This window comes from Mustela putorius, unplaced genomic scaffold (genome assembly GCF_011764305.1).
Source record: "Mustela putorius furo isolate JIRA1106 unplaced genomic scaffold, ASM1176430v1.1 tig00003901_pilon_pilon_pilon, whole genome shotgun sequence".
Classification (NCBI taxonomy): Eukaryota; Metazoa; Chordata; class Mammalia; order Carnivora; family Mustelidae; genus Mustela; species Mustela putorius.
Window position 1 is genome coordinate 18896032 of NW_025422049.1, and position 121107 is coordinate 19017138.

Genomic DNA, 121107 nt, shown 5'->3' on the forward strand with positions numbered 1-121107 from the left:
GAAAAAGCTAAAGCCAGCCCACGCTAATAGGAATTTCCAAGGAAGAAAGTTCCACAATCCCACACAATGTTTAACTGCCCTCATGATCAGGAAATCGTTCACTTATGTAACGAATATCCCTCCAAACAATGTGGAAATTCATTTCCTCTTGACTGGGTTTTTCACGCAGGGCTGTCACTTGGCAGCTTTCCTGATATCAAAACAGCCATCAAAATCTTATTCTTACACTCCAGGAGGTCTTGGACTTGTTAGCCTCTGCCTGTGAGGGTTCTCACTGGCTCCTTGCTACCCCACCCCCACCCCAGACAGTGCTGAGGTGGGCAAGTTTCTCCGGGAGTGAGAAAGTGACTCTTGAGAACATGCTGGTTTATTATTACACACAGAAGAGTAAAATTAACCACAGGAGGTGCCTCTGGAATTGCTGAGAAAAAGATGGCACCACCTTTCTCATCCTGTCTGCCTCTTTCTTGATTTCTCCTTCATCTCCATCAAAGCCTATTGAATCATTTAGTTGAAGAGTGCATGCGTTACTTAGAGAAGGCCCCTGCTTCCTGTGATTCCAGCGTCCACTGCCTCTGAGTTGATGTTCTATTTTTTCGTAAGCCCACTGGGCTTGTCTTCTCATTCTGGCTCTTAAAAAAAAGCACTAAACTGAGAAACTAGTACAAATTCTGACGTCAGTGGCTAATCTATGACTGAAGGGGTTTCTCTTGCTGGAAAAATATACGTGCTTTTTTTTCTCCCATCAAGGCACTTAGTGCCTTTAAACCAAGGGAGCAGAGTCTTGGCAATGTCAGCAGATAGCCTTTGTGGGGGATGCTGATCCACCTTTTTGCCTCCCGTTGTGATTCTACATAAAAGCAAACAAAGAGGCTGCTTGTGATTTTGATGGGAGTGGCCTTTCTCCTGAGCAACCCACACGAACTTTGTCAAATGTCACAGGCTCACGAAGTGCTGTTGGAGGAAAGGGGCCCCCGCTGAAACTCGGGGTTGCCTGCCACGCTATGAGACTCATTGAGCACCTTGTTTCCCATTGCATTGTACGTATCTGTCTGAAAGCATGTGAGCTTTCTCAGTGTTCCCTCCACGAGGCCATGTTTGCAAATAGAAAGTTCTTGGAAGCCTTCCTCAGAGGTGACTTGTGAAGCAGCAAGGGTGCCATTCTGGAGGATTGGGACTTCAGGAATAATGGGGAAGTGCAACCTGATGGTCTGCACTTGTGGAGTGACCTCCTGCTTTGTTAAGTCCAACACCACCATCACCTGTTTTGTGGAGACATGAGGCCCAGAGCAGGGAACTGTTAGGCAAGAGTTAGCTAGGAATTCCTGAGCAGCCGGTCTCGGGAAAGCGGCAGCTTGTAGGAGGCAGAGGGGTGGTCCCATTACAGCTTCCGCAGTGCCAGGCCTGATAACAACCTGTTAATATTTTATCAGCGATCACATCGCAGCGTGGAGGAGCCACCACTTAGGGCAAAAGAGAGAGATAACCTGCTGGACTTCCTGTTTGAGGTTTTCTCTGTCAGGGAGATAACAGGAGTTCTCATCAAAGTCCGCAGCCGCTGGGGCAGGCAGACCAGGCTGGGCAAAGGCCAGGCTTCAGCCAGTGGAGCAGCACATGCGCTTCCCTGCCGAGGGCCTCTGTGTCCCAGAGTGGTTAGCGACAAGCACAGAAGAATCTCCTGTCCGTGGACCCAGGGCTGAGTGGGAGGGAACAGTTGGCTCTGCCCAGGCCCCATCTGCCCGCCTTTAGCACTGTGCCCTTCTCTGTCCTCTCTCCCTTCTCCCACAGCTGTTTCTCCTCTGGTCCGGGGCCAAAAGGTCTCAGGTTACTCGGATGGGCACTGCCTCCACTGCCCCCACCAATTTCCAGAAAAGCTGCCCAAGAGAAGCAGATGAGGGAGAAGGGGCCGGGCCCTAGGGGCACTCTTTCCACTGGAGCCACTCAGGAAGCCTGTGAGGCAAACTCAGAGGGGTTCTGGCTGAGCTGTGCGGTATAACCGTGTTTCCTCCTCAGCGCTGCTCTCCACGTTTTTGCTCTGTTTCCCATGGTCCTTTAGCTACAGGAGGCAGTTTCTTTGGATCATTCTCCCCGCCCGCCCCCTCCCCTGCACCGAAGTTCAAGGGATGCCAGACCCTTCCTTCATATGGATTGGGATTTGAGGGGACGTACAAGCCTTTCTGAAGTAGCCCCTGAGACCCCACCTTCTGGAACTTCCCTCCTACCTCCTATCTCTCATAGGACACACCGTATCATGCGTTGCACCACGCTTCGGTGTGCATGTCTTATCTGGCCCTGCATCAGCTGTCAACTCCTGCAAGGCACAGACTTTACCTTGCTGTTCACTCTCATTGCACTTGTTGCCCTCGAAGCCTTCCGCTCATCGTCCGACATGGAGTGAGGGTGCAGGCCGCGTGGGCTGCCTGGCTGCGGAGCCTACTGAATGGCTGTCGGATGGGCTGCATGAAGGTCTCTCAAGAAGCTGGAGCTCACCATTCCCCCAAGAAGCCAGTTTCAGCCTCCCCCTCCCCTATTAATGATCACGTAGCAGTAGGTCACTAGGGCCCTGAGGGGGAGAAAACATGAGTCACACTATTATCAGAGGAAGGAGGGAGGGCAGAAACATCTCCCCTTGTGCAAGGGTCAGAGCCATCAGTCTGGGGCATAAACACAATGGCCTCCACTATCCCCTTGGTTGTGGCTAATCTAAATTACTTTATGATGGAAGGCAATGGGGTGAGCTGAAAGCCGTTCAGCTTGAACTCAGACACCGGGATATTTCGAGGAAATTATTTAGAGCAAAGCTTTCCTTGCACACTCAGCCAAAGGGAACAGTTGCTCCTTATCGGCTCTGCCCCGGTTTTTCTAGTTAAGGATGAAATTCTAACTTCCTCAGTAGACTCTTCCCAGATTACAGGGAAGGAGGATGTCCCCGGGCAGCCTCATCCTAAGATGAACAGAAGCCCTGGGCCCTATTTCCCTCGAAGGCCCTTCTAGCCCAGGCGCAGACAGGGAGAGGAGGGCTGCGGCCGTCTGAAGAGCAGAAGCCACTCTTACACCTTCCCAGGCAGAATCACAGACCCACATTGCTGGGGGAAGAATTTCTAAGCTTCGAGTCAGACTCTGACACTGTGACTTTAGGGAGTCCTCCATTTTGTCTCTTGTACAAAGACCTGCTTCGTTTGGGGTATTTGGAGAACGCAAGGCAATTGTGGATCTGAAAGTGCTTTTGTGGCCCTGTGGTGGGTCCTCAGAGCCCAGACCAGACGGCTGCCCCCTCAGCACAACACAGTCCGCAAAGCGACCCCTTCTTCCGGCCTCTACTGCCCCCCACCGGAGTCAAGCACTCTGGAGTTCCTGGTGCCAGGCCAGAGACCGGACCCCTTGCACAACTTCTGTTCAGAGAGCCTCTTCTCTCCACACCTACTCCTGCCCACCTCCATTCCCTCTAAATGGGCTCCGGTGGCGGGGTCCTCACCTCTGCACCAGAGAAGGCCTATGTGGGAAGTGCAAGGCAGGGCCTGTTGTAACAGGTTCCTGTGCTCTGCGACCCACTCTCTCCAGGGGCTGTGTAAGTTGAATCTTGCTGGGGCGGGGGTAGGGAAGCAGGGGGGAGCTGTTATCATCAGTGTTGCCACAGCTAACTTCTTTATGAACTAGGCTTTGTTCATTCCCCCAGGAAGTTCAAACAACGGCCGGCCGAATCATTGGCCTCCCAAACTCTCACACCTCCAGAGTTTGGGAAATTAGTACGGAGGTATTACATCTCTTTCAAATGTGAATTGGTCCTGCTCCCCCAGATCATCTCCAAGGGAGATCTCCAGAACTGTGTGTGTCCCCAATGTGTCTTTGTTGGCCATAAATTGCTCTCCTCCGGCAGCTTGGGGGGACCCCTGGCAGGCTCTCCCAATGAGTGGATCAGCAGAGTTCTATTTGGGGAGTCTAGAGTCTGGGGCACCAACACCAGCAATGTAGCTCTGGGAAAAACAATCTCTTTATTCACATGGGCCTTGGTTTCCCCATCTGCTGAATGGAGATTGTCAGATTGACTTTTCCTTCTTCACAGTGCTGGTTCAGAGAGCGAAAGGAATAAACACATAGCCATTCAGTAAATAACTTCGATGAAAGAATTGTGAAGAGGGAGGAGCCCTGGGCACAATGAAAAAGTGAAGTTTCCCTGGGAATGTGGTAGGGGGGGTGTCTTGTTTTCCTAATGTCTCCCATAAAGTCAAGAATTTTTTTTATCCAGCCGGTGGGAAGAAAAGCCAGTTTCCGTTCTACCCTCCCCCTGGCCCAATTCTCTCTCACACCTGCCATGCCTGCCAAGGCCCCTTTTGAATGAATAAAACAGTAACAAAATTACTCAATCAACAAGTATTTATTGATCACCTACTGTGTGCCCAGCACTCTTACAGATAGTCTGGGGGGATACAGAGAGGTCTCGGGTATGGCCCCTACCCTCCAAGAGTTTATAACGTATTTGTGAAATCAGATAGGCGCACACGAAAAGATAGCTATCCATCAAAAATTGTGAATTACAAGCATTAAAGAAGCAATAATTATATGCTGAGGGGGTGGAGGAGGGAGGGCAGGAGAGGGACAGAGTGGTCAGAGGAGACTCAGTGTAGGAGTTGGTGCTGAGCAAGTTCTCCAGACAACAGGAGGACTCGGCTAAGGGGACAGGGCCTTCCAGCTTGGGAGAAGAGCTTAATCATAAGCAAGAAGGTGGAGAGGCGAGAGGCGTGTTAGAGACGAGTGAGCCCCTTCTGCTGGTACTGAGGTCTGGGAAGGTGGACTGCAGTTTGTCCGAAGCCGGGTGTACTTGTAGGGTGGTGTGTGAGAGAAAAGGCCTTTGGTCTATCTGTGACTCCCACCCCCACCCCAGGGGAAATGGAGCATTTCCACACCTTGGAGGTGGAAGGGTCTGCCGGGGAGACTGCCGGGGAGACGTTCTCCTCAGTCCCTCCCCAACCGAAATCCCAGGCGGTGGCTCATCTTTCGCTCAGATAGGGGCCCAGATCCTTGGGCATTGTCGTTCCATGCCAAAGCCCTCAGATGCCTTCTGGCAACTCTGAGATGTCTGGCGATGGATGGCGGGTGCTTCTGAAGGGTGACGGAGGTGGGAGAGCTGGGGGGCTGTTGTCTTTCAGAGGCTCTCTGGCGCTCTGTGGAGAGACCCCTGGGAATGGATCGCAGACTTCGGGCTGATTTTCCATTAGGCTTGCAGACTCCCTGGGGAAGCCGCCTCTCTCTGGCTTGATAGAAACTCCCACTGGAGCCACCTCACATGCCCTCCCCCCAGCTTCTTAGAGACCAAAGAAGTTCTTATTCTTTCTGGGGCAGCATCAAGGAGCGGTCTTTTCTTTGGAACCCCAAGCCTCCCACGCTGTCATCCCCCAGCCCAGAGCCATCTCGAGAAAGGACATGTTCCCCCTCCTAAGGAAACCACTGTGCAGGACTCAGGAGACCTGTAGCCTTGTTTCTTAGCAGGAGGCCAGGTCAGAGGGAGGCAGGAGCTTCAGTGAAAGTTGGAGCTGCAGCTTGGAGGCAGTTCCTCAGCGGAATCAGCGTCCACTGCTGCCTTGAGCTTTTCCACCATATCTTCTTTCTTCGTGATTTCCCCTAGTGGGAGGGGGGCTAGACCCCCAGCCCACAGTGGGAGGGAATTCCGGGAAATGCCCTGGGAAGTGAGTCGGGTCTTTTTTGGGTCCTCGACTGCCTTCCCTCCCTCTCATCCTGTACCCAGTTGCTCTCTGCTCCCTCGGTACCACAGGGTGGTTTTATTTCAGTCCACGCACAAACCGGTCTGAACACTGTGGAGTCATAACAACAATGGGATGGAGGCGCTGGGCTCCATTACTGGCCAAACAGTTTCTTCGGAGAGAAGTTTGGGAAGTTGGTGAGAGCCGTGACCATAAAAACCACCAGTCCTCCTCCCCACCACCCCCCAGCAATGAGCTCAGAGCCAACCTGAGCCAGAGGGAGGGTCTTTGAGCACAGAAGCGGTTAGTCAGTGGGATGTCATTAATGAGTGGGTTTGGGGGTGGATTCGCAGGTCACCTGAAAGGCAGAGGGGAGACTCTGTGCTATGGCCTAGACTAGGGGGCGGAGTTTGGAGTTGAGGGTTGGGGACTCGGGCCGGGGTGGGGGTGGGGGGAGGTGGCAGGGCCGTGGGCAAGTTGAAGGGAACAGAAAGGCTGGCTTGGCAAGCATCTTGACAATCCCGCCTGCAAGCTGTCACACCAGTTCCCGTTTCTGCCTTCGCTTGATCCAGCGGCCAAAGTCAGTCTATCCTCAGCACCTTCTGACATGACCCAGTGCCAGTGTCCCTCACCTGTGGCCCTGGGTGTTGGGGGGGGGCACTGTCCGCTGGTTTTCACAGACCCCGCCACCCGCCCCCAGCTCTGGCCCCTGGTTCTTCACACATACCCTGTCAGGCTGTAGGAGTTAAACTCACTCTTGACTTTGGGCGGTTGGCTGGCCCTTGGGGAGCTCCTAGTTGCGAGGGGCTGGGCCTGGTAGGAATCATAGTAGTTGGAGCGATTTCCCTGGAATGGGCAGGAAAAGCAGAGGATGATTCCAGCTACCAGGGAGAACAGGGAGGAAATAATGCCCAGGTAAAGAGCCTCTCCGATCTCAAATTTCATGCTGTCAGGTACCAGTGGGGAGTAGAAGTCCCGCAGGATCCCATGAAGATTCCAGGCAACAGGAATGAAGCCCAGAAGGCCTCCGAGGATGAAGAAGACTCCGCCCACCACAGCCAACCTGTCCTTGGCTCGGGAGTCCTGGCAGAAGACTGTGCATCTCATGCCCACCACAGAGACTATGCAGGCCAAAGAAGAGAGCGCACTGGATGTCACCATCATGGCCTGGGCAGCCTGGATGTCAGCGGGCAGGCCTAGGAGGGTGCTGTAGATGTCACACTGCGTGATGCCTGTGCTGTGCGTGGCACACTCCATCCAGAGGCCCTTGGAGAAGCCGACGGCTGTGACGATGCTTGTACCGACGTAGGAGCTTGTTCGCCAGCTGGGAAGTAGCATGGCCACCAGGGTGCCCAACAGCCCCAGGAGGCCCAGGACGTAGCCTACAAGTTGGAGGCCGAGGGAGGCCATTGCAGACCTCTCGGCAGTGGGGGCGTCGTCGGGGCCTGCTCCCTTGCCTTCAGGCTGCAGTGCTTGCTCTTTGGATCCTGGCCTCTAATCCCTCATTTCAGAGTGCCTCTCCCAAGCCGATTTCTCTCCTCCTTACAAGTGTCTGTGGGTGGCCACAAGCAGGCTCAAGAAGGCATCTAGAAGACCTAAAAAAAATCCATAAACCAGATTAAATATTGACCAGAAGCTTATGAGAAACCAGAAAATGCTGGATGCCTTTTGACCTTTGTTATCTTTAGAAATAACACATGAGAAAGAAAAAAAGAACTTTGAAAGTGGAGCCAAAATGTCATCGCCTCCTGCGTAGGCACATGCCTTGGGTTGGGTTGGCAGCCAGACAAAGCCAGGGGCCAGACGGGTGGCTCCTTTCCGAGAAGGTAGTGGTGACAGTGGTGGTTATGCTGGCCGCAGTAGCTCCGGGTCAGGCTCTCACCTGGCACGCTTCTGTCTCCGGAGCCTGATGTTGAATGCACTGCCCGGCAACACTGCCACGGGGCCCTCAGCTGCACACTAAGGCCAAACTCCAGGAGCCTGGAACAGGAGGAACAGGTCCTAGGATACAGCTTTGGACTCCGGCTTGCTAGAGGCCTCTTGAATCTCCAGGGGCCTAGAGAGCAGGGGTCTGGCCCTAGGTCATCATCCTCACATGTGGGAATCTACACCAGAGCCGACTGGGGTCGGCGAAGAAGACTTCTGTCCACACGCTGAGAGTTCAGATCCACCCAGCCCTGCCCCAATTCCCTCCACCAGGCACGACTAAGGACACTTCCTGTCTGTTTTCTTAATAGATTCCCTACCAACCCCAGCTTCGGCGATAATGGGGAAGGATTTTTGGAGCGAAAGTTCTGCCAAGGCCTGGGGGCGGGGGGGAGCCCTGAAATTCCCCAGGCTATCTCCTAACAGATGACCTAGGATGGGCAGAGGAAAAGGAAGCTCTTCTACTGTAGAAAGCTTTGTAAGAGGAAGGTATCTGAGCCTATCCTTGAGAAACTCAGAGCTGTCTAGGATGTTGCAGTGCTCAAGCGTGGTTGGCTCAGTCGCTTAAGCATCCAACTCATGATTTCAGGGTCATAAGACTGAGCTGGGCGTCGGGCTCTGCACTCAGCAGGGAGTCTGCTTGAGATTCTCTCTCTCCCTCTCCTTTGCCCCTCCCCCCACTCTCTCTCTCTCAAATAAATATATAAATCTATCTTTAAAACTAAATGAATGAGGGGCGCCTGGGTGGCTCAGTGGGTTAAAGCCTCTGCCTTCGGCTCAGGTCATGATCCCAGGGTCCTGGGATCCGGCCCCGCATCGGGCTCTCTGCTTGGCGGGGAGCCTGCTTCCTCCTCTCTCTCTCTCTCTGCCTGCCTCTCTGCCTGCTTGTGATCTCTGTCTGTCAAATAAATAAATAAAATCTTTAAAAAAAAAAAACTAAATGAATGAATGAATGAATGAATGAATAAAATGTCCACCTGGAAATGCCACAGGCACCTCAAATTTGACAGGTTCAAAAGAGAACTCATCATCTCTTTTATCATACCTTTCCCCAAACAGTTCTTCCCTGGGCCCCCTGAGATCGCTGAACGGTCCCTCTATCCATCCCCTTGTGCCAGACCAAAATCCCGAGAGTGATTCTTGGCATTATTTTCATGCTGACTCCTCACTTTCCATGGTCAATGTCTCACCAACTCTCTCTCTTGCATATACCTCAAATTCATGGCACCCTTCTCCCCATCCCTACCGTTACTTGCCAGGGTCAGTCCTCCTTCCCCCAGACTGTAGCAATGACTTGCTCACTGGTCTTATTTCCGGTCTTGTCTCCCACGGTTCATTCTCCATGTTGTTGCCAAGGTGATCTTTCAACACATTAATCTGATCAAGTATCTACATGAAACTTTCCAGTGGCTCCCCATTGGCTAAAGGATAAAGTCCAAACTTGTGTGTGCTCTATGACCTCTCAAGCTTCATCTCTTGCCATTGTCCTCCTCATATTCTTGCTGAGCTAAATTACTCTTGGTTTCTCAATCATGCCATATTGTCTTTTGCTTCCAAACCCAAGGGCAAGCTGTTCCTTCTATGCAAGATGCCTGGCATTCTTTTCTCTCTGTTTAGTGCTTGCTTAGTGTTCCGCTCTTATGTCTCTTCCTCGGGCTCGGATCAAGTTCACCTCCTCTGTGTTCTTGCAGCATTTTCTGTGTTTCCTTACCCGCATCATGGTAGTATAGTAATAATAACAACAGTAATAATAATAATAATAATAATAATAGCAACACTTATCTAGTGTTTCCGACGTGACCTATGTATAAATTATAAGCCTTCTATATGTGTTAATTCACTTAATCATCATAGCAATGTTTTGTGGTAGGTGCTAATCATCCCTATGGTGCAGATGAGGAAACTGAGCGATGAAGAGGAGTTACTGCCCTGTACTGCAATTTCCTCTTTAAACCCTTATTCCTCCCCCACTTATCTATGAACTACATAAGGGCAAGGACTGTATTGTATTCATCTCTGGATCTCAAGTGCCTTGCAGAGTATGACACCCAGAGCAGGTGTTCAAAAATATCTTCTTGGGGCACCTGGGTGGCTCAGTTGGTTGAGCATCTGCCTTCGGCTCAGGTCGTGATCTCAGGCTCCTGGGATTGAGTCCCGCATCGGGCTCTCTGCTCAGCAGGGACCCGGCTTCTCCCTCTCTCTTTCTGTCTTGCTCTCTTTCCCTCTCTCAAATAAATAAACAAACAAATAAATAAATAAATCTTTAAGAAAATATCTTCTTAATGAGTGAAGTGTTAAAGGGGTTTGAGGGACTATAAGATGTGGGCTTTCTAAAGGAGCCAATGACTTCAGTGTAATGGATGAGAGCTGCCTGCTGTTGGGAAAGAAAGTTGGGAGAGGGAATCAGAGGATGGAGGGATATGGAGAGAGACAGACAGAGAGAAGAGAGACAGAAAGGGAGAGAGACACAGAGAGAAAACAGAGAGACAGAGAGACAAACACAGAGAAAGAGAGCCAGAGAGAGAGAGAGAGTGAAAGAAACAGGGTTTCCTATTTTCTGTGTATATGCCTTTGCTGAATAGCTTGTCTCTTCCAATTCTAAACCACTTGAGGGAAGAAACACATTAAGCTTGTTAATTATTCAATATTGTAAACCTCGATTACACGTCCATTGGATCTCGGCAGCATCAGACAGAGTTGCCAGTCAACACTATTCCTCAGTGATGAGGTTGACAAGGCCCATGTGGATGCCAAGCAGCGTGGAACAGGGGCCAATACACACCTGATGGGAGGGGGAGGGAAATCTAGTTTGAATCCTGGTTCTGGCGCTCACCAGGTGTGTCACTGCACCGCTCCTTTCCACGCATTGGTTTTCTTACCATTAAGCTGGCAGGATTCTACCCTATCCTGATCATGACCTTTCATCTCAATGGCACCTTCTGCTTCTCTCCTGGTGACTGCTTCAAACACCACTTTTTTTTTTTTTTTTGAGCCCCTTTCCCGACCTTCTCGCTATGCAACTACTACTCTCTCCTCATCATTTCCTTACAATTAAGATTCCTATACAAACCGTTTCATGTTGATGTCGCTACTTCTTCCCCATCCAACCCACTGCTCAATCCTCTTCAGTCTGGCTCCAGCCATTAGCCTTCCTCTGAAACTAAGGTTGTCCACAATTTGTTTTGTCCCCAGATCCAATGGTCATATAGCTGTCATTTCACTTTGCCCCTCTCTTTCCTAAAACTGTCTTCTCCCTTGTTTTCTGTGATTCTAAGTCTTTTTTTTTTTTTTTAAGATTTTATTTACTCGACACATGCAGAGGGAGAGAATGAAAGAGGGCAAGTAGGGGGAGCAGCAGAAGGAGAGGGAGAAGCAGTCTCTCCACAGAGCAGGGAGTCCAGTACAGGAACTTGACCCCAGGACCCTGGGATCCTGACCTGAGCTGCAGGCTGACACTTAACTGAGTCCCCTGGGAGTCCCCTTTTAAGTCATCTTTTTTTTTTTTAAGATTTTATTTATTTATTTGACAGACAGAGATCACAAGCAGGCAGAGAGGCAGGCAGAGAGAGGAGGAAGCAGGTTCCCTGCTGAGCAGAGAGCCCCGACGTGGGGCTCGATCCCAGGACCCTGGGATCATGAACTGAGCCGAAGGCAGAGGCTTTAATCCACTGAGCCACCCAGGCGCCCCCCCTTCTAAGTCTTCTTTATAAGTTTTTCTTCTTGAGCCCTCTGTACAATACTGACTGTTCCCTGTAGGCTTTCATTGGGACTTTCGGACTTCTCATTCTTCACATCCTATGACAATGCCCCCTGAATCCATACTTCCGGCACAGATCTCTCTCATGAACTCAAGATTTGTATAATCAACTACATTTGGAATGACCCCATCTGAATTTTTTCATAGCACCTCAAACTCAACATTTGAAAAGCTGAAATCATCTGCTCTCTTTCTCTACCTTCACGTGATTTCTCACATGGTGTTTCCCATCTCACTAGGACCATCCCTCATCCAGCAACTCAAGCCAGGCATCCTTGATTCCTCCCCTTTTCTTGACATGTGATCAATTATAAAGTCTTATCAAATATACCTCCAAAATATGTTCTGAATGCATCCACTTCTCTCATGGGCATCTCAAATTGGTCTCTTTAGTTCCACATCTGCAATCAATTACCCATGTGGTAGCCAGCGTTCTTTCTAAATAGGAAAGCTAATCTTAAGTACCACCCTACCCCCTTGCCATGCTTTAAAAACTTCAGGGCCTCTTAATTGCTTTCAAGACAAAGTTCAAACTCTCTAGGACAGGAAATCAGGAATGCCCCTCTTTATCTAGCTTCTGATTTCCTTTTCAGCCTCGTTTCCCACCAATAATCTCCAATCTCAAGCTTTATTCTCACACACACACACACACACACACACACACACACACACAATCCGGCCATGGCTATACAGGTGTATTTCCCTGAATTTGCCTTTCTCTCTGTCTTTAAGGCCTTGAGTATGATATTCTACTACCCAACATTTTCTTGGCTAATTGCTGATCATCCTTCAGGACTCATCCTCCCCTTGAAAACTTCTTTGGACTCCTTCTGTCAGCTCAGGTTGGGTCACATACTTTTCCTTAGTATTTATGATCTATTTATAGGTCCCCCGTGAGTGTTGGTGAGCTACCTTGATGTTTTTAGGGAGCGGACCCGCTGCCTCCAAGAAGAGAAGCTCCCGCTTCAGCCTTGTTGGGAAGCCGGCAGAAGAGCCCAGCGTGAGTTTCCCATGAGAGTCAGCAGTGTTCCCAAGATGAGGGCCTCTCCCCAGGGTCAGTCCTGACTCAGTAGGCCTAAGTAGGAAGAGTAGTTTGGGGAAGGCAGAATTTAAAAAAGGCCACCAGTGAGGCTGGGAGTCTCTGGAGTCTGTACTGGAGAGACTGGGCTGTACTGGGGAGACTGGACAAGAGGGAGAACCCATTAATCGAGTTTATTCAGTCGGGAGAGATGGCCTGAAGGAGGTCAGATTTCAGCAGGGTCAGGAAAGCAGGGATGGACAAATTAGTGTGTCAGAGTGTGTCAGGCTGGATTCTGTTTTTGTTTGTGTGATGAGGCAGTAGATGGTTTAGAGAAAGAGTCCCGACCCGAGTGAGAATCAGAAGACTGACTTTGAGTCTCAGACCTCCCTGGAACCTGGTGAGAAGATCCCCTAACTTCTCCAGGTGCTAGTCTGCTCATCTCTAAGGCTTTGGGTCTCAATTAAGGTAATGGGGACAGGAAACCATGTTGACAAATATAGGAGGACTGAACAGCTGTTTCTAGAAGCAGCCAGCTTTAAAGGAAACTCCTCTCTTTCCGGGATCCTCCTAAAAGTCCAGCCTTGGCAGCTTGGGAGGAACAGAAAACTCTAGGCCTTGACAGTTGAATTTGTCTTCTGGGCATGAGGCCAACACACTCCATGGCCCAAGGGCTGGGCAAGAAGGCTTCATTTAGGATCCTTACCTAATCTTCCTTAGCAGAGGGATTGGACTGCCAGAGAGGATTAGAAGGGTCAGGACTGACAGGGCTCCTGAATTAACTCCTTCTTGCCTGGGTACTTGCTCTGCCTTTCCTGAGTTCTTGCCCCAAGGGTATTGTGTCTCGTGCCCCTTCTTTGGGACCTTGTAAGACCAAGCGGGATAAGACAGGTGGGGTTCTCAGGCTCAAGGAAGGAGCTGACATGAGATCCTAGCGGAGGGGAGATGGAGGTCCCCACAGCCCTCTTCTGCCAGTGAACCTCATTTCTCCATCACCTGATCTGACAGCCTCTCCCAGGACTCTGAGAGACATGCTCTCCTCTCTGCACCTCCCCTCTAGCTGCTGAGGGCTCTAGTAAGTGGCAAAGCCATACCCCTGAAGCCCTACTTTCTGGAAGGTGTGTCTTCAGAGCAGTTTGCCTTTCCTTCTGCAGCCGTTGACGGATGACAGCTCAGGGAACTACAACGGGATTGAGGGATTTTCTAATTGCTTTAAAAAGAAGTTCATTTTTTTTTTTTTTGTCCTGACCATCAAAGTAAAGCGCTCCCACTTTACCCTGCTAGAAAACACAGGCCAAATTTTGAAAACATAGCGTCTCCAATCTCTCTAGCTATAAACGGAGTTAATGTTTTGTTTCCAGCTCCATTTTCCAAGAGGATGCTTGAGGAGAATAACGTCTCAGTCTAAAGAAATTTCTTTTTGTATTGAGATGTAATTAGCATATAACCTTATATTAATTTCAGGGCTACCAATAGAATGACTTGTTATAAGTCTGCATGGCAAAGTGATCTCGACAGTAAGTTTAGGTCACATCCCTCACCGCACATAGCCACACATTCTTTTTCTTTTTTGATGAGAACTTTCTACCGCTCTCAGCCACCTTCAAATACACAATATTCACGCTGTGTGTTACAGTCCCAGGATTTCTTTATCTTCCAGCTGGAAGTTGGTACTTTTTGGCTCCCTCACCCATTTTACCCACCCACCACCGGCCACCCCCACCTCTGACAACCACCAGTCAATTCTCGGTATCTAAGACACAGATACAGAGTATCTATCGGGGTTTGTTTTGTGTTGTGTTGTTTTTTCAGATTGCCCCGGAGAGGCAAGAGAGAGCTCATGCAGTATTTGGTTTCCCGGCCAGACTTATCTAGTTTAGCACAGTGCCCTCAGGGCCCATCCATTTTGTCACAAATGGCAGGATTTCCTTCAAAGAAGGAATTTCTGACAGACTTACAGACCGGTGGGGGAAGGGTTATTTAAGAGGTTAAGGAGGAGACCAGGACTTGACTCAGAAATCCACCTTCCGAGGACCCCCTAAAGCTTCAGGCACTGAAGCTGGCTGGGGGTGGGGGGGAAGCATCCCCTTCCAGTCCCCCTCAGCCTCCCTCCAGTTGGGCACAGGGGTAAACTGTAGCTCCTTTCCTTCCATCCTGGTAGCTCAGTCCTTCTGTCCTCAAAAGCTCCATTCAGAATGTCTGATTTGGAGAGTGCTTCCTCTGGCGCCATAGTTTCAAACACTGGAAAGTTTGTGGTAGCCTTGAGGAAACAAATGCTCCCCACCCAGGTGCCACCTGAGCTTTCCCTCCCGTGCCCTTCCCTCAGAAACCCAAGATGGCCGAGGCTGGCGACGCCACGGGCCAAACTGATAGCAACTAGGAAACAAGAGCCCACAGGTGAATTTAAGAGGGAGCCAATAAATCAGAATTAAGACACTTACGAGGCAGTTCTTTTGCAGAGTCTTGGAGGAGATGTATGGCCCTGGAGAATAAGGAAAGGATCCCGAGGGAGGGGAGCAAGGTGCAAGGGGCCCCAGGCTGAGGTGATAAAGGATTTCTAATTGTTAGCCACAGCTTTGCAAAATCCATCTGCAAATCTCAGCCTTGGGTCAGAGACTTATTACAGATCAGAATTAAACCCTTGGAGTCTGGAAGATTGAGGTACTTAAAAAAAAAGTTTGGTGAGTTTTGTGTTTTTCCTGTCAAAAACTCCAGCTGGGCTTTTGTGTGGTGACCTCTGTGAGCCCAGGAGAGGCCTTTGGGGGAGAGGGTTTTGGCCGAAGGAAGAATTCGGAACATTCCAGCTTTGGGGGTGGGGAGAGGAGGGGGCTCTGTGAGGCCCATTAGGTGTCCCTGGCTATGGGCCCTGAGGCCCAGCAGGAAGTAAGTCTCATAAACACAGCCCTGGTGAGCCAATGCCCAAGCAGCCCTGCGCTTCGAACGGCCGCATGGACTCGTCCACCCAGCTCAGTTCTCCAGCAAGCTCCCAGCCCTACCCCACCCCTGCGGTTGAGCCCCAAAGTGCAAAGGCGAACATGTGGACTCTGGGTTCAGACTCTGGTGGGTTCAAAAGAGCAGTTCCCTATAAGTTGGGACTGAAGCAGCCAGGATTACTATGGGCCTCCCTCCCCTTTGTCCCATACACAGCAGTACCATACCCGACGCATGCTGTTTAGGGACCTCGAAATTTCTGTGGAGCTGAGAGCCATGATTGGGTTGCCTCTCTGACTGGAGCAAGAGAAAATTTCTCTGTTTGCTGTCGTTTTCTTATTTAGAAACATACTAGATGTTACTGCAAAGAACTCAGAAAATAAAATATAAAGAGGAAAATAAAGGTTCTCATAATACCACCGGCCAGGGATGTACTGCTAATCATGTTTACATTTTGACGTACTGTAGAAGACACAAGTAGAAGTATTTTTCCACAATTGAATCGCATTATACCCTACAGTTCTGTAACCTTCTATCATTTCTAAGTAATGCAATGATATGACATGTAGGCAATGATATTTCCATGTCCATCAAACAACGGATTGTCTTCATTCATTATGGCTGCATTGTCTTCTGTCGTCTGGAAATGTAATTTATTTAACCATTCACTAGTAGGCATTTTTGTTATTTCCATGTTTCCACCATAACCTAACCTCTTTGTACATACAGAATGAGCTTTAAAGGCTAATACAATGTATTGTGCGGATGAGAAAGTCTAGGCCCGATGAGATGAAATGAATGAATCGCCCAGCATCGCGAGCTGAGCAGTAATGATTAGACCTGGAATCTGCGTCCCTAGGTGTCTGGTTCAGTAAATTTTCCAGTGCGCTACACTGACTGCCTCCCAAGGATTCCTATGGAAAAATGGTAAGACTAGTGGCCGCTCTTCATTGAACACTTGCTTTGTGTCAGGAACTCTGTGAAGGGTTTTCATATACATTGTCTCACTGGGGTATTGCAGAGCTGAGCCAGGCCTGGACACCAAATCCAGCCACCCCTGGCCCTTGACTCTTAATTATTACTCTACTCCATTTTTTAAGTCATTTCAAAGCAAATAGTCAAATGTGTTGCCTACTGTGAATTCAGTGAAGCAAACCAGCAATTATCCTCTTTCCCAAGGAGGCCTAGAACTGTAGTGCAAAGTGTGACTGGGGTCCTGCTCCCTGGCAGTGCTCCCGAGCAGGGGTCTCTCCAAGGGGTACCTCTTGGCAGGCTGCAACAGGCTAAAAGGGCAGCCATGCCTGAGCTCAGGCCCAGAGTAGGGGATGTTTGGGGAACATGAAAGCAAGCAAAACCGAAGGCGGTGGGAGGGGTAGCAGGCTAATCCTCTAACCAGCTGGGAGACCCAGGGCAAGTCTTCACATCTTCTTTCTCCAGACTTCACCCTGCTGACTTCCCAAGGCCAGACTAATGAATATGAAAGCATTCTCTAAGCGAAAAACCTCAGTGGGGTGCGAGAAAGAATTTGGAGGAGAGGGGCACCTTATCAGCTCGAGGTGACTCTATTCAACTGGGAATAGGAAAAGGCAGAATCTCAGGGGCAGGTGCCAGGGCGGATGAGGGCATTGTGTTGGCAGGATGTGGTTAGCAGATTGGCAGTCATTCAAGGACTTGGTTTTAACGCCGTGTTTCCTACAGGTCAGCACTGTCAGATCCTGGTGGAATCCTGCCAGAGCATATGACTCCTCCGTGTCGAGTCTGTGAGGTATCTTGGTCACCAAACTAAGACCCCTGCTGAGAGCTGGTGAACCTAGATGGGTGGGGGGGATGGAGAGGGGCCTGAAAAAAGAGCAGTCCAGGTAAGGCAGCCTCCGCTTAAGGAGAGGAATGAGCCAGAACATCATAAAGGGAGGACAATGAGGGTAGGGATGGGTTAGGAAAGAGAGTGGAAGGACAGGTAGGAGACAGGTCTTGGCGGAACCAAATCTAAGAGAGGTCTGTATAAAGCAAGGTCTTTAGGGAAAGGGAGGAGAAGGTGCTACGAAGAGAAGAAGTCTAGAAGGAGAAATAAGAGATTCTCCAGGCAAGAGGGGCAGGGATGAGAAGACTATGTACGGGAGGAGTTAGGACCTCGGGCAGAGAGAAGATTTGAGACATTATATCCCTGTGCTTTCACCAATCCAAGAAATTTTCATAAAGGTCACAAATGACTCCACCGCCCACCCCATGTCATGTCACCAAATCCCGTGGGCATTTTCCATTTTTTTAATTAAAAGAAATTCTTTTAAAAGACTTTATTTATTTATTTGAGAGAGAGAGAACCCAAAGGGAAGAGGGAGATTCAGACTCCCTGGGGAGCAGAGAGCCCAATGCAGGGCTCCATCCCAGGCCGCTGAGATCAGGGGCCAAGCTAAAGGCAGATGCTTCACGGGCTGAGCCACCCAGGCGCCCCTGATGGGCACTATTCAGTCCCTAACTTCCTTGACCCCTAGGTGGAATTCAGTGTCCAGGATCACTTTGCCCTCGCTTCTCTCGGCCTCTGTGATACAACAAGAGTTCTCCTATCTCTGGCTTACTTCTTCATTGACTCCTCCTCCTTTGCTAGACTCCAAGAAAGCCGTGTTCCTCAGGAGCCGGACCTAGTTCTCCCTCTCTTCTTGCTGTGCATTCCCACTCTTGGAGGTCCCATTTATCTCTCCTGTACTCAGATGACTTCCAAATTGCCATTTCCCTCTGAAATCCAGACCCCTATATACTGACATCTCCAGTTGGATAACTGAAAATCATCTCAACCTCAACATCTCCAAAACTGTATCCTTCATTCCCTTTGAACTAAAACCTCAGTCTTCTCCATCTGCGAAAGGCATTTTAAGTCAGGAACCTCAGAGTTAGACTTAATTTCGTTCTTCTTTCTCTGGCCCTCCATACCCCCATCTCATCTGCAAATCCTTTCCATTCTACATGCAGTATATGGCTCTTTCCATCTACTGGTTTCCCATGGAAAAATGATACCTCCAGGGCACCTGGGTGGCTCAGTGGGTTGAAGCCTCTGCCTTCGGCTCGGGTCATGATCCCAGGATCCTGGAATCAAGTCCCACATCAGGCTTTCTGCTTGGTGGGGAGCCTGCTTCCTCCTCTCTCTCTCTCTCTCTCTCTCTCTCTGCCTGCCTCTCTGCCTACTTGTGATCTCTATCTGTCAAATAAATAAATAAAATCTTTTTAAAAAAATGATACCTCCATTACCTTTTCTTACGATCATCTCTCAAGATTTGTGGTCTCAAGGGGCACCTGGGTGGCTCAGTGGGTTAAAGCCTCTGTCTTTGGCTCAGGTCATGATCCCAGGGTACTGGGATCAAGCCTAGGGTCCTGGGATCGAGCCCCAAGTCAGGCTTTCTGCTCAGTGGAGAGCCTGCTTCCCCCCTCTCTCTGCCTGCTTCTCTGCCTACTTGTGGTCTCTGTCTGTCAAATAAATAAATAAAATCTTAAAAAAAATTTTTTTGGTCTCAGGATGATTTTACACCCTGAAAAAACTATTTAGGAAACAACCCAATGTCCTTCAACTGTAAATGGATAAACTGTGGCACATCTGTACAACAGAATACTACTCAGAACTGAAAAAGGAATGTACTATGGATATAGACAGCTACAAGGATGAAGTCCAAATGCATTGTGCTGAGTGAAAAGAGCCAGATTCAGAAGGCTGTTTCTAGCACGATTCCATTTACGTGACATTCTTAAAATGACAAGACTAGATTAGTGCTTGCTGGAGGTTTGTGGTGGACCAAGGGGTTGACCAAAATGCTGAGGCACAGGGAATTCTTTGGGTGTGGGAAGCATTACAGAATGGTTGTGTAACTTCACGCTTGTGTCAAAATTCATGGAACTTCACACCCAAAAGCATGAATTTTATGCATCCTTCCACATTCTGTCAGAGTATTAAAAGGATATGTGTGTATATTTAAAAGTAAATAAATAAGGTATTAGTTAAAACTCTACTAGGGCTTTCCTTTTTATGGATTATATCTTTGATATTTAACATTCCTATAAATTAAAATTAATAAATTTTAAAGCTATTTATTAATTTACTGTAATATAGTTGACCCACAATGTTACATTAGTTTCAGGTATACAGCATGGGGGTTCAACATCTTTATATACTACGCTGTGCTCACCACAATCAGAGCTCCCATCTGTCACAACACAACACTATTTCACTATCCTTGACTATCTTCTCTATGCTATACCTTTTATTCTCGTGACTTATTCATTCCATAACTGGAAGTATGTATCTCCCACTCCCCTTTGCTCATTTTGTCCATTCCCCCCACCCGCTTCCCTCTGGTAACTATCAGTTTGTTCTCTGCATTTATAGATCTGTTTCTGCTTTTTTTGTTTGTTTTGTGTTTTTAAGAAGATTCTATTTTTAAGTAGTTTTCACACCCAATGTGAAGCTTGAACTTACAACCCTGAGATCAAGAGTCGTGTGGTCTACTGACTTGAGCAAGCTGGGCACCCCGAAACCATTTCTTTTTACATTTAAAACAATGAACTCATTGCATGTTATAATAGGTAACATATATTTATGAAAAAATAATTCTTTTCCAAACAAAAAAAAATTAACAAGAAAAGTAGGATCATATTCCATTTCTGCAAAATCTGCTGCATATCTGACTCAACAAAAAGGCAGAGGGATTCTCATATCTGTTCTTGCTTTCAGTCCGTAGCAATATGTTTTTCGGTTAAAATAGATGAAGAAAGGGGCGCCTGGGTGGCTCAGTGGGTTAAGCCGCTGCCTTCGGCTCAGGTCATGATCTCAGGGTCCTGGGATCAAGTCCCGCATCGGGCTCTCTGCTCGGCAGGGAGCCTGCTTCCCTCTCTCTCTCTCTCTGCCTGCCTCTCCATCTACTTGTGATTTCTCTCTGTCAAATAAATAAATAAAATCTTTAAAAAAAATAGATGAATAAAACCCAACTTCATGATGATATGTCATAGAGATGGGTGTTGTTTAAATAGCCTTTTAGGCAGAATTCTAAGAATGACTCCCAAATGACACTCAACCTGTGTATAAATTCTGTCTCCTTTGAGAGTAGTTGTTTACAGATATTATTACTTCCATGATCATGTTAGTTAGCTGGCAAACAGAAATTATCCAGGTGGGCCTGGATGTATGTATGTAATGTGTATGTAATGTAATGTGCGCCCTTTCCAAGGAGAGTGCCAGCAAGAAATGGGGACCTCAGACTTAGAACCTGAAGGAACTGGATTTTTCTAACATTCTGTGTGAACCTAGAAGCAGACTTTCCCCACAGGCCCTCCAGATAAGGGCCCAGCTTAGCTGACAAGATAACTTGACCTCAGTCTTGTGAGACCCCAAGCAGAGATGTCAGGTGAACCCACCTGGACTTCAGAGCTACAGAACTGTGAGGTAAGACGTAGGTGCTGTATTAAGTTGTTAAGTTGATGGTAACTTGTTATTGCAGCAGTAGAAAACTAATACCTTGTGGATATTCTTCTTTCATACTACACCTAAACTTCACAAATGGTAGTTTCCTGATGCTTATTTGTGATGTTGACTCTGAAACCATATCAATGAACTTTTTGTACTCTGTTACATTAAAATCCATCGGTCTATCTTGTACTTTGAATGGATCTATTATCTATGGAAGATTTGGTAACATGCATTAGTCATTTGGAAAATACTGGCCTACCCGGTTATACAGATCTTCCAATTGTTGACTTACTGTATGATTATACAATGTGAAAGGCTGCATTCGTGAGTATCTTATCAGAAATGTCTTTAGGGTACTGAGAAACTCTCAAGTTCACAGTGACAGATCAAGTTTTCCAAAAGTCTGGTTTTCACTTGAAAGCTTAAATGTTATCGTGGACAACAAATACAATCAGTTGATTTCCTTGAGATGACAATCACTTCACTCATTTTCAACAGAACAGTGGCCTGCGTCTGTATGAATAACCATAGTTTGTCTGTTAATCGTTCTTTCAAGTTAAAAAAAAAAAAAGGATGGGGTCACTTGGGGGCTCAGATGGTTAAGCATCTGCCTTTGGCTCAGGTCATGATCTCCAGGTCCTGGGATGGAGTCCTACGTGGGGCTCCTGGCTCGGCCAGGAGTCTGTGTCTTTTTTCCCCTGTACCTCTCTCCCCGCTTGTGCTCTCTCTGTCTCTCTGTCTCTCTCTCAAATATATATAAACCTTAAAAAAAAAAAAGCAAGAGGGTTCTATGAAAAACTGGCTACTTTGGCTTGCAATCAATCACATAAGTGCTTTTCCTCATGACACTCGTCGGACTTGAGTACGCAGTCGAAGTGCTTTACACACCCTTCCTATTTTGTCACACAGACTATTTGAAAAGACATGTACTCAAGGGGTTAATTTTAATAAAAAGTAATCTTTACGGTTTCATCAAGACATTTTAAAGTGGAACTGACATTTCTTCTACAGGGAATACATCGATGATGAAGAACAGCATGAATGTTAGTTTGGCGCCACTGCCTCGATCCGAGCTAAGGCGCCAGCATTTATGCCAAAAAATACTGCTTTTGCTCCATCAGGGCAATGTCAACACAGTGAAATGGCAAATAACATCTTCGTGTTATCATGTGAGTAGTTTTGTCTGAGTCTCTTGAATGAATCTTAGTGGCGCCCAGTGGTCTTTGGGTCACACTTTTAGGGCTGGTGATTTAGGCCCAAACTGGAAGGGGACGCAAGAGGGAGGGTGGAGATGAAACATTTTAAAAAGATTTTATTTATTTATTTGAGAGAGAGAGCGCGAGCATGACGGGACGGGGGTGGGCCAGAGGCAGAGGGAGAAGCAGGCTCCCCACCCAGGCAGGGGGCACTATGCCAGGCTCAATCCCAGGACCCTGGGTTTATGACCTGAGCTGAAGACAGACACCCAACAACTGAGCCATCACTTGTCCCTGAAGATGAAACTCCTGTCCTGTCCATAGAGGAGGCAGTTGGGAATAAAAAGGAAGAAAGAATTTCTAGATTTCTTCCCCCAAGGACCTCTACTGTGCCCCTTTTTCTCTTGACCTGCTTTGCTCCTGAGCTGTCCCAGCCAAGTCAGAAGTTACCCTCTAAAACTCCCCCTTCCTGGGATGTTGGATGTTCTGTCTTGCAAGGCCAAAGTACTAACAGAGAACCTCATCATGGCCCATGTATCTGTCATGACCTTTTGCCACCCAACACTAGAGCCCCAAAGCTCTGCTAGACTGAATCTATTAGCTTCAGACGGTCTTCTCTGCTATTGAATGACAGTCCATTCACATGGAATGAGCTCCTGCTGTGGACCCAGTCCTCTGCCAGGTGCCAACAGGAGTGAGGAGAGATGACAAAGCCCCTTCCCTGATCATCTCAATAGGGAGGCTCCCATCACATCTGAAAAGGGAACTCAGATGAAAAGGTGGTGGATATTGGCATGTTTGGGGGTTCCCTGGAGAGAGTGTCGGTTCAAAGAGGACCTGGAAAGGGAGAGGTAGAATTTTAGTCATGGGGAAGAGGAGAGGCCTTCTAGACCTAGGCATGGAGGTGCAGATGATCACGCGCAGGGCCCGTGTAACAGCAAGGCCTGCGGGAAGTGAGAGGGAATCTGGGTGGAGTTGGAGGTGAGGCTGAAAACACGGGGAAAGCCGTGCCTGCCATTTGCCGCCAGCCATGGGGTTGCTGGTGGGTGCCGGTGCGTGAACGGGGTGGAAACTGAGCTAAGAAGGCAAATCTGGCCACGTGTGCAGAAAACACCTGACAATATGTGGGACAAAAAAAATCAACACCAATTTACCTACAGAATCTCATTTCATCCTCAACGCCAGCCCTGTGATACGGCACGACTCTTTCCACGCCCCCTCCCACCGGAAACTGAGGCTCAGGGAGATTGGTTAATTGACCCAAGGCCACCTGGACGGTGGATTTCGAGGAGGGAATCCAACTCATGCCTGTCTCCCAAGCTCTGGGAACCTAACCACGGTGATGCGGCTGTAATTATTGGAATAATTACAATAATGTCAACAGGCAACAGAGGCTGAGGTCCAAGGACATGTCTGACTGAACAACCTCTACACGGTCTCGTGAAACCTTCACTACAACCCTGCGGGGTAGGGACCCTTATGTTATTTCACCTATGCGGGCACTGGGCAACGGGAGGGTAAGTCATTTGCCACGGGCCATGCAGCATTTGAGTATTTGAGTCTCGAGGCCAAGCTTTTCCCCGTGAAGGTCCAGCGTAGATACACAGACGCTAGATGATGGGGACCTGAGCTAGATTGGCAGCCCAAGCCATCTAGAGCAGCGGCTGGTGAGGGCTCAGTGAAGAGCTGTGCCCCGTATTATAGTTCTGTAGTTGGGAGGTGGAGCCATTGACGGATCCGCCCAGCCCCAGAGCACCGGTGATGGGACAGGAGAGTCTTTCTCAGGTTGTGATGCTGGTCACCGTCTTCCACTGGCCCCTTCTGCCATCTGCCTCCCACCACAGTGGCCCACAGGGGCGACCACCGAAGGGATCACACCCTCCACGCGGCTGTATTCTACAGTCTCCTGGTGGTGGTGGGGGGGGGGTGGTGGGGGTTGAAACCAAACCCACCAGCGTTCCCGTCTCAGCTATGTCACTCGCTAGCTATTTGGGAAGTCACTTCATCCCTCTGTACCTCAGTTTCCTGCTCCTCTTCAAATGGGCGCAATAACAGTACCTACCTCATAGGACCTCCACAAGGAGTAAACGAAGTAATAAAAAAAGAAAGTGCTTAGCACAGTGCCCGACACATCGTAAGCGCTCAATAAATGCTCCCTTATTTTTGTGGTGCTGGTGGCTATTCTCAGGACCCCATCAGTACCCACCTCCCGGGAAGACACCTGCCACTAGTCAGCAAGATCTGGCCTTACTTAGGCATGACCAGCGGGACTCCAAGACCAGGGAAAGAAGAGAATGCACTCCCCAGAGTTCCGTGTCTTTCAGAGGCTTCCCAGACCAGGCTGGGAGAGAGGCTGCCTCAGAGAAGAGGGGCTGGCAAGGCTGGCCAGAGGAACCAGGGAGGGGGCAGGATGGACTGAATAGCAGAGGGAAGGAGCCTGGCTGGGAGTTACCGTCCCTGGGCACCCTCCTCCCGCCCCTGCTGCTTCCTCCAAGCTGTTTTTCTAGGCCCCTGGCTTTCAAATGAGGAGCAAATGGGGAGCTGCGAGGGGGGGTCTCCCTGCACCACATGGGCCTCAGCCTGGCTCCAGTGGCAGGCCAAGAGGCAGAGGGTGTGGGAGGAGGGCTGACCTGGCAACAAACTGTTCTCCAGAGGGGACCCTCTGTCTCAGGAAACCAAGGGACTGGGTCCAGGACTTGGCACATTTGGGACATTTGGACTTGAGGGCAGAGGTCCCAGGCACCATTTGCTATTTTTGCTTTGGGGGTCAGACTGGGTGGGGGAGAAAACCTTCCCCTTTTTTCCTCTCTCAGAGCAGACCCTGCCTTGCTTCGGGCCCCCATACCGGCCTTTTAGGGCTTCCTGCCTCCCAACTCCAGGGGCCCTGGCTCAAGAGGCAAAGGCTGGGGGGAAAGAGTAAGATCTCCATTGCTGAGGTCAGTGCAAAACCAGTTCTGGGCCTTTTTGCCTGCCATTGTCGGTCCTATCTCTGAGGGCTAGGGCTCCCACTATTCCCGGGATGGCCCCCCTCTCCTCACCAGCCCCCAGCGGTGGTGCACTGCAGTGGTTACAAGCACAGAGTCGACCTGAGCTCAAATCCCAGTCTCCTCACGTTTAGCTCTCTGACCTTGGGCAAGTATTTTAATCTCATCTATAAAATGAGGCTTGTATCTTCCTCATAGGGTTGTTTGTGAGACAAATTAATCCATGCAAAATGCTTAGGACAGTGCCTGGTACATAAATGTTTAACAAATGTTCTCTCCTCTCACTCCGTTTCTGTGCCAGCTCTGCTGGCCAGGATGACACGTTCCCTTCTCTCTGCCGACTTAGGCCCAGCCCAGCTCAACCACCCCCTCCTCCAAGAGGTCTCCCAACCGGGATTACCCCTTTTCCTGACCTCTGTTACGCTCCCCAGTGAGACTAGACCCATTTGGAGAGCAAGGGCTGTGACGTGAGCAGCGCTAAGTGAATCACAGAACAACGTGTAGGCCCGAGGGCAAATCTGGTGACAGTGACCGTGACTGTGACCGCCAGCAAGAAATGTATTGTGCGGCATGGTGTACACAGTACATGCGTTTGTGCATGCTTCGATCTCTCTCTCCATCTCCATATGACAAAAGCAAAAGTCTCATAGAATGACCTACATCCTCACCATATGTGATCCGTGCTTCTCTTTGCTCATTTGGTTAAATGCTGGCTATGACCCACTCCATTGGTTTGTAAGCCCTACCTTCGGTTGTGACCCACAACACTGTCCATGATAAACCTGACACAGGATGGGATTAAGACCTCCAGAGGCCCCAAACCCTGAAAGGATTAGGGGTGAAAGGCCATGGCCTGTTTACAAAGAGGAGGTCAAGTCAAGGGAAGCTGTCGTGGAGCGTGCGTGGAAGCCACGGGAGGCAGAAGCCAGGAGAAGCAGGTCGGGCTCAGGAAGTGAAGGGCTTCAGCTGTCACTCCCTTAATAGGGGTCTGGATATTTCTTCTGGGCAACTGGGAATCACCAGAAGTTTTCCAGTGCAGGAAGACTGTACTCAGGTGTTTGTTTCAGAAAGATCACTGGGGTGGCTGTGGGGGAGGGGGGCGTGGAAGGGCCAAGTCAAGGCCAAGGGAAAACAGCCTTGGAATCTGTTTCAGGTGGCCGGGTGAGAGAGGATGGATGAGGCCACAGTCAAAGAAACAATGAGTTGAGCAGGGGAGCCCAGAGAAGACAGATGGGAGAAATGGCTGAGGTTTTTGCTTGCGTGACTCGGACCATTTGATGCTGGTTCCTGAGGTGGGTATGGAGGAGGTTTGCCAGGGAGGAAATATCATTCTCGAGTTTTGATTCATTCAACAAACATTAACGGGACTGACATAGAGAAACCAACGTTTTAGTTTGCCAAGTTGGAGCATTAAAGAAAAAAAAATGAATATCCACTGTGATCATTTCACAAAAGAAAGACTATTTTGCTTTCCCCACCCCACAAATAGGAAGGGCATAGTCTCAGAATAAAGGACAGTCCTTTTTATAAGTGACTTAAGTTTGGATTATTGAAAACCTCTCCTTTGCATGCGTTTTCCATTTTGCTGTGACTAACTGAAAACATCACTGTGTGTTAGCCTAATTCGGGGACTGCTACTGAGAACCACAGGTCTGCTCAATGGGCAGAGGAAGAGATGTCAGCCACAGAGACCAAGAGCAACGGTTCCAGAAGGAGGAGAAAACAAGAGAGTAATGGTGGAGACCAAGAGGGCTTGGCCACTAGTGTCTTTTGCCATCCAGGATTCAAAGAGATCACTGAATTTGGCAATTAGAAGGGGAGGTTGGTGACCTTCGGTGGTGCCCATTCGCTAGGAAGATGGGGCAGGGGCCAAACTGTAGTAAGTTGAGGTACATTTGAGGGTGATGGGAAGAAAAGAGAGAGGCAAGTGGAGGGGGAGAGAAAAAGAGACAGAGATAGGGGGAACATGTTAAGCGAACAAGAGAACACATCTGGGGCCAGAGGGGCCTTATTTTCTGGCATAAAAGAGACCACCATTTTATAATCAGAAAGGAAAGAACTAGTACCAAGAAACTGGACTTCCCTGCAGAGAAGGGGGAATAATGTCTAGAAGAAGGGCTCAAAGAAGGAGGGTGGATGAGGCCAAGGCCCAGATAAAGGGATTAGCCTTTAACGAGAGGGGCACCTTGTCCCTTGAGAAGGGAGGGCTGGAGGGGGGAAGGAAGTTGGAGAGGCCAGCCAATTTTTGGGGGGTGGGGCAGGGCACTGAGGTAATTCATGCTTGAAGGCCTCTGTTTTCTCAGGGAAGTAGGAGGAGAGGGGTGGAGCAGGAACATGGTCGGGAGCTGAAGGAAGTTTGGAATGGGGCCCAGGGAAATGTGGAGGCTGGAGTTGGGGCTTGACTGGGAACGCACTTGAGGGTGGCTGAGGGGGACAGGGCCCCAGTTGGGGATGTCTAAGTCTGGCTGGCTTTGTGCAGGTTTTGTCTCCCTCCCTAGGCTATAAGCACCTGGAGGCAGTGTCCTCAGCACTTTCCTCTTTCTAGTCCCTTCCTTTTCCAGGCAATGCCCAGTGCCGTGTAGCCCAGAGGAGGCGCCCAGTCCTCTCAGAAGGGCCTGGCAAAGGAATCACTGACAAAGCCCAGAGATACCACAGGGCTGTCAGAGGTAGGCTCATAATCACCCTGCCAAGATGTGACACATTTTGGTTGTTCCACACATTTCCTTACCACCCTGTTGGCCATCCTGCTCCTTCCCGTTCTGTGCTGACTGCAAGGGAGAATAGCCAGGCTCCCACTTTTGTCCAGTGATGCTTGCAGGCCTTAAATCCTTCAGGCTGGAGAGAGCCCACCGAGATGGGCCAGGGGCTTCATCTCCCATACACTGAATGAGGTGGACACAATTCTCAGGAGGAGCAGTCGTGTGGGGAGACCAAAGAGCCATTGCAGACAGGCCCAAAGGCCACCTGGGCTCCAGAAGAGCATGCTGGGAGGGGAAACCTGTGGGCTGCTCAGAGGAGTGAGGGGGCTGGACAGCCCCAGCAGTGAAGGACTATGACTGAATGAACACAGGTTCAAGGTTGGAGGTGGTGGGATGGGTGGCATGGCTGAGTTGGCTTGGGCTCAGAAGTTCATGTCTCCCTCTTCTCCCTGGCCTTCTTCTGTCCTGCTTGTTTTCGGAGCCCACGGTCACCTAGAGGTCAAGAAACTCCCAGGGAGTGCCAGTAGGTCTGCTTCTTCTTCGCAGGCCCCAGTCCTTCCAGAATTTTCTTCCACCTGACTCCTCCCCCTCAGCCTCACACCTCATTGGAGCCTGCGAAGCCAAGCCATACAAGCAAATTCTCATCCTCTGGAGGTCAACTGAGCAAGAACCCTCAGAGACTGATAGAAACGCGGACTTGCCCAGCAGCCCTCCTTTTCCCTCTCCCGACACAGGCTCCAGCCTGGGCTTCCACAAAGCAGGGCCAGGGAGCTTACCTCAGTCTGAGGCAGCGCATGCCACTGCCCTCATTTCAACACATATAATAAACCTCTGTTTATCGAGGGCTGGGGCCGTGCCAGGCCCTTGGGTTAGGTGGTGGCTGGGCTGTTAGAAATTTTCCTTGGATGGAGCCAAAATGTGTCTCCTTGTAGATTCCGCCCTGGGCCTCGGCCTCGCTCCCACGGAGTGTCATTTCCCCCCGAGAGGGTTCTCTGCTCCCTGATAAGCATTTCCTTCTTTCTTAATTTTCTTGCGTCTTTATTTTCTCTTGCCCCAAAGGACAGCAGGATCCTGTGGAACTTCGGAGGACGAAGCAGGAAGTAAAAATCTCCCACAGTCTTATTCCCAGAACTGATCGCAGTCACCTTCCTCCTTCTTCCAAGCAGTCTCCCCCTCCGCCCCCCAACACGGCATCCTGGATAGACCCTGCTTGTTTTCTTTCCCCAAGCCAATTTGAATGTGAAATTGTCTCACTGTTCCAGGAGTTGTTGAGCCAGCTTTCTAAAGTGAGGCATTTGTTGATATTGTTTCCAATTTTCCTTTGCTACAGAGCTCCCGGTGGGGCTGGAATTTCAAGTGGGGTGGGGGGGAGGGGGTGGGTGAAGAGAGAAAAGAGGAGCCCTTGAATCGAATTGCTCAGACGATTTTAGGATCTGATGTTCTTTCCCACTTTCTGTGTTGATGATTATCCTTCTAGAGCCTGATTGTGAGGGCCTGCTTAGTATTCACTGGCAAAGACTTACCCTAATGAATGTAGCTGGTTTCCTATTATTGGACATTGAGGTTGTTTCAGATTTTGGACAATCACAAACCCGACCTGGATGAATACCCAAGAAGCTAAATCCATGCTGGTCCTGGATGCTGAGCTCCGGAGAAATATTCCGGGACTTTAAAGCACAAGGAGGCCACCAGCAGTTGTAACTGGAAGCTTTTTGGCAAAGGCCCAGAAGACTGGCGAAGGCCAAAGACGGTGCTGCAGCCGCTTGGCTTGCTTGCCCTGCCCCCGGGGTCAGTACCCCTTTACCATGCAACCCCGTCACAGAATGTTCAGGCTGGCAGCGCCCCTTGAGACCACTGGACCTGCACCCTGAACCCTCGTCTCACACGTGAGGGGGAAAAAAAAGCCCCTGGGCTGGGGATGGTTCTGAGGCAGTTTAGCTGCCAGAAAGAACCCTGCCTCCCGCCATCTCCCCTACAACACTCCCCCCAGCATCCTGGCTTCTGGACTGGGAGTCGAGCTCTGAGACTTGGAATCTGACCTCCAAGCCCTGAAATGCTGCCTGCACTCCTTTACTAGATTACTTACTGCTGAGGCCACGAGAGGAGATTTGGGCACTTTTGCAAAGGAACTGACACAGAAAACAAAGGGCATGGAAGGAAGGCTCCAGGGTGACCCCACGGGCAGCTAGACCTGCTCCACCCACAACCTCCTATTTTCCTGACCCAGGTGGCATGCTTAACGGCAGTCACCCTCTGTCGGGTCTACTGGGCACATCTCTTGTGGGTTTTGAGCCGAAATAACGTGTGAGTCCTTCGCTTGCCTTAGCCGGGTCAGCTGTCCCTTTTTGCTGGGAACTGGCTTTGCCAAAGGCCCGTCTCTCCAGCCCTCTGTGCCTGACAGCTTTCTGTGGTTTGGGGTGCTAATGAGCTTCCCTCCTTTCCCCCCCTCCAGCCTTGTTACTGCCTGGGGAATTTGCACAAATGGTGTGTGATTTGCCCCTTCTGTGTTTTCTTTTCTGACTTGGAGGTAAAGAAAACCCCTCACCTCCCACCGACACTCTGTTTATTCAACTGGGAGGGCTTTCACACCCAGAGACCCAGCTCCCCCACCCCCAGCTCCCTGTTCTAAATCTTCATCCCTCCTCCTCCTCCCGGTCCCCCAGCCCTGCTCTTCCCTGAATAATTTATGAGTCCAGACAGGCCTTATAAAAGGGTCTCCCAGGAAAGGCCAAAAGAATGCAGGAGGTTCTGAGAAATGAGAGCCCCTACGGCCTGCCTGGCCTCAACCCCCTAAGGATGGACCCTCCTGTTCCCGCTGCTGCTGCCCCTGTCCCAGCCCCAGTCCTAGCTCTAGCCCCTGTGCAGCACCCCCGGGCACTCCCTGACCTATTAAGTCCATCGGTCCTTGTTTCCTCTGGACAGCAAGTAGGTGGCAAAGAAAGGTAAGTGGAACTTGGCCTCTGGCGACCCGAACTCTGGCTTAGTGGGGTCCTGGGATTCCTGGGACAATGAAATGGATGAATGGCCAGGGTGCCCCTGCTCCCTGTGGAGGGGTAGGGTAAGACCTCCCAGCCCCCAGAGACTGCCCCTTGCCCATCTCAAGCTAGGGTGCCTCAACTGGTTTCTCACCTCACTCATCCCTCTGGGTGGCAGGAGGGAATTTGGGGACAGAGGCGTTGCCAAAGCTAAAGGTGAGCAGCCAGGGCCTCATGGGCCAAGGGGCTCAGTCCATTGAGGAGCACAGGGGAGACATCCACACTGCGTGCATGTCTTCCATATGACCTAGGCTGTGGGAAAAAGAGGGCCAAAGTCCCAAGAAGCCTTTACTGGTGGTGGGGGTTGGGGGGGGCTGTCTTTTTCCTGACCAGGCCTTAAGATTTCCATTTGCTTCTTTCCCGGACCTCTGGAAGTCTAGTGGGGAAGCAGTGGGCCCAGGAATAGTTCAGGCCACTTTCCCCAGTGCAGGAAGATGGCAGGACTCTCAGTTCTGCTTGTTGGAGTAGGAGATGGGGGGCCAGATATTTTCCATGCAACCCTAATTTATTCCTCCAAACATGCAACAGTCAACAAACACTGAGTGAAATGCCTACTGTGTACCAGGCATTGCTCTGGGCGTTGGGGATTCAGACGCAATCATACCTATGTCTGCCCCCAAGAAGCTCAACGGCGAGTAAACAGATAATTACAAAGCAGCCTGACAAGAGCAATGATCACATTGTTGAAGGAGGCGGAGGAGCCCTGACCTGGGCTCAGGGGCCTCACGGCAGGCTTCCTGGAGCCCCGGCATCAGAGCCAAGTGCTTCGGAGGTTCCCATCTCCTTCCGCCACGACTGATCTTGCCTCTCTGTCCTAGAGGAGCTTGTCTCTGGAGGCCCTGGCTGTCCTCTACAAGTGACCCTTCGAGCCAGGTTTGGAGACTGGTGGATTCGGTGAGTCTGAGCCCCTGTGTCCCACGGTCACATGCACAGGCAGCCACGTGCGTTCACAGCGGTCAAGCAGGTCCCTTTCCAGAGCGCCCCTGCCTTTGGGTCCGGGCTGCAGATGTGGGAATGCCTCTCCACAGCCTCCCTCACATTTGATTTCACGATGACTGAGGGAGGAGGGCCTCTCTGGGGTTTCAAAGGGAAGGATGAAGAGATGAGTGCCCAGGAGTGGGGAAGGATTTGGGCAGGCCCCACAGCTAACCTGTGGGAGAGCTGGTGCTAGAATCCTGGTCTCCTGGCATGCAACCTCAGTGCTCTCCCTTCCCCCACACCGCAAGCCCCCTCCCCTGAATCTTTGTGGCTCAGTAGAACTCTGTCTCCCGGCCAATCTCCAAACAGGTGTTAGAATAGGGGCAGGAAAGCAAACAACCCCCAGGACTCTGTGGATTTGTTTTACAACCAGAAGGACAGAGCCCCTTGTGGGGGACGAGGCGCAGGGGCTGCCCCCAGGGATGTCTAAGGTTTCTAGATCATCTTAGGGAGGGTTGGGAGTCCTGGTACAGAGGAGGCAGCTGTGTGGCCATGGGCTTTGAGTCACATGCTAGCTCTTGCTTTGGACAGGCTACTGGTGGTCCAACAGGTGCAGAAGTCACGAAGGCTGACTCCAAGTTCCATCATCCCGTCAGGTAAGCCTATGGTGCTCAGCTTGGAACCTGACGTAGATCTGTCAGCTCTTCTAATCCTCAGAGCAGCCCTGTGGAGCAGGAGGAGGCAGGCAGTGTCCGGATCCCTCTTTCTTAGACCAGGAAACTGAAGCCCAGGGTGGTTCAGAGAGTTGACCAAGGTTGGCTTCCTTGGAGGATCTGTCGGTGACCCCTAAGAATGAGCCCCGATGGGTGGGGTCAGCGAAGGAAGCCTTAGTGAGATGTGGGGGACGCAGGGCTAGAGAATTCTTGGCTAGAAGACTTCTGAAGTCTGGGTGAGGGGAGGGTGGGATCAATGTCAGAGTTGACAGATGCCGGGGCAGGGGCTTTCCACAGCTCTAGGCCCACCGACATGACCTTCCTGCCTGGGGCCATTTTGAAAGTTCTGTTAGAATCATTCTTTTCCCTTTCGCCTCACTACTGTGGGCAGGAGAAGGAGTTTAGGGGTGGACTTCCATCTGGCCTTCCTTGCCTCTCTGCACGTATGAGACCTAACTAAGTCAGGGGCCATATTTCTTCTCTGTCCACAGGCTCTTCTGGCCTAAATCCCGCTCCTTTGACTACCTGTACAGTGATGGGGAGATTTTACTGCAGAACTTCCCTGTCCAGGCAACCATCAACCTATATGAGGATTCAGACAGCGAAGAGGAGGAGGGGGAAGAAGAAAAGGACAAGGAAGAGGAGACAGAGGAAAGGGGGCCAGAAGAGTGTGTGAGGGTACCAAGGTCAGCACCACACACGGCCACAGTTCATCTTCCTTCCCCTCTCCTGACATGCCCAAACTGAACTGGTCAGAGTCTGATTGGGGTTCAGGATGACTGGCAAGGCTCTAGAATAGAACATCAGTGAGGCAGGAATCTCCAGATACAGCTTTCTGGATTATAAGTTGGGCCCTGGAGTGCCCAGCTCACAGTGGCTGTATTCAATTAGCCTGTGAGCCCAGGCCTCTGGCATCTCATTGTCTGTGTTGCTGTGGTGTTGACAATGAGGGGGTCCAAGGAGCTCTAGGGGAAGACCTGCTTTCTGAAGCACCTCAGAAGCAGTTCAAGACAATACCTGCTTATGCAGAGAGAACCAGTTACTCTTCAGGGGGCCTTTGACTCCCCAGCATTCCAGCTAGCCCCAGAGTCCTGCCTTCCTTCATAAAGCCTGACTTCTGGCTTCCCCTGCAGAGACACCAATATCAGATCCAAGCAAAATGGGGGCACCTCTTTGAGGCGCCTTGCAGGATAGGAAAGGGGCATCTAGGAAATCAGCTTGCTTTGGAGAACCTCCATGTATTTTGCATGCTATCCACTGAGGTCTGTATGTTGGTATGAAATAAATCAGGTGAAAAATAAACTAGATGATGTGTGCCCTTTTCCTGGAACTGTGCTGATTTCTTAACTGAACTCTGCCCATGTTGTGAAGCCACGGGCAGAGGGTCAGAGAACAGCTCAAGGCCGATTCGTTGCCCTACTTGAGGTCAGTTGACAGATTCTACTCCATGGGGATATAGGGCCCGGACTGACCCAGCATGGGGCCAGGCTTTCTCTGTCAACATGTGAAATCAGTCAGGCTCGATTAAACTTCAACAGCAGCTTAGGAAAGGAGCAAATAGGCCTCCAAAACGCCCGGAGTATGGGAGTATGGGGGAGAGTGAGACGTGTAGCCTCTGCTGAGCTTTGGAGATGAGAGTATACATGCAGGGAGGGGGTTCAAGGGGGCTGATTACTAACTCCTGTCAACTTTATCTCCTCGATTCCATTTGTATCTTCTACAGCTCAGGTCCTCATGCCCATCCTGCCCCGATTACCCCAATTCATGTTCTTGCCTTCCTACGCAATGTGCCCTCCCCACTCACTGGTCCCAAGATCAGACCATAGCGTGCTCCGCTGAAAGCCCTACCATGCTCTTCATTGCCTCACCAACAGTTGGAACTTACCGTTTTTTTTTTCTTTTGATCACAGATCCCCTTGAGAATCTATGGCTTCTCTATTCATATATTCACAAATGAAGCCTTTAATTTGATATTCTAAGCTGTTTGACAGCCTAGTTCTTGCCAGTCTCTTCAGACCCGTCTCTTGACAGTTGAAGCCTGTGGTGCCCATCCTTGAATGTGTCATGCCTTTGAACACCTTGGTGGCTTTAACCCTCTTTCTGGAATGCCTCATCACTTTTGTATGTCTGGTGAGCTCCCCTTCAGTCAATAGGACTAGTTCAGACACCGACACCGTTCCTGTGTGAAGCCTCCCCAGAACTTAAAGTCCCGGTGGGGTCCCCCCATATATTCATGACCTCCTCCACCATAGCATCTGCCTCTGTCCGCCTGTGGCTGTGTCTGATATCCCCATGTGACTTTATCATACAGCACACTGCCTTGTATAAGGGACATGCTCAGGAAATGAAGGAAAAAATTCTCAGGTCTTCTTAAGGAACCTCCTCTGTCCCTCCACTTGCTGGTCTCCCGGATCTTTCCTTAGCTACAAACAGGACCGGGTGACATCATTTGATTCAGGCCCAAAATGCTGGCCATTTCTCTCCTCCTTCAACTTGAGAGTGGACTGCTTCAGTTCTGAGCCCTCCCTGGGAAGTGCCTGAATTTGGACAACCTGAGCAGACCACGGAACTCACACACACACACACACACAACACACACACACACACACACACGCATACACACACACACACACACACACACACACACTGGTGCCATCTATTGGTCAAAGTTTAACCTCATTCCTTAATTGAGGCTGCCAGACAGTTGACCTTTGACCACCTGGATTCCTATAGTCCATTCTGTTTTGGCTTGTAAGTAAAGCGGACTCTACCGTCTGCCTGCTGTATGACCTTGGGCAAGTAACTTGTCCACTCATCCGCAGTTTCATCATCTGTCATAAGGAGAAACTAATACTTCTTCTCAGGGTTGTTGTGAGGATTCCATGAGATAATATGTGTAAAGTACCTAGTATAGCTCCTGGCACATAGTAAAAGTGTTCAGTAAATGGTAGTAGTCATCGCAATTGTAGTTGCAGTGGCAGTTATTATTAGTTTTATAGGAGACATGGGCTTATCTGTAGAGTCAGCTAATGACTAGTTTACTCAGCTAATGACTGCTTTATCCTGATCCACCTGATTTCTCTGGCACCATTTGGTATAGTAGTCGAAGAATCTTTGCGGTATTTGGTTTAAAAACAAAACAAAACAGAGATCAAATGTGGCTTTCCGGGCCACTCTCCGCAGGTTTCTGGTCCCTTTTTCCTAGGCCAGAGGCTTAAAAACTTCCTTTTTGTGCTTTAGCTGGAACACTCTTCTTCTTCTTCTTCGTCTTCATCTCTGTCTTTGTCTTCGTCTTCGTCTTCTTCTTCTTCTAATTCTTCTTCTTCTTCTTTTAAAGATTTTATTTATTTACTTATTTGAGAGAGAGAGAGCAGGAGTGGGGTGAAGGGCAGAGGGAGAAGCAGACTTTCCGCTGAGCAGGGAGCCTGATGCAGGGCTTAATCTAGGGACGCTGGGATCATGACCTGAGCTGAAGGCAGACAGTTACTGACTGAGCCAACTAGGTGCCCCAGAAACACCCTTCTTTTGGACCGAGTACAGCAAACCAATATACAAACCAAATGAATATGGAGTTGCCCTGGTCGAAGTTACAACGGCTGATGCAGAATTCCCATCCTGTTGTCCTTTCTCCTGTAAAAACTAACTCTCCATTCCTCTGTGAGACAGGCACGGGGATCCCTAGATTGTTGGAAAGACAGTTTGGAAATCACTGTCGCAAGGGTTAAAACATGACTGATTTGAAGTCGAAGGGGGATTGGTATTTTAACATGTCCAGTGTTCCATTTAAAATCCTTGTTTTGGGTCCTAAGCTCCCAGCATTTCATAGCTCAAAAACTGCTCGAGTCCTTGTACCATAGGTTGTAGGCATTTAAAATCCTTGGAATCCCAATATCCTTGGTTTTAGAGTATTATATAGCATAGAATTACAAATCCCTAAATCCCCACGGGCTTAAAGACCCTAAAACCCTCGTAGCAGTAATTCTTAACTCAGAATGAGCTCCTCTCACTTTCCCTCTGCTCCTCCTCCTCAGTGCGCATGCCCTGTTGGTCAGTGGCAGACATTTTGTCCCCCTTTCCTCCCAGTCCCCTGCCCTGAAATGGATTCCAATCCTCCTCCCCACACGTAGTTGCTAAGTGATTGGAATTCACTGTTATGAGTAACCAGAACCCCGTGTGAGTTACTTTGTTATCAGTGTATCCAGTCCTTGCAGCAACTTCAGATCCAGCACAAAACTCAAGAGGCTTTCCTCCAGCTCCACGACAGCTGACTCATCCTTGTGCCCCACACTTCCTCACCCCAGCACTAATGCTTCTGGCTTCTCCCCCCCTCCCAAGAGCAATGGAGAGAGGGTGGGTACATCAGCTTAGTGGGAGGCTGCATCTGAGCCGGGCTTTGAAGGATGGGCTCAGGGGAAGACAGAGGGAGAACCCTTTTCAGAAAGAGGCAGCACTATAAATTCCTCCAGCCTGGCTTTACCCGTAGGCTGACTCCACTCATGTGTCAACAATCTCTCAGCTCTCTGCTTATTCTCCTCTGTCTCTAGGCAAGGAGAGCCGCCTTCCCTGCCCCAGTGGGTATCACCATCAGTCATCTCTCCCCTCTGCCCCTAACTGAGCCTGTGTGTCCGTCTAGTGCGCATTTTGTCTCCTTTCTGCTTCAGGACCCTGTTGTAAAATGGTTGTCAACCCTACTCCCTAACAAGGCGGTCTGGTGGCCCAAGTTCCCTGTTTGGATCTGTCAGGAGCCTGGTGTCGGGTACTGTGTTTTGGGGTTGCTCCCAGGTCGGAAGGCTTTTTGCAACCCCCCAGGCAAAGCACAGAAATCCAGGTATAAAAACCTGACAAAGAGTGAGTGCTCAGGAAGCGGTAGCCACAACACTCTTTGCCTTGTACTTGCTCTTCACATAACACCCATGAGCGCCTAGGAGACAGGCACGATTACTATGCCCATTGATGAGCGAGTAAACTAAGAGTTAGCAAGGTCTTTGTATGTGGGTTTGTGTGCTTACACGGGCGTTGAGCCTTGCCATCTGGGGGTAAACCCGAAATGCAGGAGGTGACACGAGGCCCCTGACAGGTCAGAATAGGGAACTCAGGCCACCCTTTGACACCAGGGTGCTAGGAAGGAAAGGAGACATGCTGCTCATTAGATAGCCACGTGTGCGTGGTTGGGGGGTTGGTGGGTTGGAGCTAGTAACACTGAGGTGGAAGAAGGAGCTTTCCCTATCCAGAGGCAACAGGGTGGCTAGGAGGATAACAGTTACAATAGCAGATAATCATTGATTTATGTTTTACAAGATTTTATTTATTTATTAATTTGACAGAGAGTGGGGGGAGAGAGAGAGAGAACACAAGCAGGTGGAATTGCAGGCAGAGGGAGAGGGAGAAGCAGGCTCCCCTCTGAGGAAGGAGCCCCATGAGGGACTTAGTCCCAGAACCCTGGGATCATGACCTGAGCTGAAGGCAGACAATTAACTGAACCACATAGGCACCCTGCAGATAATCATTGAATTCTTCTTATGGACTGGGTGCACGGTTAGGAAAGTGACAGAGATAAACTCTTTTAATATAACAAACCTGAGGGAAAGGTACTGTTGGGAAAACTGAGGCTTAGAGTGATTTTTTTTTTAAATTGCTCCAAATCACACAGCTGGTAATCCATGGCACCTTCTAAGTGTCAGGCGCTTTACACGTATTATCTCACTTAATCCTCACAACAATCCTGGATCATAAGCACTAGTACAGATAAGAAAACTGGGGCTCAGAAAGATGAAGGAATCTGCTCAAGGTCACACAGTTAATAAACAGCTGAGCCAGTTTCTGAGCTATTACAGCATGTGCCTCAGTTTCCTCCACAATGATAAGCAGCAGGAGCAAGATTCAGGTCTGTCTCCTTCCAGAATCCCATGCTTTCAAGAAATGAAATTTACAGACTTGGGGAAAGATTAAATCTGTCGAGGGGCGGGGGATAGAAGTGGGGGTTGGTTCCTGGGAGAAACAAAGGTTCACTTCTGGCAGGAGGGAAGTGAGTCGGAAGTTAGGAATAATTCCGGGCCAGGAAAAACTGAGGGATGCTGAAAGGTGTCACCAAGGTCAGGACGTTTGGAGGACTCCTGCTGGGCAGTCACAGGTTCTCACAGAACCTGCCTGGGCTTCTTCAGGCACGGGGGCTACCAGGGGCCAGGGGCCAATGAGGGACTTCTCCTGTTCCTGCCCCCCCAGCGCTGTATGGCCTCTGAAAGGCTTGGGCCTCTGCTGGGAGTGCTTCCTTCTGGCCGAAGATTCTGGGCTCAGAGGAAGGAGCTACCCATTGTCTAGGTGGTGCTTCAGGCACTGTACCCCTTATGGCACATACTTTATCCCAAGCAAGGCTCACCAAACCCCAGCAGGATGGGTGGCGTCATGCTCATACACACAGATAAGAAAGTGGCTAGGAGGAGCGCCTGGATGGCTCAATCCTCAAGCACTTGCCTTTGGTTCAGGTCATGATCCTGGGGTCCTGGGACTGAGTCCCACCACCCCCTGCCCCCACTTGGTGGGAAGCCTGCTTCTCTCTTTCTCCCACTCCCCTTGCTTGTATTCCCACTCTTGCTGTGTCTCTGTCAAATAAATAAAATCTTTAAAAAGCAAGCAAGCAAGCAAGCGGCTTGGAGAGGTTAAGTGGCAGCCACGATGTGGGGAAGCTGAGGGGAAGGCTGGGGCGGTGTAGATAGAGAGTCCTGGCTCCTACCTACTAGGCTCCTCCTACCTTCTATGGATTCCCCTAGGGAAGGGCCCTTGAGGGTGTGCAGCTCACCTACTCTCCTGTGCCTACATGGAGGAGAAGCAGGTAAATCCCCATGCAAAGGCATTTCTATCCCCAACATTGGGGATGCCTGGGGCCTAGAGCCAAGTGCAGATTAAAAGGGGGTTGAGGGAAAGCTCAAGAACAAGCTAGAGTCAGGCTCTGGGTTCTTCCCAAAGCCTTCTGCCTCTGGGAGAGAACAGCCAACTCCCACAAGGCCCCAGCAAATTAAGCCCGGTCTAGAAATAGCAGGAGATGCATTGCCCCCTAGTGGCCCAGCTCAAGACGGAGCCTGGACCTTCAGCACTAAGCAAGGGATCCAGAAGCCCATGGCCGCAAAGGGTTCTATGACCAGCCTTTTAGCTAGCACCAGGTGGTCATGGGGACAGACTCTGGAGTCACGCTAGACTAGGGTTCAAAGCTTGGTTCTCCTCCTTGCTGGCTAAGTGACCATGGGCAAAATAGCACATTGATCTTTAAGCCTTGGCTTCTTCATCTGTAAGATAAAAATAATAATAACTAATTTCACAGGGTTAGTGTAAGAATTAAATGAGAAAATGCATGTAAAGGACTTAGAATATTTGGCACATTGTAGATATGAGATACAATGATATATACAGCATTGCTCTTTTTTTTTTTTAAGATTTATGTATTAGAGAGAGAGAGAGAGTGGGGGGGGAGGGGTAGAGGGAGAAGAAGGGAACTTCAAGCAGACTCCACGCTGAGTGTGGAGCCTGATGTGGGGCTCAACAGGAGGCTTGACATAGGCCTTGATCTCACAACGCTGAGATCATGACCTGAGCCAAAACCAAGTCAGGCACTTAACCGACTGAGCCACCCAGGTCCCCCAGTACTGTTTTTTTTGTTTTGTTTTTGGGTTTGTTTTTTTTTTTTTGGACACATATTATCATTTTAGAAGTTTCATTTTTGACTCTTCTTGACTTCCCCAACATGCTCTCTTAGGTCGTGGATGCCCCCATGCCCACTATCTTGCCCCAAGAGAGGCAATGTTGATAAACTCACCTAAGGCTTGCGGCCAAGACTTGGGCTAAGGCAGGTGTTTCCTTCCGTGTATATACTTCCAAGAATCTTGGGCTGCACATCTTTGTACATCCTGTGACTGTTAATAAGCTTGCTTTACACAGCCCCTTTCTGTGGTTCAGAGCAGCTTTACATCCATGATTTCATTAGAATCTTGTAGACCTCCCCATGATATACTCTCATTTTTCTTCTTTTTAATTTAAATTAAATGAATTAACACAGAATGTATCATTAGTTTCTGAGGTAGGGTTTAGTGATTCATCAGTTGCGTATCACACCCAGTGCTCATTCCATCACGTGCCGCCTTCATGCCCATCACCCAGGTACCCCCTCCCCTCCTCTCCTCCCCTCCAGTGTCCCTCAGTTTGTTTCCTAGAATTAAGAGTCTTCCTCTTACCCTGCTGGTGGGAATGCAAGCTGGCACAGCCACTCTGGGGAAGAGTATGGAAGTTCCTCAAAAAGTTAAAAATAGAGTTATCCTATAACCCAGCAATGACACTACTGGGTATTTACCCAAAGAATACAAATGTAGTGATCCAACGGGGCAATTGCCCCCCAATGTTTATAGCAGCAACGTCCACAATAGCCAAGCTATGGAGAGAGCCCAGATGTCCATCAACAGATGAATGGATAAAGAAGACATATATACAATGAATATTACTCAGCCATCAAAAAATTGAAATCTTACCATTTGTGACAACATGAGTGGAACTAGAGGGTATTATGCTAAGTGAAAGAAATCAGTCAGAGAAAGATAATTATCACATGATTTCACTCATATGTGGAATTTAAGATACAAAACAGGATCATAGGGGGAGGAAAAAATAAAATAATATGAAATCAGAAAAGGAGCTCTAGTCCCATTTTTCAATAAGGAGATTGAAGATGATGGGACAAGAAGTGACTTGTTCAGCACAGAAGTTAGGATTGGACCCGCAAATCTTTTCCACCATCTTTTGCAGCCACCCATGTCCCCGAGCTCCAGCTAAACATGGAGCATCAATAGCCCAGGATGTGGCTTATTGTTTGGAGACCACATCGCTGCATTCTGACAACAAATTTCTTGCTTCTCCTGAGGCTAAGTTGTATCCTCAGTAAACTCTCAAACGAGGACTCTTCTCCTAGAAGAAAGGGCAGTAAATTCCCAGGACTGATGGCCCGAGACTGACACACCTCAATCACATGCCAAGAATACCATTAAAGCTTCAATGACAGGTTTGAGGAGAGGTGAACATTCTCTCCCCAGCCAAGCTGCGTGTCCTGCTGAGAAATAACTTCTGCCTTGTCCTTACAGTCAGCTTGCTTCAGCCACTCATCTCCTGTCAGACATAGCCATCAGGGGCTCAAAAGGGCAACTCTGTCCTTAGTCAGTATGGGGACCAGGAAGTGTTGACGTGCGCCGTGAGCATGGGTGCTGAGGGCAATACCTATTTGAAAGCACTGAGGGAAGCAGTATTGTGACGTCATTCTGGGGGTAGAGGATGCAGGCTTGACCGTCAGCACCAGAGGCTGGCCGGCTTTCATTCTGACACATTGGCAACAGCCCAAGCACTGCTGAGATAACAAATCATCGAGCACAAGACCCCCTTCTCATCCTCTGTTTGACCCTGAAGCCTTGGGAAGCTTGGTTCCACTGAGAGGAGACTCTTGTTACTTCCCCCTGAAGCACTGGATCTCTGGATGGCACTGCATTCCTCTGTCCGCTGTCACTTGCTCTTCACGCTCTCATCACCATGGCAACCCAAGAGAGGGAGCCAGCATTGAAATCCATTCCCCAATAGACTTACATGGAACAGTAAGTGTACTCTCTCTCTCTCTCTCTCTCTCTCTCTCTCTCTCACACACACACACACACACACACACACACATCATTTTTAACCCTCTCTCCACACTTCAGCCTTGGTCCACCGTGGAGAGCAAATACTCTTACCTACATTTGCGGGTGTGTGATATACCTCTTTCTTAGATCACCCTGCGCCAGAGCTAATCATCTGATTGGTCTGCAATGATTCATTAGGGCCACATCTCACCAGCAAGCAAGGTCATCATGGTGAAAAGTGATATACATCTCTGACTATATAGTCAGTTCCCCCTGCTCTGGATTTTTAGGTCAGGCCAATTTGTTCTGAAGAGAAGACCTTAGTTTCTTGGATTCTGAGAGGAGAGAGTAGCGTAAGCTGCATTTCCCAATCTATTAAAAAGCAAAAACAGAAACAAACCAAACCAACCAAACAAACAAAAAACAGAGAACCCCACAATAGAAACATAGAAAGAGGGGAGGAGGGGTTACCAGGCATATGCTGCATTTTCAAATCAAGCTTTTATTAACAAAGGACATTTTCCTGCTGTTCTGCTAATCGTTCCTTGTGCTATAGAGTTCTGAGAGGAAAGCTTTGTGGAGAACAAGTGATGGGATTCGGGCATGAAAATTCCTCCTTGAACCCGCAACACCTAGGAAGATTAGCTCAGGGTTGGTCTTGTCTCAGCCTATGTCCACACCGTGCAGAGAGGGTGCACTTGTTAAATCTCCTCACTTTCTACTGATGTCTGATTACGTGGCGAGCAAATTCAATATAAATTCAAGTTTCATACTGAGCTTGTAGTTGTGTGTGGCTCTCTCGTGGGGACTCAGAAGTAACCTGACGACGCAGCAAAATTGTTAGGCTGGGAGCAGAGGCTTTGTCTTGGGCTAAGAGTGAAAATATCCCTGTTCAAACAGACCCATGCGAACTTACTGAATTGTCAAAACGCTTCTGGAAAACTGAAGGGCAATTTCCACAAGTAAGAAAAGTTTAAAATAAAAAAACATTCTTTGTAAATTTAGATTTTATTCATGGCTATTTGTATATTCTGAGGTGGGGGCAGTTTTGTGGGAAGGAAAGAGCACCAGAATCAGCCGACTTGACTCAGGTACTTGCTCGGGTCCTGTCATTTACTATCTGTAATATCTTGGACAATTGACTTAGCTTCCTCATCTCTAAAGTGGGGACAGTCTTGAGCCTATCAACATCACAGCTTTGTTGGAAATAAGGTTTGATTGGATGGTTCTGTGAAGAAGCCACTCTGAAAATTGTAAAGTATTATATGCAGTTGTATTTTAATAAGCACTGTGAAAGGGACTTTAGTGTAACTGTCTGGCTTTCAAAGCAGAGACACAAGCCCCAAAAACTTCTGGGAGAAAAACCCCTGGAGATCTGGCATAAAAATCATTGAGGAAAATTACTAGGGAGGCCAAAACACATGGCTTCTCTCTTAGAGGTTGCTGAAATAGTTCCATTTTTCTGTCTTCTCAACCTTTCCTGGGTTCTGTCTCTTACTCAACTTGGGTAAGCTGTTGAAGAGGCTCCGTATCCCACAACACTGAATATGGAAGCAGTAGCTTTGCTTGAATTACTGGGAGTGGTGACTTTTGATTGTTATGGTTGGTAATGGCTTACAGAATCTTCAGTTTATACTATTTCTGCCAAGGTAGGCTGCCTGCACACTTGAGTAAAACAAACATACGCCACTCCAAATGTACTCACCATGTTAGGAAAATGGATTTTTTCTTCTAGAAGCCACTTTATGGATTCATACTACTTAAATTTAAAAAAACCCTGCAAATTAAAAAAAAAAAGTTTCTCTAAAATGGTGAAAGAACCTACAAATAACCCATAAAAGAATTACCATAGGCACAAGAACAATATCAAAAACGGCAGGAGAAATCCCAGCTGACCAAAACATTTACTAAAACAAAACGTAAAATGAAGGCTGAGTCATGGGAATACAAATGAAATTGCTGAAAGTAAGAGTGTTTCTTCTTACATTTTAAAAAAGGGAAGGGTAGGATATTAGTCTTTATGTAATGTATTATATATTTCTGTGTACCTTTCCCCTCTTAGACATATAAAACCATAAACCACTCCATGCAGACTTAGTTGAAAAAAAAATCTTACTACTAAATAGAAGATAAGAATTATAAATGTAGACATTGGCAAGTCTTCCTTATTATCTATTTTTGCAAATGCAAGAGATGCGGTGGGGATACCGCAACTGAAAACATATAGAAAAGGGTAGGACTTAAAAGAAATAGGCAGAGGATTAAAGAATTAGCCCTATTAAAAATGCTTACGGAAACTAGTATCTAAAAGTGCAAATCTGAGGTTGCGGTAGGCTGGTAACATTAGATGTCATTTTACTTCAGCTTCTCTTTTTTTCCAAATGTTCCTTTAAAAGCTTACACTATTTTGAGAGTGCTAATGGATGAGGAACTCATTAAAAAGAAAGATTAAATTCAAAAGAGCAACTTAAACTGACAGTCTAGTGGAAACTATGGAAGACACCAGACAATGTGATGACATTGTCAAACAGCTGGAAAGTTTTTAAAAATGAAAAAGCAATATACAATTTGATGTCCAGCAAAAATACCTTTCAAAAGTGAAAGTGAAGACAAAATGTGCACAAATATGTCCAATTGATTCTTTATAAAAGTGCGAAAGCAATTCAATGAAAAAAGAGCCTATTCAAAAAAATTGGTGCTGGAACAATTGCACATACAGAGGCCAAAAATGAACCTCAGCCTAAATCCCCACCTCACACAGGAATTAACTCAAAATGGATTACAGACAAATTTAAAACACAAAATTCTGAAACATCTAGAGAAAACCATAGAAGTAAATTTGGGGGATCAGCAAGTAGTCAAATAATTCTTAAACCTGACAGCAGAATCACCATAGTGTAAAGGAAAAATCGACAAATTGGACCTCATCAAAATCCTATGAATTACATAAAAGACAAGCTGTCTACTGGGAGAAAACATTTCCAGACCACATGGAAAACAAAAACCTCATGTCTAGAACTGAAAAAGAATTCTCAAAACTCAACAGTAAAAAAAAGAATAAATAAGAATAAAAAAAATCCAATTAGAAAACGGGCAAAAGACATGAAGAGACATTTTAGTGGAGAGGATAAACACCTGGCAAATAAACACATGAAAAGATGTTCAACATCAGTGCCTATATTAGCTGGCTAGAGCTGCCATAACAAAATACTTCAAACTGTTCACTACATCTGTATCTTTGAAGTAAATACCCAGCAGTGAAATTGCTGGGTCATAGGGTAACTATATTTTTAATTTTTTGAGGAACCTCTACTGCACCCCAATGTTCATAGCAACAATTTCCACAGTAGTTAAACTGTGAAAAAGGCAGAAATGCTCTTCAACAGACGAATGTATAAAGAAGATGTGGTCCACATACACAATGGAATATGACGCAGCCATCAAAAAGGATGAATACCCAACTTTTGCACCAACATGGATGGGACTGGAGGAGATTATGCTGAGTGAAATAAGCCAAGCAGAGAGTCAATTATCACATGGTTTTACTTACTTGTGGAACATAAGGAATAGCATGGAGGACATTAGGAGAAAGAAGGGAAAAATGAAGGGGGAGAAATCAGAGGAGGAGATGAGTCAAGAGAGACCATGGACTCCCAGAAACAAACAGAGGGTTTTAGAGGGAAGGTGTGTAGGAGGATGGGTTGGACTGGTGATGGGTATTAAGGAGGGCATGGATTGCATGGAGCACTGGTTGTTACATGCAAACAGTGAACTGTGGAGCTCTACATCAAAAACTAATGATGGGGGCGCCTGGGTGGCTCAGTTGGTTGGGCGACTGCCTTCGGCTCAGGTCATGATCCCGGACTTCCAGGATCGAGTCCCACATCGGGCTCCCAGCTCCCTGGGGAGTCTGCTTCTCCCTCTGACCTTCTCCTCTCTCATGCTCTCTCTCATTCATTCTCCCTCAAATAAATAAATAAAATCTTTTAAAAAAAAAAAAACTAATGATGTACTGTATGATGACTTACATAACATAATAAAAGAAATAAAAATACATATATGAAAATAAAATAAAATAAAAATCTTTAAAAAATACTACAAATTGACTTTAACAATGGAAGTTTATTATCTTACAGTTCTGAAGGATAGAAGTCCAAGATCAAAAATAATGTTGGCATGGTTGCTTTTTTTTTTTTCCTTTGAGAGCTCTATCTCTGGCTGACTGCTGGACACTTTCTTGCAGCCTCTTTGCATAAATGTCCCTCTAAGCACACATGCCCCTTGTGTTACCTTTTCTTCTTATAAGGACACCAGCCATATTGGATTAGGTTCTTACCCTAGCAGCCTCATTTTAATTGAATCGCCTCATTAAAGGCCTTCTTTCCAAACAGTTACATTGTGAGGTACTGGGAGTTCGGATTTCAACATACAAATCTGGTGGGGTTGGGGGACAATTCAGACCATAACATTAACCTCATGGAAATGTAAATTAAAACCACAATGAGGGGGACACCTGGGTGGCTCAGTCAGTTAAGCAGTTGCCTTTTGCTTAGGTCATGATCCCAGCGTCCTGGGGTGGAGCCCCGCGTGGGGCTCCCTGCTCAGCGGGGAGTCTGCTTCTCTCTCTGCTCCTCCCCCCAGCTTGTGAGCCCACATTCTCTGTCAAGTAAGTAAGTAAGTAAATAAATAATAAAACCACAATGAGATATCGCTGCATGTCTAGCAGACAGGGTAAAATAAAAAAATAGTGACACCAAATGCTAGAGAGGATGCCAAGGACATGGATCACTTACACATCGCTGGTGGGAATGTAAAATGCTACAGCCACTCCAAGAAATGACAATGGCAGTTTTTCACAAAACTAAGCATATACATGCCATACAACCTTGCACTCTTGGTAATTTATCCCAGATAAAGGAAAATTTATGCTCACACACAAACTTGTACATGAATGTTCATAGCAGCTTCATTTATAATATCCCCAAACTGGAAACAGCCCACATGTACCCCATGTGCGAATGGTTAAACAAACTGGGGCTTATCCATACCATGGACTTCTATTCTTGAGTAAAGGGGAACTAACTGTTGATATACATAACAATCTGGATGAATCTCCAGGGAATTGTGGTGACTGAAAAAAGCCAATCCCCAGAGTTCACTTACTGATGGTTCCACTTATATAATGTTTGAAAGGATAACATTTTAGAACTCTAGAAGCTGGGGTGGGCATCAGGGAGGTGGATGTGGCTGTAACAGGATAAGACCAGAGTGCCTTGTGATATAGAACTGCTCTGTATTTGGATGTGGTAGTGGTCACAAGAATCTTTACAAGTGATAAAATTGCATAGAATGAAATACACACACACACACGAAAATGATTAACGGAGAAATCTCAATAAGGTCAGTGTATTGAATCTATGTCAATTTCCTGATTGTGATATTGTACCATATCTGTGTAGGGTGTATGGACTATATACATGCAGGATGCTACTTTTAGGGGAACTGGGTAAAGGTACATGGGATTTTTCTATATTATTTCTTAAAACTGCATGTGAACCCAAATGATCTTACAATAAAAGATTTAGGAAAAGAAGGTGAACTAAAGAAATTTTCAGACAAAAACTGAGAAAATCTGTCACCAGCAGATTCATACTGAAAGAAATATCAAATATAAGTGATCAAGATGGCAGCTTAGAGATTCAAGAAGTGATAATAATAAAAATAGTAAATCTGTTGGTAAGTCTTAAGTAAACATTGTATAAATCAACAATAATAATAATGTCATGTAAGGTCAACAATATATGGAGCACTAAATTATGCAGCAACTATAGCAAATAAGTCACGAAGAGAGTGAAAGAGATTAAGGGGTTCATGCAGGAAGCGTGAATTAGAGAGAACAAGGATTATTTCACAGAGACAATAGACTCAATTCACCAGAAAAAAGTAAAATTTTAAAATTTTGATGTACACAATACCCTAGACTCAACATTTTTAAAGCAAAACTGGATAGAAATTAAAGTTGGTACATTCATAGTCATAGGACAATTCTATCATACTTCTTTTTGTAAATGACAGAAGTGACAAAATATATTGGTAAAGCTATAGAACTGTGTTGTCCCATGCAGTAGTCACTGACCACACTTGATGATTGAGTACCTGAAATGTGGCTAGTTCAAGTTCACATATTCTGCAAGTGTGAACTACACAGGGGATTTCAGAGATACAGTTTGAAAAAAAGAATGGGCAGTGAGAAGGGGAGGTGAGGTGCAGGCTGCAACCCCATTTCCTGCAGAGACCCAGAGCCCTCTCCATGGCTCCTCTTGGCTGGGCTCAGACCCAGAAGCAGCAGTGACCCCCCCCCCCACCAACCCATGATTTGACGGCAGCAGTGGTAGCCACTCTGAGCTGGACTAGCCAGACTTGGGGTCTCCAGGCCCAACTCGGCTAGGCCTCAGAGAAGTCCTCAGCAAGCTTCCAAGGATGCTGTCTGGTGTGGTAGGGTTCTGGGTGGATTCAAGCTCATCTACCTCTTCAGGTCACAGTTCTCTGCGGCCCAACACCTTGATGACTGCTGTGTCTCAGCTGGACAAGGCTCCACTTCATGAGTTTTGGGGAGACATGATTCAGCCCATAACAGCTATTAAGAACATAGAAAGATGCTGAACATCATTAGACATTAGGAAAACATAGATTAAAACTGCAATGGGATACCACTTCACATCCACTAGAGTGGCCACAATGGCAAGCATGTGGAGAAATTGGACACCTCACACACCGATGGTGGAAATGTCAAATGGGTCAGCAATTGGAGAAATAATTTGGCAGTTTCTCAAAATGTCTCACATAGTGTTAGTGTATATGACCCAACAATTCCACTTCTAGGTACCTACTTAAGAGAAATGAAAGCATATGATTGTACAAAACTTGTACCATGAATGTTCATAGCAACATTGCTGATAATAGCCAAGAAGTAGAAATGATTCAAATGTACATTAACTGTTGAATAGATATACATTTTGTCATATATCCATGCAGTGGAATATTACTCAACAATGAAAAGGAATTGACTGCTGATAGTTGGCTAACACAAGAATGAATCTCAAAAGCATTATAAGTGAAAGTAGCCAGATAGACAGTAGATTATTTGTTACCTGGGCTGGCAGTGGGAATGAAGATTAAGAACTCTCTTTCCTGGGTGATGAAAACGTTCTAAAACTAGATTGTGATGATGCATGTACAGCTCTGTAAGATTACTAAAACTCATCAGACTGTGCATTTGAAACGGGAGAATTTCAGAGGATGTAAATTGTATCTCAATAATGCTGATTTAAAAGTATATGAATACAAAGAATAAAATGTTATAATATAAGAATGGCTACATCCTGTATGATTCCATTTATATGAAATTCTAGAAAAAGCAAAACTAAAACTATAGTGATAAAAAGCAGATCAGTGTGAAAGAGGAAGAAAAATAAATAAATAAATAAAAAAATAAAGAAAGAAAGAAAGAAAGAAAGAAGAAAGAGAAAAAAAAAGAAAGGGAGGAAGGAAGGAAGGAAGAAAAAGAAGGAAAAGAAGGAAAGAAGGGAAAGATCAGTATTGCCAAGGGCCAGGGGTGGAGGGAGGGGATTATTCAAAGGGCCCTGGGAGAAGTTTCTGGGCTGATGGAAATGTTCTATATCTTGATTGGATTCATGATTATAATGAGTGTAACGTTTCTTCAAAACTCCGCAGACTGCTTAAAAATCAGTAAATTTTATTGTATGTGATTTGCTCCTCAATAAAGCTGATTTTAAAAATGTTTTAAATCAGTGAAAGTCTAACGGACTGTTCACAAAAGGATACAAGAATGGCCCATAAATACACTCAATGAGACTGAACTTCATCAGTCATCAGTGAAATGCAAATTGAAACCACAATATGAAATACTACTACACACACTTGAGAATGGCCAAAATTAAAAAGACAAAATTTAAGAATGCCAAGTGCTGGCAAGAATGTGAAGCAATTGGAGCTCTCATATATTGATGGTGGGAATGCAAAATGATCTAGCTAATCTGGAAAATAGTTTGGAAGTTCCCTTTGAGATTAAAAAAAAATTATATATATATATATATATATATATATATATATATATCTCCTATCATTCCCATTTCTGGGTATTCAACCTAGAGAAAGGAAAACATGTTTTGAAAGAGACTTGTACCCAAATGTTCTTAGCAACATTATTCATAATAGCCAAAAGCTGGATATAACTAAAATGACAATGAATGAGTGAATAAATATATAAATTGTGGAATATTCATACTAATGGAATACTGAAAAGAATTAACTTCTTTTTTTTAAAGATTTTATTTATTTATTTGACAGACAGAGATCACAAGGAGGCAGAGAGGCAGGCGGGGGGTGGGGGTGGGGAAGCAGGCCCCCTGCTGAGCAGAGAGCCCAATGCAGGCCTCAATCCCAGGACCCTGAGCCGAAGGCAGAGGCTTTAACCCACTGAGCCACCCAGGCATCCCAAGAATTAACTTCTGATATAGGCAACAACATAAATGAATCTTACAAACATTATCCTGAGAAGAAATGGCAGACATAAAAGAGAACTTACTGTGTGACTCCTTTTCTATGAAACTCTAGTAAAGATAAATGTACTATATGACAGAAAGCAGATCAAGGGTGGCTTGAGCATTGAGGATAGGGAAGGTTGTCCTGGTTGAGGAACAATGGGACTTTTTAGGGTGGTGAAAATGTTCTCTACCTTGAGTGTGGTGTGGGCATATAAATTTCTCAAACTCATCAAAATAAGCACTTTAGTGAGTGCATTAATTTGTATGTACATTATACTTCAATGGAACTTATTTTATTAAACCACAACATGACATTACACACTCAGCAGAATGGCTAAGATGAAAAAAGAAAGACCATTCCAAGTTGATAGAGGATACTCATCCACTAGAACTCTTATTTGTGATCAGTTGTAGTGTTAATTGGTACAGCCACTGGAAACACCATTTGGCATCTGTCAAAGCTGAACATGTGGGATGCCTGCATGGCTCAGTTGGTTAAGTATCTGCCTTTGGCTTAGGTCATGATCCCAGGGTCCTGGAATAGAGTCCCAGGTCTAGCTCCTTGCTCAGGGGGGAGTCTGCTTCTCCCTCTGCCCCCCCACCCCAATTCATTTTCTCTCTCTCTTTCTCAAATGAATACATAAAATCTTTTTTAAAAAAACCCAAAAGCTGAGAATGTATGTACCCTATTGACCCAGTAATTCCACTCCTAGCTATGTAAAAGATATACCCCAAAGAGATACATAAATAGAGGCACCAAAAGACAAATACAAAAATGTCTGAAACCACATTATTCATAATATTCCAAAGCTGGAAACAGCCCAAATGTCCACTAATGGTAAAATGGATAAAAATTTATAATATATCCATACAGTGAAATATTACACCACAATAAAAGGAAAATGAACTGCCAATATACTATAGGAATGAGTCCCATAATGTTGAGTGGAAGAAGCCAAACAAAAAGAAATACATACTGTATCATTCCATTTATATAAATTTCTAGAAGTGAAACTAATCTGTGGTCTTAGACATCAAGATTGTGATTTTCTCTGGGGAAGAGAGAAAGATAATGAATAGGAGGTGGCAGGAGGGAGAGGCTCCTGAAGTACTGGCGATATTCCATATTGTGCCCTGAGTGGTGGTTGCCTGGGTGTGTTCACTTGGTGATAATTCATCTAAATGGATACTGATGTTATACTTTAATAAAATAATTTATTTTAAAAATTTGAAACACAAGGTAAACGAGGAATAAGGATATTTCTCCAACCTGTTTTCCATCTATCCAGTTGCCTTCCTCAGAGGAAATTACTGAGATGTGCATCTTATGTACCTTTTAGTTTTTTTAAAAGGTTTTATTTATTTGAAACAGAGAGAATGAAAGGGCACGTTAGAAAGAGTATGAGGGGGGGAGGAGCAGAGGGAGACACAGACTCCCCACTGAGCAAGGAGCCCGATGTGGGGCTCAATCCCAAGATTTCAGGTTCATGACCTGATTTGAAGGCAGTTGCTTAACCAACTGAGCCACCCAGGCGTCCCTTATGTACATTTTTAGATACAGCCTGTGCAATACAAAAAACTGTTTTTTTTTCTTCTGGAATTTTTTATTTTAAATTACCATACGTGAAATTGACTTTTTCATTTGGTATACACGTCTGAGTTTTAACACATGTGTGGATTCATGTACTCACTATTAGAATACAGAATAGTTCCATCAGTCCCCCCGAATTTCTTTTATAACTGCACCCTCCCCCACCACTAACCCCTGGCAGCCACTGATCCATTCCTCATCAATATAGCTTTGTCTTTTCAAGAATATTTCTTTTGTTCTTATTGATTAAAAATCTAATAAATTTGAAGAAAAATAAAAACATTGACCCATATTGTGTCTTTGTTTCTTTACAAATTGATAATCAGACAAAAGCCAGTATTTGGAATTCATCCACTTTCATATTGTTGATTCAGGTCTTGGCTTAGGAGAGGAACAATTAGCCTGGGCATCTGAAAATTACTAACTGGGAAGAAGAGAGCCACAGCTCTCAAATAAAATTGGCTCTCCCAATTTTCAATTTTAATCCTGTGAGGAGATTCCTCCAGGAGTGGTAAGCAAGGAAGTGAGCAAGTCTCACTCGTTAAAGGGAGATGCTTAGGATACCATTAATGAGTCATCAGGGAATAGGGAGGAACTCTTAATAAATTACTGAAATAATGACACAAAAAAGCCAAGTCCCTGAGGTGTGGGTGAACTAAATATTTCTCATGTCTTATACAAAGTGCCGGGTCCTTGACTCTTTCTCCTTTTCAAAACATGAGGACATAAGCTATTCTTCATAAGATACAAGATTAACAAATCAGAACAATAACAGTTAATGAACTACATAACAAATAATGAAATGAAAAAACTACTTTATTTATTGGAATTTCAAAGGAGCCTGAAGAAAATGTACACAGGACTGGTGGGCTTCCTATGCTTCTCGAAGTGCTTCAAAAGGCAAGGAGGGTCATATGTGGAGAGTGTGGACTTGTGGAAGGTTATGAACTTGAGGGATCGGCTTGAAGCGAAGTGAGGAAAAAGATAGCAGCCCAATGAGATGGCAGATGGCTATGTGCTGCTTGTTATGGCCTTTCTCCCATATAACCTCACAAATCTTGGTCGGGGGAATGCCTAAATCATCATATGCTTAAGTGTGATTCGATTTATTTTAGAAGATGGTGGAGGGGTGGAGTTTTGGGCCAGGTTCTGATTAGAGGCCTCAGGAAGCCTGTGTGCATTTAGAAGCAGAGAATGATTCAGAGAGACGTAAGAAAATAGAAGCAAAATCACCAAAAGAACTCTGAGCTTCCTATGATCCTGGAATTGGGGTTCCAGCCAAATAATACTAAGTCTTTGATGAAGGTTAGAGTAGGTATGGCGACTTGGTGTTCAGCTCCATTCTTCCCTCATCCTAGAGTGTCATCCTATAATGCAGATGATAGAAAGCACATGTACAAACACACTTCCCAGACTTCTTGCAACTGAAGCTCTGAATATTTAGGTTCAGCTAGTCAGATGCATAGGTATGCGATTTAGAAGGTGTAATGTGGCTTTTGCTTAATTTCTGCTGCCTGTGATGAGAAGCACAGAGGTTGAGTTGTTCAGTTTGTTTTTAAGATTTTATTTATTTATTTGACACAGAGAGAGAGATCACAAGTAGGCAGAGAGGCAGGCAGAGAGAGAGAGAGGGAAGCAGGCTCCCCACTGAGCAGAGAGCCTGATGTGGGGCTGGATCCCAGGACCTGAGCCAAAGGCAGAGGCTTAACCCACTGAGCCACCCAGGTGCCCCTGTTCAGTTATTCTTCAGGAAAGTTAGCAAAGGTGCCATGTCTCGATATTAAATACATGGGAGTCCAGAGGCAGCATAGGGCACCCCTTTTGCTGGTGAAGGTTGTACTGTACATGGCATGTTTCTGGAACTGACAGTAATAGTAACGGCCTCTGGATTGTGGCAACAGTAACAGGATTCTGGAGCTGGAGATTACCTGACTGTACAGAGAGACAGCATCACTCTTTGATGGCTTGGCTTTGTGATGTGGCTTTGAGAGTCATTTGGTAGGCTCGGCGTCTGTTTCTACAGCTCTCTTGAATGATTCTCTAAGCCATTTTACACCCTGTAAAAAATTGCTTCCTCTTTAGACCAACTAGAGCAGCTTCTGTTCTCTGAAATTGAACCCTGATCAATAAAGAATGTAGTAGCAGGAGGGCTTAAAGGCAACAGCATTTCAAGAAAGAAGGAAGGTCAGATTGATTAGATAGCATGATTGGTTTGAAAGCAGTGATGATACTGTCAAGATTAGGAGATGGGATGTTGATAGTCCAGGGCACATAATAGCAAACCAATCAAATTACCACATATGGGCATCTACAATGAAGTGTCTACTGAAGGCAAGGCTTGATGGACCAGGTAACTGCTACTACAGATTATTTTGGTTCTAATGATACCCAAAGACTGTGTAGTGGAATAACTTCTAACTGTGCTCTAGAGGTTTAAGAAAGAAAATGGCAATCCCAAGATTTAAACAGAGGACTCGGAGTTTCTATACTCTTACCTACTGTTGACATGGAACTGGCATAGCTGAAAATTAGAATCTGATCCTATGGGTTGTTAAATTACCATATATGCCAAGCTCACAGCCTTGTCAGGTCACTTTTACGAAAGTAAGGGCATTTATTTGATTAGAGAGACACCCCTAGAATAGAAATGGGGACATTTGAGCGAATTCAGATGACTCTAAGTGTTTCACCAATGAGCTTTACTTCCCAGTGAAGCATGCTATTTGATGCGGCTGGTTCTGCTTTGCTTGAACCAGCCAGGGAATGTTGCTTGAAGGGAATGTTCGCTTGCTTGAAGCTACCTGTAAGGGAATGTCAGTTTTCCTCAGGTATTACCCCTACCTCTTCTCGTTGCTTCCAGCACCTGTAACTTAGTCACAGAATGCTCCAAGGGTACAAAGGCAAGTCTGAACTGGGAGGAGGTAATTACAGAATTTTGTTAATTTATAATGGCAGAAATCTGCAGAATATGTGTAAGAACGTATTTTGAGAACACTACACTATGGAAGAAGGAATGTAATTTTAGTTTGGGCTGAATATATCAACATCTGAATACTTACCAGGGATTCTGGATTCAGTACTGGTTTGCCCAGTTGGAAATGGCTCTTTTTTGCTCAGCTGACTGAAGACAAGACTGAAAATTAGCCCATATTCAATGAAGTTGACATGCCAGATATTCCTTGGTATAATGTATACAAGATACTCCAAAGACAAGGAAATAGAAACAATGGAGAACATTTATGGTATATGACCCACTAACCTACATCCTAACCATTTTCCCCCAGGAGGACCCGGGGGATATTCTCTTCCCCAAGGCATTGAAAAATATATTGATAAGAGGAGCCTTATTATTCCTGAAACACGCTACCATGGTAGTCTTCAGTAGGCTGGGGATAAAGATGAGAGATGTTGCCACTGAAAGGAACTTGCTAATTTCAATGAGAATGAAGGGATCCTAGATGGACAAAGACAAAGAGGCAGCACTTAATGACAAGAGACAGGGTGAGCATGGTTAACATGATAGAAGCATGGCCAGAGACGTAATCTGAATGTTTTGACTTGCAGAGAAGTTTGGTAGTGGCTAATTGTTCTTCACTTTATTTAGGGGGAAATAAATGAGCAGCCTACTAATTTTTTACTTGATCCATATAGCCAAAATATGTGTCTGGTGAACAAAGATCTAATTTAAGTCATTGTGATGGAAATTCATGGCCTCTCCCCCAGCCTGAAGGCTTAAGTCAATTCACAGACCCAGAGGCCCTTAAAAGGAAAGCCAGGTACACTTGAAGAAGGAGTCCACAGTCCACAGCATAAGCAGGTAGTACATTGTCTTTCTGGCTTTCCTTTTTCTTTCTGGCCAGAGGAGCCTATGACCATTTACCAGGGTAATCATGACTGAGCAACTAGAAATACTCATACTTTTTAGACACTGGACACTGATGCTGAATTCACACTTATCCAGGTGCACTTAGAATGCAACTGTCATCCACTGATGAGAGTCAAGGCCTATGGAGTCAGGAGACAGAATTTTATCCTGAATCCATCTATAGCAGGTCCAGTGGATCTGCAAATATTCATATGGTTATTTCTTAGTTTATAGAAGTATATTTAAAATAGCCATATTCAGGGACACCTGGATGGCTCAATCAGTTCGGTGTCTGCCTTCGGCTTGGGTCATGATCCCAGGGTTCTGGGATAGAGTCTTACATTGGGCTCCCTGCTCAGCAGGGAGCTTGCTTCTCCCTCTGTCTCTGCCTCCTGCTCATGCTCTCTCTCTTTCTGACAAATAAATATTAAAAAAAAAATAGCCATACTAAGCAACTGACAGATCTGCCACATTTGCTCCCTGACAGTGTAGTATAAAAACTATTTATGGGAGGGGCCACGTAAGGTTTGCTGTATCTGTCAGTACTGTATCCCTGGGGAAATCACAGAGATGAGTGCCCACTAAGTTATGAAGGATGTGTGTGGTTGTACGGAAGGCAGGAGAGGGGTTTCTATTTCATCCTCATTTAGCTTGCCTGTTTGGCTTATGCAGAAGGTATATGGGTCTTAGAGAATGATAGTTGATTATCAAAATTTAATTGTTAATCCTAAATAGCATTTTTTTAAAAAGCTACATAAATCATAAGAAACTGGGGGGCGGGGGTTGCGCCTGGGTGGCTCAGTGGGTTAAGCCTCGGATCATGATCTCAGGGTCCTGGGATCGAGCCCCACATCGGGCTCTTTGCTCAGCGAGGAACCTGTTTCCCCCCCTCTCTCTTCCTGCCTCTGCCTACTTGTGATCTCTCTCTGTCAAATAAATAAATAATCTAAAATAAAATTACAAAAAACTGGGGTGCCTGGATGGCTCAGTGGGTTAAAGCCTCTGCCTTCAGCTCAGGTCATGATCCCAGGGTCCTGGGGTGGAGCCCTGCTTTGGGCTCTCTGCTCAGTGGAGAGCCTACTTCCTCCTCTCTCTCTCTCTGCCTGCCTCTCTGCCTACTTGTGATTTCTGTCTGTCAAATAAACAAAATCTTTAAAAAATCATAAGAAACTGTGGAACATCGGAAAGACCAAGATCTTAAAAGAAGCCATAAAGGAGACATTACCTGCTGAGGAAGACAAGAATTAGAAGCTAGGAAATCTATTGCTTGATGCTTCTGGGATAGGAGAAAGATGTGGTTCTGATAACAGAAATGGAAGTTGCAGTAGAATGTGAGATAAAGGATAAAACACCATTCCACTGGTGATTTTAAGCCAAGGAATGTAGCTACCGGGATAATTTGCTTGCATTGCTTTGGGGGAATCTAGTGGTATAGGGCTCCCAGCGTCACAGGTATCAGTCTTTCTTTAAATAGCCAAAAAAAGGGTGCTTGGGTAGCTCAGCGGGTTGGGCCTCTGCCTTCGGGTCAGGTCATGATCTCAGGGTCCTGGGATCAAGCCCTGCATCAGGCTCTCTGCTCCCTTCTTCTCTGTATGCAGGGGAAGGGGAAGCCTGCTTCCCCTTCTCTCTGTCTGCCTCTCTGCCTGCTTGTGATCTCTCTGTCAAAGAAATAAATAAGATCTTAATAAATAAATAAATAAATAGCCAAAGAAAGGATTCTGGTTGGTAAAAGTGGAAAAAGACTTTATTGAACTGTTGAGCTCAGGGATCCATGAAGATGGTCCCACCAAAAGGGGAAATAAAGTCTGGGCATTCAAAGGCACTTTAAGAAATATCAAAAGACCAGAGTGTTAATGCAAAGATGTCACCACTGCCACAGAATGTATTCCCCACTTCCCATCCTGCTCTGCTATATATTAAGAAATTCCAAGCACAGGCATCTAATTAGCCAATCCTTGATCACATGGCCACAGGAGGTGAGGATTCTGGGAAAGAAGACATCTGGTTTTTTATATGGTGGGCAGAAAACACGAGCGGTCGTTGGGTGGGAGGAGAGTGTGACTACAAACGGATAGCACAGCATGAGGGAGTTTTGGGGGGTGATGGAACTGTTCTCTATTGTAATCGTGATGATGGTTACAGGAATATATACCTGTGTTAAAAATTATAGAAGTGTACAGCAAAAGGAAGTTAATTTATTGTGTGATAAGTAAAAAAATAAAACACAACGACAGTCTCATGAGTAGTTGCACAAGTGAGGACTATAGTAGCTACCCATAGCTGTTCTTCCTTTCTCTTTAAGGTACATAATTCTACACAGTGATCAGTTTATTCCCCTACTTAGTCTCTATGGTTTTATATAAGGTGAGTTTTTCGGTAATTTTTTTTTCAAGTTCACATGTTACAGTATATCGGGATGGGACTGAGATTGAATTAGGACAAGTAAGTATCACTCATCCATGGATCCAAAGTGACCAACAGAAAAGTGGATCTTCCCTCAGGAGAGAGGATTAACGTATTTTTGTTTGTATGAGGATTTATGTTACGACAGGTAGCAGCTTGTCACTGATGTTATTAGCTGTTATGTATAAATATGGGAAGAATGGCATGGTAAAAGAGGTGGATAACATAGAGAGGTGCTTACAGTGGACAGTTACAGTTACAGTGGACAGACTCTAGGGTACACCCCCTATGGACCCTGCTTCTGATGTACATGCCACTGTGTAATCTCCCTATGAGAGTGGGTCTTTAACCACTTGCCTTTAACCAACAGAGTATGACAAAGGGGATGAGATGCTGCCACTGGGAGATGTTACATTATATAAGATACTGTCTTGTTCTAGAGACACTCCTTACTAGATTGATGAAGTAAGTGGCCATTTGGGGGAAGCCCACATGGCAAGGAACTGTGCGCAGCCTGAAGAAGTTGAGAGCAGCTGTTAGGAACTGAGCGAAGCCTCTAGGAGCCAAGGACAGCCTTAAGGAACCATAAGGAAATGAAATTTTCCCAAAAGCCTAAGTAAGCATAGAAGTTGATTCTTCCCCAGTTGAACCTCTATGTGAGAACCAGCCTGGCTGATTCCTTGGTTGCAGTCCCGTGAGAGCCTAATCACAGCACCCAGATAAGTTGAGCCCAGAGTTCTAACCCACTGAAATGGTAAGATAAATGTGTCTTCATAACTTGTTACACAGCAATAGAAAACAAATGCAGTGCTCCGTGTCCATTCTGGCCTCTTGGTGTCCCTTCCTGCACTGCAGAGGCTAAAACAGCTGCAAGGATATTTTCCAGATTCCCTTGCAACTAGGATTCTGGAAATATTATAGGTCAATCAGATGCACACTCATGAGACTTGAATGGCAGAAGGGAGGCGAAGGCTATGCTTTGCCATTTCTGCTGGTAAACATGGTTGTGAAGATGTTTGCTTGTTCTATTGCAATTTAGTCACTAGCTTGTGGGTGGTAAGAGGTGGGATGCTGGGCATCTCTTTTGCTGCTACAAATCATAGCAGGTGGGGCATGGATCAGTGAGTAGCAGCTGTGCTGTTGGCTTCATATCATGGTAGCAGGAAGTAGCAGTTTCCTAATGGCAGAAGAATTAGCAACTCCCTTGGTGGCCTGGTTCTGTGGTGTGGTTTTGGAAGCTGTTCTTGAAAGTTCAATTTAGAGTCAGTCCTCTTGATAATTCTGTAAGCCACTTAATGTCTGGTAATAAATCTTTTCTGCCTTAACTAGAGTAAATTCTGTGTTCTGCAACCTAACTTTAATAGAGAAGTCCTCAAGTGATAACTGAGTTAAGTGTGAATAAAAATAGAGGGAACATTCCTGAACTTCATCAAATCTATCTGTGAAAGACCCACAGCAAATATCATCCTCAATGGAAAAAAGCTTGCAGCCTTCCCGTTGAGACCAGGAACAAGACAAGGATGCCCACTTTCACCACTCTTGTTCAACATAGTATTAGAAGTCCTAGCAACAGCAATCAGACAACAAAGAGAAAGAAAAGGTATCCAAATTGGCAATGAAGAAGTCAAACTCTCTCTACTCGCAGATGACATGATTGTTTATATGGAAAACCCAAAAGACACCACCCCCAAACTACGGGAACTCATACAGCAATTCAGCAACGTGGCAGGATACAAAGTCAATGTGCAGAAATCAGTGGCTTTCTTATACACTAACAATGAAAATACAGAAAGGGAAATTAGAGAATCGATTCCATTTACTATAGCACCAAGAACCATAAGATACCTGGGAATAAACCTAACCAAAGAGGTAAAGGATCTGTACTTGAGGAACTACAGAACACTCATGAAAGAAATTGAAGAAGACACAAAAAGATGGAAGACCATTCCATGCTCTTGGATCGGAATAATAAACATTGTTAAAATGTCTATACTGCCTAGAGCAATCTATACCTTTAATGCCATTCCGATCAAAATTCCACCAGTATTCTTCAAAGAGCTGGAGCAAATAATCCTAAAATTTGTATGGAATCAGAAGAGACCCCAAATTGCTAAAGAAATGTTGAAAAACAAAAATAAAACTGGGGGCATCACGTTACCTGATTTCAAGCTTTATTACAAAGCTGTGATCACCAAGACAGCATGGTACTGGCATAAAAACGGACACAGAGACCAGTGGAACAGAGTAGAGAGCCCAGATATGGACCCTCAACTCTATGGTCAATTAATCTTCGACAAAACAGGAAAAAAATATACAGTAGAAAAAAGACAGTCTCTTCAATAAATGGTGCTGGGAAAACTGGACAGCTATATGTAGAAGAATGAAACTCGACCATTCTCTTACACCGTACACAAAGATAAACTCAAAATGGATAAAAGACCTCAACGCGAGACAGGAATCATCAGAATCCTAGAGGAGAACATAGGCAGTAATCTCTTCGATATCAGCCACAGCAACTTCTTCCAAGATATGTTTCCAAAGGCAAAGGAAACAAAAGAGAAAATAAACTTTTGGGACTTCATCAAAATCAAAAGCTTCTGCACAGCAAAGGAAATAGTCAATAAAACAAAGAGGCAACCCACGGAATGGGGGAAGATATTTGCAAATGACAGTACAGACAAAAGGTTGATATCCAGGATCTATAATGAATTCCTCAAACTCAACACACACAAAACAGGCAATCATATCAAAAAATGGGCAGAAGATATGAACAGATACTTCTCCAGTGAAGACATACAAATGGCTCTCAGACACATGAATAAATGTTCATCATCACTAGCCCTCAGGGAGATTCAAATTAAAACCACATTGAGATATCACCTTACACCAGTTAGAATGGACAAAATTAACAAGACAGGAAACACGTGTTGGAGGGGATGTGGAGAAAGGGGAACCCTCTTCCACTGTTGGTGGGAATGCAAGTTGGTGCAGCCTCTTTGGAGAACAATGTGGAGATTCCTCAAGAAATTAAAAATAGAACTTCCCTATGACTCTGCAATTGCACTCCTGGGTATTTACCCCAAAGATACAGATGTCATGAAAAGAAGGCCCATCTGTACCCCAATGTTTATAGCAGCAATGGCCACAGTCACCAAACTCTGGAAAGAACCAAGATGCCCTTCAACGGATGAATGGATAAGGAAAATGTGGTCCATATACACTATGGAGTATTATGCCTCCATCAGAAAGGATGAATACCCAATTTTTGTAGCAACATGGACGGGACTGGAAGAGATTATGCTGAGTGAAATAAGTCAAGCAGAGAGAGTCAATTATCATATGGTTTCACTTATTTGTGGAGCATAACAAATAGCATGGAGGACATGGGGAGTTAGAGAGGAGAAGGGAGTTGGGGGAAATTGGAAGGGGAGGTGAATCCTGAGAGACTATGGACTCTGAAAAACAATCTGAGGGGTTTGAAGTGGTGGGGGGGTGGGAGGTTGGGTACCAGGTGGTGGGTATTATAGAGGGCACGGATTGCATGGAACACTGGGTGTGGTACAAAAACAATGAATACTGTTATGCTGAAAATAAATTAACTAATTAAAAAAATATGTAGTAATAAGTAAAAGTAGTATCTTTTTTTTAAAAAAAGATTTTATTTATTTATTTGACAGAGATCACAAGTAGGCAGAGAGAGAGAGAGACGGAAGCAGGCTCCTTGCTGAGCAGAGAGCCCAATGTGGGGCTCGATCCCAGGACCCTGGGATCATGACCTGAGCCAAAGGCAGAGGCTTTAACCCACTGAGCCACCCAGGCACCCAAGAGTAATATCTTTTAGTAAACAATTTTTCCTTTTTACTGTAGGAGATTTGTAATATTTATTTATTTATTTTTATTTCTTTTTTAAAAGATTATTTATTATTTGACAGAGAGAGAGAGAGAGAGCAAGAGATCACAAGTAGGCAGAGAGACAGGCAGAAGCAGAGGGGGAAGCTGGCTCCCTGCTGAGCAGAGAGCCTGATGCGGGGCTCCATCCTGGGACCCTGAGATCATGATCTGAGCCGAAGGCAGAGGTTTAACCCACTGAGCCACCTAGGCACCCCTGTAATATTTAAATTTTTTTAAAAGATTATTTATTTATTTATTTATTTGACAGAGAGAGATGACAAGCAGGCAGAGAGGCAGGCAGAGAGAGGGGAGGAAGCAGGCTCCCTGCTGAGCAGAGAGCCCGATGCAGGGCTCGATTCCATGACCCTGGGATCATGACCTGAGCCGAAGGCAGCGGCTTAACCCACTGAGCCACCCAGGCGCCCCTGTAATATTTAATTTTATAAAGACAAGTAAAGCCAACCTTATAACACATTTAATTTAATATATAAGGTATAACACAGTGGTTCAGTTTAACACAACAACATAAGATTTTTCATATTAAAAACAACTTATTTGCTTAACAAGGTAGCAACTATAAAACTATGTGTTCATCTTATTTCTCCTGCAGACTCTGAAAATAAATGTTTGCCTTTTTAACTTGCATTTGTAACCACTTTGCAATTCAAAAATCTAAGTATTTAATTTTAATTAATATAGGCTGAGCTTTAATATTCAGACTTTAAAATCATATCAAATATTAATAACATATGCTTTTAAGAAAGTATCTTTTTTGTAAATATAATTGACAAAATATTCAACAAAGTATGTGTAATAGAGCCTTTGTATATAAGCATAAAACATTGTGTCTTTCTAGAGCTACTATAATTAAACAATCATTGCAAAATAGCAGATGTATGATAGTTTACATATAAACTATTAAGTAAACTCTAAAATTTGGACACATTTCAGCAAATTATTTCCAAGAAAAGGCATAGATGCATACTGACCAACTGTATCTTTAAGTGATAATTTCCTTGAAAAGAAAAAATTGACCAAATCATTTTAAAGACAACGCTAGTAAGTATTTGGCCAAGTCCAATTTATGAGATTTAATTGAAAGTAACATATTCTGTGATGAGGAATCCCTTTGTTTTAGGCCTTGTTCACAGTGGACTCTTGTCAGAGGCTGACTATACCAATTCCTTTCCAGAAAGGGAGACGTCTTGGAATACTCTAAAGAATTTTTGCCCTTTTATTGTTTCAAATCTGAAAAGTCAAAGGGTTTAAAACCAAAGCCTTTCATGAAAAAAGAAGCTCCAAAGGATGATCTCTCCCCATAATCTCCTAAATGAATTGATGAATAAATTGCTCTTGTCAAAAATAGCACAGAAGATTGAATAGGTGTGGTTTGCTTGTTTTTGTTTTTTTTCTTTAAAGTGCTAACAAAAGCCCATTATCTCTAAATGGGCTTTCATTGTAATGACTGAAATATAAGCAGCATGAAATATAGAAATCACACATCTAAATCAGACAGATGGTCAAAACTTTTAAGATAGACACCAGCAACTACCTTAACTATTATTACAGACAAGTATACTTTATGAACTTGCCAGACTAACACTGTAATTCAGTCTATTTAATGCAGCTTAAAACATGACTGGTGAAAATTCAAAATCTAAAGCTAGAACTAAAGCACTCACAGGCTACTCTGAAACAAATGCCACAAAAAGCAGTGCTCAGAAGAATTTCAAGTAATTGCTCAGTCTAATGAGAGACCTATATAGTTAACTGAATTGTTTAACCCTTCTGAAGAGACTGGCTTTATCCAGCTTAAAATTAAATCCAACATTTTTTCTCCTTATATTAGTCCAGAATTTTGAGTTCTTGACTTGTTTTTATCACAGAGTTAGAAGTGTGTCAGCAGCTTCTGAACCGCTCTCAGGTAGGAAGAATGTAGAAGTTATTAAAAAACCATTCATTATTATAAAACTGAATGATATTAACTTTAAAAAGTTAGTATTATTTCAGTTAGATAACTTGAAAATGAGGTTTCCGTATGGTAATCACTTAGATAATTAAGGCTACAGATCTAAAGGCCTGGATTTCTAAAGCATTCTAATAGGACCGAGGCAATTTGGAATGTAAGGTTTATCAATGACATGTCAGCATTACATTTTCAAAATCGTCAGTAATTCATATGTAAATAGCAGTACAAATTAGGTATTTTCTTACTAAAAGTGATATGGTAGTGCCCTCTGGTGGTAACATTTAGCATATTCCCCTGATATTTCATATACTACGAACTATAAAAAGTTCATTTATAATGAAGAATATCAAAATTAGAGATTACCACAAAGCAATGAATCACTGTGCTTCCACATCTTTTTTTTTAACCTTCAAACACACCGGTAACAAGATAAATCCCTGATCCCTATTCCCAAAAATCAAACTGACAGCTATAGGAATCTCAGTAAACTTGTCTATAATAGGCAATTCCTGTTAAGAGATTTACATCTTGGTTCTACAGCTTAACTGAGAGGTTTTTGCATTTTCTAGTTTCACTTTTACATCTATGGGTTTCTCAAAAAACCTCACCAATGCTGGTTCATTCAACAAAGACGCAAGAATCTGTTCAAATGCAAATGACCACTGAGGTTCTTCCCTCAAAGAGGAGGGATCTTTCTTCAAGTGGCTCTCTGTTTTCCCCTCACTGGGTACTCCAGAAGCACAGACTGTACCAGAGAATTCTTTGGCTGATGCTGTAGGGCTATGTAGTTTCCTTCCAACTTCTTCCATCCTGAGCAAAAGGCTGGTTACAACAGCAATGGCTTGATACAGCGACTCTTCTTCAGGGTCCCCATGAAATAAGTTATATAGAGTCTTTGAAAACTGAATGAATTGTGACTGAAAGATATAAGTTAGAAATACCACATTTGATATTAGATTGAGCAAAAAGAAGAGAACTTAGAAGTAAACAGTCTCCTATTTAGAATTTATACCATTAACCCGCACCATAGAAGTTGCAAAAAACTAAAGACTAATTCCCCAAATAAATCTTGGCTCTAGAGAGATGGGTATAAGCCACGGAGGAAAATGCCTTTTAAATCTTCTCAGATGTTACCTAATAGGAGTACATTATATACATATATATACAATAATTCTTGGGCAGCTTACCTGTCAGCATTCCTTCAATGTTAGATGGTACTTCTTTAGAAAAGATTTATTTTGCAGGCGGCAGAGGGAGAGGAAGATTCTTTCCTAAGCCAGATCTTGATCTCAGGACCCTGAGATCACGACCTGAGCTGAAACCAGGAGCCAAATACTAAACCACTGTCTGAGCCACCCAAGAACCCCAGTGGTCCTTTTAATTAGGCAAATTCACCTATTTCCTTACATATGAATTATATATTCATTAACCAATCTTAATGAAAGGCTTAATAAGGAGTTCCCCTTAATCTCTCCAAAGGGCTACAGTGGGCAGATCAGCTAGAAGGACTTAAATTTATGCAAGAATGTTTTGGAAACTATCTAGTAGTACAAGGTAGCTCCACAGGGCCCATTTAGACATGTTTCTCTTTGAAGGCTGAGGTGGGACCCAAATGGAGAAATAAATTGGTGTGTTTGCTAACTGCCCCTAGATAATCCATAGACATTCCTAAAAGATATTTGTCAATTAAAAAAAAAGCTGATTCTAACACAATAAGTCAATCACCCTAACAGAAAAGTTTATCTGTAAATAAAAAGCAAATATAAGGATTAAGAGTTTGGTACTATTTATTTTGATTAAGGATGTACTTAAAATAAATAGTACCAAACTCTTAAGTTTTATTTCTCTTTCTTAGTCTGTAGCACTGCTTATTTATAAAAATTTTAGAACATCATATTGATTCATTTTAAAAAGTACTTATTCAGCTACCATACTGCCCAGTCCATGAGGAATACCGCAGTTTGATTGTTCTCATTTTGGTAAAGTTCTGGAAATCCTCAGTATCTACACCAACAGATTTTAATTTAAAAAACATAAGAGCATAAACTGAACAGTTTAAGAGACAGATTTGGAATTTTGACAAGTAGTATTCATTAGTATTGTTCCAGCAGGTTAAATACAAGATGATCAGAAACCAGCATGTGACCTATTTTAGTAACTTCTTACTCCTAGTACCACCTAACATTAGGTGTATCATCTAGTAGGCACCAAAAAAATGTTTACTGAAAAATGAACACTTCTAATAAAGCTGGAAATAGGAAACATTGCATTAAAGGCATTAAAGCAGAAAATCATTTAAAAATTTGCTATTCTTCTGTGCACATATGAAACTTACAGAGATGATATGTAGATTAACTATTTTTCTAATAGCATGTTAGCTATTTTAGAGCTGAATACACCCATATTCATAAAAACAAACAAGAACCTAGAATTTTTTATTTGAAAAAACACTATACCTGATTCATTCTTGGTAAATCCTTAATGTTTTCTTCTTTTTTGGAAAGCTCATCTTGCCATTGACTTAGATATGCTTGAATATCAACTTTTCCTTTGCCTGTATGAGTGGAATAAAACCATTTCATAATGAACAGTCCACTCTATTTCTTCAAATCTCGGAAGGAATAACTACTATTGGAAATTATTTCATTAAGATGTGAGATTCTATTAATAACCCAGAAAATTATCTGAATTTACCTTTTATCTCACCCACTGGCTTTCAGAATCTGTTCTCCATTTCCATTAAACTAAAACTTTTACTTTGGTAAGTCTGGGGACTGGGGAAGATGTAAAGAGAGAGGGAGAAGGATGCATTTTAAATAGTACACCCTGACTTGACAATGTAAATTTCACCTAGATGTTCTCATGCATACTATTAAGTTTAAAATAGCTTCTATATGATGTTCTTATATGCAGATTCTGAAGTGGTCTATAGTGGCTCTTCTTAAAAAAATTCGAAACACTACTATCCATTCATTCCTCTGAAGAGTTTAATGAAGATAATTTATGTGACTATTAATAATTACTTAAAACTCATTGGAAAACTAGGTAGATATACTGAACAACCTAGGGAAGATGTTGTTGTATTTAAATAGCTCTTTAGCAATTTGTTATTTTTTGACTAAATATTACTCAAAAACATAAAAAGGATGATGGATTTTTAGAGAACAATTTGACAGCCTTGATCAAAATATTAAATGTACATATTCTTTGACACAGCATTCTCATACCTCTATGAATTTATCCTATTCTAAAGAAATGTGTATAAAAGTATTCTACAACATAAGTATAAAATGTTTGTTCCAACAGAGTTTGTAATACAAATAACTGGAAGTGACCTAAATGTCCATCAGTACTGGGCTAGTTACTGAGTTACAGTACAACCAAAGAATGGAATACTCTATACCAATTAAAAAGAATAAGACAGATCCAAATGTACTGATAGGAAAACTCCCATGATATATCACAAAACTGAAAAAGCCAATTGTAGAACAGTATTTATGGAATTTTCCTTTCTTTCTTTCTTTTTTTTTTTTTAATAAAAGAGATGTCTGTATGTGTGTATACACAGAAATGGGTCTGGAAAGGATACAGAACAAAATGTTTTCACATTTACTTCAGGGTGGAGTTCAGTGGGGGTATGAAGACTTCTGTTAAGTTTCTTTTATTATCTACTAATCTCATAATTGAAAATAAATATTTTCAAAATAGTAAAATTAAATGAATATGGGTCATTGACTGTAAGTTCTGAGACTTAATTATCAAGACAAGAAAGATTAAATTGTTAAACACACAAAAGTGAAAAGGCTCTCAGGACAAATCAATAACCTTTAAACAGAATCCACTACTTGCCTTTGTTGCTAACCCCATTCACAAAAAGAGTGACTTAAACTAAATGATATTCTTAATCATAGTACCTTTTTCTGGGCTGTTTTTCAGTGATTCTGCTTCCTTCACATTTGTAGGCTTGGAAACTACAGGAAAAAAAAAGGCATTCTGTAAAATATTTAACAAGTAAATACCTTTTGAAAGTAAAATAATATTTTATATAAAGACTTAGGGACATGTTATTTTCTTCAATTCAGGAAGCCAATTTTAGCTGACATGAACTCCTCTCATCAGAAGAAAAAATTCCAAGAACGTTTATAGTAGAGATTTTTAAAAAAGATTTTATTTATTTATTTATTTGATAGGCAGAAATCATAAGTAGGCAGAGAGGCAGGCAGGCAGAGAGAGAGGAGGAAGCAGGCTTTCCGCTGAGCAGAGAGCCCGAAGCGGGGCTCCATCCTAGGACCCTGAGATCATGACCTGAGCTGAAGGCAGAGGCTTTAACCCACTAAGCCACCCAGGCACCCCTACAGTAGAGATGTTTATAGAAAAATATTTATGAAAAAAATCCTAGAAGTACACCAATTATTATTTATTTCTGGGTGGTATTTTCTTCCTTATGACCTTCTTCAAACTAAACTGTGTTACTTTTATTATTAGGGGAAAAAAGCATGCAGAAGGTCAGAAGATTGAGCTACTAATCCTGATTGTGGCAATAACGCATTGTGAACTCTTGCACAAGTCACTTCTCTATTCTGGGTCTCCATGCCCTTACCCATATAAATTAAGGGATTTGATGAGTTGATTTATAAGGACTCTTCAAACTTAATATTCAAACACCAACATACAGTAATTATAAACATATATTAATCAGCACTTATCCCTCTATAAGACATTCATGTTTATTTAAAAAAAAGGCGAAGGACACAAAAATGAGCTCATAACACTTCCAAATTATGTCTTGGAGACAGACTCATCCCTGTCTCCTACACCTACAGTGATTTATAATAAGTATTCACTGTTTGAATAATAGCTATGACCTTCAATCATCAAAGATTCTATTGTTTCCACTGTATTTTAACAAGGCATGAAAATGGTCAGATACATTTTAGAAATTTCTGCAACATAAAGAAGAAACAAAATGAGTTTTCTTTTTAATCCTCCAGTAGACAAAAAAATTCCATAAATCAAAACCCAAAACACATTTCAGTTAATTAGTCAAATATTTATGGGGTACTTACCATGCATTTAGCTCTGTGCTAAGTGTTATGGTAGCATAAAAGAAATATAAAGTAAAATTATCTCAAATTTTATTAATGGTAGCTGGGGTAAAAAATTTTTTAGCCAAGAAGATCTCTATAAGTGACTACTCATCAAAAAAGACATTTTTAACTGATATTTACCATGGAGCTGACTGAAATAAAGTAATTCTTCCTTGGAAAGTTCATCTCCTTGTGAAGGGTCCTTAGAGTTCACTTCAGTATAAGCTGAAAACAGATAACCCAAATCAATTTACTAACAATAACAATTTCCTGGTCAAGGAAATCTGGGGGCAGAAAGTTAAACAAAAGGTCACTATAAGAAAGACATTTGTGAAGAAATGTAGAAGTGGTACTACTCTATAGCAAATAACAAGAAGAACTTGATCACTCTGAGCTCCATGAGTTCTCTTACTTGCTTTTTAAGAGTTTTCTGAGAGGGCGCCTGGGTGGCTCAGTGGGTTAAGCCGCTGCCTTCGGCTCAGGTCATGATCTCAGGGTCTTGGGATCGAGTCCCGCATCGGGCTCTCTGCTCAGCAGGGAGCCCGCTTCCTCCTCTCTCTCTCTGCCTGCCTCTCTGCCTACTTGTAATCTCTCTCTGTCAAATAAATAAATAAATCTTAAAAAAAAAAGAGTTTTCTGAGAAAACTAAGAAAACCTGGCATTTCAAAATCTCTGAAAATGTAAGAAAATGTAACCTTGGTCATTTAAGAACATCTTTGATGATAAGGCAAAATGAAGTTGAGTTTTCTTTCCATTTCTGATCTTCTACTGAAAGCATATTCATTCCATAGCAACATTAAACATTCTAACAGTAATTTGATTTGACAATGTAAAGTCCTTCATAATTAAATTATTAGGTGATTTAGCTTTGATTTTTTATGCTCTGTTTGTGATCTGAGTGTGTGAAGAGTCAAAGATGGCTTTTAGATTTTTGGTCGGTAAAGAATGGTTCCTGGCTATCCTGGGAAGACTCTGAAAGAAATCCCAGGTGTGGCTTTAGACAAATTATTAGGTGCTGTTTGCTTGTGTGAATTAACCCTATCTAAACTAAATGGTACTTTTGCAATGTTCCTTTAGCTTAAAACCCAAGACTGTTTTCCCAAAATATGGAAAGGTTGGTGGAAAACACTGAAGAAAACTGGCATTATATGGTAACATTAGGGCAATATGGTAGAACAGAAAGAAACCTGAGCTTTTAAGTCAGACCTCGGTTTGAATCCCAGCTATGCAATTTATTAACTATGTGATCTTGGCCCAATAATTTAATCTTTCTTAGCCTTAGTTTCCTTATCATCAAAATTGGAAGGACATTACCACTTCTCAGGGATATTGTGAGAATTAAGTAAAAGAATACCTTAAAGTAAATGCCTCAACAGAGCAAGTGCTCAATAAATGGTAGCTTTTATTTTGCTTCCTCTTCCAAATGTTTAATATTTCTGCTGTCTAGTCTCATTTTTTTCTGGATAATCTGCAGTATTCCACAAGTTTGGCAGTTTGTCTAGAGTTAAATTCTACTCCCCAACTGACAACAATAACAACAATATCACATTTCAATATTATACCAATATTCAAATGGTAGGTAGTTCTTATACATGACCTACCATTAAACTACTATCTTTGTTTGCTGGAAGAAAACTTGTGAAACTTGTGAACCCATCTGTTACAGAGAATATCTTCCACAGATTTCACTGTAACTAAGCAAAAGTACTGGACATATGATCCAAGGGCCACAGTGAAGTAATGACCTGATATCATATTGAAAATTATGTTATTTATTAAAATTTAATATCTGCAATTATACTTGTTAAAATGGAATCAACTCCTATACATCACTAAAGACTGTTAAGCTCTTACCTGGAGGAATATGCAGCTTAAAAAGCAGCTTAAGTTTCCCAGTGAAACTTCCATTGTACATTATATCTGTTCAATAAAATTCAATGACAAATTATCATTATTTTCAAAGATCATTCAATCAATTCCAGTGATACAAATTAAGGTACAGATATTAGCCAGTAATTAGGATTCAAAAACCTTCTGTTACTTAACCTAACAGTTAAACCACCACCTAGACAGCCAGATTCTCTCCTTCAAGTATATAAGCAAAATACCCTTTATCAGAAGGAAAAATGCTGATTTCCCTTCCCCCCAAACTAAATTTTCTTTTTTCTTTTAAATGAGGCCTTATGCCTCATCTGAGGAGAGAACAACTCTTAAAGGGACAATTCCTGATAAGAAAGTATGCTGGGGTCTCTGGAAAAGCAAAGGAACAATGTAACTGGTGAACTATCTACAGGTACAACATGGTTGTTGGATTACTTCTCTACCAATTTTCTAGGTTATGTGGTTGATTTTTACTGATGGGTGAAGAAGCTCTTTTTGAAGTATCGATGTGCCTGAGTGGGGGAAGATACAGATATTCTCTTTCTTCATGTTAACCTTTAAAACATCCATATGTAACAGCTTGTTCTTCTGAGAGGGCTGAGTCAAAATGAGACCAATATACTTAGTTTCAGTTATAAACCCAGAAAAAGGTCCACTTATTGCTCAAGTTGGAGATAATGTAACTCAGGCTGATAAAATCTGACTAAATTAGCAATAACAGGCACTACTAAGTACTTCTAGGAGTAGCTTTATTTTTGGCTTAAAAAAAATTACTGGACATCATCCTACCAATTGCAGAGGAGAATTCTTTGAAGTTTATAAGGCAGTCAGAGTTTTCATCCAATAATCTGAATGTCCATAAGGCTAGTGAATCTTTGTTTGCAGAATGAGCCCAGGGACTCAACAAGTGATATAACACTCTGAACTGCTGGCAGTCAATCTGATACTGTTCCAAATATGGCAGACTGGGGTCATGGTACTTCAGTACTGGACAACTCAAGCACCAATAATAAGAAAAAAACAGCTCTTTCTATGAAAAATAAAGAGGAAAGTCAGTAAGTCATAAGAAATAATTTTATAAAATTATTTTCTTGTAAGCATGCGTACTAAAAGAATTAAAGATAAAATATTTAAGAGTGGTTGTGGTAAAATTTTGCCTAAAAGTGTTATTTTTCACTTGAAGAAGAACAACAGTACCTTAAAGATGACATAAAGTTCATCCAATTCATGAAGGCTCAATTTCACATCTTGTGATACAACACGCAGCTTTAAAAAGATTAAAAGCAGTTTAGATTTTAACACTTCAGTATTGAAATTCTTCTTGAATCCACTGAGAAATCCCCCTCTGCTAGAATAAAATCATTTTCTTCTTTTTAAAAGAATAACAAAGATAAATACACCAATTTTGCCCTTTAAAGAGGTTGTACATAGACTACAATTCAATTCTACTCTGACATGTACTTTCGCCTTCATCACTTCATACCCAGAGATCATTGCCAAAGGACATCCATTTAATGTCTATAAATATAAGCAACAGTATTCTAAGTCTCCTTCCACATATTCCTCTCTTGCCTCTGAGAAGTCATCAAGTGGGGCTGTCATTAAACACTTCAAAGACATTGGGAGAGATGTGCATTCCCCTCTCTGTACCAAGTAACATAATCCAAGAAGTAATAAACTTAGACAATATGCAGCTTTATCCTACTACATGATGAATAAGCATCAATGGTACAATGAGTTTGGTATTCGGTAAATTTAAAAGAGTAAAGATAAAAGAATTAGTAAAACTGGAAATTAAAAATAAATGAAATAATAAAACACTCAATAAAACAAAGAGGTGGTTAATTTAAAAAAAGTAAAATTGGCTAATACCTGGCAAGTGTGATAAAATAAAGCAAAAATAAACATCATTGAGAAGTAAAATGATAATGTAAACATAGGTATAGAGGTCACTTTTAAAGTGTCCAGCACAGAGGAGGTAGCATTAAATATCTATTGAATGAATTCTAGAAACTTTACACCAAGCTATCTGAAAGTCTAGATGAAATGGATAATTTTCTAGGAAAAAAATTAAAATACCGAAGTAACCCAGGAAGAACAAATTCTGGATAGAACTGAAAAGGTAATAAAAAATTTGCCTTCTACCAAAAGGCAGCAGATCCAGATGGTTTTATAGGCTCAATTACTCAGACTTTCAGGTAATGTATAATTCCTATGTGATCTAAACTATTCTCAAGCATAGTAAAATATAATTTATTTCAAAATTCATTTTATGAAAAAAAATTCATTTTATGACATGAGTGCAACAGTGATATGAAAACTAAAGTTAGCACACACACACAGAAAGAAAACTGTAAGCCAGTGTCACTTTAACACAGATGTAAAGAACATAGCTATGTAGCAAAATCATCAAAACAGAATGTTGAAATAACAATATGACATGACCAAATAGGATTCATTTCAAGAATCCAACAGAAGTCTAACATTAGCAATTCCTTAATATAATCCACTACATTAACAAAGCAGGAAAAATAGATAATCGCAAGATATGGAAAGTTCTTTTGATCAAAGTTAACATTCAATATTCATTTTTTAAAAATGTTTGAACCTGAGTGAATCAGTAAGGCTCCTGGTCAACAATAGGCTACTAGTATGGTTGACCCTTGGGGTTTAGGAGCACTGAATACCCCCCCCACAGTCAAAAATCAACATATAACTTTTGACTCCCCCAAAACTTAACTACTAATAGCCTATTATTGACCAGAAGCCTTACCAATAACCTAAACAGTGGATCAACACATATTTTGTATGTTATTTGTATGTATTTATATATATTATATACTGTGTTCTTACAATAAGCTAGAGAAAATATTAAGAAAATTATAAAAGAAAATACATCCACAGTACTATATTTATCAACAAAGATCCACGTATAAATGAACCCACATAGTCCAAACCTATGTTGCCCAAGGGTCAACTGTACTTAATTTTTTGGGAAGTCAAAAGTAATAGGTGGATTTTTGAGTGCACAGGGAACTGGGGCCCCTAACCTCTATGTTGTTCAAGGGTCAACTGTATAGTATGTCCATACTATGGTATATTTTCAGTATGTTAAGAGAAGTAAGGGAGGTCTATATGTACTGATATGCAATGACCATCATATATTTCTGAGTGAAAAAAGTAAGCTGCAGAACAAAGTAACTGATATGATCTCATTTAAAAAACTATATCACCCCCCACACACACACACATGAAAACCAAAACAAGGGGGCTTATGCCAACTACATCACAGTAACATCATTGAATTATTTAATTGAAAGCTAAACCTAGAATCTTCAAAAATGTTTTTTTTCCCAGACTGGCATCTCTGAGGACGTGGTCTTTAAGCAAGTAGTTTTACAAAAACAGTACATGCTTATGATAAAAGCTCAAACAGAAGGATGCATACACAGCCAAGTAAAACTCTCTCCCTTCCAACCAGCAATTTATTAATCCCATTCACCAGAGGCAACCAATGCTAACAGCTTCTTATGCAGTCACCCTAATATTGAAAGTAGAGTATTTAAAACACAGTTTTATATCTTTTTCACTGTATCTTAGATTTCTGAGGATAATAATATATATTAGCAGCACTGACTGCTATGTAGGTCCGCTGTTCTTACTGATGCAGCACATCACAAATATGTTATGCTTAAATGCCTGTATCATAATATTCAACAGTAAAGGTCAAATAACAAAACATTTTGGAGAAATCAACATAATTCAACTAGAAGAGAATAATTTACTTCCTCTCAAAAAAATTTAGAGTAAGCTAAGCTGTGGCAAGAATCTAGCTCAAAAATTTAGTTATATTCATTTTTTTTGCATGCAATGTCAATTTTTTAAAGGAAGTTGGAAAAAAAACTGTTACTCCAACTGCTTCTCCCTCATTGGGTAGAGATACTCACCACATTTTGCTTTGTTGTTTCCTCTAGGGTCTGTATGACATATAACCTATTTCGACAGCGCATGCTGTGTATATCTTCATAGCGAATATTACCATATTTCTGAAAAAAATATGATTTCAGTAGATACTCATTCATAATAAATATCCACTTCTCCTACAATTGAATTTCATCAGACTCAATTCTCAGAGGCCTTGGTTCTATTTCTAGCTATTTTCTTAACTTGTTCAGTGGTTATGCCAATTTTCACCTCCCACATTTCAGTTTTTCATATATTTACTGGAGAGAATTCCACCTACTATCTGTCTAGACTAAGTACAAGAACATAGGAAAAAATTCTTAGTCTCTAAGAAGAGAATAATTTTCACCTTTTTATATGGTGATAGATATTTAAAAGTGGTCATTACCTGTGAAAGCAAATGAATTTCGTTTCATTTAAAGAATAGCAAACTGAAGCACAGGAGGCTATATAACCTAGGAACAGTTCACAGAAATCACTTTTATACAATGGACTATTACTCAGTCATATAAAGAAGGAAGTCTTGGCATTTGCAACAACATGGATGGACCTGAGGGTATTATGCTAAGTGAAATAAGTCAGACAGAGAAAGACAAATATGACATGATTTCAATTATAAGTAGAATCTAAAAAATAAACAAAACAAAATTCAGACTCATAAAGTGAAATTGGATTTTAAATTATGTCTTTACTTGTATTATCATCTTACTTTTAACATGCCACTAGAGATAGAACTATAGTACCAATCATTTAAATTATACTATGCAATTATATTTGTGGTATTAAAAAAAAACTTACCTCATTTGACTCTCTAATCAAATCTGTAATATCCACTTTCATATGACTGCTTTTTTCATCACTCACATTTGAACCCTGCTGAACACTTGAAGGCAATGGGCTATCCTTATTAGTGACATTGTCAAAGAACCTATCCAAAAATAACAGTAATACAAGAATGAGTGGAAGTAAAATGCAAGAGGAAGTAACAGCTAATTTCTCCCTAGTTAGTTAGAGGTTAGTGTCAACTGAGAGGACAGAGGATGATCTTATGAAGAAGTGGAATTTGAAGGTGGTTAGGAATTAGGAGGACAAGGGAGCAGGGAATGGGATGGTGAAATTATTTCAGAGGCAGGGAGGAGAGTACAAGGAAAGCAACCAGGCTCAGAGAGTACTCAGCAAACACCACATAGCCCAGTAAGGGTGGAATATAGGCTATGTAGAGGCAGGAGAGGAGAAATAAGAAAGGTACACTGAGGCCTTAACACAGAGTATTCTGAATGTTCTGAATGCTCTCAGTGTTTAGCTTTTATTCTGTACAAAATGGTATTTGATGCATCATTCCAGCAGTTACCCTCTTCAAATATTCATTCATTTAGCACACACATATATGGTACACACACACACACACACACACACACACTACACAAGTGCTCCAATATAAAATAACATTCACAGAAAAAGCACTGGATAAATAAAACTCAGCCTACCTGAATGAAATTGCTTGAAAGCCAGAACAATTTCTTCCACTGGATATTTAACATTATTAACTACTCTTCCCCCTTCAAGTCACTTTTACACAATAACACTTCATGGCTCAACTTGGGACTATGAAAAGTCCCAGCATACTGAACCAACAATAGTAGTATAAATGTGTATGTTACCAAGTGGTTTACTTCAAAAGGGATTTACTCTTATTGTATTCTATTTGGAAATAGAGAAGGGGACTTTAGTCCTAGATTTTTCATGCAACTAGCTCTGTGGCATTGGGCAAATTGTTTGAAGTTTCTAGGGCTCAGTTTCCACATCTGTAAAATAAGGGAGCTGAACAACATCATCTCCAAGCGGCTCTCCAGACTGAAACACTATGATTCTGACAGTACCTGTTTAAAGCTGTCACGGCTTCAGCATCATCTTTACATGTGAGCAGTTTGTCCAAATTATAGTCAAGTATTGCCAATCCCAGCTGTAAAATAGCCTTTATTCCATCATAGAAGAAGCAGTCCACCACATTCACAGCACTTTCAATAGGCAGCACACTAATAAAAAGTGTGAGGAACCATGAGAGGGAAACTGAGGAAAAGAATGTCATATCAGTCATGTGTTCTGTCAGCTGGGGAAGGTGATCCCTGATAAGTTCTTCAAAGACTGCCTGATCCACCAAGGCACCTGGCAAACATAAAAGGAAGTTTAAAAATGAACACTTTCAAAAGGATTTGTTTCTGAGACCTTCCCACTTGTTAGTATGCCAATATATCTCATTTCTATTCCTTAAATTATGAAATTCTTCAGTGCCTTTTCTGTATTTCACACATCTCTTTAGCTGCTAGCAAAGTGTCATGCATCAAGAAGCACTTGAGAACCTCAGTTCAAATTTGTTTGAAGAGTAATTTATTGAATCTTTATTATGTGCAGAAACCTGTAATAGGTACCATAAGAGATATACCAATTAATGAAATAGCCTCATCTTCAAATGGCTTAATATCTGGTAGATCTAATATCTAGTAGATTTATCCAGTAAGATAAATACACAAACTGTAATGAAAGACAATATAATCAATAACCCAGCCATGATACTGAAGGCTTACAAGGGCACAAAGCAGAGACTACATATGGTATTGTGGTAGTTTCAAAATCTACAAATATCCGATGACTAAAGAAAATGTCATATAATTAACTAACCAAGAACTTGATCCTTCTTTCAAATCTGGCAAGTATGAATACAGTTCGTATAAACATGGAGACTTTAAGCTGGTTAAAAATCTACCTTTCATCAAGAAACAATTAACAATGTTCCAGTAGCTCTGGATACTTTAGATCACCACTGTTTCAGCAAAACAGAGAAGGTAAACCTAAAATTTCTATTTTATTAAGAAACGGACCAAGTATTTTCTTAGAAAATCAATGTATTAAACAATCTTTCCAATCATATACTCAGTACAAAAAGCACTTCTCTTCAGCATGTCAGTGAAGAGACATTTTGATACTGCTTGCATTTTGTATATTTCAAAACCTAATTGATCAGTTCTCCCATCTGATATGTAATTGGATAGATAACAGACATATAAGAAAAGAAATATGTGCTTATCTATGGGATGTATGTGTGTGTTTTACCAATGATTCGACGGTTAAAATAATCAGGCAACATTCGTTCACACACAGCAACCAGAAGCCAAAAAGCTTCTTCCTCTTTTGCATAGAGAAGCAGCACTGAAGTTAAGATGTTCATTGCCTAAAATTCACAGAAAAAAATGATAAACAAACAAATAATAAATAAATAAATATTGTTTGGATGATAATTACATTTCTTCTTCAAACCCTAGTTTTCAGCAATAAAAACTATGAAAAAATAATCACAATGGAAACATATAAGAACTCTGAGCCAGTCCAAAGCAAAACAAGGTGAATTCAGGCTAATATTGGCTGATCAGTTTACTTAAGAGCAAATTCAAAGAAAATAAAGCAGTAATACAAATGTAGAACAAAATAAGTAAAACCTCTATAATTTTAGACTAATTTCAATGAGTAAAATATCTTAATTATCACAAATCTGGGAAAAAATAATGCTCAAAAACACATTAAAAATTGGAGAAAGAAATTTCATCTGTATTTTTTTTATTGTGCTGTTAGTCACCATAAAATACATCATTAGTTTTTGATGCAGTGTTCCATGATTCATTGTTTATGCACAATACCCAGTGCTCCATGTAATAATACATGCCCTCCTTATTCATCAGTATTTTCAACTACCTACAGAACATCCTTCTATCATCCTCAATTATGTTCAAAATGACATCAATTATCCTCAACTGTGTTCACACTAAACTTCTTTTTTCTATTAAATAGGATTCTCTTCTTTGCTCTCCTAATTTTCATCATGCTAGAAATCCTTTATCTGCCACATCCAATTTGTCTTTATAGCCTAGAATTTCTTCTTATAAAATGTCTTTTAGATCTGCTTTATCTTCTCTATTCCACCTTTTCTCCTTCTAATCTATCTTGCATACAAATATCAGATCATTACTTTTATATAACATTTGGCCACAGCAAATCCTTTTATTATAAAGGAATAAAACTTTAATATATAGAATCTGGAAAAAATGGAGATGTGTGAAGAAAATTAAATCTCCTGTATCTTACCTACCCAGAGATCACCACTGTTAACAAGTTGATGTGTGTGTGTGTGTGTGTGTCTTTTCCTTCCTTTTTCTGCCTTCTAAAATCTGGAAAAAATCTGTTGATTTTTTTCACTAAGCATCACATTATACATTTTTGATGACATTAAATAATTATTTTCAAACACTGTATTTAATGACTATAAAATAATCCAGTAAATTGAATATACTCTAAGTTATTTAACCATTCTACTACTGTTGGACATTTGGTTTGGATCCAATTTTTCACCATTATGTATAACACAGCAATGAACATCTTTGTATATAAATCTTCATCCAACTGTTTTACTCTTTTCTCAGGAAAGATATACAGCAATGAAAGTATTCAATCAAAGAATGCTATTTTTATTTTTTATCTTTAAAGCTTTTATTTATTATCTGAGAGACAGATAGAGAATGCACAAATGGGGGAGAGGGGCAAAGGGAGAGGGAGAAGTAGGCTTCCCACTGAGCATTGAGCCCAAGCAGGGGCTCAATCCCAGGACCCTGAGGATCATGACCTGAGCTGAAGGCAGATGCCTAAATGACTAAGCCACCCAGGAGCCCCAAGAATATACTACTTTTAAAGACATGATATTATTGCCAAATTGTATTACAGAAAGACTACCAATTTATATTTCTGACCAATAGTGTTTGAATGTTTATTTCACTACTTCTTTGCCAATACTAAATACTGAGAATTGTAATAATTATAATTGTCCTTGTTGATTTGATATTGAAAATAGTATTTCATGGTTTTAACTTTAATTTCTTTGAGGCTGAACTTTCTTTTTTAGGCCTTATTAATCCATCTGTACTTTTGGTTCTATAACTAATCTTTTCATGTTCATTGCTCATTTTTATATTTTAACATTTTTCTTATAGATTTGTGTACTAAGGATGTCGATTATTTGCTAGATCTGGCACAGTATTTGACCTCAGGTTTAGTTTTTAAAAAAGATTTATTTATTTATTTGAGAGAGAGAGAGGAAGAGAGTGTGCCCAAGCACAACAGGTGGGGGCAGGGTGTGTGGTGGGGAGTGGAGGGGGTGGCTTGGTGGAGGGAGTGACAGAGATAATCTCAAGCAGACTCTTTGCTGAGCATGGAGCCTGATCTGGGGCTGATCTCAGGACCTGAGATCATAACCTGAGCCAAAACCAAGAGTCAGTCAGATGCTGAACTGACTGAGCCACAGAGGTGCCCCTCAAGTTTACTTTTTACTCCATCAAGTTTCCTATTCAAGAAGTCATAATGGGTGGGGTGTCAGTGAAAATGGCAAAGTCCCTCTGAAAATGTTCTCCTCTATACAGGCAACAAGGACACTGGCTAATATTGTCAGAATCAATTTTTCAGAACTCTGGAAATTAACTGAAATCTTAGAACAATTCAGAAAGCATTTATTTAATAAAATGGCTGAATCTCATTAAAAAGTGAGCTCTTTGGCATTTTAAATTGCCCTATACCCAGCCTCCCTCCTCAGCTTCATAGTGGTCTTAAAAACCAACATTTCAGCAATCGTGGTTAAAAACACCTAGCAGCCAGCCACCTTACAGAACAGACAGGGGCTAGAGCTCTTTAGGAGCTCCATTTCCACATAATTGTCATTATTTGACCTCTCTGATGGTTTCCTTCCACTGAAAGACCCCACTCACAAGGCTGCATTTACTTGACCTAACACAGGGTTCATGGTAAGCAAAGAGCCTTTCCCCCAGAGTGTTTGTTGAAAACAACTGGAGACAGTTGTTGAACACATCTGTGGCTTGCTGAGGCAGTGGTTAACAGCTGGGTCAAACGACAGACTAAGAAAGGGTTAAAATGAAAAGCTGGGGAATGAGATATCCATAGGGGTACTAACCAAAAAATAAAAAGCAGAGAGAGAAAGGTCTTAAATTATTAAAATCAGAAAATAGTGAACATTATTACCAATCTTAACAGAAATAAAAAGGACTATAAGGGAATGTGCTAACAAATTAGATAACCTAGATAAAATGGATAAATTCCTAGAAAAACACAAACTACAGAGACCAAATTAAGAAGAAATAAAAAAATCTGAATAGACTTATAACAAGCAGAGACTGAATTAGTAATGAAACAATTTCCTGCAAAGAACCCTCTAGGAACAGATAGCTTCATTAGCAAATTCTACCCAACATTTAAAGAAGAATTAACATTAATTCATTATAAACTCTTAAAAAAAACAGGAGAGAAAGAAATACTACCCAGCTCATTCTTTGAGGCCCTGATGCCAAAACCAAAGTTATCTCAAGAAAACTATGTATCAATATATTTTATGAAAATAAATTCTATGTTCAAATTTATGAACAAAAAATTCTAAACAAAATACTAGCAAACTGAATCTAATAACACATAAAAATAATTATACACCAAGACCCAGTGAGATTTATCTTGGAAATACAAAGTGGTTCAACATGTGAAAATCAATCAATGTACTATAGGATATTAATAGAATAAAGGGAAAAAAAATCACATGATTATCCCAATGGACAAAAATCGTTTGACAAAAATCCAACACCCTTTCATGATAAAAACATTGAAAAGAGTAGGAGTATATGGAAACTTCCTCAACCTAATAGAGAACCTACAAAAAACCCACAGCTAACATCATACTTAATGATGAAACACTAATTGCTTTCCCCTAAGATAAATCGTAAGACAGGAATATGCATTCTCACTACCTCTCTTCAACACTGTACCAAAGGTTATAGCCATGTCAATTAGTCAAGAAAAAGGAAAAAAAAAAGATACCCTGATTGGAATGGAAGAATAAAAATATCACCATTCAGAGTATGATTTTATATGTAGAAATTCTAAGGAATCCACAAAAAATCTACTAAAACTTAATAAGCTCAGCAAGATTGAAGTATACGAGATTAGTATATATAAATATCAATCTTATTTCTATATGCTGGCAGTGAACAATTCAAAAATTAAATCAAGAAAACAATTCTATTTACTATATCAAAAAGAATAAAATATTTAGAAATAAAATTAACAAAGGAAATACAAGGCTTACGCAGTAGAAACTATAAAACAACTTTGAATTAAATTTAAAAAGAACTAAATAAATGGGAAAGAAAGATATCCTGTGCTTGTTGATTAGAAGACTTAATTGTTAATATGTGGTATTCCCCAAGTTCACCTACAGAGTCAATATAAAGGATTATCAAAATCACAGCTGGCTTTTTCTTTTCTTCCCAGAAATTAACAAGCTAATACTAAAATGCATGTGGAAATGCAAGGAACCCAAAAGAGCCAAAACAATCTTGGAAAAGAATAAAGATACAGGACTGACATTTCCTTACTTCAAAAGTTACCACCTAGCTGTAGTAAAGAAAAAAAGTGTGATACTAGCATAAGAATAGAAATATAAATCAATGAGACAGAATTCCAAGTCCAGAAATAAACCCTAATATTTATGGTCAACTGATTTCCAACAAGGGTGCTAGGGTGATTCAATGAATGAAAGAATAGTTTTTTCAGCAAATAGCACTGGAACAACTGGTTATCCACAAGTAAAGTAATGAAGCTGAACTCCCTCCATACACCATATACAAAAATTAACACCAAATAGTTCAGAGACCTAAATTTAATCATCAAAACTATAAAACTCATAGAAGAAAACATAGTAAATCTTTTTAAGCTTGGATTAGGCAGTGGCTTCTTAGATAAGACATCAAAGGCACATACAACAAAGAAACACAGATAGACTGGACATTATTAAAGCTTTAAAAAAAACTTTAACAGATTAAATTAAATCAAGTTAAAACTGTTGTGCTTTAAAGGACACCATCAAGAAAGTGAAAGGACAACATACAAGGTAGGAGAAAAATTTGCAAATATTATATATGATAAGGGATTGGTAACCAGAATATATAAAGAACCATTAAAACTCAACAGTACCAAGATAAAGAACACAACTTTACAAACGGGCAAGGGATTTGAATAGCTTTTTCTTCAAAGAAGATATATAAATAGTCAATAAGCATATTAGGGAAATGCAAATCAAGACCACAATGAACTACCACTTCACATTCACTAGAATGGCTATAATCAAAAAGAGAGACAATAAAAAGTGTTATTAAGGATGTGGAAAAATTGGAACCCTCAGTACATTGCTGGTGGGAAGTTAAAATGGTGCCGTCTCTGGGAAATAGTTTGGCAGTGCCCCAACATGTTAAACATAGAGTGACCATATAATTCAGCAATTCCACTTCTAGGTATATACCCAAAATAATAAAAAAAAATGTCTACACAAGAAGCTGTACATGAATATCCATGGCAGCATTATTCATAATAGCCAAAATATTGAAATAACCCCAAATGCCCATCAACCATTGAATAAACAAATATGGTATATCCATACAATGGAATGTCATTCAGCCATACAAGGAATGAAGTAATAATGCATGATATAAAATGGATGACCCTAAGTGAAAGAAAGTAGACACAAAAGATCATACATTTTATTATTCCATTTACATAAAATGTCCTTAACAAGCAAATTCACAGAGGTAGAAAAGTAGATTAGTGATCGCCTAGAATTGGGGATGGGGTGAATGGGGAGCAACTTAATGGATATGGGGCTTCTTCTGGGGGTGATGAAAGTGTTTTGGAATTAGGTAGTAATAGTGGTTGCATGACATTGTGAATATAATAAAAACACTAAAGGGTCAAGTTTGTGGTATGTGAGTTATATCTATCTCTCTCTATATAGATTCTCTCTCTCTCTATATATATATATAGAGAGAGAGAGATAGAGGGAGAGATTAAAGGAAGGGAAAGAGAAAAGAGAGAAAGGGAAGAAAGAAAAAGAAGAAAATAGATTAAATAGATGGAAGGAAAGGAGGGAGGAAGGACAGAGTGAAAGATAAATAAAGTAAGCTAGCCAGTTAGTCCTAATGAGTCAGTATGGCTTACATGGCTTCTTGATCAAAAGAAACAAAACCTGCTTATCAGATTCAGACTTTTCCCAGGCTTGAATGAATCTCCATGATCTTGTCCCACACAAACTTATTTACTTCTTTGATTCCAGAATCAACCTAGCCAGCCTGATCTCCATGACAGGCTTATTCTCACCTGAATGGTATTGCTTATATTGTTACCTTAACTCAGAATAACTTTCCTCTTGCCCTCCATGTTTCTAACCTTATTCTCATCTTTTAGAGAGTTTTATTTATTTATTGAGGGAGTGACTGAGAGAGAGAGAGTGCATGTGTGTGAGCGGGGCAGAGGGAGAGGGAGAGAGAGCACTTCAAGCAGACTCTGCTGAGCATGGAGCCTGACATGGGCCTGATCCCATGACCCTGAGGTCATGACTGGAGCAGAAACCAAGAGTCAGATGCTTAGCTGACTGAGCGACCCAGGCGCCCTCTAATCTTTAAGAAGTCAAAAGCAAGTGCCACCTACTCTGAAGGTGGCTCTACACTACTACATATAGACAACGTCATAGACTCTGTGAGTGTTCATTCTTTGAGGAAAGAAGCACTATGCTTCTTACCTCTCAGAGATCCTTAAATACCCTAAATACTTGTGATTTAGGTGATTCATTCACTTAAATTGCTTTTTAAAAAAATTCTCTATTGATAAGATTAATGAATAGATAGGATTGATACATGATCATTATGAGTGCTCAGCTGATTATAAAGGAATGTGTGGCTGAGAGTACTAGCTATCCATCACAATCCAATCTCCCATTTTTCCATAGAATCTGGACACATATACGCTGTTACACTCTATTTTGCAGACTTTTTTATAAATAGGTGTGGCCATAAGTCCAAGATCCTCCAACACAATGTGGATGAAGTGATGTATGCACATTCTAGGCCTTACAAGCCAATAAAATCTACCACAATTGTTTCTCCATGCTCTCTCCTGACTCCTGTGAGGGTAATGGCAATGAAAGAGCACCTTGGAAGCCATGTTTTGAAGATGACAGGGCCTGCTGTCAGCAAAATCCCTGAATAATTTCATAAAGGAGAGCTGCCTACTGACTTAAATACTTGCTCTTCTCTATTTATTCCTTTGAGGAAACTTCTATTGTGTTTAAGCTATTATCTCTTTGAAATTATTTTTGTTAGCAATCTAGCATCCCTAATTAATACAGTGTGCTCCTAAAGGATTTTTTTCAATGATTTCCCCCACTACCTACAAAAAAATTCAAACTCCTGACCTATCCCAATCTACCTTATTGATTTTTTTCTCTACTTTGCTTCATTCACCCTACATTTCTACTAAACAAAACATGGTTCTATATATAATCCATGTTTACCTCCCTGTGTTTTTTTTATAATGATCCCTTTACCTAGAACATTCTTTCATTCCAGCTCCATACATCCAAAATTCACCAATTAGCAAGACCTAAAAAAGCGACCTCTTCCCTGGGGCCTTTTCTGATTCCTCCAGATGAAAATAATTTATCCCTATTATAAATCTTAATAGAACTTCACGTTTCTTTAATTTTGCCCACTTGTTTATTTGCCAAAGAGTATGTTTTAATACTTACTCATCTGTAAGTTTCAAGGGCAGGCTCCTTATATGATTCATCTTTATAGTCTTAAGCACTTAGTACAGTACCTTTTTTTTTTTTAAAGATTATTTACTTATTTATTTGACAGATCACAAGTAGGCAGAGAGGCAGGCAGAGAGGGGGGGGAAGCGGGCTCCCCACTGAGCAGAGAGCCCAATGCGGGGCTCGATCCCAGGACCCTGGGATCATGATCTGAGCCCAAGGCAGAGGCTTTAACCCACTGAGCCACCCAGGCACCCCGGCGCAGTATCTTTTACTGAGCAGAAATTCAATAAATATTTGTTAAATGTAAAAGAAAAATGAAGTAATATCAATTCTCTTAAGTATTCCCACTACCATCCTACTTAGATTAATAATACCTCCCATCGATCTCAGGCTTCTCTGTCCTTCTTATCACAATTTTCAAATTAATGGAGCTCTATTTAATGTGATTTTATGATTGGAACATACACACAGATGGGTTCATAATGAAGTCATACCTGGCAGTATCCAATTTTAGGATTCCTGTATGCATAAGCAGTAAGCACCCGCCTCAGAGCAGATATGCCAGTGTCACTCTGAAAGGCTGGGTGTTCAGGCAGGGAGCGACGCAAATCACGTTCAATTTCTTCAGTAGCCAAGTTGCAGGTCCCTAAGGACTGCTCAACCACTTCAGCATAATAGCCAGGATTAGCAGCCATGTCATTAACAGCACCTGTATAGATGATTGCATTAACATACAAAAGAAGAAGAATGTAATAAACCTACTCTTTGCATATATACATAAAGAATTGGATTACTTTAAATTTAGCTTTGTACTCAAGTGATGTCCTAGTACAAACAAAAGAAAAGGCATCACTAGAATCTATAACACTGGGATACCAATTTTATCCAATAGAATTTTCACGAACTGTTTTTTCCCATTTAAGTTTCCTTTGAAGGTAGAGATAGAGATACCCCCAATTAGCTGTATCTTGCCTAATAAACTAATTTGCTCAAATAATAGATTTGTGGATACACAGGTAAATACACAGAACTACCTTATTCTTTTTGACTAATCTGAATTCATATTGAATGAGACTTTATTCTAGCCATCCTTATAATTATTTTTACTTAGTGTATAACTTCTAGAAGGGGCATAGCTAATGTCTATTAATAAAGTGAATATATGTAATACCTGAAAAAAGCATCCAGAGCTCTCCTCTTAAGGTCTCTGGAATCCCTCTTACAACCAGGTCTCGAGTCTTTTTGGTCCGAAACATGCTAACACCACGCCCACATTCTGTAAATAGAATGTTCCATGACTGTTCCTTCATCTTTTCTTTCAACTGTAACAAAAAATCAACCAAAGAAACATGGTGAGAAATTAACTTCTTTCAAACAATCTGAAAACTCTCTTCACTGTGAAACAATACTTATGGAAATCAAGAACACAGAAAATCAAAATCAGTATTCACAGAGGGGTCAAACACTGGACCACTCGTCACAACTGTTCTGAATCCATATGAGCATAACAGCTTTAATTTGCTATTTTAATTCTTATCCAAACTCACATAAAAATGGGAAAAGCATCAATACTTCAGCAATAAAGCTCTGAATCATCATTATCCCCCAATCACCTTGATTTTAGGATTATTGACAACCTATGCAAATAAAACCTAATGTTCAATTTTCATTAATTCTTGATAACAGCCCTTTTGTTTTTTTATTTGTTTTTTTTTTCTGTAATAGCCCTTTTGTGTAATGGAATGAAAGAAGTCACACAATAGTACCTGCTAGAAAACGTTTTCAAGCACCAAAAGAAGTTTTCAGTTGTGATACCTTCTAATCTGCTCTAAGATTTTTATTTTTGATCAACTGTTTCAGTCCATAGATTCAAGTATTTTGTTTTCCTACCATTTTGGAATTAAGAGTCTCCAAATTCTGAGGGTGAAATACTGTCATTAAGGCTTCGGTGTTCACAGTTTTACTGCATTCTCTCTGACATGTCAAAGATTGTACCTCAGTATTATCAGATGGATCTGTAGAATCAGAGCTAATAGAAACCTGAAAAAGATAAAATGTAAATTGTCCCAAATGTATGCTTAAAAATTTCTGCAAGAAGAAAATGTACTAATGCTTTATGTGTCATTTATAAACCACAATCTACATAATAAAGATTAAAGCAATGTCTCACATTGTTTTTCTATCAAAACCAGAGATGTCAACAAATCAACATCTGGACTCATATGCATACTCAGGACTTCAGTGAACCCACTCCCTTACAAAAACAACAAAATACTGGCAAAAAATTTTAAAAGTACCAGTTCAGAACACTGGAAATTTACCAAAGGCACAGAACGAACTGCAAAAACATCGATAACAACTGAAACTAATGAAGCGCAGTAGGAACACCAGATTCCGTGAAGTTTTGTCTTGAGGCTAGTAGTGTCATCATCCCTCCCTCCCAAGCTCAGAGGTGTGGTAGCCATGAAAGCCTGCGTTAACACAGCCAATGGATCTTTCGGAGCTTCATTAAATTCCCCCTCTCCAAGAACAAACAGTATTTTGGCCCAAACAAACAGCTCCCTAGAAAATCTCCATTCCAGAGTGGCGTTATCATTTGATTTGATTCAGAGCTCAGGTCTAGGAAAAAATCCTCATTCCCCAGGGCCTTTGAGAAAGCCAGGGTAATCAGCTGATAACATCACAGCCTCCGAAGGCTATGATTTCAGTTTGGAGCAAACAAGAGTCTGGCTAAAAATCTAAAAGGAAGATCTGGATAACTAGGTAAACTCAGAGAACTTTGAAAGATTGTAAAGTATTCTTGAGGATCTAGATGTATGTATGCATGTACAGGGGTGTGAAACTGCCCAGGAAAGAAATGGGACATTGGAAGGCCCCAGTCACTCAATTCTGGCTGATTTTGAAGGTAAGTAAGCAATGAAACCTAGGCTGGATTTATAAACTGCATGAAGTTTGAGATATAACTTCACGTAAAAATTCCCCTGGTAAAAAGTAGAAACTTAATGGTTCAAGGCATCTATAAGGAGCTCTTCTGATCCATCACTGGCTGACCACCAATTTATACTGACTCATGGGGGTAATCCATAAAAGCCAGGTTTAAAAATAAAAATAAGAACTATTAAAAAAAAAAAAGCAACCAACAGAAAATGGCTTTGAGAGGGCCCAGCTCCTGGATTTTGTAAACTAAGAATGTAAAGTAGCTATTGTAAATATATTAAAAGAATGAAAGGAAATGATGTTTTAAAAAATAAAAGACCAAGTTAAAAAGTGGGCAAAAAATCTGAATAGAGACCGCACCAAAGAAGATATAAAGATGACAAATAATCATATAAAAATGCTCAATATTATATCATTGAGGAAATGCAAATTAAAAAAAAAACAATGAAATACTATTGGCTATTATAATGGTTAAAATCCAAAACACTGACAATAACAAGTACTTGTGGCTGAGGATATGGAAAAAGAACTCTCATTAATTACTGGTGGAAATGTAAATGGTACATCCACTTTGGAAGATCATTTGGCAGTTTCTTAGAAAGCAAAACATAGCCCTACCATATGAATCAGGAATTGTGCTCCTAGGTATATAACCAAGTAGTTGAAAACGTATGTCTACATGAAAATCTGCATGTGAATGTTTATAGCAGCTTTATTCACAGTTGCCAAAAATTGAAGGCAAATAAGGTGTCAAGAGGTGAATGGATAAACACGGTGGTATATCCAGATAATGAAATATTTTTCAGCAATAAAAAATAGACTATTAACAAAACATAAAGAAAAAGAAAATTTGAACTTACTAATAACATGTAAGGGCACTGAATCTGTAATCCAAAACCTCCCACCAGAGAAAAACCCTGGACCAGATGGCTTCATGGGTGAATTCTATCAAACATTTAAAGAAGAATGAATGCCAATCCTTCTCAAATTCTTCCAAAAAAGTGAAGGGGATGGGAACACTCCCAGACTAATTTTACAAGGCCTGCATGCCCTTGATATTAAAGCCAAATAAGAACACTACAAGAAATTATAAGCCAAAATCTCAATGAGTACAGAGGCAAAAATTCTCAACATACTAGCAGATCAAATTCAACAGCACATTACAAGGATCATATACCATAATCAAGGAGAACTTATTCCTGGGAAGCAAAGATAGTTCAACATACACAAATCAATAAATGTGATATACCACATGAATAGGATAAAGGATAAAAATCATCTGATCATACCCATAGATGCAGAAAAAACATTTGACAAAATTCAATATCCTCTCATGATTAAAAACTCTCAACAAAGTGGGTATAAAAGAAATATAACTCAATATAATAAAGGACATATATGGCAAGCCCACAGCTAACATACTCCAAGGTAAAAGGTTGAAATCTTTTCCTATGAGATCAGGAACAAGATATAGTTGCCTAGTCTCACCACTCCCATTCAACATAGTACTACAGGTTCTAGCTAGAGCCATCAGACAAGATAAAGAAATAAAATATGTCCAAATAGTAAAGGAAGAAGTAAAATTGTCCCTTCTGACTAAAATGATTTTGTCTACAGAAAACCCTGAAGACTCTACCGAAAAACTACTACAACTGATCAATGAATTCAGTTAAGTTGCCGAACACAAAATCAATGTACAGAAATCTGCTTCATTCCTATACACTAACAATGAAGCAGCAGAAAGTGAAATTAACAAAACAATTTCATTTACAACTGCAACAAAAACAATAAAGTAGGAATAAACTTAACCAAATAGGTGAAAGACCTGTACTCTGAAAACTATAAAACGCTGATCAAAGAAATTCAAGACAACACCAAAAAATGGAAAGATATTCCAGGCTTATGGGTTGGAAGAAAAAATATTGTTAAAATGTCTTTTTTACCCAAAGCAATCTACACATTTAATGCAATCCTTATAAAAATTCCAATAGCATTTTTTACAGAATTAGAACAAACAATCCTAAAATGTGTATGGAACCACAAAAGACTTCAAAAAGCCAAAGCAATTTTGGAAAAACAAAACCGAAAGTATCATAATTCTAGATTCCAAGTGATATTACTAAGTGGTAGTAATTAAGACAGCATGGTACTGGTATAGACACACAGATCAATGGAATTTAATGGAAAACGCAGACATAAACCCACAATTATAGAGTCAATTAATCTTCAACAATAGAGGAATGAATATCCAATGAGAAAAAGTCTCTTCAAAAAATGGTGGGAAAACGGGGCGGCCCCATGCAAAAGAATGAAACTGGACCACTTTCTTACACCATACACAAAAATAAACTTAAAATGGATTAAAGATCTAAATGTGAGACCTGAATCCATAAAAAATAATTGAAGAGAGTATAGCAGTAATATCTCTCACATCAGCTGTAGCAACATTTTTGTAGATATGTCTCCTGAGGAGAGGGAAACAAAAGCAAAAATAAACTATTGGGACTGCATCAAAATAAAAATTTTCTGCACAGTGAAGGAAACAATAAACAAAACTAAACGGCAACCTACTGAATGGCAGAAGATCTTTGCAAATGACATATCTGACAAAGGGTTAGTATCCAAAATATATATAGAACTAAAACAACTCAATACCCACAAAACAAACAATGCAACTTAAAAATAGGCAGAAGACATGAACAGACATTTCTCCAAAGACATCCAGATGGCCAACAGACACATGATAAGATGCTCAACTTCAGTCATCATCAGGGAAACGCAAATCAAAACTATAATGAGATATCAGATACCTCACACGTGTTAGAATGGTTAAAATCAACAACACAAGATACAGTGTTGGCAAGGATGTTCAGGAAAAAGACACCCTCTTGCACTGTTGGTGGGAATACAAACTAGAGCAGCCACTCTGGAAAACAGTATAGAAGTTCCTCAAAAAGTTAAAAATACAACTATCCTACTGTCCAGTAATCACACTACTGGCTATTTACACAAAAAATACAAAACCGCTAATTCAAATGGATACAGGCACCTCTATATATATTGCAGCATTATTTATAATAGCCAAACTATAGAAGCAGCCCAAGTGTCCATGAATAGGTACATGGATAAAGAAGGTATATAAATATTATATATGTAATATTTCACTATATGAAATATTATTATATGAATCATTATATAAGTATGTTATATATACTACATATGAATATATGTATTGTGTATGAATATATGTATATGTGAATAATATGAAATATTTCATATAATGAAATATTAAATATACATTATACATAATATATAAAATATTATATAATGAAGTATGCAAAATATATATAATAAAATATTATTTAGCCATAAAAATGAATGAAACCTTGCCATTTGCAACAACATGGATAGAGCTAGAAAGCATAATGAGGAGCAAAGTAAGTCAGCCAGAGAAAGACAAATACCACATGATCTCACTCATAATGTGAAATTTAGGGAAAAAACAAATAAGCAAACCAAAAAAGACTCTTGGCAACAGAGAACAAATTGATGGTTACCAGAGAGGAGGTATATGGTATATGGTAGATGGGGCAAATAGGAAACGAGGATTAAAGAATACACTTAAAAAAACATTTCCTAGCAAACCAGTATACCGACTGGTATTTTGTAAATACTCTTACTAAAACCTCTAAAAATGGGTAAGAGAAACCAGAAAACCTTAGAACTCTGACATACATCTGAAAAGATGATAAACTCATTTTGAAACAAAATCCTTTCTTTACCATTGATCATACCTAACTACTAGAGACACCTGAGAGTTTTGAGGGGAAATGCCAGTTCTTTGGATATAAGAGACACAGATAGATTGAAGGAGAAAGAAAGAAAAGCAGAGCATTAAATCTAACACAGGGAATGAATCTGGAGTGGAACAGGACAGGAAAAAAGTGATATAACCAAGAATATGGAAGCACTGTGAGAGAAACTACCAGGACTACAGGTTTTTTACCGTGTCCTCAATATCAAACTAAGGAATATCTTGGGCACACACCTGAGGAGTATGAAAGATTATAAAGTTGGGGCATGAAAATTCTTGATGGTTAACTTGATTCTGGTTCTGGAACTGAGACATATATTTTTTAATTACATGTTTTTATTGTTTTTCCATTATCAAAGAAAAAGCTAGTCTTATCAATACTGCACTGTAACTGACTTAGCTTAATATTTTTAGTTTCTACTCTGGAGAGGTAAAAGCCACTGTAATCCTATCTAAATAAAATAACACAGCCAGTAAAGCCAATGTTGATTTTTTCCTTTGAATTCCTAATTAAAACACAATAGTTATAATGTGATAAGTTTTATCAATCTATTAAAACATGAGTTTCCTAGGCACTGAAAATGAAAATTAATTTGAATTGAAAGTATCTACATTTCCATAGAGGACTCACTAAACATCAAAATCAGTCTCTTAACCACCCTTTGCCAAGATTTGCCTTCTTCAATATTTTACTAGTAAATAGCTTTGCCACTATTTTGCTGTGAGCTATATTATGTAAGTAAGGCTAAGCTACTCGATATTAAATAAAAGATATTTAGACTGGTTTAAAATTGCTGTCTCTCTACAGCAGTCAGAGGAGAGTCTTTTTAAGGCCTTACTGAATTCCCAAATAGTCTGGAGTTATTAAAAGCCATATTACATGAAAGTATAAGATGTATATAACTGAAATACTGCAGATATATAGTTAAGAAAGATCAGATGATAATAATTTTTAAAATATAGTTCCTAAAGAAGGATAAAGTTCCTAATTCTCACTTCTGCTTTAAAAAGTGACTTAGAGAATGTAATTTCTTTGGTTTTAGTCTTTAAAAAAATAAACCTAAGCATGAATAGAAAAAGTACTCTGAGTTCCTTTGGAAAGAATGGAGCACATGAAAGAATTTTTTTGGAAAAAAAATGATTTGATTGCTATATAATTACCTCTGTGCTAATATCGTGATACTGACTTGAAGCTGCCCCACACTTGAGTCTGAGTTTTGTCACCAGCTGCTCAAAATCTTTAACTTCACTGAAGCGAAAAGCTGTTTTTCCTTTGATGCTAATGATGACAGATTTGCTGGAATCATTTGGCTTATCTATAGCTAAGACCTGGGGGGTGAAAACATAAATGAATCACATTCTCCCTTGTTGCTAACGCTTTCAGGCAAAATATGTTTTAGCTTAATCTTTTGTGGCTAAGGCTTTGATCCATAGTATGACTTATTAAGAAATAGACTTTGGGTACTAGCTGCACCAATGACACAAGTAAACTCAGTGAAAGTTATTAAATTCTCAAGAAAAACGCTTAATTAACATGTAGCCTTAAAAAATGACAAGATAAATGTAAAAATTCAGCGCTATAATGTTGACAATCCATTTCTAACCTACATAAAAGCTATCAATTATATTCTTTTTGACTATCTCTCTCTCTCTCTCTCTCTATATATATATATATATATATATACACGCATATACATATACATATAGTCTTTTTGACTATATGTCAATAATCTAAGTATTTATGTCACAAATGTCTGGCCGATCATGTTCCATCTCGAGTCATCCTGAACCCTTATCTGATTTGTAAATTTTTAATTTTTTTCTATTCTCACTTTTAATGAAAGCTATAATGCTCTTATCCTAGTATTCTTATCCTAAAGAATAATACTGAACTTAAAAAATGAATATTGGGGCACCTGGATGGCTTAGTTGGTTAAGCATTTGACTCTTGATTTTGGCTCAGGTCATCATCTCAGGGTTGTGAGATCAAGCCCTGCATTGGGCTCACACTGAGTGTGGAGCCTGCTTGAGATTCTCTCTCTCTCTGCCCCTCCTTCCTCCCTCCCAACCTGCTTGTTTGTGTTCTCTGTCTCAGAAAAAAAATTCTTTAAAAATTACTAAAATGGTGGTGCATATAGAGTTTTCAATAATTTACAGTTAAGTGATATTTTATTCTTTGAAAGGTAGCATGTTCAAACTAAAATTGCTATGTAACCAAATTTGTATTACCTCTCGTAATGGAATGATTACACTATGTTGATTGCCATCCTGGCTAGCAAAGCAGATATAGTTTTCTGAGATACACATTTTTCCATGAGTATTAAAATGGCTGAATGGTACCCATAAGAAACACTCATGTACTTCTTTCAAAGTCTCTTCTTTGGGGATCCTAAAAAAAGCACCGAACTGCTCACTGTGGGCTCGAATTTCCAAACCTCTGCAGAAAAGAAAAAAGAGGGTTCAAATAATGACTTCTAAAGAGCACATATGCCCATATTGATTAATTGAAATGTACTTTAAAGCAGAAAGATTACATACTACATGCTATGTTTTTCAACAAATTATGTAATGGAAGAAACACATGGATTCATAACAAATACATTTTCTTTGTTCCCTTTTCAAATTTTGTTTTATTACTAAATACAATGCACAAAAGTTAGAGATGATGTAGGACTTTAAACCATCTGTTAAGGAGTGATTTGCTGGAAGATTTTTGCTATATTATTGTACATTCATAATATGTGAATATAGTTAAAACCAGTATTAGCAAACAACTTTTATATGTGGTTATCAGATAATCAAGAGTCACCCAGTTTAAACAAAATAAAAATGAAAAATAAAAAAAGGAAGAGAAAAATTAAAAACGAAAATTTACAGGATCAAAATTTAGACAAGAAGAAAAATATATAAAAATAGTATTAAAATTAAGTGAAACAAACATTTAAATGAAAGTTTAAAGAAATCCACACTAGCAGCAAAATTAAAAGCATTGCTTGCACAGTATTGGACACCGGATAGGTGTCAAGAAATAAAGATGACTTGTTAACTGATATATAAATATATGAATAAAAACCAATTAGTTAAAATAGTATAATTTTTCTAGAGGCAGTAAACACTTGTGTTAAGCAGCAATGCCATCTGGGGTAGTAAGTAAATTATGCAAGTTCTAACTCAAAGCAAACATAGTTAAAACCAAATTCATCCTTCCAGCATATATTATTTGAATATGTGTTATTTCATCATGTCTTTCAAAAGAATTCTGATTAGCAAAAAACCACATTAATTTTACCTCACTTAAGTTATAATTTGGTGGGTTAGTATTATTTTAAAAGCAGAGGACTGCTTATATAAATGAAAAGATGTCCATGATATATTATTTTAAGGTGGGGAGAAAAGGAGACTGTGCAATAATATGTGATGTTTAGTTCCAATAATGTTTTTTGCAAATACTTTTTAATTAATGCATTAAAAAGCCTGGAAGGATATACTACCAAACGTAACCATTGCTAATGTGTTTCTATACTATTTAAGTTATAGAAGAAATACATATTTGTAAATAAAGGTAATAAAAGGTAATAAAGGTAATAAAGATACTCAATTTTAGAAAAAAGTCATTTGTAGGCTAAGTCTAAATAAGTTATTGTTCTTTTTAACTTACTAGTAAGAAGGATTTAGATATATATGATTTTCAATAGGCTCTCTTAAAAATACACATAGACAAAAGAGGATTTCCTATGTCATTTAAATACAGATTTGGTAATGAATGACTCATTGATAGATGGCTTTTTAAAGGATATTCTAAGGGAAATAAAATGGCTAAAAAGTTTATGTTTCTGGTGGCCAATCAAGGAACAAACTACAAAAACGAAGGCTCAACTATAATATAACATAAACTGAATTCCTAATCCTCACAGAGTTCTATTTATAAATGATGCACACTGGGACCTTTAAAAAATTCACCTTGCTGATCTATTTTCCAGAAAAGCAGACACACTCACAAAGAAGTCCTTATATATACATATTTTAGAAAATGGTTAGAAATAGGCAAATAGAACAACTATATCCAGTTAGGATTATGTAGTAATCACACAACCCTCTAGGTCACTTGTTCTGGTCTATCCATAGGACTGCAACTTGGGTTCCTCTTAGTTTCTCATACAGTCTATAGCCTCATGCTCCTTGCCAGAAGAATCTGTATTCACTAGCTATTTCTAGATCCTCTCTTCTCTCCCTCTCCTTTGGCATGCTTATTTCAGTCAACTGTTCTGAGTGTTGAGCAGTATGAAAGGGCTCTGGTCAGTTTCAGCAAACCAAATATAGTGGCAAAAAGCTATCAGAGATACTTCTCATGCAGGCATTAATAATGATTAACATTTATCTAGTGTTTTATATTTTACAAAGTGTTCTCACATATTACATTGTTCATTCCTCATAAGTGCTCTGTGAGGTAGAAATGATTCATGAGGATACTTAGGTCCTGAGAGATAATGACTTGTCCAAGTGTTGTTATACTCTTATTATAAAGCCCATGCTCCACTGACTCCACTAACTTGCCTCTTCATAAAAAATTATGCGGTCTAGGGGCACCTGGGTGGCTCAGTTGGTTAAGTGGCCAACTCTCGATTTCAGCTCAGGTCATGATCTCAGGGTTGGGAGAGTAAGCCCCAAGTCAGGCTCTGCACTCAGTATGGAGCCTGCTTGTCCCTCTCCCTGCCCCTTCTCCCCATACATAAATAAAATCTTTAAAAAAAATGATGCTGTCTATGAATTATGTTTAAAAGTAAACAATACATTTTACAATATCAGATCTGAAACTGTTCAGACTACTCATAGAGAAATGTATACCCACCATGCATATAAAAATCTCTATATTTCTAAAAGCACTCCAGGGCAAATCCTATTGGGATTTTGATAAATAATTTTCAATCCTAACTTCTACCACTTCATAAGATTAAACTTTATGGAGGGAATACTATTTGTGAAATGCATATGTTTAAACTAAATAAATACCCCACACATCAATGATTAAGTCCAAAGAAAGATTATCATATAACATAGAACAGTTAACTTTTAATGATAATCAATGTTATGATTCTTTGGTAAAACAATACTTAAAAAGTGTTAATCAAGCTTTGAATACCTCTTGGTGATTTGTAGAGGATCATCAAGGATTGGGTCATTAGCAAAAGTTTCCTTATCAAAAAGTCTCTTTATAGCATAGTTTGCCAGCTGTTCCATAAGAAGGTATGTTTCATTAATATGCAAAAACATTGAAAAGTAGTGATTCTCCCCTTGGGAACACACATGAATACTCTCTGTTAGTATAACATTTGAAGTCTTTTCAAGTTTTGAGACTGCATCCCAGGAGATAATGAGTTTTACTGCAAAAAAGAATTATAAGCAGATATGATTAAGTTTTTCAATATTGATTAATGTTTATCAATGAGGTCTTTTAAAATAGTTAACCACTTGAAAAATGCTATGAACAACTAAAATACTTTAGACTTCAAGGTTAGTTAAAATTCTGAAGCATAAACATGAACATAACAATAGTTGATGATTCTAGGAACAGATACAATTTTTTAAAAAATTATTCTGATTTTTTTAAAAGATTTTATTTATTTATTTATTTGACAGAGAGAAATCACAAGTAGACGGAGAGGCAGGCAGAAAGAGAGAGAGAGGGAAGCAGGCTCCCTGTTGAGTAGAGAGCCCGATGCGGGACTTGATCTCAGGACCCTGAGATCATGACCTGAGCTGAAGGCAGCGGTTTAACCCACTGAGCCACCCGGGCGCCCCAATTATTCTGATTTTATATTTGAATCTGTTACTTTACATATTTGCATAATCACTGCTGTAAAAGCTATATGTATGCTCTTAACATTACTGTCTGATTCTTCTTTACAACGGTGGGCCATTAGATACTATGGTTACTATCTTATACTGTATTTCTAAAACAAGGATTAAAACATGAATTGCAGAGAGTCGAGAGTTTAGAACAAGACAAAGAAAGGAACTATATGCCAGGTCACCATCATTATTTAATATTCATTCACTTCTCACAATATGCAAGGCATTCTATATATACTTTCAGTAGCTCCTATGTTAAGGATTCTTTCTCTAGATGAAGTGAACTTTTTAATGTACAGTTTAATTACTCTTAATATCAATCCTATTGCTTTATATACAATCTAACAATACTACAGAGTTGACAGGTCAGTCAGCAAATTCAAAGTCATGATAAGCAACAGAAACCACTTACTTTCTGATCCCAACAGAAAAGAATAGAAGCTCAGAAAGTTGGTGCTAAGATAGAGCCAACCCTGACAAGGAACCCGTCCTTTCCAATAACTGCATGAGTAATAGGTCACTAACTTCTCCTGCTCTGGTAAACCAAAACATTTTTCAAATTTCAAAAGGGCTTCTCGAAATTTCTCAGGATCATCTTCTTTTGCAAAAGAATGTTTTCCCTCTTCAGCAATCAATCCCTAAAGGAGGTAAAATATTTTTTTAAAAAATTAATTATTACTTACTAATAAAAACACATTTTATGTATTTAAAAAGTTCACTAAATACAACTGTGTATGTAAACGCTTCTCTTAGAACAGAGGTGAGAAAATTTTCTTTAATTAGGTAATTGGTTTTTTTCTAATGCCTCACAAGGAGCTACTACAAATATGGGTGCTAATTTCTTTTTTTTTTGGTGCCAAAACTCAGGATCGAACCTGCAAAATATTTTTTGAGTGAAGGATTCATCCAAACTCCAAATTCAAGAAATACTGAAATGAAAATATCCCTAAGAGCACTCACAAGGGCACCAAAAACTAATTACTGACTTTGTAATTTCCTTTAGCACTGATTCTGACATTCCTATGTGTATTTCTGCCAATCCTGAAAGGTGTCAGTAAAACAATGACCTTTCCCACATGGCCTTTGATCCTAAAATAAGAGGTTCAAAGATTTTTGTATTCCACCTACAAAATATATCCATCACTTACTCTTATCTTTCCTTGTACAAAATTAGTAATATCTTCATTTGAATCAAACACAGATAAGGTCTTCATGATATTTTGTTCCAACCAATCCCAATGTTTGGTTATTTCCTCTCTGTTGGCTCCTGATTAATAATGAAAGAGAATAAAAGATTCAAGGGAAATTCCACAACAAAACTGCTCTTGATATTTACAAGTTCAGTTTAAAAAGAAATAAAATTATATTTGCTTGTTTTCAGAAATGATGATCATAAAAGAATAAATATATTAATTACATTTATTCTCCTCTTCATCTGTATATGTAGGGATAAATACTATTTTTTATTATAAACAAAAGACTTAAATATTTAATGAAAGGGGAAAAAAGTAAACAAAACTCATGAGAAAAGATATAAAATTCTGAAAACAAGATGCCAGTAACTGGTGCCTACAGCAACCAATACTTTTTAAGAGAATATACAGTTTGCCAGAACATAAATAAATAATTTAATCCATAGCCTTCAAAAAGTACAGTCAGTATTGTCCCTATAATCTGTGTGACTGCAAACAGCATCCACATCACAATACTATGTACACTGTGTAAAAAATATGTATTTCAACTGTGGCAACTCTACTTATCTTAGAAGGTGAAGCTTTTGTTCAGTCACCCTTTTCATTAAAAGCCCTAGTTAACCTAAAGAAGTTTCATCAAAGAGGTTAGAAACCCTATAGCAAGTAAATCCACGTGACTGCCAGATCAGTGTTAGGTAGGTAGCTTGTCAAGGGTCAAATATTACAGTTAGCTCTGGGTTGCTTTGGCTTAAACAACATAACATGTTTAAGATCTTAAGGCATTTAAGATCTCCCCAGCATTGTAGATTATAAAAGATCTTTAAGATCTTTTTACCTTTAAGATATCCTTTAATAAGGGGCACCTAAGTGGCTCAGTGGGTTAAACCTCTGCCTTCGGCTCAGGTCATGATCTCAGGATCCTGGAATCGAGCCCCACATCCGGCTCTCTGCTCAGCAGGGAGCCTGCTTCCCCATCTCTCTCTCTCTCTGCCTGCCTCTCTGCCTGCCTCTCTGCCTACTTGCGATCTCTTTCTCTGTCAAATAAATTAATAAAATCTTAAAAAAAGAGAGAGAAAAAAAAGATATCCTTTAATAAGATACCTTTAAAATCTCCCCAGCACTGTGGATTATAAAAATCTCATTCAAAAGGAACATCTTGGCTCCTTGGTATGTTTTATGATACATGGAAGTGATACATTAACTGAAACTGCAGAACTGCCTATTTTTTATACTCCAGTTAGAAACTGTATTCATGTTACTAATGTCACAATACCAAGTCTAATAACTATCTTTAATGAATCACAAATAAAAGTCATGGGAAAATTTTAAGCCTTTATTTTGGTTCTTTAGGTATAAGGAAGTTGGTAATTATTATATTTCTTCAAGTTGGTAATTATTGTATTTCTGCATCATGTTATATTGGGGGAATAAGTTATGTAATAGTCCTTCTTCTTTAAAGTAGAATGGATATTTTTCCCTGAATAATTTCTACCAACCAGATTTAGATGAGGTTACAAATGTCTCATAATGTCAGCAGGCATAATGTCATCTTCATTTAGTTTAAAGGTTTTTGTTTGTTTATTTTTTATTTGACAGATGGAGATCACAAGTAGGCAGAGAGGCAAGCAGAGAGAGAGGAAGGGAAACAGGTTCCCCGCTGAGCAGAGAGCCCGATGTGGGGCTCGATCCCCAGACCCTGGAATCATGACCTGAGTAGAAGGCAGAGGCTTTAACCCACTGAGCCACCCAGGTGCCCCATGGTCTTCATTTAGTTTAAATGACATTCAATTTAAGAAAGCCAAAAGAAAAAACTCATTGGCAATGCTTAAATAAATATATAGGGAGATGCAAAAGATAAGCCCCATCTTTAAAAATTCATGGTATGCTGTATGTTCACACATATGAACTATCCAGGAATTTACATGCTTTTTTTTTAAAGCGTATCTATCTACTTGAGAAGAGAGGGGGAGATGAAAGAAAGAGAAAAATGCAGTCTTTCAACATGAAAAAGGCCAGAAATCCAGGATTTTAATTTAAACCAACATTATAATGGCATCATAAGAGAAATAAACTGTCATTGTGGGTTTTAAAAAAAATTTTGAGTTGTTTTATTAGGAAGAACATCCTAATTCATTTTCTTTCTACTATGTATATAAATGTAGATCTGAAGTACATCAGCATAAATGAGAATGTAGCATTACCAGTAAAACATCTCTTTTATTTCAAGGATATAATGCCTTGTGTGAGAAAGTAGATGTGTAACTAAAAATGTTTCAATTTTTCAGACTTATACTTTCTTAGGGGACAATCTTTAGTTTTGGGCTTGATTCTCCTAATCTGAGTTATTACAGATGAAATGTGAGGATTTCTCATCTTCTCAGCGGTTGGGTGCAGCAGATTTAAGTTGAAGAAAGGAATCCTATAGCAGTAGTGCTGACCAAAATTTGCTGGAATACATGCTTCAGGTCCCTCACACTAATGGATTTTTAAAAAAAAAATTGTAATAATCTGTAATCCTTCTTTCCTGAACAATTAGATATCTGGCTATTCTCTTAATGTAGAGTTACATATTTAACTCCTTTCTAAATCAAAACTGGGGAGTATAAATACATGTAAATATTCAATTTCTTAGTATGCTTATTTGTTTGGATTATACATTTTAAAAATTGTACTCACCACATGCAATTGACAGGTAAACTTGAGAATCTGGTGTCTGGTGTAGGATGCGAAATGGAGCAACTTTAGCAGTAGAATCTAAAACTGAATCAAGAGTCCCAACTAGGAGTCCTGTTGTAATAAAGAGACCGCTAAAATAAAGATTTTACAAAACATAAAGCCAGTATCACTTCATCTAAAAACTCATGGATTAATCTTTTTAAAAATTTCTAGCCCAGAGTTTTCCTTATAAAGATTTTCTTAAAGAAAAAATATCTTCAGACCAATACGAGTAATCCTTGAGAAAATTATCTTTCAATTAAAAAAAAAAGTCAGGTTCAATTGTATGAATATCACTGTATATTTACAGCACTTATATATATCCTTTATAAGGTTGTATATATAGCAGAAAAGAATGTAGATTCTTGTACCAGAGATTTCCTGGGTTTGAATACTGGCTCTGTCACCTGTGCCAAATCGAACCAGCTGTACTTACTTTTTCTTCATCTTCATTTGTAATACAGGGGGTTAAAATAGACCTTACCACAAAGGGTTGTTGTAAAGAGGAAATGAGCTATTATTACATATGAAAATTAGAAAAATGTTTACCATATAGTAAAGCACTCATTGTTAACAAATACTATAATTATATAAGAAAATCTTGGGTATTCAAACAAGGTAAAACCTTGACTAACTAAAATGTATAAGAAGGGGATTTTCTTTTTAACAATTCTCAATTCCTCAATTCAGAATTCAAGGCTTTTGATCAATTAGTTCCAATGCATCATCGGATTATATCTCCTACTCTTCCCTAGAAAAAAGTTTGGTGCTTTAATAATCAACTAATTTAATTTCTTTGTTAAGAGTCTTTGCTAAGCAATTTTCTTTTTACCTATGCATGCTAATGTAAGTCTTCTAGTTCAGTCCATAACCCAAATTCTACATTTTCCTCAAGACCTACTTCCCACATAAAATCTTTTGTGGCAATCCCAAGCAATAATACCTTCTCTTTTTCCTGATTACTTTGAACACTTAAAATCTATACCATACAACCTAGCATTTTGATTATTACGCTAGTTATTAAAACTATTTCTAAATGTTTCACGTATATGAATCTAGACTCCTTATCTAGATTATTAGTTCTCAGAGGACAATAATCATGTCTCCTACTTCTGGGTGTGTACTCCATCTACCTTTCAACATGTTGCTAGGCACAACAGGAGCAAAATTTCAATGGGATGACTGAAATATATAAAACTACCTTCCCTTGATTGATTGAGTGTTGGTGTTGTTTTATAAGGCATTTCTCTTTAATTTAGCATAGAGATTTGAGAAAAAATTTAAACCAATTACAAAATAGGCTTTTGGCTATTTTCCTATTCCTATCTTTACTCACTTAAAAGGAATTAAGATTACAAGCAAGCTTTGAATGAGAATATAGGTAGGTTGGCAGATGTGTGGTAGAAAGTTATAATGAGCATTGAGGGAGGTGGTAAATTAGAACATTAGGTGGTAGAATAGAGATACAAAGAGAAATCTGGCTCAGATGAAAGGAAAGGTTAAGAGTGTAAATGTAAGAAATCAGTAAAAAATAAAATCAGGGGTCACAAATGCAGCCTAATATCAATTAGCAATCTGACAGAGAGTTTCATGGATTTTTTTTAAAAGATTTTACTTATTTATTTGACAGACAGAGATCACAGGTAGGCAGAGAGGCAGGCAGAGAGAGAGGGAGGGAAGCAGGCTCCCTCAATCCCAGGATCCTGGGATCATGACCTGAGCCAAAGGCAGAGGCTTTAACCCACTGAGCCACCAGGCACCCCTGACAGAGGGTTTTGATAGTGGAGTAAAGTATCAAGATTTTGGCAATGGCAACATGTACAGATTACAGAGAAAAAAAGTGATCTGATATGAAAAATGTTCTGGTATGAGTGGAAGAATTTAAGAAACAGAAATAAGAAAATCCAGACAACATTATTAAAGAGTAGGTGCTGGGGAAGAGAGAATGGGAATGAGGAGGAGAGACAGAGGAGGTGATTATATTTCATCTAATGATCATGGAATTCCTGGAGGGTTTAGAGAAAAAAGAAAAAAATAATTCTATCACTTTCAGCATGAAAAAGAGACTGTGAGAAATTGGATTTGGCTAAAAGATGAAGGATAAAGAAAGAAAAGTAGAAGCTAAACATTGCAGATAGCCTCTTCAGATCAATGTGATTGAAATTATTCAGGAAATGCAAAAAAAAAGGAGACTGTTCTCAGTTTGAAGACCAGAAAGGGAAAATATTCAGAAGAAAGATAAAAGAATAGAAAGAAGAACCAAAAAAGAACCAAAAATGTTCTGGTATGAGTGGAAGAATTTAAGAAACAGAAATAAGAAAATCCAGACAACATTATTAAAGAGTAGGTGCTGGGGAAGAGAGAATGGGAATGAGGAGGAGAGACAGAGGAGGTGATTATATTTCATCTAATGATCATGGAATTCCTGGAGGGTTTAGAGAAAAAAGAAAAAAATAATTCTATCACTTTCAGCATGAAAAAGAGACTGTGAGAAATTGGATTTGGCTAAAAGATGAAGGATAAAGAAAGAAAAGTAGAAGCTAAACATTGCAGATAGCCTCTTCAGATCAATGTGATTGAAATTATTCAGGAAATGCAAAAAAAAAGGAGACTGTTCTCAGTTTGAAGACCAGAAAGGGAAAATATTCAGAAGAAAGATAAAAGAATAGAAAGAAGAACCAAAAAAGGTAACTCTCCTCAAAATCAAGTGTATGAATGTCTGTGTATATAAATATACATATAAAAACTTGACAACATTGTCAAAATAAAGGAATTATAACTTTAAATAAAAGCACTTATTATCAAACTTAACACCCAAAGAACAAATAATCCAATCAAGAAATGGGCAGAGGACAAGAACAGACATTTTTGCAAAGAAGACATCCAGATGGCCAACAGACACATGAAAAAGGGCTCCCCATCACTCGACATCAGGGAAATACAAATCAAAACCACGATGAGATACCACCTCACACCAGTCAGAATGGCTAAAATTAGCAAGTCAGGAAATGACAGATGCTGGCAAGGATGCAGAGAAAGGGGAAACCTCCTACACTGTTGGTGGGAATGCAAGCTGCTGCAGCCACTCTGGAAAACAGCATGGAGGTTCCTCAAAAAGTTGAAAATAGAACTACCCTATGACCCAGCAATTGCACTACTGGGTATTTACCCTAAAGATACAAATGCAGTGATCTGAAGGGGCACGTGCACCTGAATGTCTATAGCAGCAATGTCCACAATAGCCAAACTATGGAAAGAACCTGATGTCCATCTACAGATGAATGGATAAAGAAGTGGTATATATATATATATATATATATATATATATATATATATACATACATACAATGGAATACTATGCAGCCATCAAAAGAAATGAAATATTGCCATTTGTGATGATGTGGATGGAACTAGAGGGTATTATGTTTGGCAAAATAAGTCAATCAGAGAAAGACAACTATCATATGATCTCCCTGATATGAGGAAGTTGAGATGCAACGTGGGGGTTTGGGGGGTAGGAAAAGAATAAATGAAACAAGATGGGATCAGAAGAGAGACAAACCATAAGAGACTCTTAATCTCACAAAACAAACTGAGGGTTGCTGGGGGTAGTGGGGTAGGGAGAGGGTGGTGGGGTTATGGACATTGGGGAAAGTGTGTGTTATGGTGAGTGCTGTGAAGTATGTAAACCTGGCGGTTCACAGACCTGTACCCCTGGGGCTAATAATACATTATGTTAATTAATTTTTTTTAAAGCACTTATTAGGGGCACCTGGGTGGCTCAGTGGGTTAAAGCCTCTGCCTTCAGCTCAGGTCATGATCCCAGGGTCCTGGGATCGAGCCCCGCGTCGGGCTCTCTGCTGGTCAGGAAGCCTGCTTCCCTTCCTCTCTCTGCCTGCCTCTCTGCTTACTTGTGGTCTCTGTCTGTCAAATATATAAATAAAAATATTTTTTAAAAAAGCACTTATTAAACAGCATTGTTTTAGCTGCTGGAATTGCCTCCCAAGAATTTAAATTCTAAAAATTTCAAAAAAATTTTTCAAATTTATAAGGAAAATCACTTATTTTGCCTTTACCACATTTTATTTTAAGATTTCATTTATTTATTTTTGCAAGAGAGAGAGAGAGCACAAGCAGGGGGAGAGTCAGAGAGAGCGGGAGAAGCAGATTCCCTGCTGAGCAGGGAGCCCCAGGTAAGACTTGATTTCAAGACTCTGAGATCTGAGATCATGACCTATGCTAAAAGCAGACACTTAACTGAGCCACCCAGGCACCACTGGCCTTACCACATTTTAAGTAAAACTAGCTTAAATTCTATTGCCTTACTTACATACACTAGAAAAATAGTATTAGAACAGGAGAAAGAGCAAAATGGTTAAAAAAAAAGTATGCCTCAGCTGGAAAATAATGGTGGGAGAGTGGATGTGTGAGGAGGCAGAAAAGAAAGGAGAGGCCATGGATAATCATTCCTGAGTAATGTAATAATAACAATTAGTTCTATGCTAGAAAGTTGTGAGACTGGGGACAACGTAGTCAAAATCACTGACAAGAAAGGTCATTTTCTCCCACCACCAGCAGCAGAAATGTGTTCACAAGATTATAAGTGCCTTACACTATGTAGAAAGGAAATTGTTCAGTTTTTGTAAGTACATTAAATCAGCCAGTTAGTTTAATGCTATTCGACAAATAATTTGGAACCTAGTGCTAGAATATATTTCCAGTCATTTGGGGAACTCTTCTAGCTCATTAAGCTATAATCATCATCAAGTCCTTGCAAGTCAATCAGGAATTAATATGTGCCAATGTCTGGGTTGTAAAAGTACAAGAAAATAAGCAGTAAACTTTGGGTTGCTTTTCTACGTACATAGAGGTTTATTATCTGACAGCCTGGGCATCCAAGGTCATCAATCAGCTTATACATGGGAGTTTCTGTAGCTATAGTAAATTGAGAAGAGAATAGACACTGTCATTATTATGACAGAACAAGAGATTAAAAATTATAAAGAAGTTCAAATCATCCTTTGAATGTCTACATTGAGTAAGGTACCAATGCTCTAGAGCCTGGTAATGTCTATGGAGTTTTTGGTAGCATCCAGCCATACAAATAACACCAAGCCTCTTAAGGATATACACCATCACAATACTGTTTATTGAATGGCATAGGAAGATCACAAAAAAGCAAGGTTCCACCATTTTTTTAAAATAGGCTATTTGCAGGTAATGATTATTGCTCATGAACCAATTCTTTTTAGCTATATAGAGATAAAGCACAACTGAGCTGAAAAATACCCTAACAGGTCATGTAGTCCAACCTCTAGCATATTCTATAGTATCTCTGATTAAAAAGCCTGGCTTATTCCTTTAGAACTCCAGAAAGTTTACTTTTCCCTAGGTAGACTATTGCTTTGGTGGGATTTTCTATTAATTGGAAAGTCCCTAAACACTACATCAAAAACTTATGGTGTACTATATGCTGGCTAACTAAACACAATAAAAAATTGGAAAGTCCTTTCTAAAATATGAAAGGATTTACATATCCAAATGTTATAGTCAAGGCTAGCTTCATGGGCTTGTGACCTGTCCAAAGGGCTCCATGCTCAGAAAGGCCCCTGCTTAGTTTAATTCTCTGCTGTCTATGTCTTGAAATTCTCAATTTTTGAACAAAGATTTCTGAATTTTCATTTTGCACTGGGCCCCACAAATAAGGTAGGTGATCCTAGTTATAGTGGTTATCTCTAGGCAGAGGGATGATGGGTGATCATTATTTTTTAATACCTATACACATTGTTGCAAACTTTTACAATGAACATTTTTTATCTTTAAGATAAAAAAATAAAGCTACTTTTTACACATTTTTTAAGTAAGAAAAAAGAAAGTTTTTCTTAGAATAAATAAAATGCTATTTCCTGGGTAGCATTTGGGACCATGCAAAACATACTCTCTATTGAACACGATGGGTCTTCAAATATTATGATTATTTTATAATTATTCTGTCTTCCTTGCTTATTCTTCTCTTCTCCTAACTTAAAATATTCCTAGTTTTTTTCATTTGTTTGTTGTATGAGATTGTCTGGTATGTGAGATTTTTCTTCTATCATTCTCTTAACATACCTATTTGTCAAAGTCTCTTATAAAATGTGGCATTCAAATCTGAATGTCAGATATGGTCTGAATAAAGGCAGGTTTTTTATATTGTGGGCTCCAAGTTTCTATTAATGTAGTCTAAGATCATACTACCTTTTTAAGCCATTATATCACATTACATGTGATAAGCCATTACATCACATTATATTAAACCTGTTATTGACTAATCTACTTCAATCTATTTCACAAATACAAGTACCAACCCAGGTATTCTCTGTCCTGTACAGTTGATTTCAAAAAAAACCAAAAAAAAACAAAAACAAACAAAAAAAAAAACACCTAAATGCAGTTTACACTTACCCATGTTGAATTTTATCCCACTGATGTCAACTGAGCATTCTAACTTGCCCAGGTATTTCTGAATCTTGATTTTATTTTCTATGACAGTGATTCTCAACTGAAACTTCAAATTTGAATCATTTGGAATTTTTGAAACTATTCAAGCTCAAGTTTCAAAACTACTAAAGCCCAGACATTCTAATTTAATTTATTTGGGATATGGTCTGGGTGTTCTGTTTTTTTCCCTTAGCTCTGTATTATTAAATTTTTCAAATGTAAAAAAAATAGAGGAAATAATATATTGACACTTATTTGTGCCCATCACCTAACTTCAATAATTATGAACATTTCATCTATCTTCTGTCATTTATCCCTCCTCGGGTCATTTAGTTTGTTTTAAAAGGCTCTCAGTTGAATATAAGATGCAGTCAGTGTTGAGATAACTGATCTATGGTGTTGTCATTTTCAATTCTTTTAAAAGATCTTATTTATTTATTTGACAGAAAGAGACACAGCAAAAGACAAAACACAAGCAGGAGGAGTGGGAGAGTGAGAAGCAGGTTTCCTGCAGAGCAGGGGATCATGACCTGAGCTAAAGGCAGATGCTTAATGACTGAGCCACCCAGGCACCCTATCCCTTTTAAGTTTTAGACATTTGCAAACTTGATAAAATTTTTTTAATTGTTTAGATTGTTTATTTTTTTTATTATGTTCAGTTAGCCAACATATAGTCTATCCTTAGTTTTGGGGATAGTGTTCAATGATTCATTAGTTGTGCATAAAATTTTTTAAAAGATTTCTTTGTTTATTTGGGGGGAGAGAGAGAAAGAGAAAGAGATAGCAAGTGGGGGGAGGGGCGGACAGAGAGAGAATCCTGAAGCAGACTCTCCACTGAGCGTTTTGGGGGACACGGAGGCTAAATCCCAGGACCCCAAGATCATGACCTGAGCTCAAATCAAGAGCCAGCCACTGGACCAAATGAGCCACCCAGGTGCCCCAAACATTTCTTTTTTGTATTACGTCAATGATAATGACAAACAGGTAGGATCCCAAGAGATGAGTGTTGGAGAGACTGTTAAAACAGCCACAGCTTGAAGATGGTTCTCATTATCTATGTACTAATTTCAGACACTTCAGTTTGACAAGTGTCTCTTTCTGCTTGCAAACTAGATTGAGGGCACTGTGTAAGGCAACACTGCTCTAGTTGCAGAAGAGTCATTTAAATGAACTTCTAAATTACTACCAAGATTTTATTTCAATTCTACGTAAAACGTGTGATTATAAATCTTGGCCATAGAAATGACTGCTAGAACTTTATAGTGGATTCTATATCTTGTCATAAATTGCCATGTTTTCAAAGTCAAACAACTATACCTTTACTGAATTTTTTATAATCTCAACTTCATTAAATGTTAATGAACAAACTAATTAGTAAACTGCCAACACACTTAGTAGAAAATACATTCCAAGAAGAGAAATTAGTGTTCTCAGTGGAGGTTATGGGTATAGTTCGTTCTACTGCTTTTGCTACCAGAACTAAGCCCTTAAAACAGGACTGTGAATGCTTATTTTAGAATAATCCAATAGCCACAGTTGGCATTTTCAAAGCTGCCAACTTTACACTAAGAGCTTTGGAAAACAGTTAATAAAAATAACTCTTCTTTGTCTTGTTTTCCCTCTCTCTGCATTCTTTTAAAGACATTTACTTGAAAACTAGATATACAAATGATACAGCACTTTAAATAAACATTACTTAGAGGATCTAAAGCTGACCCTAATCTTGGTTAGTATAAAACGAGAGGACAATTAATACAATGATTAAAAAAAATCAACAAATGTGATCGTTTTAAAACTTCACTTCTTTACACTGGAGCAAGGAAGGAAAAAAAAAAACAAGACCATCTAGACTGGAGTTGAAAGAACAGTGGGGACAAAAAAACAACAAAGGTTTAATTCTCAAGTACCTTTAATTCTCTATCTCAGGTTTTCCTATTCTGTAGATGAGGGCATTCCTTTTAACAACCTTTTCTAGTTGCTCAGGGCATTATTTCTTGAGTCTTATATTTCCATCCACAAATAAATCAATCTGGAATATTTGCTGTGTTCCCAATGACTGCCATTTTCTTTCTTTTTTTTGCTTTTATGCTATCATATAATTTGTCCTGCTTAGAGTGTTCTCATTTCTCTCTATCATACCACATCCCAGATTTTATTAGTTTCCATATTTGGCTGATTTAATTCAAAAACAAACAGAAACTGCTTTTTGACAAAATGCTTTTCAGATGTCAGGTTGGAATACTGCCACCAGAATACCACCTATTGTTATTAATCACTGCTTTTAGGAATCCTTGTATTATTTAACAGGACATCTGATAAGCATACTTCACACCAGAACTGGCCTTGGAAAATTGTGTTGGGGGTTTCAAATAACCCTCATTCATGACTTTAAGTCACCAAAATCAGGCAGATATCATTACTGACTACCCCAGTAATTACGTATTTGCTGGTTTACTTGGTTATTATCTGTCCCACTAAATTATGAATTCTGTGAAGGGAGAATTTCTGTTTTATTCACTATATTTGTATACCCAATACTCAGGACAGTAACTAGCTACTACTCCATTTTTCTGTTTCTCTTCACAGCAAAATTCCTAGAAAGAATTATATATATTCACTCTGCCTCCAAGTATCCACTTGGCTTCATATGCTCTAGTCCCTCTGGTCTCTGCTATTAGGTCATCTTGAAGAGGTCTTCCTAGACCAAATTTATCTAAAATACCAACCTCCTCCCCTATCACTATAGCTTATTTTATATTTCTTCATATGGCTTATTACCACCAGCCATGTATTGTTTATTTGCCTCCCTCAACTAGAATGTTAGCCCCATGAGAATAAGGATTTTGTTTTGCTCACTTGCTATTATCTCGAGCACCTAAAACAGTGCTTGTTTTTAGAAAGCACTTGGTAAGTATCTGTTAAATGAATGTATCCTCTACAACCACCTATGGAATTTACTCTTATCTTTTGTGCTTATATAGCAGCAGCAAAAGGTGGAAAACTGGGCAGATTTTCTAAGGTAAATGTAATATAAAATACATGTCATAGTTGTACTCCAACAGGGTAAACATTATACTGCCATTTATTTTATTATTGGTTTTTATTTTATTTATTTATTATTTATTTATTTAATTTTATTTATTTATTATTAGTTTTGGGCAGCTTACTTTACATCCATAGTCCTTCCACAACTGCAACTGTCCACGAGAAGCATGGGTTTTCACCAGCTGAATCATTTCTATTCAAGTATGTTTTGAAAACTATAACTAATGTGACTCAAGTTATATGTATTCTTCAATATCACTCAGTAAGACAAGTGGTGCTTTTATCTGTAGAAGTACTGTTGGAGAACTTCCACGTTTTGGCCAATCATAGATCAAAATGAAATGTTGCTGTGATATTTTATTCTACTACATGTATATCATTCCGGTTATAAATAATAAATGCATAATCACTATTATACCAAAATTATTGAATAACTATCAGTGTTTTACTTTCATAGTGGAATCGTTGCAGATTGAACATATTCAATGTTAGTACTCCAAATCAATTTCTGTATACAACATGGTAAAAGTAAATACAGGGAAAATAATATAAATATAGATGCTCCTTTGGCCCTACAGAAAATGGCACTCCATTAGTGGATAAATGAATATCAGATGTTTATATAGTTGCTCACAAGTTTTAAAACTCATTTGACTCTCAGAACAGTGCTGTAAGGTAGGGAAGACAAGTTTTGTTCCCATTTTACAGATGAGGAAACAAAGCCTTTATAAAACAATTACAGGTCAATAGAGACATAAAAATATTAAAGAATAAGGGAAAACAAAGGTAGTAGGGTTAATGAGGCAAGTGCAGTCAATGAACTCAGTGGTGTATTGATGTATTTATGGATGTTGGCTTGTAGCTGACTTATTACAAAAAGAATCCCATAGGTAACCCCTGGGAGGGCAAAGTACACCATGCTCTGTTCCCTCCCTGGAACATTTTGATCCATGTGAAATCAAGTAAAAAGTTACTTTTAAAGATCTCTTTAAATGAGAAAGGTCAGCTTTGCAGGGGGTTTGGAAAAATGAAAGTTGGTCAATGTCATAATTTTTAGTCTTTTTTTTTTTCATTAGAATGAAAGCCACTTGCTAGCAAATACCAGTTTCCTACTTACATTATAAATTTCCAATATCTTAGCCAAAAAAGCCCCTCTTTACATAATGCACATCATCTTTATTATTTTAATTTAACTTTTGAGGATTGAAGATTGAAGATCCTAAATGAAGGTAAGTAGTGTTTTCTTGTATGCTTATAGAAAGACCTCAGCAACAAGCAAGGGAGGGGAAAGGAAGAGAGAACAAACGGTGTTATCAACAGGTAACTAAAAAAACTCCTGAGGCTTATAGTTATGCAATCAATAATCCTTCCACTACTACCAAGAAAAAGTGGTAACAATGATCATCTTTCGCATGGTAAGACCACCAATGAAGTTCTCACTCAAAACCACACAGATGGATCTAGAGGGTATGATGTTAAGTGAAGTCAGATAAAGACAAATACTATATAAATTTCACTCAAATGTGGAATTTAAGAAACAAAACAAATGAATAAATTAATAGAGGTGAACAAAAAACAAGACTCAAATACACAGAACTGGTGAATGCCAGAGGGGAGGTGGGTGGGGGATGTGTGAAACAGATAAGGGGAATTAAGAGTACACTTACTGTGATGAGCACTGAATAATGTATAAAATTGTTGAATCACTCTATTGTACACCTAAAACTAATATCACACTGTATGTTAATTATACTGGAATTAAATATTTTTACTATTATTTTTTAAATTTAATTTAATTAAAAAAAATTTTTAATAAACATATATTTTTATCCCCAGGGGTACAGGTCTGTGAATCGCCAGGTTTACACACTTCACAGCACTCACCATAGCACATACCCTCGAATTAAATATTTTTTTAAAAAGAGATCTTTATTACTTTTTATTTTTGTAGTTTCAAGTTTTTATTTAAATTTCAGCTAGTTAAGATACAGTGCAATATTAGTTTCAGGCATAGAATTCAGTGATTCATTACTCACATATAACATCTAGTGCTTATCACAACAAGTGCCCTCATTAATAGCCATCAGCCATTTAACCCACCCCCCTGCCCACCTCCCCTCCAGCAACCCTTAGTTTGTTCTCTATAATTAAGAGTCTGTTTCTTGGTTTGCCTCTCTCTTTTTTTCCCCCTATGTTCATCTGTTTTGTTTCTTAAATTCCACATATGAGTGAAATCATACAGTATTTGTCTTACTTGGGCTGACTTTATTTTGCTTAGCATAATACTCTCTAGCTCCATCCACATCACTGCAATGGCAAAATCTCATTCTTTTTATAGCTGAGTAATATTCCATTTTACACACACACACACACACCACAAGTTCTTCATCTACTCATCAGTTGATGGTGGACATTTGGACTCTTTCTATAATTTGGCTATTGTTGATAATGCTGCTATAAACATCAGCGTGCATGTGCCCCTCTGAATCAGTATTTTTGTATTTTTTGGGTAAATACCTAGTAGTGCAATTGCTGGATTGTAGGGTAGCTCTATTTTTAACTTTTTGAGGAACCTCCATACTGTTTTCCAGAGTGGCTGCACCAGTTTGCATTTCCACCAATAGCATAAAAGTGTTCCCCTTTCTCCACATCCTCGACAACATCTGTTCCTTCCTATGTTGTTAATTTTAGCTATCTTTAAAGTACACATGAAAAGAAAATAATAAAGTACAGTTGACCCTTGAATAACATGGGTTTGAACTGTGCAGGCCCACTTATACATAGATTTTTACCCATACATACAGTGCAATGATACAAATGTATTTATTCTTTCTTATGATTTAATAACACTTTCTTTTCTCTAGTTTACTTTATTGGAAGAATACAATATACAATATGCAAAATATAGGTAAATTTACTATTTATGTTATTGGTAAGACTTCCCGTCAATGGTAGGGTATGAGTAGTTAAATTTTAGGAGTCAAAATTTATACGTGGATTTGTGACTGCACATGGCAGGGTGGGGGTGGGGGTCTAACCTCCACATTGTTCAAGGGTCAACTGTAATTTTTTACTTGATTTCATGTGCATCAAAATGTTCTAGGGAGGGAGTAAAGGAAGGAAGCACACGGTGTGATTTGTCCTCCTGAGGTTTGCCCTATGGGATTTTCTCTTCAATAAGTCAAAATAATATTTATTAATTTACAGTGTGTGTGGGGGGTTGATATTTCCTTATCTAAAATGTGATATCATGGCCACCATTTGCGTACTCTCGTCCCAATAATAAAGCACCTGGGAAGCCAAAAATTTTATCAGATAGCTCCTTTGTGAACATGGAATGCAGGCATAGTTTGCTAAGAAAAAGTGAGAACATTCTCAGAGATGGGCTCCTTGAGCTGGGAGTGGGGAAAAAGAGAGAAAGCCTTATATTTTTGACAGATGGTCATTAAGAAATTCTTTAAAAGGCTACCTTATTATTATGTGTGTGTATAATTATGATGAATCATTTATATGGTGATTTGTTAAGCTTATATAAATATCATAAAACATTTTGAAATGGAAAGCTCATTTAAAATGTTACTTTGTTCTAGTTTTTACATCTGATTTAATTCCAAAGTAATGGTGCCAAGATGAAAGAGGAGATAAGAAAACAGAATGTCTAAAACTTCTCAATTTTAATAAATTTTACTTTTTAGTTTTGTTCTACAATCCCCAAACAAGATCTACTGAGGGAGATTATCAATCTAACACATAAGAACCTGCTTACACTTTTCAGATATGGAATATTCAAGAATAGTCTCAACAAATAATCTAAATTAAAGCTTCCTGATTGTCAGGTCTTCCTAATTCCCATACATTAGAATGCAGCCTCATAATTCCACTCATGTAGTAGTTCCAATCTACCAAGCAGAGCAAATTGTTGATTTCTGCTTAACAATCCAAATATGCATACATTATTTTCAATTACATAAAGCCAGGTGCTAAATTTAGATGCCACAGCAAAGTCATTACCCTTATCAGCCAGGAGGATCAAAGGATAATGTAAGATACCTGCAAAAATCCAGATGGGTGAATTACTTCTCTAGATGTAAGAAAATTACTTTATCTATAAAATAAGTTTTATGTATAACAAAAATTTCCACAAGATATCCTACCCTGTTGTGAACCAGAACAATTAAGTAAGATAAATTAGCCAAATAAGTAATCTACCAGATATTCATTAGAGATGTTTCAGAAATTTAGAAAAGGACCTTGGAGTTCTAACTTACATATCAGTCTCCTGTTATAACCACCCTAGAGTTCTCTGCTCCAATTCCATTATTAGAAAAAAAAGAGTCAACTAACTTCACCAAGTCATAGCTCAAGTCATTACATTGCTGGTGATTATTGCCAATTATCACATAACAATGAAATAAAATCTTAAAGAAAGTATAACTATTAACATTTCTAGATGGTTATTATCTCCATTAAACAGAACGTATAAAGGAATCATTTAAAGGGGCAGGACATAACTTTGAATTTCAGCAAACAAAACAGACAAAGGCAAGCTTATGCTGGCACCCAGTCAAACTCCTGTGAGAGCTAATCCAAATGTGGATTTGCAGTAAAGCATAGCAAAGCTCTTGGCTTCACAATTTTAAGTAAGAATACAGTAATTGAGCAGTTATGAAAATCAGCATACACTTTTCCTCTGGAACAAAAAGAACCAAACAAACCTTAAAAACACCTCTGCTCCTTTCTGACCCATTTTGCTTACTTTACATGGAATATAGTGGCAGCACTTATGTGGAAATTTCAAGCATTTTGAAAATACCACAGGTAAAACAAGCAGACAGACACACTGACCACATTAGGGGTTATGGCTATTCTCAACATACACGTGTAATAGAAATCTTGGTTTATTTCTGCAGACAAATCTCTTATCCTACAGATATGCATTTGAAGAGTACATGGGAGTGGGTGGAATAGAGAAACTGGTGCAACTGGCCCATGTTTTAAGAAAATATGTCAAATGAAAAACTAAAAACAGAAAACAAGGAATGATTATTTAAAGGAAATTTGCAACAAGTGAAAAACTACTTCATACTACATTACACTGATCTGATTCTCATGAATCTGATTTACCTATTATTTTTCAGGAACACAGTTGTATGAAGTGAAATATACTTCTCTGGTAATGTGAACAAGAGCACCATAAAAATTCTGGTCAAATAAAATGGGGAACCAAAATATTGTGCTGTAACACAGGGCTATTAAGATCTATTTTAAATATACTCTGATCTGTTCTCCATGGACTGAAGAGGGTAAATTGCGTCACTTGGTATTTATCAAGATTGATTTTCAACTGTTAATCTGGAAAATATATCCATCTATTAAATGGAAAGGATCCTCTGCAAAATAACACTTGTAATTTAAAAAAAAAAATCAGAAAATGACAAAGCCTGAAGTTTAACAAGGCAATTTTTGTTGCCATATTTTCAAGGGGGTCTTTTTAGAAGTTGGATGAGTTGAAGAGATCTTGCAAAATAAAAAAAAAAATCCTGTAGAACCCCAGAATTCTCTCCACCTCACCTTGAAAAGGAAAGAACAGCACACAGTTATCAATATCTTAACAATATATATTGATTTGGCACCTATTACCTTTCATTTCATCCTTTCAATTCTGTTGAAGTAGACATCATTTCACAGAAGAGGAAAAGCTATGCCATCTCCTCCATAAATCTTTACACAACCTTTCAGTTATTTGGTTCTAATTATAATTTGCCTGTTTACTAGTTACTGGTTATAATTATAATTTGCCTGGTTTACTGGTTACTTGCCTCTAACCCGGCCCTCTCCCCCCTTATCCAGATAATGAGCAATGAATTCAAAGGCGGGGAAGTGAATCCTAATTGTCTTTGTACAGTAGCATTCTATGTGGCACACAGCAGGCGTTTATGGTTGAATAAATTAAAGAATTTGTCGAATGCCATTCAACAAGACCTGAGGACGGACTAAAATGCAGATTTTTGTATTCTTCCCTCTTCCCGCAACATCACGCTGCCTAAACGAAGTCTGGCCCACCACTTCAAGGCCACAATACCAAACTACAAATTGTCACCAAAAAGAGCTCTGCGTTCGCCCATGTCCAAAAGTTTGAATACCTCCGCCCCAGACGGAAGGTCTCAAAATAAAATTCTCTGAGGCTTTCAACACTTGACCAAGGGACAGTTCTGGATTTGCAAATCAAATCACTGAAGGCAGGGTGGATTTTAGGCGGCCAGAGTTAAACTTCCATTTGTTTCACCGGTTTGCTTACGGTCGTGGCTTTGAAAGAAAGGGCAGCTCCAAACCCCCGAGAGGGAAACGAATTACGGAGGTTACTCTGAAATAAGATCCCAAGGACTGAAAACGGGGTGACAAAGTAAAAGATGCTAAATTTGGAGAGGTCAGCAATTCTGAGACCTATCCCTCGCCCCTCGCCACTCCGACCCGCTCACCAACCCCCTTCTTAATCTCTCATTTGAAGCCCATCCCTCAGGATGTGACTGGGGCTCCTCCCTTTCTCCTCACCATCCTCCCCGCCCACACACACACCCGCACTCCCCAGGACGGTGATTATTGATAGGGAATTCTGCATAAAAAGTTAAGTCCACAACTGCGAACTGGCCCCTGTCACCAGCCTCAATGCTACCTGTCGAGGACTAACACTCGTCATTAGCCCCCTCCCCCGTGGGAAGAGACCGGGCAGGTACTTGGCTTAAAATCCTCTTCTCCGCCTCTGATTGTTCTTCCGCCTCAAAAAGGACCCCTCCAACCTCTCCTCCTCCCACCCAAAGAGCAGTGGCTCGCCCGGTGAGGCACTGTCAGGACTCAGGGAGAGCGGCGGAAAGGTGGTGGCGGGAGGAGAACCCCAGCCCCTCCGCCCGGGGTATAAAATCGGGCGGCGGGTGGCGACGAGTAACAGTTTTCCCTCACCGCCTTTTAAGTACCAGCGAGCACGGCCCCGGGGTAGGTGGGGGCGGCCGCAGCTTACCTGTGAGACCCCCTCCTCCTTCCTCACCGTAGCCCCGACGCCGCTGCAGCACGAAGTAGTCGTTGGATCTTTCCATCAGCCACAGCTTCAGCGCATTTTTCAGGAGCACTTCCTCAGGCTTCAACCACATCGCGAACTTTGTGCCGCCCGGCAGCAGCGACCCAGATGCCCTCCTCACCTTACCCTCTGCCCGTGTATTTCCCTCTACTTCTCCTCCCACCAAATCTTCCTCAGGCAGCAGCGGCTTGGGTTCAGGTTTTCCACTTCCCCCACCCCTCCCTTCTCTCCCACGTAGGCAGAGAGATTGCCAATTCCCTCCTACAGCTCTACCGCCCGACTGGGAAATAGTCCCGCTTCTTTGCCTCCTGGGAGTTGTAGTTTTCTACTCGCTTTTCTGTGCTCAAACAATGAGAGCTGGGGACTACATTTCCCACAATCCACAGCGATGAGAACGGGCTTGGGGGTGCTTTCAAAGAGCGTCCCGCCACCGCTTAAGTGTATTTTGCCTATCGTTTAAAGGTTTTTTATTCAAGTAAGTGAGCCCCAGGTATGAATGTGTTGTTTCTTCCCATGCGTTTACAGCCGAGGGTGGTAAACTGTAGAAAACGAAATTTCTGGAATTTTGGAGTCATTAACGGCCCATTCCGGGAAGCAGCAGTTGCAGCGCTGACATTTAATGAGTTCTTACTTTGCACTAAAGCGATTTCATATACATTATCTCACGTAATTCTCACAGAATTCTTGCTAAGTGGATATTATTTCCCGCTTCGTACATAAATAAACAAGAGCACAGACGGGTGAGGTGACTTACCCAAGGTCACGCAGTGAGTAGCGTCTGATACAACTCCTTGTCTAATTCAAAATCTTAGATTAAGTTCTTTCTGGGCATACAGGAGGACCATAAAATCTCCAGAATGCGCAGGATTTTCTTAACGTCATGGGCGCCTCCCTCTCCCCATTGCCACCCCTATCTGTTTATTTAACTATTGTAATCAGCCACAGAATACGTCTTCTCTGACTCTACTTTTCAGGATCTAAACAATTTATAAACATTTTTCCCTTTTATTAAACTCTTTAAGGAAAAAAAATCCCTTTCAGGGTGGCCTTCACCTTTTTGTACCTTGGCCTGTGCTTAAGCACTAAGGTGAATGAGGTCAGTGATTTGTATGGCATCGCAGTGAGGAAATATTTGAGGGATGTTTTTATTTATTTCAATAAGTGAGACCACCAGAATTAAACAGTGCACTGAACTCAAAAACGGTTTTGTAAGAAGACGGAGTTGGGGGGCAATGTATATTTTAAAAAGGGGGTTCTTGGTGTGCTATTTTGAGAATAAAGCCTCAAGGCCATTTCGTTAAAAAAAAAAAAAAATGGGATGCCGAGATGGAGCCAAAGAACTGTGCCTTGGAGGAGTGTCTCTGGCTTAAACCTGCCAAGATGTGGGCCAGCTAAAGGGAGGCAGGCGTGTGCTACAAGAGGGATTTTTTTCTTGGGGGTGAGAAAAGGATCAATTTGGGATACTCTATTGCTAAAAGGTGGTAAAAAGTCCCAAGGCAGCTTTCTGGAAAAGATGGGAGGAGGCAATCTTCCCAGAGCCCAAACTGCAATGTATCTTTGGGGAAAGCTATCCCAATTTGGATATATACTAAGGAAGATAATTTCTTATGTTCCTGGTAAAATTGGTAAATGTACCAGAGAGGTGTAAGGCGTCCCTTTTACCTTTCCTTCTCCTTTTAATTTTCTTCCTTATAAAACCACATTTCCCCCAATATACTTAATGGTTAAAACTGTGACAAGGGCTGTCCGAAACTGGATGGTTCCTCTGTATAATATTGATTTAATCCTTATTAATAAACTTGCACATTTTTACATCCTTACTTTAGAGATGAACAGGAGTCTCAGAGGAGTTAAATAACTTTCTAAGATCACATAGCTAAATAAGCAACAGAGTTGGGGTTTGAATCTAGATTTGTCTGACTACAAAACATGACACTATACTACCTGTGCATATGCTATGTAGATACCTCAAATACATGTCCAAAGCTGAATTTAATTCTCCAATGTTTCCCCTGCCTGAAGTTATTTATCCTTCTAGGTTCTCATAGTTCAGAACACCACTGCTTACCAAGATGATCAAGCTAAGAATCTTGGAATATTCTTGAATTTCTGAGTCTCACCACCATCATTA

At 40.8% G+C, this 121107-nt stretch overlaps 3 protein-coding genes across 3 annotated transcripts; 1 reads left to right on the top strand and 2 right to left on the bottom strand.

Moving 5' to 3' along the window:
- Positions 1 to 4356: 4356 nt before the first annotated feature.
- On the bottom strand, positions 4357 to 7289 carry CLDN2 (claudin 2). The gene has a single exon (XM_004769001.3). The coding sequence runs from the start codon at positions 7107 to 7109 to the stop codon at positions 6417 to 6419; it is 693 nt and encodes a 230-aa protein (XP_004769058.1). The 5' UTR covers positions 7110 to 7289; the 3' UTR covers positions 4357 to 6416.
- Positions 7290 to 29043: 21754 nt separating this feature from the next.
- Positions 29044 to 33638, top strand: RIPPLY1 (ripply transcriptional repressor 1). The gene is made up of 4 exons (XM_004769000.3): positions 29044 to 30601; positions 31513 to 31588; positions 32204 to 32268; positions 32817 to 33638. The coding sequence occupies exons 1-4, from the start codon at positions 30396 to 30398 to the stop codon at positions 33070 to 33072; spliced, it is 603 nt and encodes a 200-aa protein (XP_004769057.1). The 5' UTR covers positions 29044 to 30395; the 3' UTR covers positions 33073 to 33638.
- A 29105-nt stretch (positions 33639 to 62743) lies between these two features.
- On the bottom strand, positions 62744 to 119243 carry TBC1D8B (TBC1 domain family member 8B). The gene is made up of 21 exons (XM_004768999.3): positions 118920 to 119243; positions 102341 to 102451; positions 99620 to 99738; positions 98884 to 99109; positions 97762 to 98002; positions 94851 to 95058; positions 93783 to 93950; positions 87761 to 87910; positions 87042 to 87192; positions 86365 to 86579; positions 78298 to 78415; positions 77067 to 77352; positions 75985 to 76114; positions 75171 to 75269; positions 72421 to 72489; positions 72013 to 72253; positions 71197 to 71262; positions 69484 to 69567; positions 68170 to 68226; positions 66712 to 66809; positions 62744 to 65172 (listed from the first exon to the last, which is right to left on the bottom strand). The coding sequence occupies exons 1-21, from the start codon at positions 119047 to 119049 to the stop codon at positions 64777 to 64779; spliced, it is 3363 nt and encodes a 1120-aa protein (XP_004769056.1). The 5' UTR covers positions 119050 to 119243; the 3' UTR covers positions 62744 to 64776.
- Between the last annotated feature and the right edge of the window lie 1864 nt (positions 119244 to 121107).

Excerpts from the sequence above, each read along its gene's own strand:
- TBC1D8B (XM_004768999.3), bottom strand. The coding sequence starts at position 119,049 with ATGTGGTTGAAGCCTGAGGAAGTGCTCCTGAAAAATGCGCTGAAGCTG. Across the intron at positions 102,452-118,919 it reads AGGAGGAGGGGGTCTCACAG|GACTCCTAGTTGGGACTCTT; the intron begins GTAAGCTGCGGC and ends TTATTACAACAG. Across the intron at positions 99,110-99,619 it reads TTGTACAAGGAAAGATAAGA|GGATTGATTGCTGAAGAGGG; the intron begins GTAAGTGATGGA and ends TACCTCCTTTAG.
- RIPPLY1 (XM_004769000.3), top strand. The coding sequence starts at position 30,396 with ATGCAGGAGGTTCTGAGAAATGAGAGCCCCTACGGCCTGCCTGGCCTC. Across the intron at positions 31,589-32,203 it reads TTTGGAGACTGGTGGATTCG|GCTACTGGTGGTCCAACAGG; the intron begins GTGAGTCTGAGC and ends TGCTTTGGACAG. Across the intron at positions 32,269-32,816 it reads AAGTTCCATCATCCCGTCAG|GCTCTTCTGGCCTAAATCCC; the intron begins GTAAGCCTATGG and ends CTCTGTCCACAG.
- CLDN2 (XM_004769001.3), bottom strand. The coding sequence starts at position 7,109 with ATGGCCTCCCTCGGCCTCCAACTTGTAGGCTACGTCCTGGGCCTCCTG.